This window comes from Odocoileus virginianus, chromosome 10 (genome assembly GCF_023699985.2).
Source record: "Odocoileus virginianus isolate 20LAN1187 ecotype Illinois chromosome 10, Ovbor_1.2, whole genome shotgun sequence".
Classification (NCBI taxonomy): Eukaryota; Metazoa; Chordata; class Mammalia; order Artiodactyla; family Cervidae; genus Odocoileus; species Odocoileus virginianus.
Window position 1 is genome coordinate 23,884,751 of NC_069683.1, and position 144,179 is coordinate 24,028,929.

The 144,179-nt window shown below is 43.4% G+C and overlaps 2 protein-coding genes and 1 pseudogene across 3 annotated transcripts; 1 reads left to right on the forward strand and 2 right to left on the reverse strand.

Annotated features, from left to right (window-relative positions):
* The first annotated feature begins 43,911 nt into the window (after positions 1-43,911).
* ELF5 (E74 like ETS transcription factor 5) lies at positions 43,912-76,397 on the forward strand. Of its 2 annotated transcripts, XM_020912251.2 has the most exons (8): positions 43,912-44,049; positions 46,198-46,388; positions 51,158-51,282; positions 62,535-62,768; positions 66,754-66,804; positions 73,213-73,281; positions 74,184-74,379; positions 75,034-76,397. In XM_020912251.2, exons 3-8 carry the CDS (start codon positions 51,162-51,164, stop codon positions 75,128-75,130), a joined length of 768 nt encoding a protein of 255 aa, XP_020767910.1. In that variant the 5' UTR covers positions 43,912-44,049; positions 46,198-46,388; positions 51,158-51,161; the 3' UTR covers positions 75,131-76,397. The 2 variants fall into 2 exon arrangements, with proteins under 2 accessions (XP_020767910.1, XP_020767909.1); XM_020912250.2 differs by lacking the exon at positions 46,198-46,388 and having other exon boundaries at positions 43,917-44,049.
* Positions 76,398-82,625: 6,228 nt separating this feature from the next.
* LOC110149684 (sterile alpha motif domain-containing protein 12 pseudogene) lies at positions 82,626-84,000 on the reverse strand (annotated as a pseudogene).
* Positions 84,001-84,106: 106 nt separating this feature from the next.
* CAT (catalase) lies at positions 84,107-119,746 on the reverse strand. Its single transcript, XM_070473193.1, has 13 exons — positions 119,615-119,746; positions 106,319-106,490; positions 105,006-105,116; positions 103,833-103,963; positions 103,278-103,382; positions 102,581-102,706; positions 98,142-98,333; positions 97,526-97,678; positions 93,752-93,890; positions 90,977-91,107; positions 87,661-87,768; positions 85,884-85,967; positions 84,107-84,816 (listed from the first exon to the last, which is right to left on the reverse strand). The coding sequence occupies exons 1-13, from the start codon at positions 119,678-119,680 to the stop codon at positions 84,751-84,753; spliced, it is 1,584 nt and encodes a 527-aa protein (XP_070329294.1). The 5' UTR covers positions 119,681-119,746; the 3' UTR covers positions 84,107-84,750.
* Between the last annotated feature and the right edge of the window lie 24,433 nt (positions 119,747-144,179).

Consider the following 144,179-nt stretch of genomic DNA (forward strand, 5'->3'; position numbering starts at 1 on the left):
CAAAAGGCACCAATCTGGTTCTTCATGGCAAACTACGGAACCCACTGGAGCCAGTTTCAGCAAAGAGGGTTTGTTAAATGACATTGGGACTTCCACTTCTAGGAAGGTAGAGTTGATGTACTTCTTCTTATTCCTCCCACTAAGTACAAATAAAAATCATAGCCATTATATATATAATAATCATAAGAAAATTTTGAAAGTTGGGGAAAAGAAGGCAGACAGGCTGGAAACTAAGGAACGGCATGGTGGGAAGTTTTCTGTTTTCTTTTTGTCTTATATATCTGAGAACGGGAACTGAAGAAACCTGTAACCAAGAAATGTAAATAAGCAGGGACATAAATAAGCTGTAATAAAAACCTATTCTCTGTAGCCAAGAGCCAGGAAAGGATGGCAGGATAAAAAAACTTTTAGACAATAATTGCTCTATTCCAGTCAAACATAACCAAAAAAAGGAAAATGGTGCCCACTCACAGCCAAGCCAGCAAAGGCAAAAATGAGGGACCTACACTTCCACCTTCTCCAGGCTGTGAGGGTCCCAACACTTCTGCCCACGCCGTGTCAGAGAAGCCCGAGTAAGGATTTGGGGTCTTCATCCTACCAAATGGTAACAAGCACCTGACTCACCAGGTAGGTATCCGTGGAGCCATCATGGTGAGTGTGAACCTCCACCTCCACCTACAATTATCAATCCACCCTGTCCCCTCCCCACCGGGGTGGTATCAGAGGAGGCCTAGGGAAGAGTCGATAATCAGGTCACCTCCCTTCACTGTGACATCAATGGAGGATGGGTGGTAAGAAGTAACAAGGCATTCCTACCCCTCCCAGCCAGGGTGGTATCAGCGAAGGCCTAGTAGGGAACCAGAACTCCCACCTCCGCCCTAATACTGAGAAATCCCTACCCCACTCAGGCGTCAACAGAGGCCAAGCGGGGGCTTGGATTTCTACTCCCCACTGGCAGGAGCAGGGCAGCGCCTCCCCCTTCCTCTAACAGAGAAGAGTCCAAAAATGTCAGTACAATAGAAGATGCAAATAGGATCCAGAGTATCATAACATTTTAACAAAAAAATATCCAGCTTCAAAAGACTATAACTCTTCATCCTAAGAACCAAGAAAATTTCAACTTGAATGTACAATCAATAAAGGCCAGCACCAAAATAAGAGAGACATTAGAATTAGCTGACGAGTGTCTTCGAGCAGATATCATACACACAGTTCAGCGTAAAATTGTGGACATGCCTGAAACAATTGGGAAAAAGGAAGTTTCATCAAAGAATTGGAAAGTTTCAGCAAATAAATAGAAGATATTAGAAAGAACCAAATAGAATTTCAGAACTGAAAAATATAGTAACTGATGTTAAAAGCTCAGTGGATAAGCTCAACAGTGGAATGGAGGGAACAACGAAAAGAACCAGTAAACTTGAAGACAGACTGATAGAAATAACCCAGCATGAAAAATAGAAAGAAATAGATGAGAATGAGAAAATAAATAGAGCCCCAGGGGCCTGTGGAACAAAAATCTAATATCCCTGTCTTCAGAGTTCCAGAAGCAGAGGAGACAGGGGCAGGATTGGAAAAGCATTCAAAGAGATAATGGCTGAAAATCTCCCAAATTTTCAAAAGACATAAACCTCAGATTCAAGAAGCTGAGCAGCAAGCCCCAACCAGAATAAACCCCAAAAATGATATTCCAGGCATATCATAGTTCAACTTCTGAAAACTAAAGGCGAATTTAAAAATATTTAAAGCAGCTAAAGAGAAACAACACCCTGCCAATAAAAGGAAAAACCATTTATATCACAGTGGATTTCTCATCAGAAACTGTAGACAGCAGAAGGGAGTGGCACCATATTATTAAAGTGTGGAAAGGAAAGATCTGTCCAGTCAGAATCCAGCAGAAATATCCTTCAGGACTGAATGAGAAATCAAGACACTCTCAGATGAAGGACACTGAGAGACTCTGTCACTGGCAGACCTATCCAAAACTAATGGCTGAAAGTTCTCTAAACAGAAAGAAAATGACAGAAGAAGGAATCCTGAGACATCAGGAAGGAAGAAAGAACATTGGAAGAGCAAAATTGGGGGCTAAATACAACAGTCCTTCTGCCCTTCAGTGTTTTTAAATTATGCTTGCTGGTGGAAGCAAAAATTACAACATTATCTGATGTGGTCCTAAATGTATCTGGAGGAAATATACAAGGCAATTGTTTTATGTCAGTCACTCAGTCAGTTCAGTTGCTCAGTCGTGTCCGACTCTTTGCAACCCCATGAATCGCAGCATGCCAGGCCTCCCTGTCCATCACAAACTCCCGGAGTTTACTCAAACTCATGCCCATCGAGTCGGTGATGCCATCCAACCAACTCATCCTCTGTCATCCCCTTCTCTTCCTGCCCGCAATCCCTCCCATCCTCTGTCATCCCCTTCTCTTCCTGCCCACAATCCCTCCCAGCATCACGGTCTTTTCCAATGAGTCAGCTCTTCGCATGAGGTGGCCAAAGTATTAGAGTTTCAGTTTCAGCATCAGTCCTTCCAGTGAACATCCAGGACTTATCTCCTTTAGGATGGACTGGTTGGATCTCCTTGCAGTCCAAGGGACTCTCAAGGATCTTTTCCAACACCATAGTTCAAAAGCATCAATTTTTCGGCGCTCAGCTTTCTTCACAGTCCAACTCTCACATCCATACATGACCACTGGAAAAACCATAGCCTTGACCTTTGTTGGCAAAGTAATGTCTCTGCTTTTTAATATGCTATCTAGGTTGGTCATAACTTTCCTCCCAAGGAGTAAGCATCTTTTAATTTCATTTGAACTGATGAATGTCAATATCAGTAGACTGTGATGTTATGTATATATAATATAATATCTAGAACAGCCACTAAATAACCTATCAAACAGACATAGTTGAAAACATGACAGGTAAGTCAAAATGCAATTCTAAAAAAAAATATTCAGGTAACCCTCAGGAAGGCAAATAAAACAGAGAAATAAACAAAAAACAGAACTAACAGAAAAGAAGAAAAAAATTGGTATACTTAAAGATTATGATACCCAAAACTACACTAAGTATAAATGATCTAAAATATAGAGGTTAAACAAGAAAAATCATCAGAATGAATTTTAAAACATGGCTCAACTATATGCTATGTTACTTCAAATACAATCATATAGGTAGGTTGAAAGTCAAAAAAGATGGGAAAGGATATGTCAGGCAAACTTTAATCAAAAGAAAGCAGGTGGCTATATTAAAATCTGATGAAGCAAACTTCGGCAAAGAAAATTACCAGAGGCAGTGAGGAACATTACACAGTGATTTTAAAAGTGTCAGTTCAAAAGAAAGACACAGCAGTCCTGAAAGGGTATGTACCAAGCAACAGTGCAAAATATATGAAGCAAATTACTGATAAAACTTGAAAGGAGAACTAGACAAATCCACAATTGTAGTTGGAAACGTCAGCACCACCCGCCTCAACAACGAATAGAACTAGTGGACAGAATATCAACAATATAGACAAACCCAACAACACTATTAACTGAGGAAATCTAACCAACATTCAGAGAACACTACATCCCGCAATAGCAGAATGCATATTCAAGCACTCACAGAACAAATATTAAGAGAGACCATGTCCTGGGTCATTAACAAATTTAAAGGATATTGAGGAGGTCACAAGTCTCCTGGAGGGAGGCTCAGAGAATCAGACTTAGAAGCTCTGCCACCAAGAAAAACAAGAACACCACTCCGGGCCCTCGGTAGCCTGCCTCTTCACTGGGCCACATACCCGGCCACAGGCGACTCGGCCAGGACCCCAACCATTGCTGCCCCTGAAAATAGATCCTTGGCGCGTCCATCTTCCTCATATGATCCCCTTCAAGACCAGCGTCTACTGTGGGGGTGTCTTACTGAAGGCGCCTAAGTCATGACAACCCGTTCAGTTGAAGGGGAGCCATGGGAAGATTAAGAAAGCAGGCATCTAGCTCCTGCATTGCGGAATTAAGACTCAGAAGGATGAGCCAGCCTAAGAAAGGAAGCCAAAAAAAGCTAGATGCCAAACAAGGGCTATGCCCCCCACAGAATGAATGGCACCCAGAGGCCTCTCCTAGCAGCCGTACCCCACCCTCTGCTCCTGGCCCAGAGTCTTGGCTCTCCTGGAGGACTTAGCTGCTTTTCCAGCCTCCCTCATACACACCCCTAGATCCGGACTCCATTTCTCACACATGAGAACTCTTGGGTGGAATAAGTCACCAGTTAAAATGAACTCATTGCAAACTTCACATTATCTCATTCTCCAATCTTGCTTGAGTGAATTCTTATCTTCAGGTCGGGGTTGTTTTTCACTAGAAATGAATCAAATTCAGGCACAGGACCAGCTATCTGTCAGGAGGAGCAGGTAAGGGCAGAACACACGCGTATACACACACATTCACTCATGACAGAGCTGTTCCTGTCAAGCTTCAAGAGACAAGTGACTCACTGACACTCTGCTTACACTCTGCCCCAGACACGCTGCACCAGACTCCCCGGTCTCAGGTTTAAGAGATCACAGGCGCATGGTGTGGGCGCGGAGAAAACAGCAATCAGCCTCACTCCCCTTCTCACCCAAATCATCCAAGTTCTCACCCATCCTGAAGTTTTCAGGCTCAGGACGAACAAAAGGAAAGGTGGGTAAGGAGAGAAGTGGGCGGTTACATGGATAGTGTCTAAGAATTTCAGTGTCAGGGTGACCTGGGCTCAAATCCTAGCTTGGCTACTTCTGACTGTGTGCCTTTGAGCAGATTAATCTCTGCACACTCAGATTGTTCAACCGTAAAAACAGGATAATCACGCCTTCCTCTCGAAATTGTTAAGAGGATTAAAATGAGATGCTTTTCGTAAAGTGTTTGGCACACAGTATGTGCTCAATAAATCACTGCTGCTCATATTATTATTTAGGCAGAGTTTTTGTTGTAGTCTGTTTTTAAGCAGAGACTACTGAACACAGAAAAAATGCTACTCTGTTTGCACCTTTGTAAAAGTGGATGCACCTAGAGGTTATCATAGTGAAGTCAACCAAACAGAGAAAAACAAATATATGGCATTGCTTATATACAGACTCTAAAAAAAGTGATACAGATGAATTTATTTGCAGAACAGAAATAGACTCACAGACATAGAAAACACACTTAAGGCTGCCAACAAGGACAGCAGGAGGTGGGGTGGGGATAAATTAGGAGTTTATCTTAACATGTATGCCCTATGTAGTATAAGATAGGCAAACAAGGTCTTACTGTGTAGCATAGGGAACTAGTCTCATTATTTTATAATAAGCTATAAGGGTAATGAATCTAAAAAAACATAGATATGTGTGTATGTATAACTGACTTACTTTGCTATACAACTGAAACTAATGCAAAATTGAAAATCAACTATACTTCACTAAAATTTTTTTTAAATAAAAAAAAGTTTTTATGTGAAAGGATTGAATTAAAGAAAAATCCAGAGTATCCCTTCCCTGAAATAGAAACCCCAGGTGGGTAGCTGTACTGTGACACAGAATGGAGCCCTGTGCCTGAACACTGACCCCCAGGGCCAGAGTGGGCTGGTGGTCTTGGTTGGCTGGAGACACCCAAAGGTTCACCAGCCACCTAAGGCACGATTTGGACCTGGATCCAAGGTCTGGGGACACAGGGGTGACCTGCAGAGAAGGGTGTGACCTGAAACAAGGCAAGAAAGCACAGGAGACCCACTTCCTGTAAACGGAGCTCCCCCTCATTGAAGGAAGGTGGGACAGGGCTTGGGAGACCTGAGCGCCCCACTGAGTAAGCGAGTCAGGGCCAAGTTAAATAAACACCAAGTCCATGGAAGCCTACACGCAAAAAAAAGTAAGAGCCGTTTCAAATTTGCTCTGAAACTCCACCCACCAGGAATGACTGTTTCCCAAAACGAAGTAAAGAGAAAGCATTTCCCAGAGAACATCCCCTCATTGGAACACTTCTCAAGGCAGCTGCCAATCAGAAGTCAGGTCATCCATAGCATCTGCTTCCAGAAAGTTCTGCCAAGTGGTATCTGGGCCCAAGTGCACGGTTCAAATCCCAGCTCCACAGTGACTAGCTGTGTGACCCTAGGCAAGTTGCTGAACTGATCTGAGCCAGTTTCCCATCTGCGAAAACAGGGAGCGTAATAAGTCAACCATATAGGAATGTCGTGGGGATCAAATGAGATAAGGTCTGGTGAGTTCTTGCAACAGTGTCCGGAACTTATTAAACCCTTGGAACATAATGTTAGTTGTAATTATTGTTAATATTGTGTCAGTATCACTCTCCTCCCATCATGGTGCCTAGGAAACCGCCCTTTCTGATTATTGCAGGACCTAGGAAATAAGGACAAAATCCACAAGGAAGTGAAAGAATGAGCTGAAAACACACGGATGACCTCATTTCTCAGAGTCACCAGGACACATTCGGGAAGGTTCAAGCAAAAGCAAAATAGTAGTTGCCTCTGAAGCTGGGCTTACCTGATGGCTCAGATGGTAAAGAATCTGCCTGAAAACACAGAAGACCCTGGTTCGATCCCTGGGTTGGGAAGATCCCCTGGAGAAGGAAATGGCAACCCACTCCAACATTCATGCCTGGAGAATTCCATAGACAGGGGAACCTGGCGGGCTACAGTCTATGGGGTCACAAAGAGTTGGACATGACTGAGCAACTAACACTTCCAAACTCAAGCCTGACAGACCTTGGTTCAAAGTCCAGCTTCAACACTTAACTCTGTGACATTGGGAATGTTGCTTAATTTCCCTGAGCTTCTGAATCCTTGCTTCCAAAATAGGTATGAAAATCCATAAGACCTCCCTTGAAAATTATTCCTGGGAACTAAATAATGCACAAATGTACCCAAAGAGGATTTGCACAATGCCTAGCACATAGCTGGTGCCAGCAAAAAATGGTTCCTTTTCCCTTGCTCCCTGTAGAAAACTGCAGCTTTGGGCTTAAATGCCATGGCTGTGAATACAACCTCCAAAGTAATTTTTCTAAAGCCTTCCCTATTCTCCAGGTCATCTCTTCTCTCCTCCCATCTGAATTACTAAGCAACATCTGGTAAATCAGCTAACCCACTATTGATGGCTTACCACCTAGCTTCTTTGATAGCTGTGTGACACGGGACATGTTTTTTCATTTCTCTGGGCTTCAGTATCCTCATTATAAACTAGAGATAAAAATCTACAACAGCTAGTTTGCTGATTTAATTCTATTTGGGTTCAATTACACATTATGTACAAAAGGCCCTTAACTTTTGCACAGAGAGGTGAAGTCCAGCACTTGGCCCATCCGTGCAGGTACCCACATTTTACATCCATTATGTCATTTCATCCTCAAAATAATCCTATATCCCTTGTATTTCAGCCTGAAAGTAAAGATCAGAGAGGTTATGCCACTAACCCAAAGTCACAGGGCTAGCTACCTTTAAATGGTGGTCTTCAGACTCAGGCTTTTACACAGTCACAAAGAGGAAAGGGCTTGGCTGCCCCCTGTGGAGAGCAACTCCAGGAGACACCAACGCAGGCTGGGAAGCTTGGTCACAGCTCTCTCCCCGCCATGGAGAGGGCGGCCCCTTGGTCTCAGGGAACCCCACACAAGGAGGGGTCCCTGTTTCTCCAGCCGTCAGTGAACATGGTTCATGTTCAGAAGCCAGGTGCCTGCCAGTTTCACGAGGAGATTGCTGGCAGCCCCCGCGGTCTCTGTTACTAGAGACTGAATTGCCGGTGAAAGAAGCCCATTGTGTGTCCTCTGAATGAAGAATACCCCATTTAGAGAAAGAATTCAACTGGTTTTTCACAGAGAAAGAAGACAGACAGGCCTGGTGAACAGAGAGAACAATGTCCATCATTCACCAGATTTTTACTTAACATCAAAGCCAGGTGACCAACCAGGTGAAAGGCCACCCAGGGCCACACAGCGTGGAGCCCACTGGGGCCACCTTGGTGTTCGAGGAGAAGGATCAGTGGTTGAGAAGAACGAACACGGAGGCCCAGGCCCGGCTCCCTCACTGTGCACCTTGGCCAACTTAACTCCTGGCGCCTCCTAGATGATTCGTGGGGAGAGTGCTGGCCCCAAGCTCTGCCCTACTGGTTCAGTGCTAAGACTTGAGTGCCCTGGATGGTCTTCATGCAGCTGGTTCTCAAATGTGACCGCACGCTGAAATCACCTGGAGAGGTTTTAGAACTACTGATACTTGGTCCTGCTGCCAAGAGATTCTGATTTTTTGGTACAAGGCATTGCCCAGGTGCTGGGAATTTTTCAAAGCTCCCCAGGGTGGTTTTAAAGTACAGCCAAAATTGAGAACCAGTGAGCCCCGGGGCAGAAACTGTTTTGTCCACAGTTGTATCTGGAGCTGAGCACAGGGCCTGCTGTACTCTCGGTGCCCAATAAATATTTGCGGGATGAATGAGTGCATGGACTGCTCCAAGACATTTGAGAGAAGTCGTCCAGTCCCAGCGTCAATGATGGTAGCTCTGTGTTTATCACTCTATCATCTATTGGGATTTGGCACAAGCTTTCTTTGACAAAAAAAGAAAAACTTTCTTTGCTTAAAAAAAAAAGCCCACTGGACCATAAAATCGCTGAGATTCTTTCCAACTCCAAAGCACACCGATTCCAAGACCATAAATCCCTTCTTGCCCTTTGAGAGCAGTCATGTTTTTCAGATAAATTATCAGGGCGAGCAAGTCCTGGGCAGGGTCCCTCTGAAGACTGGTCTGCTGAAGCCGAAGACTTTTGTCTCCCATGCTGACCCCTTCCTCAGTGGGCCCCCTGGGGGTCCACGTGCCCCCGCATTCCATTCTTATTTTTCTCTCACTTTAAGTTCCTTCTCTGAGTGAACTCAGCCACTCCCAAAGCTTTAACTCTCATTTATAAATTGGTGACTCCAAATCAGTATCTCAAGCCCTGCCCTGTCATTCTGAGCTCCAGACTCGGCCATCCAAGTGGCTACTGAGTATCGCCACCTTGATTCCCTTAGGCACTTCAATTTCAAGCTGTCCCAGAAGTGAACTCATTACCTTCCCCACCCAAACCTGCTCCTCCTCCAGCCTCCCCTATCTTGATGAACAGCATCACCTCCACCCGGTTACCCAAACCAGGAAACTGGAATCATCTTCAACCTCTCCCTCTCTCTTGCCAGGATCACGCCCCACCCCGGGAATTTTATCTCTAAAGCAGCCATTGACTTTACCTTTCTATTAGAAAGGTAAATTAGAAATCCTTCTAATTTCTTTATCTTCTGCAGCACTTCCAGAGTATCTTTCTAAAATCCAGATCCAAAATGTCACTAGGAATAAAGGTCTGGTTAGCGAGACAGACACACTAGGAAGTCTACATCACGCAGATGGCCACATTCCAGTTTTTCCCCATCATCTCCCTCTCACCCATACATCCTGACCACGTTGGCTGACCTGAGACACTAATTAATATAACACATTTGCTGGGACTCCCCTGGCGGTCCAGTGGTTAACACTTCACGCTTCCAAAGTCAGCGGTGCAAGTTCAATCCCTGGTCAGAGGGCTAAGATCCCACCTGCTGCATAGCATAGTCAAAAAACCACGTATGGTGCCTCTCCTTTATGCTAGGTCCAGACCAGGGGCCTGAATGTATATCTCTCCCTCCTTGCCTTGCTCTCCCCACTGAAATGTCCTGGACCTCTCAAACACTAACTTATTCTTCAAGGCTTAGCTAGAACTGGCTTTCAAAGCTTTGCTTCTTCCCTCGTAAGGCATGCCTGATCAAGGGACTTCCTCTGTAGAAGACAGCAAATACTTGGATAGATTTGCTATATGCTAAGCAGTTTTCTAAGCACTTTATATATTCTAAACTAATTTTTTTCTCACAGCAACCAGTGACACACGACTGTGTGTCCCCATTTGGCCAGTGAGTAAACTGAGGTACAGAGAGACGAAGTCCAGAAGCCGGGGCTTGAACACCCTCGGATGAGGCTCTTGGTCACTGCTTCCTAAGAATCTACATCTGGGTACCCATTTTACTTGCCGTAAGAAAACCCTCACATTTTTCAGAGGGCTCTTTTCTTCAAAAAAAAAAAATTCCACCCTGACAGCTAACCTGCTGCATAGAAAATAGGGGCTAAGGGTGGTCAGTGAAGATAATGTAGCTCTGACTTCCCCTTGCTAGCATCAATATTTGGGAGAACACTGAAGAACCTCCAGAGCTCCAAAGAGAAGTGTCTGAAAAGCAGTATCCTAAGATATCTTTTATTCACCGTTCTGCGGTTTATTGGCAAGATGCCCTCCATATCCAAAAGTAGTTATGAGATTGAGGGACTGTCTCCAGATCAGCAATGAAGTTTCTGTGATAAAACATTTAAGCAGCAGCTTAATGGACGGTCCCAGACCATTTCCAGGTGGCCTGGTGGTTCAGATGGTAAAGCATCTGCCTGCAATGCGGGAGACCCAGGTTCGATCCCTGGGTCGGGAAGATCCCCTGGAGAAGGAAATGGCAATCCACTCCAGTACTCTTGCCTGGAAAATCCCATGGACGGAGGAGCCTGGCAGGCTACAGTCCACGGGGTCGCAAAGAGTCGGACACGACTGAGTGACTTCACTGCACTTCCCTTCAAAGCTTATACCATTAAAAACCCAATCAATAGACTCCAAATTTGTATTTTGAGGTAGAATATACAAAGTATAATATTTTCAGTAACTTAGGGCATTCCTTTTGAATGTTGGACAGTGTCAATATCCCGTGTGACATATCCTGTGTCTACTTGACCACGTTCCAAACAAGTGCACCTATGAGCACCCAGTTGTGTGTTTTATACTCTTTCTGCTCCTATCACCATAAGAGGGTCAAGTGTCATTTCTCCTTTCACATGTTTATCTCCAACAGCTTCTTCCTCACCCCTCCTAATGTGTTCTAACAGCTATGGATTTTCTAAAACTCAAACTTGTTATAATCATGCCCAAAGCAGGAACATATATCTGGGAAGAAAATAAGAACAGAGAAGTTTTCCTTGTAGTAAAATGATCTTTTAGTACAGTGACTTTGCTACTTTTCTAGTGAGTTTTTGCAAGATCTTTTCTCATTCTCTTCATTCATTTAACACGTACTAAGCCTGTGTTAGGTACCAAAAAACTGTGCTGGATGCTGAGGACAAAAAATGGATGAAGCATAGTCCCTGGCATCAAGGACTTGCCCATTTAGAAAGAGAGACAAGTAAATAGGAATAATGAGATTGGCATGGTATAAGCCCTGTGACAATGATGTCTACAAAGCTCATAAAAGCACTTCACTCTGCCTTGGGGAGCGGCAGCAGTCAGGGAAGTCTTCCCGGAGGAGGTGGCATGTGAACCAATTCCTGAAACATTTACTAATAAGAGGTCAACCAGCAGCAAAGACAAAGAAAATAGACTGAGGAGAGGGCATGGTAAACAAATGCAAAAACAAGGAAGGATGAGAAAACCCAGCGAGTCTTGGAGCTCCAAAGCGTTCAGTCAGGCTGAAGCATGCATAAGTCTGTAGGAAGCAATGAGAATAGCAGCTGAATGGGGGAAAAAAGCTTGGCGAGTAAATTGCTCATATATTTTAAATGCTTGAAAGAAAGATAATGCGAACTTCTCAAGGCAGATTAATAATTGACTTTATCACACCCATATGTATTCAATGAGCCAAGTCAATTTGCCGCAGGGGAAAAAAAGAAATAACTAACACTGGGCAACTCCCACTGGCCAGACACTGCTATAGTATTTCACACTTATAATCTCATCAAATTATCCCAACAACCCTATGAGGCGGGAGCAAATATTACATGTACACATGAAGAAACAAGTCAAGGAGAGGTTAAGTAACTTTCCAAGGACCCAGCATAAGAAAGCAGTAGTCTCCTGCACCCATGAAAGCTTCAGCATTTCGGTTTCCTTGGAGTTGAAGCAGGTGAGCTGGGGGGGAAGCAAGGCTGAGAATCTGAAGAAGGGAAGCAGATGGGAGGAGAGAGAGAAAGACTGAGGGAGTGAGAGTAGGGGAGGGGGGCAGGGGTGGACCTGGAGGAGGACAGGCCTTATGGCTGTGGTTCCAGGTGGGAGGCCCTCTGAGCTAAGGTCCAGGGCTGGGGGCCCAGGCCCAGCAGAGTAGATGGATCCAGGATTCCTGTGGGTGGGGCCCAGCTACACAGGTAAGGGTAGAGGTGACCAGCAGCCCCAGCAGTGGGCTGGAACAAACCTTCCACCCATGCCTGGAGATGTCAGAGCAGATGGCACTCAAGGATTCTGGGCTGGGAGGACAGCAGCCAAGGCAGACCCCTCATTTGATAGTTGATGAAACTGGGGGGGGCTAAGTGATACGTCCACAGATACCCAATGCTTGTGTATGTGCTTCCCATCTGGTAAGGAAAGAGATGGGACTAAAATCCAAGTCTCCTGATCTCCTGGAATCCAAACAGCCATTCACCAACCCTTCCTTCCCACTGGGTCATTTGATCGCCAACATCTGAAAACTAGAAATCAAGTGGGCTCACCTGAAAAAAAGGATAGAGCATCAATGGGAAGAGCAAAGGGCCTTAGAAGACATTGTTAGTTGGCATAATAAACATTGGCCAGCTTCCTGAGAAACAGGCGTCTGTCTCAGTTACGCCCATGCCATGCGAGGTGAATCCCAGTGTTCTTTCTCATTCTTTTCTTGAACAATATAAACGTTCCCTGAGCAAAGGGAAGGGAGATTTCGGGAAAGAAAAAAAAGTGAGTGGTGAAAGTCTAGAAGTCAGAGAAGAACCTTTCGTAAAGAAATTTCACAATATTTGGTCAATGAATGAATAGCTACCAGGGAATCCTGAAAATGTTCTTTATACTGCACTCTACACAATAGCCACTCTGATGCTTTTCTAACGTATATTCTAGTATTGCCTCGCTAGCTGTTAAAATCTGTTTGACAAAGAGACACTGTCCCCGACGATTCCTGCTTCCCTGACTCATATTCCTGGCAGCCCCTGGACTGCCCCATGAACCAGCAACTTAAGGGTGCTGTCCTAGCAAGGAGGCCACCAGACTCTCCAGGGTGGGTTCTGATTGGTCAGAACTTGTGCGAGTACTCTTTTTTAAATAATTAAATATCCCCCTCACTCATAAAAAGAAAAAAAAAAAAAAAAACAGACTCTGCACTTCAGTTTGACTAAGTTACGCAAAATGAATGCTATACTATGCAGTCTTTCCACCAATTGGGTGCATTTAACTCTTGAGAATCCACTATGGGTCAAACCCTGCCATAGGCACCAGAAAACAATAGAGAATAAAACCTATCATGGGTTTGTTTAGGTTTCATGGAGCTTTTAGCCTAGTAGGGAAAGTTCTATGCTTAACTTCACACCATCATCAAATAAGATGACCTACATGCTCCCTGATCCTGTGGTTCACAACAGAAGATGGTGCAGTGCCCCTAGGAGGTTTTGGAAACCGGGATAGGTATTTTCCATAGTTGCAATAGCTGGAAGTAGTGACCAGCTTTTACTGGGAATGCCATGGACAGCCCTGCAAAAAAGAATGGCTTTTCTACCTCACAAAGCCCTGAGATTTGAAAGAGAAAAAATTATAAGCAATCAACCTTGAACCAGTTTCAGACAGAATCAGCTGCATGTTGAACCACAGCCTACTAGAGTTTTATACGATGCTTATCACTGGGGCCAAAGAGAATTTCAGGAGCAAAGTTCTGATTACAGAATCCTTCTCTATGGTGGGATAAAGTGTGGCACATAGCCAGTGACCCTTCACCCAGAGTCAGCCATGGAGTTCTGTATTCTGAACACAATACCTGAAGAAGCACAAAAGAAAAAAAGTGTTTACCAAAAACTATGTTACTACTTGCCAAAGACTGTTTTAAATACTGAACTTCAGCCCAGAACATAAAGAGTTAAGTCCCTTGCCTGTTCCTTTAAAAAAAGGGGAGGAGGAGGGAGGGCAGTGTAGCCCCCTAATCCTTCTGGTTTCATTCCTTACCAGCCAGAAAGCATTGTCTGAACCCACACACTTCTCTCTAAAGCTTTCTTTACAGCCCTTCTGTTGCAGAAACAGAGGTATTATTTTCACCCTTGGCATTCCCTTAAAGTAAAGCAAAGATCTCTTGTCCTCCACCACAGGGCTGGGAGCTGACCAAAAAAAAAAAGTAGGGAAGAAATCAATAGTCTAGAAGGTTGATTCATCATTCAGTCAAAACTGCGAAGCATGTTCCTGACCTTACTCCTGATCCCCACAAAGCAACTGTGGGGCTGTACCTTAAAGAGAGTAGACACATAATGGATGGGAAATGTCTGTTGAGTGAACAATTAAAATGACCAAAATAAAGTACAATGGGTCACAGTAAGACCCTGACACTGCTTTAGGTCACCAAGAAGTCAATTCCATGTGAGGCTCAGAGGCTGGAATCTAAAACTCTGGCCTATCTCCTATTAGATATTCAACAGAACTTTATTGAATAACAATAGTAATTACAGCTAACATATGTGGCAAGTATGGTACTAAATGCTGTACCTGGCTCATTTTATTTAATCTTCACATAAGTGCTGACTAGTAGAACTCGTCGTTATCACTGTTGCCCAAATAAGGAGAGTCAGGTCGTAAGAAGTTCAGCTACATGCCCAAGATCACGCAGCTAGAAAGGAAAGGAGCAGGTTACCAGTCTTGGTCTCTTGTCTCATGAGTTTAGCCACCTGGCTCTCCAGAGAGGAGGAAGGTGAGTCACTAACTTCCCATTTGTTGGAGCCCATAGGAATTTTTTTTTTACATTTTTTCTTTTTTTTAATTAATTAATTTATTTTAATTGAAGGATAATTACAATACTGTGATGGTTTCTGCAATACATATGAATTGGCCATAGGTATACATGTGTCCCTTCCATCCTGAACCCCCCTCCCAATCCCCTCCCCACCCAATCCCTCCAGGTTGTCACAGAGCACTGGCTTTGGGCACCCTGCTTCATACATCAGACTCACACTGGATTCTAATATGTCCCACTGGGCAGTCTTGAGAGGCTGTCTTTGAGAAATAGGGGTTGAAGAAGCTGCTTCTGAAACCTGGAGCATCACCACCAAACACTTAAGGAGACCTGTGCCAGGCACTGTGCTGAAAACTCATGAACTTAAATGTGTATGAAGAGTGTTCCAAAACCTTTAAACCTGTAGAAATCAGACAGGCCTGAGTGAGGAAGCAGGGTCAGAGATGGATTCTGAGGTAGCGTTTGACAGCCTTGGGAGGAGATGGGGATTTGGACAAGGAGGAAAGGTATGGAGGGAAGACCACAGTATCACTTCCTACTAAAAGAAAGAAGAGTCATCTGTCTCAAAGTAAGAATTTGATCCTTCTGGCAATTCATTCCTGCTGTTCAGACCCAGGGGCCAGGTCTAAACATACTAAAAGTAATCAACACAGCGCAGAACCAGATTTTGGGAGGAATTCTTAAGAAGGCACTCCCAGGGTGATAGGAAAAAGCCTGGGGCTGGTCGCCATGATGAGAGGAGTTTCGCTCATGCCAAGAACCCAAGGGGCAAGAGTGGGGGTGCACAGGTGCTCGGATCAAAAGAGGCTACTCCTCTGCCCCTTTGAATTTAGAGGATTATACAATAGAAGCATATACATCTCTCCAGAGGGTCAGCTTTCACAGGATCCTTTAATCGTTCCAAATTGGCACTGAGTCCCTTCTTAGTTATTCATGTGTGTTCTAGAGTTTCTCTCATAACAACTCCCATGAAGTTCCCAGGCAAACCTGGGACTCTGTTCAAGATGATCCATTCAGGAGCTCTTAGGGGCTTCCTTGAAGGGCAGGGCTGAATCAGTCCTGCCCTCAGCAAGGGATGCTGAGGACAGCTGGCTGTGGGGTGTTTATCCTTGAGCCAGGACAGCCTGGGGAACTTTAGGGGTCATGAAGGGAAGGGGGCATAAATACCTGATGAAGATGCCTAGATCATCAAAGCATTGGCTTTTTGGATGAGCTCCATTAATACTAATGTATGGATAAAATCCACCCCACCACCACCTCCTGTCAAGGATATTCTTAGGGAAGTAGTATAACCAATATCTTTGAATTTTTATAGTAACAACGAATTTTCAAAGACTAGGTCTGTAAACTCCCCGCTCTCGTGCATATTGTCTAGTATCAGTCTCTGATACAGACAACAGAAACCCCAAATGAACTAGCTTTTAAACAAAAGAAATTATTGGCTTGTCTAGCTGAAATCTCTAAAGGCAGTTCAGGCATGGCTGGATACAGAGGCTCAAACAGTCATCAGGATTTGATTTCTCTCTGGGTCAACTCTGCTTTCTTGTGCGAGAATTTCACTCTTGACCAGTCTCCTATCACATGATAGACCCTTGGCATCTCCAGGTTTACACATTTCTTGCTTCAAATCTAGGAGAAAGAAGTTATTTTCAATCCCTTCAAGAAAGATCCTGTTGTTAAGTCTCTTCTCAGCCTATTGGCCAAGTTCCAAAAGCAAATATTTCTTTTAAAAATTGCTTCCACTATAGTAGTGGTCCCACCTAGACTCAACAGGAGAGAAAGAGACCTCACGTCTCTATGGAAGAATGTCAATGTTGCATTATAAAAAGAGAATGTGCAGTGAGATTTCATGTTGAGCCATCTGAAAAAAATACAGTCTGCAGGGCAGGGAACTGATATGCACATCAAAATTTGAGAAGCTTAGCACAACACCAATGTTAGGCTCACTACTTATTTGATACTTAGCTTTCCAAAGTTCCAAGTGTATACCTCAATCAAAGAAATAAGATGTCATTTGTGTCATATAAATAATAAGAAATATAGAATATTTTCTAAGTAATGTTCTATTTTCACTCATCTGGTCAACCACTGAATAGTCAAAGAGTCTCTATTATGGTCAAGTCATGGTCACAGATGCTAGGAATAGAGTGATAAACAGGATAAGACAGGCCTGGTTTTATAAGTCATCCTCCATTCTTTAAGGTGTCAAGGATCCAGAACCTCTTCATGGAAGTCCCAAAGAGTCCTAGGGGTCTCCCAACTCAGCCCTCTGGAATTCTCCAGTAAATTTGAGAAGGGCTCTGCCTTCCTAAAACCTTTGAAATTCTTTGCTGGGCTAGCCTTAGTCCCCGAAGAGGATTTTGGTCAAAAAAGGACCCAAATCATCACAAGGTGTAGATATCTGAGAGAGAGTGGCCGGCAGAAGCCAATCCTGATGCAAGGTTACCCTGGAGTCTTTCCTGTCCTCTGAGAGGACAGAAGCAGTGACAGACACCACCTCCCCACGACCACCACATCGTACCCCTCCTAAGTGTTCTTACCTGGGAGCCGCTTGCCTTTGGGCAAAGGCAGGCTCCTGAAGACAACGACTAGGTCGGGGCTCATCCAGATGCATACAATCCACCCCAATGCAAAATGTGTAAGAAACAAAATGTATCAGTTTTTATAACTTATAGGTCCAAGAGCACCTGGATTATTCAGGAACACTAGATCCTGGAGTTCAAACACTGTCTCCCTACCTTCAGATCGCTCTCTCTCTCTCTCCGTCCATCCAGTTCCATCACTTTCCAACTCTCAAGTTTATTCCTGTTCGCACCTTAGACTTCTTCCCCATCCCAGATGTGGCTTCTTCCATGTAGTCAGGAAAAGTGGCCCCAAGAAGCACGAAGTGTATTATCTTTACTGTTCTTCCTCCCAGAGGAACAGAGACCCTCCCTTTTTCAGGATCCGTACCTATGCTTAATGAGAACTCTGATTGGCCCTGATTGGGGTATATACCTGCCGTACCACCATCCCCACCAGCCTGGGGAAGGGCAGAGCCATGATTGGAGCAAGGGAGGGGCAACTTTACCAAAGGAAAACTGTTATCCAAGGAAGAGAAAAGAAATGCTGGCCAGGCAAAAATAATGAGAATCCCCACCCTACCCAACAACCACTTGCACCTGGGCCAAGGGCAAGAACGTAAGGACTGAGTATATGTCTTCCTGGGACCAAGATTTTATTGCAAATGGCAGTTTCATGGACCCCTCTTCCTATACCTCTTCCCAATGTGCACATCCTACCCAGCTTGCCTGCCTTAATCCAAATGCCACCACGTCTGCAAGGCCTCACATCATTTCACCAGATCAAGAGTAATCACCCCACCCACAGTTATCAAGCACTTCAGTGCAGTTCAATTCAGTCGCTCAGTCATGTCTGACTCTTTGCGATCCCATGGACTGCAGCATGCCAGACTTCCCTGTCCATCACCAACTCCCAGAGCTTGCTCACACTCATGTCCATCAAGTCAGTGATGCCATCCAACCATCTCATCCTCTGTCATCCCCTTCTCCTCTTGCCTTCAATCTTTTCCAACATCAGGATCTTTTCTAAGGAGTCAGTTCTTTGCATCAGGTGGCCAAAGTATTAGAGCTTCAGCTTCAACATCAGTCTTTTCAATGAATATTCAGTACTAACTCCTTTTAGAATTAACTGGTTTGATCTCCTTGCAGTCCAAAGGACTCTCAAGAGTCTTATCCCACACCACAGTCTTCTCCAGCACCACACTACATACCAAGTACTATGCTAATCACTTTGCTTGTTTTATATCCCCTAATCCTCACATCTCCATGAGATAAACACTATTATTGCCCCTATAAGGTACCCCAAACTGTGTGGCTTAAACAACAGAAATGTATCATCTCACAGTTCTGGAGACTAGAGGTCTAAAATCAAGATGTCAAGTTGGTTTCTTATGAGGGCTACGAGGAAGAATCTGACCCATGTCTCTCCCCTAGGCTTTGGTAGCCCCAGTATTCCTTGGCATGTAGATAGCGCTCTCCTTGTGTCTCCACATCATCTTCCCCCTACTTGTCTGTCTTTGTGCCCCAATTTCTCCTTTATATAAGAACATCAGTCATACTGGCTTAGGACTCACTGTTATAACCTCATCTTAACTTGATCATCAGCAAAGGTTTGTTTGTTTTTCTTTTTTTCAAATAAGGTCACATTCACAGGTACTGGGGGCTAGGATTCAACATCCTTGGAGACATAATTCAACCAATAAAATAGCCGCCACCCCCCTTTTTTTACATAAGGAAACTGAGTCTTAGAGGATTATGTGCCAGAGTTATACACCTGTGAAGGCATCCTCTACACAAAGGTTTGGGATCTGAACAACTCCACTCTGTCTCTTTTCTCATCCATCTCCAGACATCTCATCTCTCTTCAACACTGTCTACCTTGTAACCACTATTCCCTGGATTTGTGTGTAATTTTGCACCACTCTTCCAGACTCTAAGTTCCTTAACAATAGGAGTTTATCATATTTATTTCTGTTTGCCCAGCCAACCTACCAAGACTTAATCTTTATCACTCATAAATAGAGATGGACATCAAGGTGAGGATCTAAACTGAGCACTGTTCTTCAAAGATCATTTCGTTGATGAACCAGATAAGTCTTGACAAGTTCATTTTTTAAAGCTTTTTCATTGGTCTGTCTGACTTCATTCTTTCAGCAAATTTTTAATAAGCCCCTCCTATGAGTCAGGCACAGTTCTAGGCACTGAGGAAACAGATAAATCAGACTAAGTCCACACCCTCTGAGAGTTTAGAACCTGGTGGACAAGACAGATAAGTCAATAAATCATTGTAGTACAATGTCTCGAAATACAAGCTGTCTTGATGTCAGGAGTTCTTAGAAAAGCAATGAAGGCAGGCAGGCTTGACATGTACAACTTCTAAGAAGTTGAAGAAGAGACCCTACAAATCAGAAACCATCTTAAAACACTGAATTTTAGTATAAGAGAAAACCAACAAATAATCTCTACCCTCCTGTTGCTGCAGACGGCCACACTGAATGAACAGTGTATAAGAAACTGCTCAGAAGCTAGCTTTAGTCTAAGCCAGTAAACCAGAGAAAAACTTCACATGGGTTCCAAATCTAGGCAGACCTGGGTTTAAATCCAGGTTCTGCTACCCCTGTTGTTGTTCAGTCACTAAGTTGTGTCCAACTCTGCGACTCCATGAACTCATGTCCGTTGAGTCCGTGATGCTAACTCATCATCTCATCCTCTGCCACCCCCTTCTCCTTTTGCCTTCAATTTTTCCCAGCATCAGGGTCTGCTCTTTTTAAATATACATAACATAAAATTTCCCATTTTGACCATTTTAGGTGTACAGCTCAGTAGCATTAAGTCTGTTCACATTGTTGTGTATCACCATCCATCTCCAAAACTTTTTCATCTTCCCAGTCTGAAACTCAGCACCCATTAAATAAGAATTCCTCCTTCACACCTCTCTTTACCACCCCTGGCCACCACTGTTCTACTTTCTGTTTCTATGAATTTGACAATTTTAGGCACCTCATATGAGTAGAATCCTACTGTATTTGTCCTTTTGTGACTAGTTGATTTCACTTAGCATGCTATCCTCAAGGTTCATCTTCATGTTTCATGGTCGTAGCGTGTGTCTGAATTTCATTCCCTAACCATTTCTTTTCAAGTTCAAGTCCATCTCTTGTTCATTCCTTCAATTTCTGTCACCTTCTCCTCAAAATAGAAACACGGAGACACAATAATGTACAAGACAGTGACTACATTAAAATACACACACACACACCCCAAAGGTTTTCTCCTGATTACAAATGTATTCTTTCTTATGCCACATTTGGTGGTGGCTCCAAATTCTGAAGTCTTCATCATCACCCATTGCCCTTTTGAGGAGGGATGTGTTTCCCACAGAAAATGGTTTTGTTTAACTTTGCATCACATTGGGTGAGGCAGGGCTGAAGCAATAGGCAGCCTCTAAACAATGTTTACTCCAATCGACACTATTGCATAGCTGTAAATCTACGTTCACCCCGTCACCTATCTTGCTCTGAATCCAAAGTTGAAAACACTCTCCTGCTCTTCTCAACTGGGTTGTAAATTTTTCCTTAATCCTAATCATTCAAAAGAAAAGTGTTATGGGTTTTGAAGTCTCTCCTTTGTGCTGATAAGTTTGGCCTGTTCCGCCCCACCACCACCCCTCCACTGAAGCCCCAGCCCCAACCCTAAGCCCAACCAGTGACCTCTCAGCCACCAGTTCCCAGGCTCGGCTCTGTGAGGCTCACTCCAGGCGTTGGAGAGGTGCCCTATCCAAGTCGCTACCATCCAAAAGGTCTACAATGGCATCTGTAGCAGTGGAAAACTAGAAATAACCAAAACATCAAACACAGGATATTGGTTAAATAAATTATAGCACACATATTAGACAGACTAGGATGGAAGTCATTAATATAATGCTAAAAAAAAAAAGATATGCCAAAGCTTTTAGTTTAATTAGATCCCATCTGTTTATTTCTGCTTTTGTTCCTTTGGCTTTAGGAGACAGATCTAAAAAAAAATCATTGCAACAATATATGTCAAAGAGTGTTCTGCATATGTTCTCTTTTAGGAGTTTTATGGTTTCAGGTTTTATTTTGCGTTTATTTTTATACACAGTATGAGAAGATGTTCTGAGTTCATTCCTTTACATGTAGCTGTGCATTTTTCTAAGAACCACTTGTTGAAAGACTGTATTTTCTCCGTTGCATATTCTTTCCTCCTTTGTCATATACTAATTGACCGTAAATGGGTGGGTTTATTTCTGGACTCTCTACTCTGTTCCATTGATTCATGTGTCTGTTTTTGTGCCAGAGCTATGCTGTTTTAATTACTGTACTTTGTAGTATAGTCTGAAGTCTGAAAGTGTGATTCCTCCAGCTTTGTTCTTTTGTCTCAAGATTGCTTTGGCAATTCCAGATCTTTTGTGGTTCCATATACATTTGGGGACTACTTGTTCTAATTCTGTGATAAGTGTCATGAGTATTTTGATAGGAATTACATCAAATCTGTAGATTGCTTTAGGTAGTATGGACATTTTAACAGTATTAATTCTTTTAATCCATGAACACAGGTATTTTTCCATTTCTTTGTATCATTGTCAATTTCCTTTACCAATGTTTTATGCTTTTCAGAGTATAGGTCTTTCATTTCCTTGGTTAAGTTGATTCCCAGGTATTTTATTCTTTCTAATGTGATTTTACATAGAACTGTTTTCTTGCTTTCTCTTTCTGATAATTCATTATTAGTGCATAGAAAAGCAACAGATATTTATATAGTAATCTTATATACTGTTGGTGGCAATGTGAATTGGTACAGTCACTATGGAAAACAGTATGGAGGTGTCTCAACAAACAAAAAATAGAACTACCATATGAGGTAGCAATCTCACTTCTAGAAATATTTCTGAAGAAAGTGAAAACACTAATTCATAAAGATATGTTCACTCTAATATTCATAGCAGCATCATTTGTAATAGCCAACATATGAAAACAACCTAAGTTTTCATCAACAGATGGATGGATAATAAGATGTGATGTGTACACACTATGGAATATTAGTCATTAAAAAATGATATTCTATATATATGCGTTGGTATACTGTATTGGTCTTTATCTTTCTGGCTTACTTCACTCTGTATGATGGACTCTGCCCATCATACAGAGTATAATAATGCATATATATGTAATTTAAAAAGATGGTAACGATAACCCTATATGCAAAACAGAAAAAGAGACACAGACGTACAGAACAGACTTTTGGACTCTGTGGGAGAAGGCGAGGGTGGGATGTTCTGAGAGAATAGCACTGAAACAAGTACACTATCAAGTGTGAAACAGATCACCAGCCCAGGTTGGATGCATGAGACAAGTGCTCGGGGCTGGTGCACTGGGAAGACCCAGAGGGATCAGATGGGGAGGGAGGTGGGAGGGGGCATCGGGATGGGGAACACATGTAAATCCATGGCTGACTCATGTCAATGTATGGCAAAAACCACTACAATATTGTAAAGTAATTAGCCTCCAACTAATTAAAAAAAAAAAGAAATTCTGCCATTTGCAGCAATGTGGATGGACTGAGTATTATGCTTAGCAAAGTAAGTCAGAACGAGAAAGATGAATACTCTGCTATCATTTATATGTAAACTCTAAACGATAAAATGATTGTATGTAACAAGACAGACTCACCTAGAGAACAAGGTAGTGGTTATTAGTGGGGAGAGGGATGGCAGAGGAGCAAGTTAGGAATATGGGAGTAAGAGACACAAACTACTATGTATAAAATAAATAATCAATAAAGATACATTGAACAGTACAGAGAAATAGCTTATTAATGGGTTGGCCCAAAAGCTCGTTTGGATTTTTCCATCATCTTATGGAAAACCCAAACGAACATTTTGACCTATCCAATATTTTGCAATAACTTTAAATGGAGTACAGTCTACAAAAATATTGAATCACTACGATGTACACCTGAAACTGACATAATAGTATAAATGATACTTCAACTTAGAAAGAACAATAAAACATGAAAAGGTGTTCAGAATAATCCTTGTGTGTGTGTGTGTGTGTGTGTCCCTTAACTACAGAATTACTTAACTGTGGAATTACCGTAACATTTCCTTTTTATGGATTTGCCTGCACTTTCTGCAAAGTATACATATTACTTTCTATATTTCGTCCCTAGACCTGTCATGACAAATGACCACAAGCTTCCTGGCTTACCACAACAGCAATCTATTTTCTCACAGTTCCAGGGGTCAGAAGTCTGAAATCAGCTGTTGGCAGAACCACAGGCTCCGTGGTTCCTTCCAAAGGCTCCGTGGAAAGTAGGCGTCTTCCAGCTTCAAGTGGTTGTTGATGTTTCTCGTCTTGAGTCCACATCAACCCACTCTCTGCCTCCACCTCCTTGCCTTCTCCTCTTCTGTGTGTCTGGCCCTAGAAGCCTTCTCTCTTATAAGGATATATGTGATCACACTCGGAAAATCCAGGATAAACTCTTACTGTCAAGATCCTGAATGGAATCATGTTTTATTCACTCTTAACCATATAAAGTAATAGTCACAGCTTCTAGGAATTACAGTGTGGACATATTTGGGAGCAGCTACCTTTCAGTCCACTACACTTTATAATCAACAAAAAGAAAACTTATGTTTTCCCTTTAGATATGTGGTGTTGGAGAAGACTCTTGAGAGTCCCTTGGACTGCAAGGAGATCAAACCAGTCAATTAACACAATTTTAAAAATTGCATTAAAAAACTCAAAAAGCAACCTCAAACTAAACACAACAGGGTACAAACAAAGTTCAAGGTAAGAGGCAGCAGGAAGCAGTGGCTAAACGCTTCTCCACACACGTCCAGGAAATTACTGCCACAGCACGGAGAAATTAGTGATGCCAGATGTGACTTTTAAAAAGAAATTGGTCATCTGGATTTGCCTATAAATTTCCTGATTTTCAAATAAGGCAACTAATTCACTGTAAGAAACAAAACACCACCTCAAACACAAGCAACAAAAATGTGTGTGTACGCAAACCAAACAAAAACACTGCTGTAGGCCCCACTGGTCCATGCATTCCATGTTGTGAGGAGAACGCTGTCTTCAGAAGGAAAGGTGGTGGGGTAGATCACTCCCCTATATCTCTTACATCTTTGGGCCTCTCTAGGAATCTCCATCTCCTAAATAGTAGGAAATATTAATCGAAGGGCCATCAAAGGTCCATATAGTGAAAGCTATGGTTTTTCCAGTAGAAATGTACGGATATGAGAGTTGAACTATTAAACCATAAAGAAGGCTGAGTGCCCAAGAATTGATGCTTTTGAACACTGATGCTGGAGAAGACTCTCGAGAGTCCTTTGGACAGCAAAGAGATCAAAGCAGTCAATCCAAAAGGAAATCAACTCTGAATATTCATTGGAAGGACTGATGCTGAAGTTGAAGCTCTTAATACTCTGGCCACCAAATGTGAACAGCCCACTCAGAAAAGACCCTGATGCTGGGAAAGATTGAGGGCAGGAGGAGAAGGGGACAACAGAGGATAAGATGGTTGGATAGCATCACCGACTCAATTGACATGAGTTTGAGCAAGCTCCAGGAGCTGGTGATGAACAGGGAAGTCTGGCATGTTGCAGTCCATGGGGGCAGAAACAGTCGGACACAACTGAGTGACTAAACTGAACTGAACGCACTCACTACTTTATGCATTGCCTTAGCCCAGAACTGGGTGCCTGATTCATTATGGACACAAAGTAAATATTTGTTGAAGGGATGAATAAACAGCCCAGAGTAGGAACTACATTCAGGATGAGAAATCATAGATGACTTCTTCCTTTTATTTTTTCCTTTGTTGTTTTTTTCTTAACTATAATTTTCAGATGCCATTAAAAGCTATTTCCTTCTTTCTTTACCCATATCCAAACAGTTGTACCTCTAAATCTAGGGTGCTAAGACCTTCCTATAGCCTCATATTGTAGTACAGAAGGAGGGGAGTCAAGTTTTCTTGGCTTGAGCTCCATCTTAAGAGGCTGAACAAGTGAAGAGCTTGCCCCCCTTCCATCCCCTCTTATAACAGTTTCTCTTCTGCAGCCACCAAAAGCAACATGGAGCCAGAGACTGACATGTTCAGAAAGGCTCTCTCCTGTCATTTTGCCCTTCTCCCTCCTAGTACAGGGAACCCTGATGGGATCCACATCCAGAGACTGGGCACTGAGAGTGGGTATAGAAACTAGTCTTCTACTTGAGAACTCCTTTAGTCTTACGCACCACTTAAACCCATTTGAGCTAATAACATTGAATCTCTGCAGAGTCTAGCTCAAGAATAGTAAATAGTTGTGCCTATGCTCTGCCCCACCACCCCAAGCATCCCCCCCCCACATACACAGAGAAACATTGCTGATAGGTTGTGGCCCTCTTTACACACTGCATTGGGATTCTTCTATTCCTTCTAAACACAACTCCCCAGGCAGTCATAGCCATCAGTCCAATTTGGCATGCGAGATGAAAGCCATTTTTCATCCCTCATCTGGTCCATGCTGGAGAATACATTTTTTACCATCAGCAAACATTTATTGACTTCCTAATGTGCACAAAGTCCTACAATCTAGATATGAATTCAGGAAAGCCTCAAAGAAAAAGAGATACAAGACAAAGCCAGGCAGCCCATGCTAAAGGCCAAACACGTGACGGATTGACTTGCTGGAGGAACCTAGATGTTGCTGGAGACACATGAGAGCTTCAAGAAGTCTACTGTAGAAAATCAGACTGTAAGGAATCATTGAAGGAAAAATGGGATCTAGGTAAGTGAAAAAACATGGAGAGAAAAATTCCAGCTTCAAGAAGAATGTGTTCAAGAGCTCAGGGACAGACAGGAATACATGGGGTGCTTTTGGGAAATGGAGAACAAACCCACTTAGCTAGTACCAGGTGACATTCAACTCAAATACCACTTCCTGGGTGAGGTCTTTCTGGATCAGACCGGTGAAAACAGGGATTTGTTTTTCTTCATGGACCTCCAGACCATGAGTTCTATAGGACAGGGGCCTTGCTTATTCGCCTCTGAGTTCCCAGTCACTTGAAGAGAGCCTGGCACACAGTAGGTGCTCAGAAAATATTTACTGGATAAATGAATGAACCAAGGGTTCCTGTAGGGGAAGTTATAGGTGCTTAATATGGAGAAATATGTGGGTTTGATTGTTACTGCATTTGAATATCAAACTAAGGACTTTAGCCTATAGGAAAAGTATTCCAAAGTGCTTCTCATCTAATCCCATCAAATGTATTAGGTCAAAAACGGATTTTACTTTAATATTTTTTGACCTGGATCATTTTTAAAGTTTTTATTGAATTTATTACAGTATTTCTTCTGTTTTATGTTTGACTTTTTGGCCCCAACACATGTGGGATCCCCGATCAGGGATCGAACCTGCATGCCCTGCGTTGAAAGGTGGAGTCTTAACCACTGGACCACCAGAGAAGTCCCAAAAACAAGAATTCTAGTTTGAATGCATTTTTGGATCACTGGGTTAAACAAAGTTGACCATGTTTATTTTCTGCAATTCTTTCTTTCACATCTATCATATCTTTCCAGGTGGTGCTAATGCTAAAGAACCTGCCTGCCAATACAAGTAGACTAGATGTGGATTCAATCGCTGGGTTAGGGAGATCCCCTGGAGGAGGATACGGCAACCCACTCCAGTATTCTTGCCTGGAACATCCCACGGACAGAGGAGCCTGGAAAGCTGCAGTCCATAGGATTGCATAGAGTCGGACAAGACTGAAGAAACATGACACGTACACACCGTATCTTTGTGGATGATCAAATATTCTCCAAGTATTATCCCATAGCACTCTTATTTTTGCTTCTTTTTTTTTCATTAAATGCAGCATACTGAATTTAGTATTTACGTTAATATGAAGACAATTTGGAAAATAGAGCTGTGGAAGCTTTAAAGATGCTGGAATGGGAGGTTTCTGCATATGCAATGACATTTTAGGAGGATCAGTGTGGTAGAGTGGATTAGGAGAGGAGAGAGGCTTAAAACAGGGAGCCTCACTTGGGGATGATAGCAGGAATCATCCTCTCAAACATATGCCACAAATAGGATGTGCCAGACATGAGACAGCAAGGATAAAGCAATAAACAAAACAAAGTCTACCCTGCCTGGACAAGGTGCCCATATGTTCTGGTTTGTCCAGGACAGTCCCAACTTCTGTCTATCGTCTCTATACAATTAGTAAATAGTACCATGTTTATTCAGGGTTTCCCTGGTGACTTCCCTGCAGGTAATGAATCTGCCTGCAATGCGGGAGACCCTGGTTTGATCCCTGGGTAAGGAAGACTCCCTGCAGAAGGAAAGGGCAACCCACTCCAGTATTATTGCCACGTTTATTCTCAAAATCACCATGGTTTGGATAGTAAACTATTAGCCATTCAATTCGTGGAGCTCACATTATGGCAGAGACCATGAGGTGAGCCCACGTGGCACCTTTGTATAAATCAGAATCCCTTTCTGGGTGGACGCAGCTTGAATAAAGGCAATTTTGTGGGAAGACGCAGGCTCTTACAGGACACTCAGAAGGCAGAGCTCAGGTTGGATGTCTGTCTCCTCTGACTTACTGCATGCAGGGGGTTTTGTAAGCTAGGTGTGGATTCAAGAATGATTTTAAAAAAAAAAAAGCACAAGGTAAAGCCTAGGCCAGCCCTCTTGGGCAGCAAGCCCCCTGCCCAACCACCAGTTGGTATCCTGGAGATAATCAGTAAACAAATAATATATAAGTAAATGCAATGTTAAGTATTGGAAAGTGCTGGGAAGAAAACACGAAGCCAGGGGATCAAGAGTGAAGGGCAGCCCTAGCGTGTACTCCAGCGGGCAGCGCTGGTGTCGTAGCCTGTGGACAGGGCGCCCCCTGGGGTTGAGCAACTTGGCCACCCAGACATGACGTGCTCTGTCAGAAAGGGCGGTCAGGAAGTCCTCTCTGCGGAGGCGGTGGGCCACTTGTCACGGACCGTAAAGGGAGAGGGATACGACAGGAGAGAAATGTCACAGTGGTGTGGAGTCCATGTGACATGGTGGCCAGCCTTGGGAAGGACTTTGAGGAATGAGTGTTAAAGACGACTTCAGGCCTCCACGCCTGAGGAACTAGGAAAACGCTGGCACCGCTCAAATCTGCCCGGTTTCCTGAGGCTGCCATGCGTGGGTGATGCAGGGAACACCCCATGGAAAGAGGCGCAGTCCCTTCTCTTGGGGAGTTGACTGCCATCTTCAGAACTTCCCAACCTGTCTGGTGGAACACTAGCTGGGTATGCTAATAGGTGTTACTAGAAAAAGTTGCTCAAGTTTGAGAAAGTCTGGGTTAAGCAAAATTAAAGAGTTTTCTTTACTAGATGGATTCTCAGAGATTTTAATATACCCTCGCATGCTTCATGAATCCGAAGCAGGGAATATAGACGGTAACCTGTCCTGAGTTGGCTGCCCGGAGATATTTTTCTTCACAAGGTGTTTCAGGATACCAGTGTTCCCCTGGGAGGATGGGGGCAGGGGCAGGAACTGTGCTGTATACAAATGCCAGATGGGCCAGAATAGAAGGCAGAGTCAGGTTAGGGTTCAGGAGGAGCGGGCAGACAGAGCTGCCAGAGATAAGGGATCCCCGCCTAGGAGGACAGAGATCTCACATCTGTTGGGGCGCGCGGTTGCCATGGCGCGGTGACAACCTCTGAGTCAGCCCCCCTCAGGGCCAAGATTAGCCTCTGACTGACTGACTAAAAGCATTGTGTAACCTCCTTGGGCCTCCACTTACCCTTCTATAAAATGGGGATAAAGATATCGCCTCCCTCTCCTGGGTGGCACGAGGCACTGGTAATTACTATTTGGCCAGATGCTGAGGTGCCGACGAGCTCTGTCTGACACATTTCTTCGTGCCTCCTCCAGACGCCGTGCCTCACCTCCCCAGACACAGCCCTGCTGCTCGCTCAGACCTCAGCCACATCGGGCAAGGCGGCAGGTGTCTCTCTTCTTCGTCGCTCCCATCAAAACAGGAGACTCGCCTGACCTCCGGCTCCCACCTGGGCATTGTGGAGGTGGGAGGGCCACCTGCCGGCTGCCACTCTGGGGCCCTGCTGCACGTGGGAGGCTGTTCGGGGCTGGGGCACCCCGAGGGGGTTTTGCCGGCCTGGAGGCAGCCATGCAGTATCCTTGTCGCTGAGGAGACCAGCCAGCTGGGGCCCTCGCAGGGCCAAACAATGACCACGTCGGAGGACCAGAGCCCGGCCCAGCCTGGAGGGACGAACGAGCAGAGGTGGGTGCTGCGTGTCTAAGGGTGCAGGGAGAGGAAGGGGCACCTGATGGGAGAGGAGACAGCCTGTGGGCAGGGCTAGCCTTGCTCCAATCCTTCCACCAAGGGTGGGGAAAGGGGGTGCTGAGAAGACTCAGAGGTTCCTATATATCCACTGAGCCTGCAAACCAGACTCTATCACCATGCCTCGGGGGTAGGACAAGCATCCTCATGAAGCATGGTGGCCTTTTGTAGTTACTTTTCGCTCTTTAGTCTAAGATGCGCGATTCATTTTTACCCGATTTCATACAGATAGGAAATGTTGGGGAGTCAGAAAAGCAGCACGTGGCACCCCTAAGTTGAGGCTGTAGTCACCTGAAACAGCTCTGCAGGTGACTAAAATAATGCCTGGACCTGAGTAGAGGATGGAAAAGGAGTGGTTGTTGGATCTCCCTGGGTAATTTTGAAATGCCAGTGTGCATCTGCAGAATGGGATCATAATAATATTAAGTTTCTTCAGTAGGCTGGTATCAGGACTCATTCCTGTGTGCTGGGCATTCTCCTGTGATCCAGTGGTTCATTTTGATGTGCATCTTGCTTATTTGTACCGATATGCCTTCTGCTCAGCAGAAAAGCATCCCATTGGATAGTAGGCTCTTACTTTCATCCTCAGCTAAATTCAGCTGCTCTAAAGTGAAAGAGAGCTGAGATCCAAGCAGATGGCAGTCCCGTCTCCAAGCCCATGGCATCGAATGCCAGTTGAAAATCAAGATCTCTTAATTCTTGGAAATGGAGGCGGGGGGGCACACGGGGTCTAGTCCCAGGGGAAGGATTAAATTAGGGAATGACATCAGGGGCCTGTTTAACTCAATTTCTAGCCCCCACCTTCTTTAAAAGCCATCAGTATCTTTAGCCCTAGCATGTTACCAAATGACTTGTCAATGTCAGAGGAGCCATGCAAAGAATATTCAGCACATCATTAACCTCATTCCAACATGTAATTAACCTAAAAGGCCTCTTTGCTGCCTCCATTCAGCGTTACATCATAAAGAATCAGATATTTTCAGGACATCACGAAGACTTTAAAGAGTTAATTATGGCTCAGTGGAGCCCATCCCCGACAGCCTAAGATCCAGGAATTAAACTGTTTATTTCCAAGTGTCAGTCCTCCAGACAGCATTCACAGTCACTTCCTCCAAGGAACCTGAGACTGACATTGGTTTGGAAGTAGAGCGACCGAGTATGCAGTGGTGAGTTGGAGGAGGTAATTGAATCCAGGCCTTGCTCCTACTCTGGGCCATGTGTTTTCAGAGATATCATCTGTACAGTCTCAGAGAGAAAAGAGAACCAAGGTGAGCTGGAATTCTACTTACCCTCCTAGTTCCATGGGGCAAATCCAGCTAAAGCCATTTGTAATCTCTGAGCTGGAGAGACCAACAGTGTGTCCAGAGTTCAAAGGGAGTTCAGTCCTAATCTGGATGTTACCATCTGAGCCAATCTAACCATGCAGGCTCTGAGGACATTATTATCAGTCAAGTGTAATTATAGATAAAATAGTTTTATTAATCAGCTTCCTAAGGAGACTGTGTTTATCTGATGGCGGTGCATGGCGTGGGAGGATCTGTGCTGTGTGTGGTGGGTCGCTGGGGAGGACAGGGTGTCTAGGGGAGAGCATGGAAGATATAAGAGGGGGTGTGGTTGGGAGTTGTGTCTAAGACTGTACATGACAGATGGGAGTACAAGCGGCAGAATTTTGCCTGTTCTCCCTTCTATGTTGAATCTGTCATAACTCTTCCCCCCCCCCCCCCAAAATAGACCTTTCTATATTTCTATTTAGCTAAGGTCTCTGGAGCTCCTGATAGCTATCCAATAGCTATCAGGTGTCCCTGATAGCTCAGTTTGTAAAGAATCTGCCTGCAATGCAGGAGACCCCAGCTCGATTCCTGAATCAGGAAGATTCTCTGGAGAAGGGACAGGCTACCCACTCCAGGATTCTTGGGCTTCCCTTGTGGCTCAGTTGGTAAAGAATCCACCTGCAATTCAGGAGACCTGGGTTTGATCCCTAGGCTAGGAAGATCTCCTGGAGAAGGGAAGGGCTACCCACTCCGGTATTCTTACTTGAAGAATTCCATGGACTGTGTAGTCCATGGGGTCGCAAAGAGTTGGACACGATTGAGCAACTTTCACTTTCATGGAGCTCCTAATTGCCAATTCTACCTGCAAGTGCCCTCTTTAGCCACTGTCTGCCACATTTTCAAATCTTACCTATCCAGACCTATCTTGGCTTGTCTTCAACGTCTACCACCTTAAACTAGTTTGTAAGTTGCAAGGGTTCCTGAAAGAGTACAGCTCCTTCTGAATACTGTGTGGCCTGCCTGGAGTCAACTCTACTCACCTCTGGTCAGGATAAATGAACTCCTCAAGGCCCAATACTAAATGGGTCCCCCAGAAAGTCTCCAATTCTGATTTAAACTCGATTCAACATCAGTGGTTTCCTAAAGGAAATCAACCCTGCATATTCATTGGAAGGACTGTTGCTGAAACTGAAGGTCCAATACTTTGGCCACCTGATGGAAGAGCCAATTCATTGGAAAAGACACTGATGCTGGGAAAGATTGAGGGCAAAAGGAGAAGGGGGCAGTAGAGGATGAGATGGTTAGATAGCATCATTGACTCAATGGACGTGAATTTGAGCAAACTCTGGGAGATAGTGAAGGGCAGAGGAGCCTGGCATGCTGCAGTCCATGGGGTTGCAAAGAGGTGGATATGACTTAGCAACTAAACAACAATAAAAAACATCAGTGGTCAGATGGGTGTAAGGTAACATTTCAAGGCTAGGTTCCCCGCTCACAGCAAGGGCTGAGCGTCTATCCCGCTGTGGGCCAGGCCCAGAGCCAGCCTGGTCATCTCCACCCTTCCCCCCACAGCCTTAAATACTTGGATGGCTTCTTTTAGCACAGCCATGGTCTGCTGGTCAATTGTGCAACTCACCGCTTGCTTTGGCTGGAACACTTGACCCTAGTTGCTTATTTCCTCTCTCAGATGGCCTTGTGCAAAATCTGCCATCTGCCTTAATGCCGCCTGAACTTTACTCAAAGTGACAGCTGCAGCCTGGTGTGGATACAAACCCCAAATCAAAGAGACCCTGTGCCTGTTTCCCTGCCATAAAGGCAGGTGGCATCCATTCTTCCCTAGGTACTGCAGAAGGTGAACTTGCCAAAGCCCACCCACAGAGCTTGTGCAGAAAGATGGAGAGTGGGCCATGGCCAGGTGGCAGAACGGTTGGCCACTCTATAAAGTGAGTTGTTGGGATTCTTGGAGCTTCTCTGTCCCCAGCAGGGCACATAGGAGGTCAGGACAAAAAAGTGTGGGCCAGGGAATGAACATCTTATAAAAGTATAAGATGTATAAAATGGTGTAAGTATAAAAGTATATCTTATAACACCTTATAAAAGTATGGCTCTATTTAAGATAATTAATAACTGTTGGCCAGATATGCTGGTCTTCTCCTAACTCCCAAGGTTAGTACACTTTTGATAGCCACCAGGTAAGAGACTGAAAATGAACAAATGGATGGATGAATATCAACTAACTAACAGGTGTGTGCCAGGTGCACACACCTGTATTATTTCAATTAATCTAGTGAATAGCTAACATTATTCTCATTTTGCTGATTAGGAAATTGATGGGTGGATAAGTTTAATAACAACAGCAGCAGCAGCATAAATAATAATATAGTAAGAAGTATAACCATCATTTATTGAGTATTTAATAAATGCCAGGCATTGAGCTAAGTACTTCTTGTTTTGTATTATTGCATTTAATCCTTACCAAAACTCTATGAAGTAACAATTTATTTATCCAGGTTTTTAGATGAAGAAACTGTGTCTCAGGGAGACAATTATCACTGGCTACGTGTGATAGCACCAAGCTTTGAACCTACATCTATCAGATTCAAAACCTAGTGCCCTTTCTTGTTCTTGTTTTTCCTTTGCTACCTGGTTTTTGCTTTTAGCAACACCACGGTTGTCTGTTTAGTTACTATATCATTTAAAAAACTGTTCAGTCAATTTGCACAGCAAAGGAAACCATAAACAAAATGAAAAGACAACCCACAGAATGGGAGAAAATATTTGCAAATGATGCAGCCAACAAGGGATTAGTCTCCAAAATATGCAAACAGCTCATGCAGCTCAATACCAAAAAAACAAACAACCCTATCAAATAATGGGAAGAAGACCCAAATAGACATTTCTCCAAAGAAGACATACAGATGGCCAAGAGGCACATGAAAAGATTCTCAACATCACTAATTATTAGAGAAAAGTAAATCAAAACTAGTGAGATCACCTCACACCAGTCAGAATATGTGTTCTTAGTCACTCAGTCATGTCCGACTCTTTGTGACCCCATGGACTATAGCCTGCCTGTCTCCTCTGTCCATGGGGATTCTCCAGGCAAAAATAATAGAGTGGGTTGCCATGCCCTCCTACAGGGGATCTTCCCAACCCAGGGACTGAACCTAGGTTTCCCTCATTGCAGGCAAATTCTTTACCATCTGAGCTACCAGGGAAGCCCATGAATACTTAAGTGGGTAGCCTATCCCTTCTCCAGAGGATCTTCCCAACCCAGGAATCAAACTGAGGTCTCAAGCATTGCAGGCGGATTCTTTGCCAGCTGAGCTACCAGGGAAGCTCTCATTCAGAATAGCTATCATCAAAAAGTCCACAAACAATAAACGCTGGAGAGGGTGTGGAGAAAAGAGAACACTCCTACACTCTTGGTGGGAATGTAAATGGTACAGTCACCATGGAGAGCAGTATGGAGGTTCTTTTAAAAGCCAAAAATAGAGCTATGATATGATCCAGCAATTCCACACCTGGACATATCTAGAGAAAAACATAATTTGAAAAGATACATGCACCTCAATGTTTATTGCAGCACTATTTACAATAGCCAAGACATGGAAACAATCTAAATGTCCATCAACCGAGGAATGGATAAAGAAGATGTGATACATGTATAATGGAACATTGCTGTTGTTTAGTCACTAAGTCATGTCTGACTCTGAGATGCGTGTCTGACTGTAGCCTACCAGTATCCTCTGTCCATGGGATTTACCAGGCAAGAATACTAGAGTGGGTTGCCATTTCTTCTCCAAAGGATCTTCCCAACTCCAGGATCAAACCCATGTCTCCTGCATTGGCAGGCAGATTCTTTACTGCTGAGTCACAGGGAAGCCCAGTGGAATATTACTCAGCCGTAAAAAAGAATGAAATAATACTATTTGCAGCAACATGAATGGACCTAGAGATTATCATACTATGTGAAGTAAGTCAGACAGAGAATGACAGATATCAGATGATATTGCTTATATGGAGAATCTAAAAAAAATGATACAAATGAACTTATTTACAAAGCAGAAATGGAAAACAAATTTATGGTTAACAAAGGGGAAGGGAGGAGATAAATTAGGAGTTTAGGATTAACCTATACACACTACTATATATAAAATAGATAACCAACAAGGACTATAGTATAGCAAAAGGAACTCTACTCAATATTCTGCAACAAGCTGAAGGGGGAAAGAAAACATTCCTAAAAAGGAGTAGATATATGTGTATATATAACGGACTCACTTTCCTGTTCACCTGAAACTAACATAGCACTGTAAACTAACTATACTTCAATACAAAATAAAAATTAAAAAAGGAAAAGAAATAAAATGTTCAGCCAACTCCCATATTTCATATTGGTTCTTTGGAACCAAAGGATAACCACTGACTCAGAATGAAACTGAATCCTACTATCTGCTTTTGTACTTTGAGAGGAATTAAAACATCATTTCATGAAAAGAGATGAGGGCAAGTGATGTCCAGGACCAAAGAAGACACTTGTCTTCTCTTTAACTCCAACACCTCAGTGATAACTTCCCCAAATGTGGACCCTAGACAAACACCTTGGGGAGTAACAAATGCCTCATTGGAACCTCCCTGGGTTTGCAAGTTCAAGGCACAAACCAGTCAACACTGATATGAAATTCTCAGCGAGGCCAAACAGCTTCCCAAATTGGAAGGCTCACCCCTCAGATTTATAAGCACTCGTAAGTACCAGAATTGTTGGATTCCAGTTAGCATATGATGACACACTCTGGAATAAGGTGATAAATCAGAAAAGTTCATAACAATGAAAGACTGAAATTTTGTAAAAGCGCAGTGCCTGAGTTCTTACACCATCCTGTGTTTACAACTGAGACTGTTTCTCTAAATGAGTCTCCAACAAAACCGAACTCAGGAAATTTCAGAGTGCAGTCCAGACCTTTGTACTTTCCAATGGCAAAGTAAATTGTGGGAGAGAGTAGAAGGCTGCAAGGAAACAACTTAAGAAAGCAATATTAGTTTAAAATGAGTGGAAGAAGAAAACCCAGCAGTAACCTTCATAAGAAATACAGTGTAATCCTGGAAAAACTCATGGACAGAGTAAGAGAAAAATCAAAGTTGTTGACCAAGCATCATCGCTGACCTGCAAAAATCTGACCCTGAAGAGCAGACAAAATCTGAGACCTCCTCAAATTCAAAACCCCTCATCAACTAGCCAGAGACCCCTGCTAGTTCATAGTGGTTGATGTCCCAGGTGCCTCCAGGGCTGCAGTGTGGTGGCATGTGTTAGACTTGAGCCAACCTTCCATGAGCTCCTGGGCCATCCCAAGCTCATTCTTTCTGCACACCGGCAAGTTTCCTCTTGTTTGAAAGGGCCTGTCCTTCTGGCCATCCCAGACACCACAGAGCATGGTGGACCATGGCCTGAGCTCTGAATCAGGCAGTGGGACCCTGGCTCTGCTGCTTGTTAGCTGTATGACCTCGGGCAAATTCCTGAAGCTCTTTGAGCCTCAGTTTCCCCTTCTGTAAAATGGGGATAATAACAGGCCCAACTTCTATAGTTGTTGTACTTGGCACATAATGAGCAACCATTTTTAGCAAGTCATTCCAATTTTTCATAACCCAGCTCGCATGCCACATCCCACAAGAAGTGTTTTCTGACTGTTTCAGCCCTTATTGATCTCCCGCTCCCTGAAATCCTACAGTCCCTAACTCAAAATTAGACTTGGGCTTCTATACTAGCTCTAAATGTCTCTTTTTTAATTCTCTGCTAAAGTGTTTGTTACTTGAAGGATGCAACTAGATCTTGCTTTTGTTTTTAATATTCCTGAAAATACTGGCCTATTATATATTTTTTAATTACTATATTTACAAAGTTCACATTTTAACATTTCTGAAATCAGGATAAGCTTTACCATCTACCTATACATTTAATATAATGTTTTCTGCCCACAAAGTTTACCTAAATCAGTGTTGTCTATTATAACCAACAGCATCTTAGAAATAAGATTTGCTTGACTAATAAAGAGTAGATCTACATGGATCCACAACAGATTTCCCCTAGCATCCCCCCTCAGGCCAGCCTCCATCCTCATAGCCACCATCGCCCCCCAGTCCCTTGACCATAGACACGATTTTTGATGACAGCTGACAGAAGAGTTCAGTGTGGAGACATGGATATCAGTGTGAAGACATGCAATATCAAACGACATATGTGGTCATTCCTACCGACAGATGAGGAAACTGAAGTTCAGGTAAATTTAGCCAGCAAGTGTCAATTCACCTGTAGGAAGATTAAGTCTTCAATGATTGACTGACCGATCATCTAATGATAGGCTGTCATTAATGTGGCTCCTGAATTTACGAAGAGAATGAGCCACAGCTGAAGGGACTGGTCCATTCAATACCAGTCAATGGCAGCACCGTCAGCACCACACCATCCTCCAACCAACATCATGAACTGGCCACAGGAGTCAATGGCATCCATTCTTTGAATTGTCGTCCCCAGCAATTCTCTCAGGAACCAAGCTCATGCCCGCCAGGGGACTGATGTTTGGTAGGAAAGCAGCTAAAGAAAACACTTTAAGAATTCTTCCTGTGAGAAGGCTTCCCTTAGCTGGGCCTCTCAGATGCATTCAATGTATCGCCATTATGGCTTCAGATTCAGCTGCCGCTGCTGCTGCTAAGTCACTTCAGTCGTGTCCGACTCTGTGCAACCCCATAAATGGCAGCCCACCAGGCTCCCGTCCCTGGGATTCTCCAGGCAAGAACACTGGAGTGGGTTGCCATTTCCTTCTCCAGTGCAGGAAAGTGAAAAGTGAAAGTGAAGTCGTTCAGTCATGTCCGACTCTTAGCGACCCCATGGACTGCAGCCTACCAGGCTCCTCCATCCATGGGATTTCCCAGGCAAGAGGACTGGAGTGGGGTGCCATTGCCTTCTCCCCAGATTCAGCGGGGTTCACCTAAAACATAGCACCGAGCTAGGTGGCACTAGCAGTAAAGAACTCCTGCCAATGCAGGAGAGGTAAGAGATGCAGGATCAATCCCTGGGTCAGAAAGATCCCCTGGAGGAGGGCATGGCAACCCACTCCAGTATTCTTGCCTGTAGAATCCCATGGACAGAGGAGCCTGGTGGGCTACAGTCCATGGGGTCGCACAGAGTCAGACATGACTAAAGCAACTCAGCATGCTCCAGTATCTCTACAGAGAGAAAGGAAACCAAAAATACAGTCATGCAATTGTGTCTGCTGTTTCATAAACATAACCATAATTCAACCTTAAAATGACAACATCAGTATACCTACCCTCATTTTCATTATGCTTCAGCCAGCCATTGTCTTTGCTATTGTTTAACCTCCACGATGCCCTCTGTGGTGGAAATCACACAAAGATCCATTTCTTCCATGAGGCTCATAGCCATGGAAGGATTATCAAGGGAGCTACCTCTCTGCTGCTCTCTGCTGAGTGGGGAATGGACAGCATGAATAGCTAAAAGATGAGCTGGATATAGGAGACTGGGGAAAGACAACCAAAGAAGAAATAAAGCAAATACACAACCAGCAACAAGAGTTGCTTTGGCACTTATTTGTGCTTAAATCCATCCTGGGTGTTTCTGTGGACAATAGGTTTATAATCCTTATCCTTGATTTTGATCCCAGCAACCTGAGATGCCTAAGAAATTTATATCAGGACTTCCCTTGTAGTCCAGTGGTTAAGACTCCTCCTTCCAATGCAGAGGATGCAGGTTTGATCACTGGTCAGGGAACTAAGATCCCACATGCTGCAGGGCAACTAAGCAGGCATACTGCAACAAGAGAAACCACAACAAAGACCCACACAGCCCCCCAAAAAAAAAAATTGTCTCCACAACTTAGCTGCTGCCTCCTCCAGAGGTACCAAATGAGAGCCTAATGGGGAAGCTTGTGAATCTAGTGGCACCTGTGTGCATGCTAAGTCACTCAGTTGTGACCGACTCTTTGTGACCCCATGGACTGTAGCCCACCAGGCTTCTCTTGGGATTCTCCCACACACCTAGACTCAAATCCTGCTTCATGTTCTACCAGCTGTGTGATATTGGGCAAGTCCCTTGAACTTTCTATGCCTGCTTCCTCATTAGTAAATTTTAGATAATAATAATGGTACCTTCCTCACAGGAGTGATGCAAAGATTAAATGATTTAATACATGGAGCATGCCTAGGCAATGTCTGGCAATTAGTAAATGCCAGATAAATGGTAGCGATTGTGATTATTCATTGCAGAAGGGCAACATTATCCTACTTGGTGTGGTAATCCTCAAAGGTGGGTGATCTCAATCAACACCTACATTCCTCTCCATAGACCATAGGAGTCACCATTCAGTGAGGACTTAATGTGCACCAGGAATCAGAGCAGGTATGAGTCTGATGCCTCATCTAACGGCTCCCAGGTGGCAGGTGGCAGGAGCTTGTTATCATACATATCCACGAACAGAAAACTTTTCATTCTTAAATATTTAAACCAATAGAGCATAGAAATGTAATTTCTCCAACAGTCTCTTTTCTAAAAAAAAAAAAATGGTTTTAAGATAATAGAGACAGAGATCCCAATCCATAGCTCATATATTTTATCTTCACCCTGAAAATCTGTTCCTGCTAATGGCCTCATCTCTGAATTTACCTAAATGTATTTTTTAACTCACTTTTGTTTTCAGCCTGTGCTGCCCTTTGGGTGATGAGGGTGACAGATAGAGGGAGAGAAAAATGACTAAAGAAATGCTGGCTCAGGTTAACCAGAGTTGGGGTCAAGGAGAATAAGGGAACCCATTACATCTAGTGAAAGGAACTGGGTAGGAACCGCCAGCCTTATGTCAGGAGGCCTGCCTTTTAATGCACTCCCATGATACATGCATGTATTGAGCGTCTTCTTTGTCCCAAGAACCATACTAGACACCAGAGAATCAAGGAGGTAACCGAATTTCTATTCTACTCTGAGAGACAGACTGTGCATGCAACAGTCATGAGACTCAGGGATCTTAAACCAACCGAGAGGTAAGGACCCTCTCTGAGACCAGACCCCCTCTGAGACCATCTTGAACTCTCATGTCTACACTGTGGTTTTAACAGTGAGCAGCCTTGAGTTCAACCCAGGCTTGGCCACTGCCCAGCTGGGTGACACCCAACAAGCCTGGCAACTCTGATTCTCCAGCCTTTAAAAGAAGGTAGTCATAGCTACTTCCCAGGATTAGAGTGAAAAATAACCACGGGACAACAGGTGAGCGGTTCTAGAACAATTCTTGGCATGTGGTAGATTCCCTCCTCCTGTCCCCCCTCAACCACCCCAGGAGCACCCAGGGACCAGTTAGCATGGTGGTTAAGAGGATGGGTTCTGGAGGCAGAAAATACTGCTCTGCCATTTACTAGCTGTGTGACCATGGGCAAGTTACTTCACTTCTCTATGCCTCAGTTCCTTCATCTGTAAAATGGGGATAATAAGTAGCATCCTGATCAGAGAGTTATGAGAATTTAAAGTAGTTAATGTATTAAAAGATAAGGCACATGAAATTTATCAAGTGTCTATTTGAGCAAACATCAATTCCAATCCGGCATCACCAAACTGCAAGTGATTAGGAGTTAGGAGCACTACACCAACAAGAGCCAGGGGAGTGACTTTTTTTTTTTCCTTCTATTTTCTGGTCACACCATGTGGCATGAGGGATCTTAGTTCCCCGACCAGGAATCCAACCTGTGCCCCCTGCAGTGGAAGCACCCTGTCTTAACCATTGGACCATTAGGGAAGTCCCAGGAATAGCTTTTATAGTGCAGACATGGAAGAAAGCAAGGAAATTATTTGATTGGCTTTAGCTTAAGCAGTTGCTTTATCTGGGAAATCTTAGTTGGCTGTCTGTAATCCGTTGTTCTGAATTTTTTTTTGGACCTGAGTGCATTTACAATCAACTTTGGCCAAGGCATCAGTTTGCTTGTGTAGGCTAACTGGGGATTAAAGGAATCCTAATCAAACAGCCCCCTTGTTTAATTACTTTAACAAATGTAACAGGCCAGCATGTAGATAGGGTCTTCCGTGGTGGCTCAGAGGTAAAGAGTGTCTGCAATGCAGAAGACACAGGAGACATGAGTTCTATCCATGGGTTGTGAAGATCCCCTGGAGGAGGGCATGGCAACCCACTCCAGTATTCCTGCCTGGAGAATCCCTTGGACAGAGAGGAGCCTGGTGGGCTACAATCCTTAGGGTGGCAAAGAGTCAGACACGACTGAACACACGCACACACAGCCCGTGGAAAACAGAGTTCATTCTAGGGCTCTCACCTCTTCTTAGCTTTTAATTCATTTAGTTCACCCAACACCCTACAAGGGGTGCATTCTTTTGCCCCCACTTTACACATGAGGGAACTAGGTTGTAAGGAATTTAAGGAAGTTTCCCAGACTCACTCAGCCAGAAAATGGCAAAGTAAAGATTCAAACCTATAAAGTCTCTCTGCAGAATTCAGGCTTAGGAATTTCACTGGTGGTCCAGGGGTTAAGACTTCACCTTCCAATGCAGGGGGTATGGGTTCGATCCTTGGCTGGGAAACTAAGATCCCACATGCCTCATGGCCAAAAATCCAAAACATAAAACAGAAGCAATATTGTAACAATTTCCATTAAAAAAAAAAACTTTAAAAATGATCCACATCAAAAAATCTTTTTAAAAAATAGAATCCAGGCTTAGTCACTCTGTGGCTCTTATAAGCCTAATTCATGCTACCTGTATTGCTATGTGGTTGAGACAGCAGAGGGAGGATGGGCTGGAAAGTCTAAAATGCCTCATTCCTTCGGTCCTCCTCTGACATTCAAATATAGGTTTTATGAGCTTAGTGTTTTATATCATTCAAGATCTCCACTCCAATCAAATTTAGGTTCAGTGTGATAGTTAGATTTAATTAGAGTCAAATTCCTCTTTTATTTTGCTTTTATCTTAATCACCCCTTTTATTCACTAGCCCAGAAGCCTGTAATTTCCCACACGGGCACCCAGATATGCTGTATTACACACTCGGGACCAGGAGACAAACAGTTTGCTGTCATACACATTTACTGCCAGAAACTTTTCACTCTGAAATAGCTGAGCCAAGACAGTACAGAAACAAATGTAATTTCTCCAAAGACTCTTTTCTAAAAACAATATCATAATACAATGTTTTCCATGAAACTCTCTCCGCTAAGAAGAACATGTGTGGGCAGATATAAACATAAGGAGACTTTCCAAGACTAGTGACAAGATGGGAAAGTACTCAACAGTGGGAAACAGTGTGTATGACTAACCAGATCCCCTAGACACAGAGGAGAAAGAGGCAAATCACAGAACTTTAAAGCTTAAAGGAATCTCAATGACCACCTAATCCCATTCTCTGCAAACTCTTTTCAAGTGTGGATTCTTTTGTTCAAGAGAAATCTTATCCTGAAGATTGATATAAAAGCCGAGATGCTCTTACTGAATCAGGGAGGAGCTGCCTGGAGCCTAACCCATTCTGATCCCATTCTCTCACCGCCCCCACCACCACCCAGCAGCTCTTATGAGGGCTCCAGGGAACCCCAGGGTTCCTCAGAGCACAGTTTGAAAATCACTATTCTAACCAAGCCTCCTCCTTCTACCGCCAGGGGATATAAAGCCCAGAGAAGCTACCTGACGTGCCTGAGGTTACACAGCAAGTCAGAATCCTCAGCAATCCTCTTATCTTCCTTCAACAATTTTTCCATGATGACGCTTGAGTCCTCTAATGAACTGCCTTTTGTCTCCCCAGACTGTATGTGTGTTTGTATTTGTGTGTTTGCACCCATGCCTGGTGTTCCCAAGAAAACCTAACAAACCAGTCCCTGCTTTCACTCTGAAGCTTAGAGTCTGCAGTTTGGACATAGGTCTCGGCTGACCAGGAGAGCTGGAAGCACAGGGCAAAAAGGCAGGGGGCCGTCAGTGCTGTCCTGCAGGTGACCGGGGACTTCTGTTTTTAGCCTAACTTGGGTCCAGTTTCTGCTCTTATAGGGATGCAGGTAGTTCTCACAAAGACACCTGAGAGCTGGCATCCAAGTCAGAGCCCGGCCTAGTAGCTGTGGTCACCTGACTGAGCCCCTAAAGCTCTTCCTTTCTCCATCTGTAAAGGGGAAGGTGAGGGAAAATTCCACCACGCAGCATGTTATGTCCCAAGAGGTTAGAAGTTGAGTAAGTTAATGTGTCCGATGGCCGGTTATGCTGTGAGTGAAAAAGTAGAAGCAAGGACCCAACATTTGTTCTACAAACTGGCTGCTCCCTTCAATCTGCTGGGAAGGCATGAGTTTAGAGGAAGTAGTGGAGAAGGGCTTTCTGATTAATGTGCTCTGTCAAAGAAAACACTATTATCAGAATGAAACAAAGAGCTCATGCGGTGCTTCACTTGCAGGACCTCATATGAGGGTAGGTCCTGTTATTTGCATTAGAGTGACTTAAGTTATTAACTAACTAGTTCAATGGTTCAAGGTGACATGACTAGAAAATGATGCACCTAGATTTGAATAGAATCATCTAACTGCAAAAAAAAGAAAAAGAAAAAAATTGTCTAACTGCAAAGTCTGTGTTCTTAACCACTGCCCTATCCTACCCTTCCACCTTACTGCTGGGGTGGGGGGGGGAGGACGACGGGATACACAGGAGGATGACTCCGCTGGGGCTGCAGAGATGGGCACCACGGCTAGATTCCTGTTTCCCCTCCAGTTTGCCCAAAAGAGAGTTCCCAGCAAACGCAGGATCCAGCAAAGCTCCCAGAGGCGAGAATTCTCAGCTTGTTTACTGACTCCCCGGGTGGGGAGCGGGGGAGCCGGGGTGGGGGGTGAGCTGGGCACAAAAGCAGGATAAAGGTAAACTTTCTGTGTGTGAGAACCGTTCCCCCTCCAAGGAGCCGTGTCACACTGTATGTCACCGTCATCAAAGGGGTTGTGCATAAACCTGAAAAACCAAACGGACCTGTCTGTAGGTGTTACTTATATCACAAGGCTACAGGTGCCTGTGTTTCCACCGTCCGCCGGTGCTGGGAGTGCCTGCCTTCTCTTGCCTTGAAAGCCTCCTCTTTGGACCCAGCACCGCCGTCCTCACGTAAGCACCTTTTCTTTGCTCTTTTGGATAAATCGTACGGGGCGTCAGGGCTTTGTGGCTCTGGTGGGGGGCCTGGGTCTGTGGGTCCGTCCCCAGCTCCAGATGGCCAGGCCTCCTGCCACGTCCATCAGTCACAGTAACTCCCCGGAGCTGTTTGGCTGGGATTTAACTGCTGGCCTGAGAAAGACGTTTCTGCTTCCTCAGGCTGCGTAGCCACCCAACTCCTTCTTGGCAGCCCCTGCTCCTCTGGGTCACTTGATTAAACCAAGGGGAACTCATGGAGAGAGAATGCATACGGGCACGCCATTCTCTACCCTTCTTCAAGCTAACCTGAGGAAGGGAAGCTGGATTTTACACCAACAAATATTCAGCTTCAAGAAAAGCCCACCTCCTCCTGCCTAAGTGCCTCCTTTTCCCCATTGGCCTGTTCATGGAGCACCCCCCCTTGAAACAGAAAAAAATAGTTGCCTTATTACAGTTTGGGGCATTTTTCAGGAGATTGTCTGAACATAATAGCTTAAAGGAAATCCGTTCTGCACTCTCACACCTCCTCAGTATAGATTGCTTCCAGAAAAGCAATGGTTAGGCTTTTTCCACTGTATTCTCAGACCTTTTCAGACTCTGCACTGTGAGGTTCTTGAGCGTTCGCCCCCTGCTGGCAGACTGGTGTAGCACATGCTCCGTTCCCCATCAGGAGCTGAGGACCCACGTTCATTCGGATGTGCTGAGAATTTTACAAATTGAAAACGCTGTCAGAGGTCATTAGGGGCAATGATCCCTAATTGTCTTTACAGAGGAGGAAACTGAAGCCTAGCAAGGTAAAGTGATACAGGGAGATGGCTTCATGTTTTAGTCTAAAGACCCAGGAGAAGAGGTTGTTTGCCCTTCTGAGTGAAAGCTTAATTCTTTTGTCCTCATGTTCTCTGTTAGAGGGTTTTTTTGGTGATTCAAACTGTTCTTGATAAGAGTTTTCACAGGTTGGTTGTCTGCTTTTCTGAGAAGCTTTTCTCACCTAAGTAGCAACCTTTAGAATATTGATGACAATTGATTCCCCCATCCCCTGCTGGGATGGACATATGTGTTATGCCCGCTCATCTATATATATATTACCTAATTTTATTAAATCTTTGGGTTATCCTGAGTATTGCATGTTAAAATCTCCATTTGAGAGATGAGCTCAGAGAGGGTCGTGGATTTTGACCCAACACACCTTATGTGAAACAAAAATAAGGAATAAAAACTAAAATTTCAGCAGGCTGAGTAGTAAGAAATGTGTCCCACATCCCTTTCCTTGTGGGTGGCAGAGGTAGGATTTAAATCCCAATGGATTTAACCCAGCTTCCCAGGTAGCTCAGTGGGTAAAGAATCCACCTGCAATGCAGGAGCTGCAGGAGATGCAGGTTCCATCCCCAAGGTAGGAAGATCCCCTGGAGAAGGGCATGGAAACCCACTCCAGTATTCTTGCCTGGAGAATCTCATGGACAGAGAAGCTTGGCAGACTCCAGTGCACAGCACTGCAGAGTTTGGACACAACTGAAGCGACTGAGCACACATACATGGGTTTAACCCAAACCCAGTGAGCCTTGTATGGGAGCCCATGGTAAACTATTCGGCACAACTCCTATGAGTCTATGCGGCACCTTCAGAAAAACAACTAAAAAATGAACAAACTGGCAAGCTTCTGATACAGGCCAAAGGAAGATGGGGAATCACTCGGCAAGACATCAGCAAAGCAGTCTCATAGCTGCTCTGGTTTTTCCCAAAAGAGCAAACACTCAAGCACCCAACCCACAATCCTTTAGCAGAAAGCATTGAAATAGTTCAACCAATGGGTTTTCCTCCATGAGTCTCTTCTGAGGGAAGTCCAGAAGGTAGGACGTGGACCCTGCCTTGCCTGTAGGGCTCGGGACCTGGTGGGCATTGGGGTATCACTGGGACTTTAGAGGAGGAAAAGCATTATTCTTCCCAGAGAGATGGCCCCAATGGTGGGATCAAGGAAGGCCCTCCCTAGCCCCCTTTACCATGGTTTACACCTTCACAGCCCATTCTGCACAGTGATGCTTTGGTGCATAAAAAGCCAATGCGTAGGTGCTTAACTGGGTGAATTTTTGGTCACATGCCCGGAGTGAAGTTGCTGATCTCTGCCAGGGTCAGGAAGGAATTTTCCTTGTCTGGCAGACTGGCCAAGGCTGGGTGGTTTGCGCCTTCCGCTCTCTCTGGAAGGCTGAACAGAGGTGCCATGGACACCACACCTGTGACTGCCGCCTCTGACTCGTGTGAGGGCAAGAAGCTCACAGGCCTGTCTCTCTGACTGTGTGGACCCCCCCGGTGCACCCTTGGTGAGTGAACCAAACTCTCAGAAGGGTTAGGAAGCCTCTGGAGGCACCAGGGACCTGAGCGTCCATGCCATTCATTCCCAAAGGTCCAGCCAGCCTTTCTCGGGCATGGAAGAGAACCCACTTGATTCTCCCCTCTTGTGCTGAAAGTGCTTGATTCTTTCCTACTTACTAGGCAGCTAAAGTGCTGACTACACTTTGGGGAGACTGAATTCCACCACCATGGGTCTGTAGACGGGCAATGAATGAGGGTTCAGAATACTTAAGAGGTCTGGCTACCCCAGGCAAAGAATGTCCAGAGGTCACAGCTGAAAGTGGGTATGGGAGGAAATGGAGAAGAGAAAATCAGGGGAATTTTGTAGAGCTAAAAGTTTGGTCTCTGTATGATTGAATCTTACTCCAATTTAGTGAGCATACTTGACCGCAATATGCAACTATAACCATTATATATGCCTATGTATATGCGTGCACGTGTGTGGCTGTGTCAGCCAAATTGGGTGGGTTCCTGAAGACAATCACGCAGCTAGGGTATGTGTTAGAGTCCATCTCATTGTTGTGTTCATGCAGATGATGAAGTATTGAGGCTCCGAGAAAAGCAAGAGGCAGAATCATGACAATGCTCCTTCTATGAGGTCAAGTCAACCAGTCTCTCAAAAAACAAAAATGTGGGGTTACAACAGCAGGCCTAGGACCCTCCCTAGGCTTCCCCTACTTGTCCTACTGCTGACTCTAAGTCTAATCCAATGCTTTTCAACCTTTTTTTTCCAGTATCACCCCCTTTTTCGTTCAATTCTTTTAAGAATTTTTTAAGGTGGACAATTTTTTAAAGTCTTTATTGAATTCTTTGCAATATTGCTTCTGTTTTATGTTTTGGTTTTTTGGCCACATACTGGGTCTTAGCTCCCCAGTCAGGGATTGAACCCACTCTCCCCTGCATTGGAAGGTGAAATCTTAACCACTGAACCACCAGGGAAGTCCCCTAGATCACTGTTTCTTAATCTTACCCCCTCCATGAAATGTTAATATCACAGATTTACCATTCATCATTTATGTACTGTGGGCTTTGTAGAGTCATAAGTCGTAATGATGGCTAAGATTTTTTTGACCCCAAGACCAATTTTTTTTTACCAATTTTTCCCCTCTATAGTCACTGTCCCCCACCGTGGGAATACATATTCTAACTTCAGGCCTAAAACTATATATCACTGGGCCTCAGTGTCCTCACTGAGAAGAGGGAACCCAAAAGCTATTGTTGCCCACCACCCTCTTCTACCTACATTAAAGAAATCCAAAGAGCTAATTGAACTGAACTAAAAATGTTCAGTTATTGCAAGGACTGTAGAAGGCCCAAGAAGCTGGGCTGCTGAATACAAAGCAGCCATTATTCCTGAACTTTCACACCTAGGGCCTGCTGGTTAAGTGGCCAAGGTCTTTTGTGGAAAGTCCAAGAGTTAACAATATCCCCTCCTCCCACTGCAATAGAAAAAATAAAAGCTGCTGCCCTTTATAAAACACATTTTTCCACAAAGCAAAAAATAATTATAGAAGAAAAACAGCACGCTGTATACCAGAAACAGCCTTTTAAGAAAACAATGGATATAATTTGCCACAGAGGGAACCCCCCAAAGGGAATCAGATACAGACATCACCGAGTACAGCATTGAAGAGATCACAGTGCCAGTGAGTAGGCTGGTGCAAAGAGAAAAAAAAGAAATCTTTCTAAGAGGTAAATATTGCACTAGTCAAAAAGATTCCTAATTTTTCTGTGATCAAATTCAATTTACCGAATGACTTTTGAGAGCTTTGTCAGGCAGAAATGAAGAAGCATGTTCCTACTGTTGCATCCTATATCTGGAAAATTTCTAATTAACACCGGAGACCTGGGAACTGTTCTTCACGTGGAGGCTACCTCTCCTTTCTCCAAGCCCACCCGTGAAGGTCATGTCAGAGGTCTGCCACCCTCTTCTCCCATTTTCTGAGCCTCCGATCCAGAGGGGTAGGGGGTATTTTTACCTTGAACCGTCACTTAGGAGAACTTTTCTGGGGTCAAGTCCAGAAAGCAGAAAGGGCTTTGGGCTCCCACCAAGCCTCTTCCTCCCTCATAAGCTCCCACCCCCATCCCTCCTCATCCAGCCACCTGCTCAGGGATATAAAACCAGTCAATCCGTGGGAAAATCAGAGTCCAGACCCAGGCAGCCTTGACCTCTGTTTGATACGGCTCCCAGGGGGAGATCCAGGAACATGATAATCTGCTGGGCACGTTAACCCTCTCCGGGAATCAGGAAGGAGACTTCCTAGTGAGGCCTGGCAACTTTCCAGCGATGCCCAGGGAGGGTGCCTACACGTGAGGATCTGAATTCAGTTATTTCTCTGTCTGGAGCAGAGTTCTCGTGCATATCTGAGAGTGATGATGGTGACAGATTTGCAAACAGCCCCAAAGAATTGATCTCCGGTTCTAGAGTCACACAGTCCCTGACCCTCTTGGGATCGAGATCCTGTTTGTCCTGGTAGTGAGCCTGGGATATGCCTGTGAGCAGATGAGGCTGTGAGTGTTTGTAGAAAGGAAAGCAGATGGGTTGAAAATTGGAAAAAACTTAATTCCCTACACTGTAGGGTATGTGACTTGGACAAAGTTTCACAGGTTTCTTGGGCTGTAATTTTCACAACTGTAAAATGTCTGGATGCGGGAAAAGATTGGACTGACAGTAATTTCCAACATGCCGGACCACTCATGATACGTGATATAAATCCAGTCAGGAGTAGGCAGACATTTTCTTGAAGCGCCAGATAGTAAATATTTTAGAATTTGCAGGCCTAAAGGCGAAATCAAGTACATTATGTACGTATTATATAACCATTTAATATGTAACCATTTAAAACTGTAAAATCATTTTTATCTGTGAGCTATTCAAAAACAGGTGGTGGACTAGACTGTGCCTGGAGGTTATGCCTAGACCCTCTGATCTAGGTGATGCATGGATGACTAATTTTTATTTCAATGCTTATGTCTTTTTTTTAATGTATATTAAATGAATACTGGCTTTCCATTTATAGTAGTGATATAAAGTTTTCCTTTTAAGTAAATGCAGTTATGTTAAATAATAAGGGAGGTGATTTTTTAAAATAAATTAAGTTATCATGGGGCAGGCAAATGACTAAAGTTTGGGAAGCACTGGACTAGGTGATTTATAAGTTCCTGACCATCTTAAAATTCCACGCACTTAATAACCCAAGACCTGGAATCTAGTCTTTGCTTTGCCACTTCCCAGCTGTGTGGTCTTGAGCTGCCGTGTCCTCTTTGCTGAAGGGGTAGAACCAAGTATCTCATCAATATTATTGCAATAATAATAAGAGAATTTCGGTGAACAGATTTTTCTAATTCACCAAGAATGAATTTTTTTTTTCTGAATTGTGGGAATATGGGAAACAGCAAAGGGAAATTTGAAAGAGGAGACTAATGTGGGCAAGAATGCTTGCCCCTTCTTTTCTATCCCCTCTCCAACCTCAATCAGACATCTTTTCCCAAAGCTTCCCACTTGCTGGTGTGCAGAGCAACTAGGATCATGACTTCTTAAATAGACCAACCTGAGTTGTCATTCAAACTCCATCACCTACCACCTGGGTGGTATGGGGTGTGTCATCTGGAATCTCAGAGCTCCCATCCCCAATCTATAAGACAGAACACCTACCAGATCCTGACTCAGAGTAGTTGTTCTGGGGACACCACGAATAATAAACTTAAACTGCTCAGCCCAGGGCACTCAGTGAAGCAAATGTGTTACAATGATCACAAGTCCCCACTCTCTTATCCAAAACCCTGGGGTGGGACGTGCTACAGAATTCAGAATTCTTCAAGTGTCAGGAAGCTACCCAGGGTATATACTGCAGAGCACAGATTACTCCTCTCAAGGTATTGCCTGCTTGGACTGCCTAAATGCATCAATATTTTCTGCAGTATATCATATGAATATTCATCAAGTAGAACAAATGAAACTATAGCTATAGATATAAAACTTTATGGTATACTATAGTTATATATGTTTAATAAATGTATGGTTTAGTTTACATACATATAGAGAAGTAAGATATAATTATATATAAAAGTTTTATAACAATCAATTCAGAACTGCTTTTTCTGGGAAATAAGTTGGCACCAAACACATACAAATATATTTTCTGTTTCAGAGCTTTCAGATTTCAGAATTGTGGATTCGTGTTTGTGGGCATATTCACTTATAGTAATTCCTTCCCTGTTTTCAGAAGCATATTTTTAGACATTATAATCCAGAGTTCAGAGCCAGGTGAGAGAGAACAGGAAAAATAAAGAACAAGGCATTATTGCACAACTAAAGCCTTCATCCTCAAATCCCAGCTTTGCCACTTACTGGCCTTGTTACCTGGGCGATTGTCTCAACCTCTCTGCCTCAGTTTTCTCATCTATAAAATGGGGGTGGACACACAAACCTCACAGGATGTGGCAAGGATTAAATAATGTCACCGTGGAAGGCACTTAGAGGAGTGCCCGGCTCCTGGGAGACTGCATGTTGGTGTTTGCTGTCATAATTAAAAGCCAAGCGTGGGGACTTCCCTGGCAGTCCAGTGGTTAAGACGCTATGCTTCTTCTACATGGGGCATGGGTTCAGTCCCCAGGTGGGGAACTAAGATCCCTTATGCCAGTGATGCAGTCAAAAAATAAATAAACAAGTATTGCCCTGCTGGGGTCTCCTGCAGTGTGGCTTGCCGCCTCCTCACAGCCTCTTCTGCTATTACAGGGTGATGTTGGACTCAGTGACACACAGTACCTTCCTGCCCAACACGTCCTTCTGCGACCCCCTGATGTCGTGGACTGACCTATTCAGCAATGAAGAGTATTACCCTGCATTTGAGCATCAGACAGGTGTGTATGACTGGAGAAGCCCATCTGAGCTGGGACAGGCTGGGGCAGGAGATGGTGCTGGCCTCAGGTGGGCGGCAAGGCCACGATGGCCTGAAACGGCCAGCTCTCACCGGTATTCAGGACAGAGGGTTGCCAGAGTTCGAGGCAGGGGGAAGAGCCACTTCTGTACAGAAGAAAGCCCTGGAATCCTCACTGTAACCTCTTCCCAACTCTGTGGCCTTGGGAAACTCCACTAACCTCTCTGAGGTTATTTTGCTAATGGGTAAAGTGGAGATAACATCAATCTCCTGGAGCAATTATATTTAAACAAAATAGTAGAAACCCTTAGGCCGAAGCCTAGGACATTGTGATTGCTTGAGCAACCTGGCTTTAGCCAACATTTGCTAAAGACTTATTAGCTGTGCCCCAGACCCTGTGCCAAACACCCATCTCATCCTTACAGAAACCCTAAGAGAAATTAGTAATTATTATTCCCATTTTATAGATGAAGAAACTGAGGCACAGAGAGGATTCATGACCCACCCAAGGTCTAACAGTTAACGAAGTCTCCTGCGCATTGACTTGAGCTCTGTGCCCTTAACTATCCTACAAGGTCAACTTACAAATGACGGAATGCTGTGGTTATCAGTATTATTATAGCTATTCTCTGAACTTTTATTTCCTTATCCCTAGAGCAGGGAAGAGGAGTTCTACAAGGATCAAGAGAGCCAAACTGTGAAATATATAACCTGGCAACCAAGGAAGTGCTCAGTAAACAGGGGTCCCCTCACTGTCCCTCCAGGCCACCCTCCCCCCACATCCTCCTCTCCTAGTCCAGTTCTCTCCACCTAAGAAGGAAGCACGGGGCCTTGTGCAGGCCATAAGTCAAAGCGAGGCCAGCTGAGCTTTGCCCCAGAAACCCTCTGAGGGCCTCTATCCCCAGGTGCCGGGTGACTGCGCTTCACGGCGAGCCCGGCTGACTGCGGGCACAGCAGGTACACGCCCCGCGGTGGGGGTGACGCAAGCGCCGAGACAGCCCTCAGGCCTCGCCACCCAGCCTTGACCCTGTGTGTTCCGGCCCAGCGGGGCTCACGCTCAGGGTCAGAAAGCAGGTGGCCTCCAGGAGAGGGTGAGTCTCCGAGGACACTGTGAAATGCCCCCCTCTAGGAGGCCCTGCCTCCAGGCCAGAAACCAGAACTGCACAGACAGACCTGAGGCACATGCTTACACAGACCAGTCCCACACCCTCCCCAGCCCTACTCGTGACACACACATACCGTGACATGGTTCACTCTCACCAAGGTCCAGATTATTGCATGGGGACGCGATTCATCCAGCTGCACAGGAATGTTCTTCAAGCCTAAAGAGCGCCTTGTTCCCAGAAAGACCATGAGAAATGTACTCAGTCTCTCCCTGCCCTCCCACCCTGTATTTGGTCAAGAGGCTAAATCTGCAGGAGGAAAACGGAGCTTTCCGAGTCCCCGTCTCTTCCCTGTGTGTCCCATGATGGTGGAGCCCAGCCCCACCCACACATAACCCAGACCTGCCATCCTGGGAGCCCCCTCTTCCCACTTCTTCTACCAGGTGGTAGTGGGATGGGAGACGGTAACCTCAGAGTGGGATGGGAGAGGGTAACCTCAGGTGACTACCCCGCGCGGTGTTCCAGGAGCTTCTGCAGTTGTCAAGAGCTCAGACTTTGGCCAAGAGTGGCCCAGCTCCCTGCCATTACCAAGGGAAGGGGCTTGCCCCCCTGGCACTCGCATTTCAGAAGGAGCTGAGTGTTTCTGAGCTTATAAAGGTCAAGTTTGAGTGTGAAACAGTCCCCAGTGAGGACTAGGCTCCCTTGGGTCCCTACTGGTGGGAAGAATGCCCTGCAGGGCCTTCTGTCTTTTTGTCTCCCAGGAGGTGACACATGGGTCTGAGTGTCTGCAAAAACCTTCTGAGAGGGATGTCTCAGGAGACAGCCAAGTTCTCCTCCAGACACTGCTCTGCCAACTTGCCACCTCAGTGGCCATCTCTTCTGAGGTCCTTGCCTACCTCCTAGGAAATTCCAGCTTGAAGTCAGGGTTGTCCAAATGGCAGCTTCCTGTTTGGGTCCAAGGTCACCGGGCTGGGGCTGGCACTGACTGGCCCCGTGACCTTGGCCAGGTTTTCCCTAACATCTCTGAGAGATGTTTTCCTTGGCTAAAATAGCATCTGCCTCCCGGTGTTGGGAGGACTGACTGAGATTCCACACGTAATGTGTTTAGCAAAGTGCTGGGCACTTAGCAGGTCATCACTGCGGCCAAGACACGACATGGAAAAACAGCTTTCTCTCTCCTTGCCTCACTTTTCATATTGAACAAAAGTGACACAGGTCTCTATCTCAACCATCCAATTCAGAATTGTTGGCAGCTTAGACACTTTGAGACAAAAAGGAGAGGATGGGAGAGAGAAATGGTGTGCCTGCTGGGTAAATGATGTCTAAGAATGAAAAGTGCAGGGAGGAATAAGCAACATGGTCAGGAGAACCAGCTGTTTATGCCTCTTAAACGGCTCTAGCAGAAGCAGCCAAACATGCACCTTCCGTGCGTTAAGAGCTCAGGACCTGGCCTCTCTTAAAACCAGCACCTAGAGGCTGCCCTGCAGGCTGGCGAGTGGATGGTCACAGATTGCAAAATGCTCTCAAATGTCATGAGTTCACCCTGACCTTCCCTTCAGCTCTTTTAAAATAAAGAATTACAGATACTGGAAAATTTTATCCAAGGTGGAGAGTGGGGAGCTGGGTATATTTCACTAGCAGGTGATATTTTTAAAAGATGATTTCTCCAATCGAGTTCCAGTAGCCAAGCATCTGATAAGTCATGGAATATCCTGACTTACCTCTACTTTCTGGAACTCTGTCCTGACCCTCCACACACCCACACACCCCTAACCTGATGACCAAGGTGGCCAGGCCAATGTGCAGTGCATCTTGGCTTTGGGATCTTGCTCATACTTCGCAGCAGAGCTTTCTAGGTTGGGGCAGCTCTAGGGGTTCTTTGGAGGTCCCTTGGGGACCTGGAGTGACAGCTGAGAAGGACAAGCTTTAGACGCCCCTCTCCATCTCCACCCTCATTTTGATTCCAAAGACAGTACAGCAAAGTGGGGCTTGGCTGCAGGAGCTGGGTTATACCTATATGACCTCCTCCTTGGGCTTCCCTTGTGGCTAAGCTGGTAAAGAATCCATCTGCAATGTGGGAGACCTGGGTTCGATCTCTGGGATGGGAAGATCCCCTGGAGAAGGGAATGGCTACCCACTCTAGTATTCTGGCCTGGAGAATTCCATAGACTGTATAGTCCATAGGGTCCCTAAGAACCAGACACAACTGAGTGACTTTCACTTTCACTTTTCACCTTGCTCGGCCACTTACTCAAGTGGTTACTTGCGTGACCTCAAGAAGGGCTTTCACATTTCTCTGTCTTTCTTTCTTCATTTACTTTGTAAAGTAGGCTACATGATCTAGGACCTCGAGTTGAGGATGGAATGAGAAAACTCAAGAGTGTAGCAGAGTAACTGGCACGTACTAAGTGCTCAACAAATACGTTAGCTATAAGAGATTTTATGGCTTCCCTGGTGACTCAGCAGTAAAGAATCCACCTGCAATCAGGAGGTGCAGCAGCCTCGGGTTCAGTCCCTGCGTTGGGAAGATACCCTGGATGAGGGCATGGAAACCCACTCCAGTATTCTTGCCCTGGGAAATCCCATAGACAGAGGAGCCTGGTGGGCCACACTCCATGAGGCTACAAGCAGTCAGGTACAACTGAAGCGACTGAGCATAAGCACAAGGAGATTTTATTTGACGGGGAAAAAAAATTTGTTTTAAGTTGCAAAATGCTGATCTAATCTAATCTCTAATCAGAGAGAGAGGTATCTGGGTTCCATTGGGGGCTTTTCTTAAGTAAGATTCCTATTCCAGGTAGAGATGTTTCAGATCAGATACCCAAGAGAGTCTAGGAATTTCTAAATCAAAACCAAATAGTGAAGTATAAAATCATCAGAAAGCCTAAGGTGAGCCCCATGGCGGTGGTCACACCCCAGGACACTCCCAAGGAGAGACCTCACTGTTGGCCACCTCTAGCCTCTCCCGCACACATCTGAACCTTTGGGCAGCTGTGGCCTGGGACCGTTTAGGGCCTGGTGCTCTGTCCTTTCCAACCACACGTTCATGGCCTCGGCTTTTGGATGACACCCTGCCGGCCTTCTCATCTCTTCCCCATCCAGTTTCTTACACTGCTCCAGGCTCTTTTTTTTTTTCCCCCATGTCATGGTCTAAATCACTGTACAGGCTTGGAAGGAAAGTCAAGAAAGACTATTGGATGGGGCTAGACCAACTCTGGAGGGAAACCGGGAAGCCATGTATCATTTCAGGTCCCTCCTTGTAAAGTCCTTCCTTTCAGGGACAAACCACAATTGACGGTGCCCCGTGCTACTTAGTCCATTCACTGGCCCTCTTCAGTGCTGCTCCAGGCAAAAGACTCCCAATTTCCGATGCTAATAAATCATGCTAATTATGGTCCTGGCTGGCTAACTCAGGTCTCCTCTGACCCAGACTGTCTGCCTCCCTCTCACTGGGTCCTTGGGTTCCTTTGTTCTGCGTGTCCCTCAGTTAGACTGAGGCCCTGCTGGAGACAGCCTCATTTCCCTGAGGACAAATGTCATCCCCAAATAATAACTAATTACAAGTGACACAGGGAATTGTTGATTTGAATTGTGATCCAGATCACTGGGCTAAGTTCTTTATATCCATCATTTCTCTTCCATTTCACAGCAAGCTTCCTAAAAGATAGACACTGTTAGTATTCCTGTTTTAGAGATGAAGGCAGCTGAGGTCCAGAGAGGTTAGGAAACTTTACTAGGATTGCACAGCTAACAAGTGGAGGAAATGCAATTAACATAGTGGTATGGGGTGACCCTGATATTAACAACTACATGTTAATATTTAACATTATGGTATTGAATAAGCACTTACTCTCTGCCTATCCTTCTTCCAAGTACTTTACATGCATTGATTCACTTAATCTTTTTAACAGCATGGAGAGGTAGATCCTATTATTTCCCTTTTTGCTCACGAATTCTAGGAGGCAGGCCCCCTAAGTGTGAGATAACACACACTTTCAGTTTTAAGGGAGAATTCAAATAACAAGCTCCAGAACAGTAATTTTTCAAGGAGCCTTCTGGTACTAAGAAGGGGAAGCCATCTAGTACCTTCCCCTTAACTCCCAACAGAGCAGCACTGTTTTTTTCCAGATGAATTTCAATTTGAAGAAAATACTATTCAGCTAAAAATAAAAAATAAAAATTCTGCCTCAACCAACCCCAATTTCCCAGTCCATCCCTCTCCCTCCCCAAACTATTTAGAATGGATAAACAAGATCGTACTGTATGCACAAGAAACTATGTCCAATCTCCTAGGATAAACCAAGATGGAAAAGAATATTTTTAAAAGAATGTGTATATATGCAAAACTGAGTCACTTTGGGCTTCCCTGGCAGCTGATGGTAATGAATCTGCCTGCAATGAGAGAGACCTGGGTTCGATCCCTAGGTCAGGAAGAGCCCCTGGAGAAGGGAATGGCAACCCACTCCAGTATTCTTGCCTGGAGAATTCCATGAACAGAGGGTTATAGGCCATGGGATCAGGAAGAGTTGGACACAATGAGCAACTAACACTCTCACTTTCATAGATTAGCACAGCATTGTAAATCAACTATACTTCAATAAAAATAAATAAAATCTTAGCATGTCCACTCTAAACAATAGTCTGGAAGGAGACAACTATCCAGAAGCTTGTGAAGTTCTCCCTCAAAAGTCATCACGAGGAGGGAGCCAGCCTATGGAAGAGTTCTAACTGCCCCTAGGAGTGATTTTTAAAAACTAAATAAGTCAGCACTTAAAAATTGTGAGATTTCACATAACAATCTGGGCCTGGCAACACAGGGCCTACCTTCCTGCCTGGCAACAGCCAACTAGCAGAGCTGGGCCACAATTGTGCACTTGGCATGAACTTGCCCGTCCTCACTGTCCTCTTCGGGGGCCACTTTTGGGCATGGGCATCACCTGCTGACCCTGTGGGCATCTGAGTGCACTAGCCCAGCTCTAAAAGCTTAAGCCCTCCCTCTGAATTTGAATGCATCTCAGGTGTAGCATCGTCTCTGAGAATGTCACCACAGAATTGCTGAAAACTCCCTTTAGCCCCATAAGTCTTCTTCCCAGTGCACCTAACCCTTTAAACAGGTGTCCTGACCTAGTTCCAACTTCAAAGGAGCTGGCCAAGCCTGCTGTGTAATCAAGGCCTGGGGACCTTTGGATTAAGTCTACCAGACATGGGATGTCATCTGTCCCCAACTGGTAAACATAGGCAGAAGTGCCTCGTGGCACAGTTTCTCTATAAAGTCTAGACTATTTTGTGAATGGTACACATGTTGAGGAAAACACTTTACATTTCCAGACAATACAACCTGTTGAAGATAATATATTCTCTGGGTGAATTACCCTGTCTTTTATTTTCTCTGAGTTCATTTCTTCCAAGTAGTAAAATGGTCTTCATGTCATTCAAACAGTGTTATCATCAGTCTCTCTATCCTTCCTCTGATTTTTCAAACCTAGGTTTTATATATATACATTATATATATATATATAAAAATATATATGTGAAACATAAAATATATAAATATACATACATACACTGTACTATATAAGTATTTATATAAACTATGTACATATATTTTAATTTAATTATATTTTTATATATATATACATGTGCATGCATGTCCAGTCACTCAGTTGTGTCTAACTCTTTGAGATTCCATAGACTATAGCCTACCAGGCTCCTCTGTCCATGGAATTTTCCAGGCAAGAATACTGGAGGGAGTTGCCATTTCCTACTTCAGGAGATCTTCCCCACCCAGGGACTGAAGCCGCATCTCTTACTTCTCCTGCGTTGACAGGCAGATTCTTGACCACGCACCACCTGGGAAGCCCCTTCTATGTATATACCTTCATCCAAATTGTTTAGCCTGTGTGTCCAGTTTGGCCCCTGTCAGCCAAGAAGAGGGAGGCAAATGTGATGCAAACTTCCCACGTGCAAAGATGGAAGAGTTTAGCGGGGGCCTAATTCCCTTACTGACCAGCCATGCGGCCTTAGTAGAGTCGCATAACCTCCTAGGCCTTCAGTTTCCTCCCTGTGAAGTGATGACAATAGCTATCGGGCCCCAGGCGGGTCATTTCACTCCCCAAGCACCCACAGGGGGTTAGGCCAGCTCCCAGCCCACCCGACTCAGCTTAACAAAGCAGAGCTGACCCCGAGGAGGGAGGTGACAGGAGGACCCCTAAGTTGGGGTGAGGAGGGCGGGCCTCCCTCAGAGGGGCAGTGAGCTGTGCTCTTGAGGATGAGCAGGAATTAGAAGACAGGTTGACGCCATCCCAAGTGACCAGAAGTGCCTGTGAAAAGACCTGGGGCTGGAGGCAGTGCTGAGGGAGGGGTGGGGACGGACAGAGTGAGGAGGAAGAAGACAGGATGGCACAAACACCCCACAACCAAAAGTCTTCCCACCATCTTGGCTCTTCGCCCTCCACAGAGCCGAGAACAGCCACTTCTCTCTCCACTCTAGGGGCCGTGAGAGGCACTCAGCCGGTGACAAGAGCCGCCATGTTGGCCCCGGCCCTGGCCTCCCTCCAGGGGCGGGAGCCACACAAAGCCCGCCCTGTGGGGAGCTTCGGGGCAGACTGAGCCAGGGGAAGAAGGCGGAGCCAGCGATACCTTCCCAGTGTCCATGACACTTCTCTGAATCCTTCAGGCCTCGCTGGCCTCCAGAAATAACATGGCCATGGCCATCTCCCAGAGCCAAAGAAAATAACACGGGGGTGGAGGTGAGGAGCGGGGAGGGGCCTGGAGACTTGGCAACACTTTCCTTGGAAAGAAAGAAAGTGTGTCCTCCAAGGGCAGCGCCTAGATAGGTACCCCTGGTGGGGTTCAGCTCAGGACTGGGGCGGAAGAATTGCAAGGTTCGTAAAAGTCTCTCATGGGAATACCAGGGAGGTGAGGCCCCAGGTTTACTCCAGCCAGAACTCAGCACATGGAAACACAGGCTAGATGGGACAAGGCCACCAGAGATTTTTCCCAGGAGACCCTGGAGCCCCACCCCACCCACCCCATGACTGATCGGGGTCTCTCCTCATGCAGTAACATCGCCTCCACCATCCTGGCCAGATAGCAACTCTGATTAAAAACTTAAACAAACCTAAGATCTGGGATCCTTTGCTGTAGTGCTTACACCCAGACAAACATCTCCAACATAAAATACCAAAAAAAAAAAAAAAACTATTAAGGGACTAAAAATAACTGCAGGCATGCATACTTGGGGCAAATGGGAAAGTGAAAGTCGTTCAATGCTGTCTGACTCTTTGTGACCCCATGGACTGCAGCCCAGGCCCACCGGGCCCCTCTGTCCATGAAATTTTTTAGGCAAGAAACTGAGTGGGTAACCATTCTCTTCTCCAGGGGATCTTCCTGACCCAGGGATCAAAGCCATGTCTCCTGCATTGCAGGCAGATGCTTTACTGCCTGCGCCACCAGGGAAGCCCTAAATGATAAACAATAAAATGCAAAAAGGCCAAAACCCAACCACCATTTCTGAGGCACCGTGCGTGATCCCTGGGCTCAGCTCCTCCAAGGGGATGGGCGGACCACCTAAACCACCCCTCCAGCCTGACCCACCAATTCGCCCCTCCCTCACCCCACTTAAGAGACCAGGTTGACCCTCCTCCAGCATCTAGCAGGGACACCTGTTTCTTGTTCTCATTCCGTCGTGCTGCAGCACAGATCATAAGAAAGCCTTGCCTGAATTCCTGGTTTGGTCTCTTATCGATTTCTATTGATTAAAGAGTCCAAAGACCCGAGTCTATAACAAACCTAACGTTCAAGTTTGATCTCAATCCACTGCATGGTAGGAAAAGAAATTTCTGGAAGGGCTCTGAGTTAAGAGGAGCCTCAGTTTCTTCCTATTACCCATGTGAGAGGATTTGAGGAAGCAAAGCTGGTGTAGGTCAGGGCACATAGCAGCCTGACCAACACAAATGGGTGCTTAGGGGCAGAGAAGCCATCTCCTGCCTGATATTAGAATTGCCACAGTTCATTTGGGGATAGTGGCAGCAAATTCAGCATTTAAAGGGAGAATCATAATAGCCTTGCTGCAGTTTACTGTGGGGTCTAACTCATGAGAGACACTCTGTCATCCACACAGCCTACACCAGTCACCTCTGCCTGACTCTGCCCGCTCCTTTCTCCTCAGCCCTCTCCTTCTCTCTGGCTCTCCTCCAGCCTCCAATTCTCCTTCTGTGTTTCATCTCTTCTCTGTACTGACCTCTGAACACCAGCATGATAGAATGGGAAGAGCACTGGCTTTCGAGTTCAGACCGGGGTTCATATCCCAACTCTGCCCACCACTGGCTGCGAGACATTCAGCAGGTCCACTGTGACCCTCAGGTTTCTCATCTGTGACCTCTTGGGGGACAGGAACCAAACCTCCTATTTATCATGAATCCTTAGCTCGCAATTTGTTGTTTCATACATGGTAGGTGTTCAGTGATAATCTTTGTTGTTGTTAAGTCACAAAGTTGTGTCCATTTCTCTGCCACCCCATGGACTGCAGCACACCAGGCTTCCCTGTCCTTCACTGTCTCCTGGAGTTAACTCAAACTCTTGTCCATTGAGTCGATGATGACATCCAACCATCTTACTCTCTGTCACCCGCCTTCTGCTCCTGCCCTCACTCTTTCCCAGCATCAGGGTCTTTTCCATGAGTCAGCTTGTCACCTCAGGTGGGCAAAGTATTGGAGCTTCAGCTTTAACATCAGTCCTTCCAATGAATATTCAGGGTTGATTTACTTTAGGATTGACTGGTTTGATCTCCTTGCTGTTAAGGGACTCTCAAGTGTCTTCTCCAGCACCGCAGTTTGAAAACGTCAATTCTTTGGTGCTCAGCCTTCTTTATGGTCCACCTCTCACATTTGTACATGACTACTGGATAACCACCATAGCTTTGACTATATGGACCTTTATGTTAATAATAGCATTAAAAAATCTTCTAGACTCTTTCCTAAGTACTTGTATATGTGTTAACTCATTTAATCCACAGAATGACCATATGATATAGGGGCTATCATTATCCCCATTTTACTGATGAGAAAATTGAAGCTTTTTGAATGAATGAACAAATGAATGAATGAGTACCATGATAATTGCAAGATTTGTCAAAGTGCCTGACCAAGAACCTGGTCCCTCACCTCTTCCACACCTGATCTGTCAACCTTTTAGTTTCTCCTGGCATTGGGACGGTCTGTTGAGCACCCATCTGTGCCCCTGGGTCAGGCACAGCCACCTCTCAGCCTCTTGGACTGTAGGGTGCCCACCTCTGTCTGGGAGCATAGGGGGCTTCAATGAAGGAGTGAAGGGGATCTGGCCTTGGGATAGAAATTCCTCAAAACACCACCAAAAACAGAAGAACAGCAATACAACCAACGCTTCCACCTCCCCCATCCCCTAGAGAAGCCTGCTCTGGTGATCCGTGGTCTGCCAAACACTTGGGCAACATCTCAGCAACCCAAGATGGCCAGAGACAACACGCAAACCACTAGCCAGTGTGGGGCAGCTGTCCATAAAAGCAGAGGGAATCAAATCAGCTTCAAATGGTGCCTGGCACACCACAGGTATTTAATAAGTATTGATCGATAATTTTCTATGCTCCATATAGTCTATATACATTAACCACAAACTCCAGAACAGCCCTGTGAGTGGAGCATATTATCCCCATTTTACAGACAAGGAAACTGAGGCTCAAATATCTGTGGACCTTGCCCAAGTAGAAAGCCTTGGAACCGGGATTAAAACCCAGGCTTGTCAGGCTCTAAAGTCTGTACTCTTGATGTCATGTTGTCTGAAACCAAATACCTGAATGGGCTTTTTCTTTCCTTCTCCCCTAGTGACCCCCCCCCCCACTTCAAGGTACTCCCAAGCCATAATCAGGTTTCTCACCTCTCTCATTCTCTCTTCTGCCAATAAGTCTACACACAGGATGCCTCTGGTTTTCACTTCAGGATAGAAGGTTACTAGGGTCCCAGGAAAACACCCCAGGATGGAGGACCCTTTGACTCACCGGACAGAGGATGAGGATGTTAACAAAATCAGAGCCTCCTTTGGGGGGCTTCTAATCCTCTCCCAGCTGCCATCCCTCACTTTTCTCTTCCTGGTGCAGCTTGCGACTCCTACTGGACGTCCGTCCACCCTGAGTACTGGACGAAGCGCCACGTCTGGGAATGGCTCCAGTTCTGCTGCGACCAGTACAAGCTGGACGCCAACTGCATCTCTTTCTGCCATTTCAACATCAGTGGCCTACAGCTGTGTGGCATGACACAGGAGGAGTTCATGGAGGCTGCCGGCGTCTGCGGGGAGTATCTATACTTTATCCTCCAAAGCATCCGCTCACAAGGTCAGTGTCCAGAGCACGGGGCCTCAAGGACAGGGACTTGAGATTGGGACCAGATGACCTCTGAGGTCCTGCCCCACCACAGGACTCACGTGGTGATATTTTATTAACCGCAACTGTTAACCCAGATCCTCTACTAACCAGGCCTTTCCATATCTAGAATCTCTGCTGCTGCTGCTAAGTCACTTCAGTCGTGTCCGACTCTGTGCGACCCCATCCCTGGGATTCTCCAGGCAAGAACACTGGAGTGGGTTGCCGTTTCCTTCTCCAATGCATAAAAGTGAAAGTGAAGTCGCTCAGTCATGTCTGACTCTTCGCGACCCCATGGACTGCAGCCTACCAGGCTCCTCCATCCATGGGATTTTCCAGGCAAGAGTACTGGAGTGGGGTGCCATTACCTTCTCTCTGGAATCTCTAGCACACTAGAATCAGAGATTGGAGGTAAAATAGAGTGAGTACTAAGAAAGTAAGTTGAGTCCATTTTTTTCAAAAAATAAGGAAAGAAAAAGAAAACTAAAACATCTTCAGGGATTGCCCAGGAACCAGGCTGATACAACAAAATATTATGTTCATAAAGACTGGTAGCCATAAAAAGTGAACAGAAAGAGACTTCGGCTTAACCTTTCATTAAGCAGTGGAAGAAAATTAACTAGACCCTTTACCTTCCCTGTTTCCAGGGAGGCTCAACTAATTGCACTTTCCTTTCATCACATTCCTAATGGGCAAGGAGCAAATGGCCACAAGGCGGCGCCAGTATCTTTATTTAACACATCACATGCCCTGAAAGGGGGTCTTCTCTGATAGCTGTTAGTAAAGAATCTGCCTGCAATAAGGGAGACCCCAGTTCGATTCCTGGGTCGGGAAGATTCCCTGGAGAAGGGATAGATTACCCACTCCAGTATTATACCCACTTCAGTATCCTGGCCTGGAGAATTCCATGAACTGTATAGTCCATGGGGTCACAATGAGTCGGACACGACTGAGCAACTTTCACTTCATGCCCTGAAAGGGGCTTCTCAGGTGATACTAGTGGTAAAGAACACTCTTGCTTATACAGGAGACATAGGAGCTGGAAGTTCAATCCTTGGGTTGGGAAGATCACCTGGAGGAGGGCATGGCAACCCACTCCAGTATTCTTGCCTGGAGAATCCCATGGACAGAGGAGCCTGGCGGGCTACAGTCCATGGGGCTGTGCAGAGTCAAACACAACTGAAGAGACTTAACATGCACACACATGCCCTGAAAGAGTAGAATGTATGTGGACAGGTTTTTTTAAATCTGGAAAGGCCTTTTGAGAACATATATTCTGTTTCCCCATATTGCAGATAAAGGGACTGAGGTCCCAAGTTGTTAAGTAACTTCTCCAGGGTCACACAGAAAACAAGGCTGATTCATGGAAAGTCAGCACTAAGCAAGGGCTGCGAGATCAGAAAGACCTTTGTTCCTACCCTGGCTCTAATACATCAGAGCCACAGGACCTCTGGCACATGGTTAAACCTCTGTGAATCTCCATTGTCTCACCTCTAGGGTGGGGTAATGATACACACATCCTCAGCCTTCTTGACAGGATTCAGTGAAACATTACCTGGCATAAGCAGTTAAGGAAGCAAATACAGTGAATGACACCTGCTTTTGTCATCAAGAGTATAACCAAGAAGCAGAAATAATTTAATAAATAAAGGAAACACATTTCAGCTCAATTTAAGGAGACATTTCTAAAAGCACCTTCTTTTGTTTCATGGATGGTCAAGTCCCTTCTCTGTTCACCTGAAACTATAACAACATTTTTAATCAGTTATACTCTAATACAAAATGTTTTTGGTGTTTAAAAAAATAAAAATCAAATTAAAAAATAATAAAAAGGCTGTTTCAAAGTTATCATAGGTAGGAATCTCCCCATCACCAGAAGTAATCAAGCAACCTAATGGTCCCTTACTTGATGGACGTGCTGTGACAGGGATTCCTATGTGGACAGGAACCCAAAGAGGACCTTCCAGCTCTAAGATTCTTTGCCCCCACCTTGATCTCCCCCATCATGTGTGCCTAAGGGAACAAAAGCCCAGGACAGGGGCCCTCAGGCACTGCTTGGCTTCTGCCCTAGGAACCATGACCTCTTGAGGGCAAGGAAGGGACAAACAGACCTGCTGTCCCTTGATTTCCAGTCCATACTTGACTATTGCCAGTGCCAGTGATTTGCCAGTATCAGTGGTCTGCACAGAATGGACCTTCCTAGAAACAAGGCAAATCTGAGCAAATCATAGAATCTCAGGGAGGAGGTAGGCTCCATTCGGAACACTCCCAAGGGATCAGCCTTGCACAAAAATCCCAGCACCACAGAGAAGAGTATCCCATCCTAGGAGAAGATGCAGCTTGGCACTGCCAGCCTCAGTCAAAGGTCAAGTCAATAACGTTTGTCTCCAGGCCCCTGCAGGTCCTGTGCTGGGATCTCCCCTCTGGGGCCCTTCTGTTCCAGGCAATTATTACATCAAAACGTTCCTGTCCCTGGTCCCATCACCTCAAGGTCTGTGCAAAATGGATAAGTGAAAAACCAGCTGGTTTTTAAACAGGCCACAAGTTGCCTTTTCTTATTCTAAAGGATCCTAGGAGCCCCAAAGCCACCCCCAGTGATGGACTTTCAGGCAGCCTGCAGGCCAGGGCAGTTATCATGTTGAGCAGTGAGATTACTCCATCAGCCTGCTCTGTTCTCAGATCTCTATTTAATGTTCCTTGGGCGGGAATGTGTACAGTGTATTGAAATGCAGGTACTGTGACCAAAGTTTCCAGTGTCCCAATCTGCCCAGGACATAGTGTCTTCACCTGTTATCCTATTTTTCGTTCTCAAAAGAGTCCCTGTTTGGACTATAAGTTATATGTTAAACTGGTTATTACCTAGGTTAGGCCTTGCATGCGTATCTGCATGCTGTCACTTCAGTCGTGTCTGACTCTGTGCAACCCTGTAGTCTGTAGCCTGCCAGGCTCCCCTGTCCATGGGATTCTCCAGGCAGGAATACAGGAGTGGGCTGCATGCTCTCCACCAGGCCATCTTCCCGACCCAGGTTTCGAACTCACATCTCAGGGTTCCTTACCTCTAGCACCACTTGAGAAGGCCAGTTAGGCCTTATATGACCCCATAGATTAGGGCTCTGACAGAAAAGAAAACGGACCAAGTTTTGGCAAGGAGAGGAGTCAAGGGGGGGCTCTATGCCCAGCATGTGGTCTGGCTCCACAGGTAGTGCAGTGGGATTTAAGGGCCCAGAATCAGAGGGACCCTGGTCCCTGAGGGTGGGGTCGGTGGGAAGGGAGGAGGAAGGAGGCGGCTCCCCAGCCCAGGAGAGGAACCCAGCAACCCCATCTGTTCTTGGGAAGAAGGGACAGTGCATGGCTGACCAGAACCAGTCGTTCCAAGAACCAGCGGCCCTAGGAGTCAGCAGTCACAGCTGTGCCCTGTTCCCGTCTTCTCAGTAAACTGAAACTGGCCCTCACATTGGACGCCACGTTAGAAAATGGATGTCCTCCAGCCTGTGGTGCCACGTGAAAACGTGATCTGAAAGTCCTGATCCAGCCCCAACCCACCCCACCCTTCAAAAAAACACCAGTCTCCAGACTGCTCTTTGAATCGTCACATCGGGTTTCTTAAGGCCTCCTGTGTCCATTCTTGACCAGCATGTCACATCCCAGATCACAGACACAGCCAACAGGGTGGTCAGGGTGGTTTTGTCACATGTTGCCAGGAAGGCACGCACGCCTGGAGGCTGGGTGACTGGCAAGTCTGCACAAGGGTCAGTGACTCAGAACAGTGCAGAGCTCAGGCCTCCCGACCCCGAGCCAGGACCTATATGGGCCAGGTGGTCTCCAAGTTTCCTTCTGAAATAAAACTACCTCGCAGAGGATAAAATCACCCCCCTTCTCCGCAGCACCTCCCCTTCTGGCCTGGCCACAGAAACCAGGGTTGTACGCCATGGTTAATGGATTTCTTTTTCTTTCCCAGGTTACTCCTTTTTTAATGATCCTGATGAGACCAAGGCCACCCTCAAAGACTGTGAGTAACCAAGTTCATACTGTTGTGCGGTGGCTATTGATTGTAGTGCACGTGGGCTTGATGGTCCTTGTAGGACTTCACTCAAAGGCTGACAACCTGAAACAGTGGGAGACTAAGAGAAGATGGCGGGTGAAACATGGTGGACAGGGCATGGGGCTTGGGTCTGCGGCTTCTTTATCCTCCCCCAGACTCAATTTCTTTGTCTATAAAATAGTCGGACCCTCACTGGGTCATGATGAGTTCAAGTAACAGTGCAGATAAAATGCCTAACCTATGCCAGCAGAATAGTTACTCCAAATACTGGTACCCATTAGCAGTAAAAACTATAATTATAAATTACCAACCATTAGAGGCCTTGTGGTTGATAATGTCTAAAAATCAGAGCTCATTAAGCAGATCACATTTATAATTATAAGGCAATGGAGGATCTCAAATGGCCTTGTTAACTGAAAATTAACCCTCATGGTTTCACTTCCGCAGATGGAGAAGGTTTAGGAAAGGGAGCTTTTGGAGCTTTCAATTTTTAAAGCTAATGATGATGAAGGTTGGTCTTGGTTACTGAGACCCATGCAAAGGTCCTGGTCTGGGGGCTTGACCAACCGGGACAAAGTGGCATCCGGGAGCTTCAGGCAATGTTCCCATCCATCTTCAATAACTGTAAGATTAAATTAATAGCTATGGTGGCCATTTGTGAAGCCCTTACTACGTGCCCAGCATGCTGCCAAGCCAAGTATCCTATGTACATTAAGTTATTTCAGTTCAGTTCAGTTCAGTCTCTCAGTCATGTACAACTCTTTGCAACCCCATGGATTGCAGCATGACAGGTTTCCCTGTCCATCACCAACTCCCAGAGCTTCCTCAAATTCATGTCCATCGAGTTGGTGATGCCATCCAATCATCTCATCCTCTGTCGTCCCCTTCTCCTCACGCCTTCAATCTTTTCCAGCATCAGGGTCTTTTCCAGTAAGTCAGTTCTTCCCATCCGGTGCCCAAAGTATTGGAGCTTCAGCTTCAGCACCAGTCCTTCCAATGAATATTCAGGACTGACTTCCTTTAGGATTGACTGGTTTGATCTCCTTGCAGGCCAAGAGACTCTCAAGAGTCTTCTCCAGCACCACAATCCTCATCATAATTTCACTATTTATTTTTATTTTTTAATTTTCATTGGAGTATAGTAGCTTTACAGTGCTATGTTAGTTTCTACTGTACCACAAAGTGAATCCTCTATATGTAGACATATATCCCCTCTTTTATTTTGGATTTCCTTCCCCTTTAGGTCACCACAGAGCAATGAGTAGGGTTCCCTGAGCTGCACAATAGCTCCTCATTAGTTATTTATTTTATACTTAGTATCAGTGGTGTATATATGTCATCCCAATCTCTCAATTCATCCCATCCCCCACTTTCCTCCTTTGATATCCACATGTTTGATCCCTACATCTGTGTCTCTATTTCTGTTTTGCAAGTAAGACATCTATACTAGTTTTCTAGATTCTACATGTATGTGTTAATATATGACCTTTGTTTTCCTCTTTCTGACTGACTTCACTCTGTATGATAGTCTCTTGGCCCATCCACATCTCTACCACTGAGTAACTTCACTAGATAGTAGCATTATCTCCATTTGCTGCTGAGGAAACTGGAAGAGCTGGAACTTGCAAGTCACAAGTCATTGCAGAACTGAGATTCCAACTCCTCTCCTCAAGGTCTATGCTCTTATACGCTCTGTACCACACGCCCACAGGTGCACACACATGCATGCACACGTGCCCCCAGACCCTTGTGCTCACTTTGCTGTCCACTCAGTTGAGACCTGGGACTCAGGATTCCTCTGAGTCTGGGCCCAGCACCACAATGATTCAGAGAGCAGGGGATATTTGACTTACACCCAACAAGCTGGGAAACCATCAGAAGGGGCCCAAGGGATGCACCCCAGCCCTTCTCCACTTGTTCTCTCCTCTCCCCGGCCCTGCCCCACTCCCGCCTCAGAAGAGCCAGTGAACCAAGCCTGCAGGCCCAGCCTTGCTGCCAGGCACCTCCTGTGCTGGCCCGAGATGCAGGCATTGTGACTGGACGGCTGGCCTCTTGGGGACGTGTGTGTGACAAGCTCAGTGTAGGCACTGCCCCTCCAGTCTCTATCCCAGCTTCTGGAGGACAGTGAGCGTGATTTCAGTCAACGACAGGGAACATATCCTCTGGCCACACTTTACCAGTCTCCAGTTTCAAGGCAAGCAAACCTCTCCAAATCCCACAGACAACAGATAGCCTGGGCCCTGTTCCCATTGGCCCGTGTCAGGCACAGCCCCGCTGCAGGGACACATTCAAGATGAAGGTCACTGTGAGGCAGGGAGAGCGACCCTCAGATGCTGCAGACCTCTGAAGAGAAGCTGGGGGTGGGAGTGGGGTTCACCATGCTGCTGCCCCTGCTGCCACCTTGGAGAGCTTTGGATGTGGGAACCTCCCTCAATGTGGCCACCCAGTGATGGCTTCAGCCCCTCCATCCCCACCCCCAGCCAAGTGGGCCTCCAGCCTAGCTGACCCTTGATGACCGCCAAATCCACCGCTGAGAAGTAGGAATGGATACAGCAGGACTGTTTATCTCTGGCAAGACCCACAGGTGGAAACGCCCACCGTCCCACCCACCCCACCTCTTGCTGATCAATCCTGCATCCATCCCATCCAGCCACGTAGCTTCTGTCCAAAGCACATGGGAGAAATCTTAAGAATTAAAAGCATGACTCTCTTCCACCTGTTCTTGCCATTTGGGCCTTTCAGTGAAAGCTGTTGTCCAGATAATAGTTCGCCTTTGTTTATCTTGACCGCTCTGTTTGTTTTCTCCCTTCCTGAAAGATTAAATTAAAACAAAGGCCAGGTCTGCTCTGCAGGCGACGCCGCAGAGCATGGCACCGGATCTGAGAGGAGGGTGAAGCCCTTTCTCCGTCTTGATCAACTGACCATCAGCCCTGCTCACCTGAGTTCACCTCCATTTGGCAGCATCTCCACTGTCAGCTGATCTCTCCTGAGCATTTGTTGTGGTTTGGCCTGTGCGCTCAGGCCTATTTTCCCACAGTGATACACTCCGAGGCTGTAACGTAGGAAATTAGCAGAGGGGAGGCCGACGGGACCCCGAACCCTGAAGTCACACGTTCATGTCATTGTTCGTTCCAGTGAACGATGTGCTGCCGTTACTTGAGCCGAGGGCTCCGATGCCAGAAAATTAGACGTGATCGCAGCTCCGCTGTTAGGCAGGCTCCCCAAACGTCTCCAGGGCTCACTCCATCCTGCTCAGCTTTCTTCTTGTCCGAGAGCTTTCTCTGCTGGCTCTTGTTATGATTGCAGTGTCGCTCAGCCCCTTCACCACCGCCTCGATCCTTTCACGCTACTTCTGCACCTTTCTCCACCCCGTTTATCACCACTATGGGTTTGTTCACCGGCTGTTCCCTCCCACTTGGGTCTAAGTTCCCTGTTTCATGTGGTCCCACAGGAGCCTGTGAGTGAGGGACCTCCAGTGAGACACCTTTGTCTCCTTATATGTAAAGTGGGGAAAGTAAGAAACATGCATCGTAAGGGTGGCTAAGATTGGGTGACCACCTGGCCACAGCAAATGTTGAACAGACTTTAATAACTATTCATTAAGTATCTGTTGAACACTTGCCACAAGAGACACGCTGAAGCAGTAGTTGTGAACATCCGCTTTGGAACAGAACTGCTTTAGGTCCGAGTCCTGGCTCCACCTCTCTGGGTGAAACTCTTAAACTCTCTGGGCTTCAGTTGCTCCTCAATAAAGGGGAAAAGCAATAATACCTCAAGGGGTGTTGGTAAAGATGAAATGAGATACTGTCTGTGAAGCCCTCACCAAGCACTTGGCATTTAGTAAGCACTCATCTGCTTGCAATGCAGGAACCCAGGTTCGATCCCTGGGTCAGGAAGATCCCCTAGAAAAGGGAATGGCAACCCACTCCAGTATTCTTGCCTGGCAATCCCCATGGACAGAGGAACCTAGCAGGCTGCAGTTCACGGGGTCGAAAAGAGTCGGACACGACTGAGCGGTTAACACTTTCCACTTTCCATGAATATCAGCTGTCAGCTCAGGTGACCGATAGTCGAGGTGGACCTTTACAGTCGAGGGATGGTGGGACCAGTGCTGGACACTGAGGAGCCCACAGGTGCTGTGGGACAGGGAAGGGTAGGTTCCAAGAAGACTTTCTGAAGAGTTTTGTGAAAACAGAGTCAGTTGGGTGGAAGTGGGAGGCAGGGAGCCTGTGCAAAGGCCCTGAGGCAGGAGAGAGTCAAGCCCTATTGGGACCCTCTGACCCAAGAGGAGGGATGGAGTTGAGGAGCAGCAAGAGATAAACCTGGAGAACCAAGCGGAGGTCTGGGTGTGAAAGGCCTGACTATCATGGCAGCCTCTGCCCGGGAGACCACGGGGCAGCCCTGGAGGCTGTCACCCCTCAGAGTGACAAGACCCATGGTCACTGAGGCCAGCCGCCCTGCACAGTGGTGTGGTGCACGGGACACCACTCCCTCCCTGGACAGCATGCTTATCTTGTCATACAGCATCGCCTCCCTACAGCAGGGATGGTGAGAATAGTGCAGTACATGACTGTGCCACAGCACTTATTGAGCACCTACTGTATGCCCCGCACTGTGCTAGGTTCTGGGGATACACATGGGAACACAAACCCCTGCCCTCTCGTGGGGAGAGTCAGCCAGTGAACAAAATAAATACATAATATGTTCCATGGCGGCATATAAGGCAGCAAAAAAATAGAACTAGGACGTGGGGTGTTGAGTAGGATGAGTGTGTGCACTTCTGGCTCAGGCAGTCAGAAAGGGCCTCCCTGAAATGGTGACTTTGAGCAAAGATGGAGGTGAGAGCGTGAGCCCGTGGACACCCCAGGGAAGAGCGCTCGGGGCCAAGGGAGCGCATGCCCCAAGGCAGGAGGTACCTGTGAGTTTCAGAAAGAGGTGGGAGGCCACTGCGGCTGGAGTGGAGGGAGCAAGGCGATGTGGGGGTGGGGAGGGGTGGTCTGCTGCCACCTTTCAGATTTTAATCATGTACACTTTGTGTTTTTTTTATTTTTAATTTTATTTTTGCGGCTCAAACAACATTTATTATTCACATACAAACAGGCAATTTGGGCAGAGCTCTGCATGGGAGGCTTGCATACCATGCAAGGCATCCAAGTCCTGCGTTTGAGGAGGGGGAGGGGAGACCCTGGAGAAGGGAGGTGGGGATGGGAGGGGGAAGGGAGGCCAGAGGAGAGGGGTGGAGGATCCTCTTCCAAGACTCCACTTGCAGGGCTGGCCGTTGGACCCAGCCATGACCTGGGCTGTGACGTCTTCCTGCCAGCCTTGGGAGTCTCAGAGCGTGAATTCTGGGCTCCGTTCACCGCCCACATTGGAGGTGTGGGAACCGCAAACTCTACCTGTTGACAGGAGAAGGACCACCCCCTGCTAGAAACCTCTGTGGACCTGTAGCTGTGGCTTCTAAATGGAAGGCCAGATTTTTTATTTTATGTTGGTGTATAGTTGATAAACAATGTTGTTTTCAGCAAAGCGACTCAGTTATACCTATGCATGTACCTCTCCTTTTTCAAATTCTTTTCCCATTTAGGTTGTTCCGTAATTATGAAACTATACCCCTGTCTCAGACTGCCACAACCTGAGTTCTAATCTAACCCTGCATTGATTTCATGCTTTGCTTTCTGCTCTTCATAAGCTTTAGTCTCTTTGCTTTTCCCTGTGTCCCTTCTGGTCTGTTGTCCACATGCTAGCCAGAGGGATCTTCTTAAAGTGTGGATCTTGTCAAAGTCCTAAGTCTTCACTGGTTGAATAAAATCCCTCGCCCTTACCAGGTGCCCACGGGACTTGGCAGCAGCCCGCTGTCCCAGAGGCAACACCTCCGGCCACCCCCAGCACCCCGCGGTCCTCTAGGCTTTGCACTCTGCTCCTCCCCTCCAAACCCCTCTCCCACCTCCTGATATCAGCACGAATGTGTCCCCTCCAGGAGACCCGCCCTGGCCACCCCATCTAGATGCAGCAGGGGCTTTCGCCTGCCTCCATTCTCTGTCTAATGCCTCGTTCCTTCATAACACTTAATACAGAGGCGATTTGTGTTTCACTTGTATTTTCCTTGCCCTATAGTCCTCAGCCTCTACCTGAGCAAGGACCAAGTCTGCCTTGTTCATTTTCTGTTTCCAGCTCAGAGCCTGGAATCTGACACACAGTTGGGCCCCAGTGTTGAATACAAATTCTCCTGAGACCTACTAATTACCCCCAGAACACCCAGCACCAGCTGTCTCCTACCACGAAGGTGTCCAGTTAATAGCTGCTCATTTGTTGTGACTTAAGGTCAGAGTGTAGCCTCTAGATTTCTTCCTGCAGCTGTAAATCACTCTGTTCCAGATGCTGATTCCAGTTGCTTGAAAACAGGTGGCATCAAAAGTCAAGACTGTCACAGTCATAGTCGAACAAGTAAGTGTACTGATGTCATTTGTCGTTGCTAATTTCTTGAAACCATTCATGAGACAACATTATCTACTTCAATAAGCTTTGAGACCCAGTGTTTGAGCAGGACTAGTTATTTCCCAAATAAGACAGCAGAGAAACTGATGATTACTTTTATAAGTGTTATCAAATTTTTCTTTTCCCTTGGAAATCATAATAGGAGAATTAAAGTAAGTAAATGTTTTAGCCAGATTGAATCTTTAAACAAGGGTTTTTTCTCCTGGTCTATTGTGGATCCTTCTCTCAGAGCTTTCCCAGCACTGAGACAGATCTACAAGGTCAATCCTGCTGGGCTTGGGCTAATCATTTAACACATTAAATCATGATCCTCTAACCTGTGCTATGAAATAGGTACTCTTACTAACCCATTTGAGAGAGATAGTAACTAGAGAGATTTAGTTACAGAGCAAGAAGAGGAAGAGGACCCAAACCCACCTCCAGAGTCAGTTTTAACTACGATACAATGGAACAAGAGAAATACCAGTTTTTCATGAAAAACACAGCTGTAGGATTAGTCCAGCCAGATGGCTGTAGCTATGGAGCCTCAGTAGAACCATGGTGCTTGTCAGAAAGAAGAATGAAAGCATCATTCGAATGCCATGCCATTAATTCCATAAGAATTGGTCGGGAGTTCCATAGAGCAGGGAAGCTTCATGAACCAATGTCGCTAAATTGGTGTCTCTGTGGGTGTTTTGTAATTGTTTTAGCAGAAGAGAACATTTCACAGCTCAGTAAGTCTCCAAGTAGAGTGCTCGGTCATAACTTTGGGACATAACTCCATGAAGGAGCAATTCTCATGGTTTCATAAGAAGTTGTATGACTCAAAAACTTTTTTTTAATTTTTTCACTTTTTTTTTGCTTCCCTAAAGGCCTCCAGAGTTCTCATCTATGGGAATTTGTGCGAGATCTGCTTCTATCTCCTGAGGAAAACTGTGGCATTCTGGAATGGGAAGATAGGGAACAAGGTATTTTTCGGGTGGTTAAATCAGAAGCCCTGGCGAAGATGTGGGGACAAAGGAAGAAAAATGACAGAATGACATATGAAAAGCTGAGCAGAGCTCTGAGGTAAGTGAACAGCACGAAAAATGCCATGAGTCTGCCGCCACAGTTACATAGAATGGTCAGCCGTAGAAAATTGGGCTTCCCAGGTGGCGCTAGTGGTAAAGAGCCCGCTTGCCAATGTAGGGGACGTAAGAGATGCGGGTTTGATCCCGGGGTCGGGAAGATCCCCTGGAGGAGGGCATGGCAACCCATCCCAGTATTCTTGCCTGGAGAATCCCATGGACAGAAGAGCCTGGCGGGCTACAGCCCACAGGATTGCGGAAGAGTCAGACACGACTGAAGCAGCGGCACACACACAGAAAATCACACGGCTCTTTTTGCTTGATAACCAAAGGTCATGAGGCTATACTTTGGGTCTTAGTTTCAGGTGGGATTAGGGTTTGTAAACTGACACGCCATCCTTGCCTCTTTTGGCAATGTTCCCCGGGGATCACTCTGAGGCCATCACACACACACACATATTTTGAACTGCATGTGGTGAGGTTCAGTCTTCAAGATGTCTGGGAAAGGTTTAAGTGTAAGTTGATAAGAGGGTGTGAAAATACCAGGGTAACCACGGACTGGCCTCGTCACCTGAGAGGAATGAGGGGAGTGCTTGTCTTGTTGTTTTGCCTTGGTGTGAAGCCTCCCCATGTTTCTCTTCTGCTGTCTTCGCAGGTACTACTATAAAACCGGAATTTTGGAACGGGTTGACCGAAGATTAGTGTACAAATTTGGAAAAAACGCACATGGGTGGCAGGAAGACAAGCTATGATCTGCTCCATCATCCAGCTCATTTAATGGATTTCTGTCTTTTCAAACAATAGATTGCAATAGACATTGGAAAGTCCTTTAAAAAAAAAAAAAACCTGCCAACGTGCTGATAAAATTTCTCCACATCTCAGCTTACGTCTGGATTCAGAGTTGTTGTTGTCTATTTGGGGGTAATGGCCGCAACCCTTAAGCAATTCTTTTTTTTTTTTAAACCCAAGGCGAGGAGGGAGTGACCTTTTATGGTACCCTAATCAAACATCACTTCCCTAGTGAAGAGTTGCAGAACCACAAGGCCCAGGGCCATCAATGCTGCTCAGAGAAAAAGGATCCAGTTCTGCCACTTAGAGGCTCATCCGGTGCTCCCACCCCAAAGGCTCCAAAATTTTCACATAGGTAACTGTGGCAGCTCACAAAGCAAAAAAAAAAAAAGTGATTAGTTTGTAGTTAACATAGTAGGAGGGGGTGAGATGTGATAAGATAAACAGATTTTAAATTATTAAAGTCAAATTCTATAGTAAAGTTTCTTAATTAGTAAAAGAGCTAAGCCATCAAGCTGATACATAATTGGATTTAGCATAGTAACTTTCTTAACCAGAATATTTTTTTAGCAAAACCCCCATGGCCATCTATCGGGGCTAACACACTTAAAATTAAACACATTCTTAATTCTTGCTGAATTTATTCCCCCTCTTCTCCAGGGTAGGGAGCATCAGATCTGCAAAGAGTTAATCAACAGACACTTGCATCAATTTCTAAACCACTGCTGTTTCTATGGTTCAAGCTGTCAACACAATAAAATCATAATTCACTGATTCTGTCTGTGGGCAAGACATTAAACCTTTATAGAGCCAGGAATTTACTGATGGCTCTATAATAGCCAATTAAACTATGAGTCTCTTGTTTTGTTTTCCTACCTGATGGGTACACAAGCTCTAAAATGCATATTTCCTTGACAAAAATAGTGACGGTGGATTTACACCAGTGAATGTTGTGCACTGATGTTTTCTCATCAGTCACTGGTAGGTGAGCCATTAGTGACTCCAGCTAGGTGGACTGCCCCCAGGACCCCTTCCCCAGAGCAGGAAGCTTCATGGGACGAGGCACTGAACCACAAGATGGACTGAAGACCTCCATCTTAGAGTTTCACATCAAAAGTAACTTGTTTTTTAAAAATGTGAATGACTGTAAAATAATCTATTTTTTTGATTCATGTGTTTCCCAGGTGGATACAGTTTATAAACAATGTGAATAAAATATTTAACATGTTACACTGTCTGGATTGTTCAGTTAAGCAAGGCCAACTCAGCAAACATTGTGCAGAGGCTAATTTGTGTCCAATTCTTTGTGACCCCATGAACTGCAGCATGCCAGGCTTCCCTGTCCTTCACCATCTCCTGGAATTTGCTGAAACTCACATTCACTGAGTTGGCGACGCCAGCCAACCATTTCATACTCTGTCACCCCCTTCTCCTCTCGCCCTCAATCTTTCCCAGCACCATGGTCTTTTCCAATGAGTAGCCAAAGTCGCATCAGGTAGCCAAAGTATTAGAGTTTCAGCTTCACATCAGTCCATCCAATTAATATTCAGGGTTGATTTCCTTTATGATTGACTGGTTTGATCTCCTTGCTGTCTAAGTGATTCTCAAGAGTCTTCTGCAGCACCACAGTTTGAAAGCATCAGTTCTTGGGTGCTTAGCTTTCTTCACAGTTCAATGGTTCAACTCTCACATCCATACATGTCTACTAGAAAAACCATAACTTTGACTGTATGGACCTTTGATGACCCTTCTATTAATATTTCCTACTATTTAGGAGATGGAGATTCCTAGAGAGCCCCAAAGATGTAAGAGATATAGGGCAGTGATCTACCCCACCACCTTTCCTTCTGAAGACAGAGTTCTCACAGGATGGAATGCATGGACCAGTGGGGCCTACAGGTATGTTTTTGTTTGGTTTGCATACAAACACACATTTTTGTTGCTTGTATTTGAGGTGGTGTTCTGTTTCTTACTGTGAATTAGTTGCCTTATTTGAAAATCAGGAAATGTATAGGCAAATCCAGATTACCAATTTCTTTTTAAAAGTCAGATCTGGCATCACTAGTTTCTCAGTGCTGTGGCAGTGATTTCCTGGACCTGGGTGGAAGAGCATTTGGCCACCACTTCATGCTGCCTCATACCTTGAACTTTGTTTGTACCCTGTTTGGTGTGAGGTGGTTGTCTTTTTAATTTTTTTAATACAATTTTTAAAGGTTACACTCTATTTACAGTTATTACAAAATGCTGACTATATTCCCACTGTTGCACAATACATCCTTGTACCCTATTTTACGCCCAATAGTTGGTTCTTCCCATTCCTCCACCTCTGGTTTGCCCCCTCCCCCACTAGCAACCACTAGTCTGTTCTCTCGACCTCTAAGTCTGCTTATTATATTCAGCAGTTGGTTGCATTATTTAGATTCCACAAGTAAGTGATATCATACAGTACTTGTCATTCTCTGACTTATTTCACTAAGCATAATGATCTCCAGGGCCATCCATGTTGCTGCTAATGGCAAAGTTTCATTCTTTTTATGGCTGAGTAATATTCCATTGTATATATGCACCACATCTTTATCCACTCTTCTGTCAATGGACACTTAGGTTGCTTCCATATGTTGGCAATTGTAAACAATGCTGCTTTGGACATTGAGGCGCATGCATCTTTTTGAGCCAGTGTTTTTGTTTTTTTTCAGATATATATGTAGGAGTGGAATTGCTGGGTCACATGGTAGTTTTCTTTTTTTTTTTCTTGAGAAGCCTCCATACTGTTTTCCATGATGGCTGCACCAATTCACTTTTTTTTTTTCCCATGTAACCAGAATGGTTTTACATTTTGAAATTGGGACCCCTGTCCAAGCCAGGTGAAGAGGGAAGTACCATGTTGATGCACTGGATCAAGCCTCTCAGTCCAGGAGAAAGAAGAGACTGTCCAGGAAATTGGCAATTATCGAACAGGAGGGGAGCTGAGAGCTTTCAGGCTCCGGGCTTGGCAGTGAAAAAGCAGAACCAAACAGCTCTGGGGAATGGCAGGGACTGAGGTGGGGGCCGGGCAGGCAGCAGTGGACTGTACACTCACCACCTAAGAGATCTGTCCCCCCACTGCAGGTGGGCCTCAGGTGATTCAAAGAACAAAAAAATGAATCCCTCTGCTACTCAAAAAGTTCTCCTTCTGTAAAACCATTAAACTAGCTCTGTCTCTGTATGAGTTTCCAAGGCTGTCCAAAAGTCACCAAATTCGGTGACTTAAAACTACAGAAATTCATTCTCTAACAATTCTGGGGGATGAGCCCAAAATGAAGGCATCGGCAGGGCCACGCACTCTCCATAAGCTCTGAGGAAGACCCCTTCCTGGCCCCTTCCAGCTTCTACAGTCTCCAGGGGTTCCTTCACTTGTGGCTGTAAAAATGCAGTCTCTGCCTCCGTCTACATAGGAGTTGCCCATTCTCCTGTCCTTCGGTCTCTTAAAAGCTGACCTTGGAGTTTAGGACCCAGTCCAGGATGATCATGCCATGCGTGCGTGCTCAGTCGTGTCCAACTCTTTGTGACCCCATGGACAGTAGCCCACCAGGCTCCTCTGTCCATGGGATTCTCCAGGCGAGAATATTGGAGTGCATTGCCATTTCCTTCTCCAAGGGATCTTTCCGACCCAAGAATCGAACCCACATAGGAGGAGTCTCTTATGTCTCCTGCATTGGTAGGCAGATTCTTTACGCTGTGCCACCTGGGAAGCCAGATCTCATCTGGAGATATATGCAAAAACCTTTTCTCCAAATAAAGTCACCTTCACAGGTTCCAGAGGTTAGGATATGGATAGATTATTTTAGGGACCATCATTCAATCCACTGTACTCCTTAAAATGTGAGTTTTACTTAAACATAGACTTTCATAATGTAATTCATTCCAGAGCAGAAAATACAAGGGATATTTAAAGCACCACATTTAAACAAACAATAACAAAGCAAATCAACAAAAATTAAAATGACAATGCAAAAATCACTGACCAAACAGCCAAATGTTAAAAAAAAAAAAACAAAAAAAAAAAACCACAGTGGAGCTTTCTACATGTGAGTGATTAAAATTCTCAAAAACTCAAAAGTATACAGAACTTTTTGAGTTCACATCTATTCACCTTTCACATCTTTAAAAGCTCTGATGACGATTTTAAAGCCTTCAGTGTGCCCTATAAGATTGTTTAAAATAGAATCTGGCCCTTTGCCTTTACCATGAGCTAAGAGGCAAAGAAATGGCCAAGAAGCTTGCCCATTGTTTTTCTTTCAGAAAAGCAAGTGTTAAGAAATTTTGAAAACTCATTTCCATAGCAGGGCTTACAAATTAAGAGTCATGCCCTTTTACCTGGGGAAGGGAAAAAATTAATGTACTTTAAACTAAAATTCTGACATTGAATTTGAAAGCAACAAGATGATTCTTCAATGTTTCCCTAAGTCCAGACCAACCCTCCTTTTCGAACAGTAAATAACAGATTTTAAATTACCAGCAGATTTTTAGAGAGTGGGTCAGAAGGTAAGTGAAAATGTCTTTTAAGAAGGTGATAATGTGAGAAATGAAAAGACATGTCCACACAAAAACACATACACAAATGTTCATAGCAGCATTATTCATAGTAGCCAAAACAGTGTAAACCACCCAAATGTCTGTCAACAGATGAATGGATCACTAAAACACAGTTTATCCATACAATGGGATATTATTTAGCAACAGAAGGCAATGAAGTACAGATACATGATAAAACATCTAAGAATCTTGATAACATTATACTAAGTGAAAGAAGCCAGCCACTGCAGATCACATGTTATGATTCCATTTAGATAAAATGTGCAATGTAGGCGAATCTATAGACAGATCCGTGATGGCCAAGGGTTATCGGGCAGGATTAAGTTGGTGGGGGGGATGGTGCATGACTGCTAATGAGTACAGAGATTTTTAGGGGGTGACAGAGACATTCTAAAATTTATTGTGATGTTGACTGCATAACTCTGTGCATATGCTAAAAACCATTGAATCATACACTTTAAATGGATGGGTTTTATGGTATGTGAAGTCTATCACCAAAAAACACCTGGGTTTCTTTTTTAAAAGAAAGTGTCAATGATCAACTGTGTCAAACACAGCCAAGAGGCTACGGAAGGTAAGGATGAGAATGGACCTTGGGCTTTGAGCCTGTGTGTGTACGTGTGTTGTGTGGCAAAACATACATAAAATTTACCATTTTTAAACTGCTTTTAAGTATACAGTTCAGGAGCAAATATATTCACGCTGTTATGTTACCATCACCACCATCCACCTCCATAACTTTTTCATCTTCCAAATGAAACTCTATACCTATTAAATAAGAATTCCCTACTCCCCTCTCCCCCAGTCCCTGGAAACCACCATTCTATTTTCTGTCTTTGTGAATTTGACTATTCTAGGTACCTCGTATAAGTAGAATCATACCATACTTGTCCATCTGTATCAGACTTATTTCACTTAGCATGTCTTCAAGATTCAGCCACACTGCAGCTGAATTTCCTTCCTTCTTAAGGCTGAATAATATTCCACTATCTGGATATACATCTTGTTTATCCATTCACCTATTAATGAACCCTGAAGTTGTTTCACCTTTTGACCCTGATGAATAATACTTCACATCGTACACATATCTCTTCAAGTCCCTGCTTCCACCCCTTTTGGGGATATACCCAGAAGTGGGACTCCTGGATGGGACCACTGGATTTTAGTGGCATAGAAGTCACTGGTGACCTTGACAAGGGCAGTCTGCTTGTAGGTTCAAGAAAAGACAGAGAGTGATAGCAAGTAAAGGCAGTTCTTAAAAGACATTTTTTCAATAAAAGGGAACAGAATAAAGGGAACAATAACAATAAATGTCATTAACACGGCTGTATGCTATATATGAAAGCTGTTGAGAGTAAATCCTAAGAGCTCTCCTCATGAGAAAAAAAAATTTTATTTCTTTAGTGTTGGAGCTATATGAGATGATGAATGTTAACTAAAATTATTAGGTTGGTGCAAACATAACTGCGGCTTCAGACTGTGATTTTTAAATCATTATAATTAGGCTCAAACATATCTTTATTCATCAAAATAGGAACCACTACAATCAACACATTTTTGCCAATGAAAAATGTTTGCTTCTTCCTGTAATGTAAAAATCCATGCTACAGGATTCATCAAACTCTTGGAAGGCATTTTCTGCATCCTGCTGGCTATGGAAGCATTTTCCCTGCAAAAAGTTGTCCCTGCAAAATGCAGATTTCAGTGCATCTCACCAATTTGCTGAGCATACTTCTCAGATGTAATGGTTTTGCTGGGATTCAGAAAGCTGTAGTTGATCGGACCAGCAGTGGACCACTGAACAGTGACCAGGACCTTTTTTTGGTACAAATTTGGCTTTGGGAAGTGCTTGAGAGCTGTTTCTTGGTCCAACCATTGAGCTGGTTGTTTGTCACTGGCTGTCATATAAAATCCACTTTTCATCACACGTCACAGTCCGATCCAGAAATGGTTGTTGTTGCGAAGAATAAGATGATATTTCAAAATGATGATTTTTTTTTTTAAATTTTAAGTCAGCTCATGAGGCACCCTCTTATTAATTAGGCTTTTTTACCTTTCTAATTTGTTTCAATGCTGAACGACCACAGCATGGCTGACGTTGAGTTCTTTAGCAACTTCTTGGGTAGTTGTGAGAGGATCAGCTTCGATGGTCATTGTCAACTTCCGATGGCTGGCTGCTACGCTCATCTTCAAGGCCTTCCATTGCAAAACTTTGCAAAACCACTACTGCACTGTACATTCGTTAGCAATTCCTGGGTCAAGTGCATTACTCATGTTGCAAGCTGTCTCTACTGCTTTGCAATCCATTTTGAACTCAAATAAGAAAATACCTCAAATTTGCTTTTTGCCTAACATTATTTCCATAGTCTAATGTAAATATAAAATAAAGAGCAAGTAATAAATCATTATCAAAAAATAAAGTGAGAAATGCACATTAAAACTATGTATAACATAATCACATTAAGAATGTATCCCAACATCAAACCGCAAATGTTAACAATGCAAAAAACCACAATTACGTTTGCACTAATGTAATATTATTTTGACCTCGCCACACAACGTATGGAATCTTAGTTTCCCAACCAAGGATCAAATCTGGGCCCATGACTAGAGCATCAAGTCCTAACCACTGGACTGCCAGGGAATTCCCATTAATTAAACTTATTGTGATAACCATTTCATTATTTATGTGAGTTGAATCATTATACTGTACACCTTAAATTTATACAGTGCTCTATGCCAATTACATATCAATAAAACTGGAAAGAAAGAAAGGGAAAAATAAAATTCAAAGACCTTAAAACTCATAATCAGATAAAAAGAAGCAAGCTAATGAACAGGAGATCAAAGTAACTTTTTTTTTTTTAACACAATCGAGACATGTTTATACTCCTACCAGGGCATAATATTGTGAACACTTCCACTGAGATTGCAGGACTGCTGTAATTTTTTTTTTCTAACACATCATGCCATCTGCACACATAATAAAATAGTCCAGTAGTTGCCATGCTAAAACAGGACCTGGAAGCAATTTTCCAGCTAATGGTCTGCCAATGACCACTTGGAACAAGTTGGCACTGTTTATTATGCACCTCGTTTAAAAATCCAGAGCAAAGATTTTCCAAAGCCAGTAATCTTGACTGACTGGGTGGTTTTTCAGTTAATCTGGTTAATCTGTCAATGCTCCAAGGATATCTTCTGGCAGTACCATGAGTTAGTCTTTCTGTGAGGAACAGGCCATGTTCGTATTAACTGGCAGGACAGCAGCTTGGAAGGCTAACTGCATTTATGGAGAACCCTCGGCTGAGGCTTGCGTGAGTAACTGTAGGTTTCTGACTTCTTCGCGCGCCTTCAGCTGGAGCACCTCTTGCAAGATGAGCTGCCGGAGGTTCTCCTGGGCGATCCCCATTCACTCAAGCTTTTTGTCTGTAAGTCTCAGCAGGGCTCGCCCAGTTCTGTCGCGCTGTTTGAATGACTCACTGTAGATCTGATACTGATTCGGACAATGTTTCTTCAGCCACTTGCAGACATCCTGCTGGGTCCACAGGGCCACTGGTTTTGACAGCTTCACCGTAGCCGACTTAGTTGTTTCGGCTTCTGTCTGCAGTCGCTTGGGGGTTCCTTTTTGCTCAAGCACCTTCTGGAAAGTTTTATTTTTAATGGATTGAGACTCAACACCTTCGCCTTCAATTTGTAGTTTAATACCTTCACCATGGGCAGGGTGATCAATTCCCTGTGGATTCAAACCGCAGTGGGGAGCTTCCACAGCCATTCTCTCAGAGCTTCCCTAATGCATGCATAATTTTCTTGGTGGAGATACTCCTCCTGCCCCGCGATCCCACCCCCTCCTCACGTTTTCACCTAAATATTCTGCGCTCATCTGCTCCAGGACCCCTGAGTAACTTTCAAAACTGGGAAATTTGCTGTTTTTCCCAATAGAATAAAGTTCTGGTCCCCTGTACCTCAGAAGCTGTATATAAAGGCTATTCGTTTAAACAAATAATACACTATCCTTGTGAAACCAGTATTTTCAATTTTAAGGGTAAGTATCTGTGGTGGCTCAGCAGTAAAGAATACGCCTGCCAATGCAGGAGACCCAGGTTCAATTCCTGGGTCAGAAAGATCCCCTGAAGAAGGAAATGGCAACCCATTCCAGTATTCTTGCCTGGGAAATCCCAGGCAAGATCCTGGGATCTTGCTACTCCTCTGTAGCCAGAGGAGTCTGGCCACAGTCCATGGGGTCGCAAAAGAGTTGGACATGATTAAGCAACTAAACAACAACAATCTAATAACATGATATTCAGATTAAGAATCTTGAGACACTTCAAGTTATATATGGAGACTAAAGAAATCAAACACCAGTCTTCAATTTTTATTTACAGATTATTTTATTGGAAAAAGAAAAGCAATTACAAATAAGCCCACTGCAAAATCAGTGCTGTATCAGGAAAAATGTAATTCAAGTTTTTAAAAATCTGATTAATTCAAAGCAGGAATAAACATCAAGCCATGATGGTGCTGAAGTTATTTTCAAAAGACACCAATGTGTTCTTCCTCATGGGAACTTAGAAAAATTAAAATTTCTCACCTTTTCTTTTTATCTTTTCTTCTTATATAATTAGTCATATTTTTATAAAATAGGCCATGAGATGATATGTAAACATTAATGTCACCAAGACTTTTTCTTGTCAAACAAAATCATATTTCTGCTAGAAACTTTCATTGTAGTCATTTTAAGTGAATAATCAGCTGTCAAAAGCAAATACATGTTTCTTTTAAATGATTGTTAAGCCCTAGCCTTCATTCACCCACAGGAAAGTAGGGTTAAAAGCCATTGTTACATCATTTGCTATAGAAATCTGGATTATCATTTTACAGACACAAACTTGCATTTGCACGTCTGGCACAGGAGAATCTTCCATTCAGCGATCAGTGGGTACAGGTGTGAACGGCATGCTTTGCTTCATAAGCGGACGGCAACGTGGCGCAGGATCAGGGCCCCCGACCCTCAGAGATTAGCTTTCTCCCTTGCAGACAAGTGAGACCCATGCTGCACATAGGTGTGAACTGCGTTCTGTTTCAAAAGGGCAAGACCAGCAGGTTAATTAACTCACTCGGGCAGAGACTCAGTACTTATTTCTGCTTTCATTTGTGCTCAAATGAAAATAACAATGCAGAATTTGTCCATCTTAGTTTGTCTTATAAGCATATGTGCTAAGTCGCTTCAATTGTGTCCAACTCTTTGCGACCCTATGGACTACAGCCCCTGTGGAGTAGATGACAACCCACTCTAATATCCTTGCCTGGAGAATCCCATGGACAGAGGAACCTGGTGGGGTTGCAAAGAGTTGGACATCACATACACACATACACGTACACACCAGAATCTTTTATGGACACACAGACACCAGAATCTTATATGGACACACACACACACCCCCCAGAATCTCATATGGACACACACACACACACACACCAGAATCTTGCATGGACATACACACACACACCAGAATCTTACATGGACACACACACACACACACACACACACCAGAATCTTAACATGGACACACACACACACACCAGAATCTTACATGGACACACACACACACACACACCAGAATCTTACATGGACACACACACACACACACCAGAATCTTGCATGGACACACACACACACACACCAGAATCTTATATGGACACACACACACACACCAGAATCTTGCATGGACACACACACACACACACCAGAATCTTATATGGACACACACACACACACCAGAATCTTACATGGACACACACACACACACACCAGAATCTTACATGGACACACACACACACACACCAGAATCTTGCATGGACACACACACACACACACCAGAATCTTATATGGACACACACACACACACACCAGAATCTTACATGGACACACACACACACCAGAATCTTACATGGACACACACCCCCCCCCAGAACCTCATGTGGCCCAGGGCTTAAATGAAGCTCTTTACGTCTCAGCTGAGGTTGTGAGCAGCTGCTTAAGAAATGGAACGGCTGCCTGAGGAGAATCACTGTCAGAGAAAACCCCACTGTGCCTCTCCACGACACACACACACACACACAGCCGGGCTGCTCTGGGCTCACCTTCGGCTTCTCCTCATTGTATTTGTCCAAAAGAGCCTGGATGCGGGAGCCATATTCAGGATGGACATCACTGAAGTTCTTAACCTGAAACCAAACGAAAACCATGTGAACATCACCCTAGCCCCCTCACACCAGTCCCGAGTGTCTGCTTCACGGGCCTCACTCCAGAGGGGACGAGGGACGCGTCCACAGGAGGCAGAGCCGCATGGCATTTAACAACACGGAGTGGGACTTAGGTCCTGGGTGTGTACTGGCTGAGCAACCCCGGATAAGTCATTCACCTGAGCTTCAACACCCACTCCTCATGGAATAGGTGAGACAGTCAAGTCTACCTCATAGAGTTCAGTATCCACTCCCATAAAAAACAAATGAGCCGATTAAATCTACCTCGCATGGCGAGAAAAATGCATTAGGAGGTGAGCTCTATTTACAGCAGGTAAAGAGCGGACCTCGGAGGAATGCAACAAGTTACAGTGATCTGTATTAGCAAACGGGCCCCAACACTGCCTGAATTTACAGTTAGCTGTATACACCAGGTATAAGGTAGACAGCTGGTGGGAAGCTACGGTCCAGCATCGGGAGCTCAGCTCAGCGCTGGCCTAGACAGGTAGGATGGGGGCGGGGGTTGGAGGGTAGCTCAAGGAGGGGATGCATGCATCCATGCACCTGATTCACTTTGTTGTGCAGCAGAGACGAACACATTGTAGAGCAGTTATACGCCAATAGAAAATAAAGTGAGGTGTACAAACGCCGGCCCGTACTGGGCAGCTCTGCACACTTCAAGAAGGAATTCCTGACCAGGGGCTGATCCCTAGCAGACAGCAGGAGGTAGGACATCAAGAACCCACAGAGGCCAGGCAGCTTTACCATACGTGAAAGGAGAAGGCCAAGAGTTTAAGCCCAATTCTCTGCTTACAAACAGTCTTACTCGTTCTTCTAAGAAAGATGAGAAAAAACCCGGCCCATCTATCTCAAAGAGCAACTGTCAGGCTCTCTGCCTGGGTGAGACAGCGAGAAGTACCAGTGTGCAGGGAATCAAAGGGTTATCTTTCATACACACGCTCATCAAACACGGCTTATAGCGCTCTGCCTGCAGAGAGAGCGCCTAGAACACGCCCCAGAGCTGCCCTTATGAACAGAGAAGCGGCAGCCAAGAGCCAAGGGAAGGGCAGCGGTTCCGAAATTTATGAGAGGCTGAGCCCAGGGCAGCCAGGAAACCAACAGTGAGCACACAGCACGAGCTACGATCAGGAGCTCCCTGGGACGCCTTCGCTCAAAAGGTCAGCCTGAGCCTTGGAAGCAGCTCAGTTTTTACCCCAGAAAACTGCATGTTTCTAGTTGCTTCTGAAGGCAGGCTGGGTATCATAACATCGAGTCGTCAGGCAGACTTCAAACCACAAAGACGTAATCTATATTTCTTATCATCTACAGTCTAAGCAAAACTGGCAGGACCCACATTTTGAAACTGGACATTACTCTCTTAACATGGAACTTGGCTACAGTCAGATTGAATAGCATTAGGAGACAACTGGCCCTTACCTAAATTATTACACACTGGACAAAGAGTAAATGATTAACGGATATGGTGTATCTACCGGAGGTAAGCCACGGAAAGAATAGAATCAGAGGTTTACTGAGGAGTCATACGAATTTTTTTTAAGTTTGCTTAACTCAAGTAAAATAGAAAGGACACTTCTTTTGAAGGTTTTTCTCCCACAGCTGCACTCTCCCATCCTGCCAGCAGGTGACACTGTTTGGCTTACAAAGTATCACTCACCGCTTTCTTCTGGATAAAAAGTTGTGCATCTTTGAGATGGCCTGCAATGTTCTCACACAGGCGTTTCCTCTGCTCCTCATTCAGTACTTTCAAATAGAAATCCCGCACCTGCTCATTGAAAACAGAGGGCAGGGAATCAGATAACTATTTTATCACGAACAAAACTGACCCCAAACCCCACTTTTGAAATGAAGACGCAAGATTTCTCATTGCTATAAGAATGAAAAAAGGCTTTGAATTTAAGAAGAATTTGAAACTATTGATGAAACTGTCACATGTTGAGTTCCTCACTTTTTGTTTTAAGTCAAACAGGAAGATAACGGGACTTCCCTGGCCGTCCAGTGGTTAAGACTCCACGCTTCCAATGTGGCAGGCGTGGGTTCAAATCCTGGTCGGGGAACTGAGGAGCCAAAAAAAAAAGAAGATAATAGCTCATAATTTCTTTTTAATAATGTCTTTTGTGGTCACTGCCTATAAATCTCTTATAAATAAAAGGCAGTGTAGCCTACAATTAAAAATGCCACCACACCCTAATACAGACAAGGACAGAATGTGCTGTCATCAAATGCAAGCTGAGCACAATACAACCTCTGTTCAGTTCACCAAGAACCAAAGAGGACACACCCTAACTCATAATTAGGTTCATAGCTACCCAGAAGCCAAGATTTCTTAGAGAAGACAGATGTTAATAGTGGTATTTTGCTTACATTACTGAGTTTACTTCTAAAATGAACATGAGAAGGTTAAAATCAAAAGTTAGAGCAAAGTAATACGTATGAGTCCTAACAGCCTCTGCTCATTTCTGAAATCAGCCATTTCTCAGTTATCGCTGACTCTATTCAACATTTCATTCATTCATTCATTGAGCAAACATTTATTACTCACATACCTATAATGCACCAGACACTATTCTATGTACTGTTCTACTAATGTTTATAAAATCCAAAAACATCAAATTATCCAAGGTAGCAAATTTATAAAATATCAAAACTTTACAGTTTTTATAAGTTACCAAACATCAGAAGATAATACTATTTTTAAAATTTGAGCAAACTTTAAATCTTAAAGTTTACAAATCTTTAGTTTTAGGTATTAACATAATCCAATCAAAGTACTGCATGTGGGAAGATCTAATTAGACATTTCTTTAAAGAAGATATACGGATGGCCAACAGACAGGAAAAAAATGCTGAACATTGCTAATTATTAGAGAAATACAGATCAAAACTACAATGAGGTATCACCCCACTCCAGTCTGAATGGCCACATCATAAATTCTAATGACTCAAATAGTAAAGAATCTGCCCGCAACTTGGGAGACCTGGGTTCGATCCCTGGGCCGGGAAGATCTCCTGGAGTAGCAAACGGCAACCCACTCCAGTATTTCTGCCTGGAGAATCCCATGGACAAAGGCGGACACGACTGAGCGACTAAGCCCAACAAAGCACATGCCTGGCTAACCACCACCAATCACGCACAGCTCGGCTGCTCGCTATAGGAGGGCATGGACTCCACAGAGGAGACAGCTGTTCCACTCTATAACCAGATGAGGATGCTGAGCTAATCTACCCACTCCAACACTTTAACCACAGACCTTTAAGAGCAGGACCAAATTCCTACTAACGAAAAAGTGACATTTTTAATAGTCTACACAAAATGAGAGAATGACTTTTTTTTAAGTGTAATATGTCTGCAGTAAGGGTACCAAACATAAGTGTGAAGTTCACTGTGATTTTTCAGGGGACACTGATGTGTCACAACCACCCAGATCAAGAGAGAACACCACTCACATCTCAGAAATGCCCCTACCATACCCCTCCTCCCAGTCCCCCTTCTCCAACTGACTCCCCAATCGTTTTACTTCTATTATTATAAATGTTTCTCTTTACTTCTCTTGGAAATGTACACAAACGGAATCACGTGGTCTATATTCTCATTCTATTGTTCAATTTCAAGTTTGTAAGATTCATCTGTGTTACTGCTTGTTGGAATACTTCATTAGTTTTCGCTGCTGTACACTGTGGGAATATACTATGGTTTATTTATCCAAGCTTTTGTTGATGAACACTTAGATGACATGAACAAACTGTTGTACCTGTCTCCTGCTGTGCATATGTACACATTTCTATTTGGAATCTATGTTTAAGAGTGCACTTACTAGGTCAAAAGACACGTACATGTTTAGCTTCAGAGGATACTGACAACCAGGTCTCCAAAACACTTGAACCAATTTACACTTATGTGAGAGCTGTTTCTTATTTTACAAATACTTGGTACACAGTCTTTTTAAGTCTCATCATTCTTGTGCATTTGTAGTAGTGCCTCTTTTTAGTTTTATTTTGTATATTCCTGATGACTAGTGAAATAAATGACCTTTCTGTATGTTTTCCAGTCATTTGGATACTTCTTTTGTGAAGTGCCTATTCAAGTCTTTTGCCCATTTTTCTTTATATTCATTTGTCTGACTTTTTCTTATTGCTGTGTGGAAGTTCCTTATATGTACTGTACGTGTGTTGTTTGTTATTTAGAGGAAAGCAAACTGTGGCCTGTATTCTCAATCTCTAAATGGTTTCTCATAACAAAGGGAAGTTCTTTTTTTCTCCCTTCATGAGTGAGTCTTGATAACATCTACTGCTCTGTCTGCCAGTTCAGTAATCCTCTCTTCAGTTATGTTTAATCACCTTTTAAACTCATTTACTAAATGCTTAACTTTAGTTGTTCATTTTCCAGTTCAGTATGTCCATTCAATTTTTAAAATTTAATTTAATTTTATTGGCCACACTGCACAGCTTGAGGGATCTTAGTTCCCCAACCAGGGATCGAACCTACACACCCTGCAGTAGAAATGCAGAGTCTTAACTACTGGACTGCTAGGGATGTTCTCTCAACTCTTTTTTGATAGATTAAAATTCTCAATAATGCTCCATGTTGTCATCTCTTTTCTATTTTCCTAAAAATATTATTTGCAGTTATTTTAAAACCTGTATCTGACAATTTCACTATCTGGATCTCTAGCAGGTTTGCTTCTACTGCCAATTTTGTTTTGCTTCTTTCTCCCTCTTGATTTTTCAGATATGAGGTCTTAAGCATTGGGTATGCCTGACAATTTAGTACTGAATGCTGGATATCTGCAGATGAAAAAAAGAGATAATCTGAGACTCTACTTTCAACTCCATCTAATACGGGAACTGAGTTATGAATAAAGATGCTGTCCCTGAATTCAATTTGAGACATATTAGACACTTTAAAAGGGGAATATATGCAGACATTGAGAAGAAGGACCAAGCAACTCTCACAACAGACAAAGGAGCCATTACCTGGGTGACATTGTCATCGTTGGCACTGTTGAAGCGCTGTACATCCCCGGAAAAGTGGGTCCTATGTTCCAGAGCAGAGGGCTGATGCTCGGGAGCACTAAAGCTATTGGGGTAGTAATTGGGAGCCCCACCTTTAAAGGAAAACCACATACATTCACTTGGGGAGATGAAAAATGAAGTCTACAAATAGCCAACAAAATAAGAAACAAATTCAAGTGACAATTATATATATGTGTGTGATGCCATGCACATATTGTTTTTAACTCCCCATATTTAGCTATAAACAGCACCCAGATTCTTAGAGAACACTGTCATCTGCTCGCATGTCCGTCTCCCTCTGCGTCTACACAGGAGACATCTCAAGTTCCCTTTGAACACTCAGATGGCCCCATCTCTACAATCTTCTGATGCTTACCAGGACAAATATACGTATATAAGTTTGGTTTGGCCCCATAGAAGATGACACCCACAGACACATTTCAAATTGGAGGGTTTCAATTGGGCCTGGGTGTAGTTCAAACGTGGAATCACAGAATTCCTGGGAGCAGCTCAAAGTTCCAGCTCTGCTCTTTCAGTCGCCAGACACACGGACTGAGCCCTGAGATGCTCGCTGACTGCTGCAGGGTGATGTCGTGGTCAGCGCTGGGTCCGGAATCTGGAGTTTTTGACTTCTCCATTCCAGCACATACTACATTCCCATCACAGGACTCCACTTCACTATTTCTTAAAGGTGTTTAAGATGCTTGGGGTATCTTTCCTTTACTGACTACGACTTTATTTAATTCTATTGGGCTGGCCAGAAAATTTTGTTTGGGTTCTCCGTTTAACATCTTACAGAAAAACCCAAATGAACTTTTTGGCCAACCAACCCAACAGCTTTACTTTTGCTTCTCTCTACAGATACATTTTTTAAATATTTTTTTTAACTTTGATATTTCTAATGTGTCACCACTGATTTCTCTGGACTTAGGAAAAATAATGACAAATGCAATCAAAACATGTATTAAGACTTCTGGAATAAATTATAAGGCTTTTTTTTTCCTTTTGGCATGTTTATTTTCCCAACTATACTCTGCTTCAGCTGATGTTAACAGAAACTTGCATTATCTGAGTACACACTGCCTAAACAGAAAGGATGGCTTGAAAAAAACATAGCAAGTGGTTTGAACAAACCAGTCTAGGTTTAGAATTTTACCTAGGTCCCTGCTGGAATAGACAATTCTGGGTGGATACATCACACTGTACATCACACTGACAAAGGAATCAAAAGCACATAGGAAGACAGGGACACCACTCCCATGGAGTCCAGTTACCAGCCCAAGAAATTAATTCCAGGTCAGCCACATCCATGTGAAAAGCAAAGTTCTCTGATAACGAGCCATCACAGTGATTTTCTGTACTAAGAATTAGTTCTTTGAACTGTGCCACTTTGAGTAACTTTAAAATTTTAGTTCCAAATAAGCTCTGACCTTTACTCAAAGTCGGAGTTGGCCTCAAGTCACTGACTATTGTGAAAGATCAAGCTTTTTCATTAAGCTGCAAGGGGACAGTTCAAACGTTCTACTTTTAAAATTGGGCAAAAGGTATGTCAAAGTAGTTTCTTCATATGTACACCACTGTAATAGTAAACAAGAACAGTAAACACAAAGCAATTACTTATTAATGACATCCCAAAATATACATGAACCACTTTAATATGGCCGGGCTTCCCTGATAGCTCAGTTGGTAAAGAATCCACCTGCGATGCGGGAGACCTGGGTTCAATCCCTGGGTTGGGAAGGTCCCCTGGAGAATGGAAAGGCTATCCACTCCAGTATTCTGGCCTGGAGAATTCCATGGACTGCACAGTCCATTGGGGTAGCAAAGAGTCAGACAAGACTGAGCAACTTTCACTTAATACTACCAGTCTCAACAAAAAAAAAATCAAGGAATATTAGTGAAAAAAAAAATCACTTTAGGATAAAAACACAGAAGACAGACAGAGAAGTATCAATTACTTTGGGCAATTATACATGAACATGTTAAGCCTCAGAGCACAGAAATACTGCAACCACCCAATACACTCAGTTAGTGAACATGTAAACTTGTTGAATACTTGGAAGAGGCTTAATGATAATAATCATAACAAAATGCAAGGCACAAAATTATATATAAGCTAATCTTGTGTGTTAGTTGCTCAGTCGTGTCCAAGTCTTTGCAATCCCATGGACTGTAGCCAACCAGGCTCCTCCGTCCATGGGATTCTCCAGGCCAGAATACTGGAGTGGGTTGCCATTTCCCTCTCCAGGGGATCCTCCCAACCCAGGGATTGAACACAGGTCTCCTGCATCGCAGGCAGGCTCTTTACCATCTGAGCCACCCGGGAAGCTAATCTTAAATGTGTAACAAATATTCTCAGAAAAGACTGGCAAGAAACACAGCAAAATCAATGTCAGTGATAAAATTAATTAATTAAAAAAAAAAAAAAACCTGCTCCATAAGTTGCATAATACCCTGCCAACAGCCAGTGTGAAAGATCTTTCTCCCTGCCTTTCACTGTCAGATGGACAGCAAGTAAAATCTGAGGTGGGAACTCTCAATAAAACATATAAAATAGATAAAAGTAGAGAGGGTCCCCAGGCAGCTGAAACCTTCACTGCTGGGCAAGAGATACGTGGTGGGCACAAGCAGCATGTCCCTGGGCAGCCTGAACACCCCTGGGCTGACGGGGCGCCCCAACCCCTGCCCGGCAGCGCCCCCCGGCACCCTCGGAGCGAGCCACCTTCTGAGGCGTACCCTGATTGTCCATCATGCACATGGGGCCGTCGCGTTGGTAGTTGGCCACTCGAGCACGGTAGGGACAGTTCACCGGGATCTGGAGGTAGTTGGGTCCCAGGCGGTGGCGGTGAGTGTCAGGATAGGCGAAAAGGCGGCCCTGCGGGTACAAAGGGAACAGACGCTGACAATGCGCAGTAACAGACAAAAGAGAAAAACTGCCCATGAACTTCACTGGCAAGCGTCAAACACAAAGGACCCCAGAGCCCTGACTGTCTGCCCACTGAAGACCAAAGTTTCTTCTCTCTCACGAAATGAGTGCTCCCTAACTGAACAGTCCTTAATCTTCCACATCGTGCAGCCAAAGAGCCACAAATCTTCACATCTCTCCTCGATCGTAACTCCTTTTTTCCTCAAACAATAAGTTAGTGCCCAGGCTTGAATTATTTCTTATTCCGGGGACTTCCCTGGCAACCCAGGGGTTAAGACTCCAATGCAAGGGGGACAGGTGTGACCCCTGGTTGGGGAAGTAGGATCCCACATGGTAAGTGATGCAGCCAAAATATTAAAAAATAAGCAAGAAATAAAAATGATTTCTTGTTTCCAAGAATACATTACACTGCAAAACAGACTTGCTAGAACCCGACTAACTGGAGTCATAAACTAACTCCATTCCTTCCCACTCTCTCACTCCAGGGGAGGGGTCAACCATTTGCTCTTAACAAAAAGAAGCAGATTTCTCCAAAACCAACTGGACGGGAAATTATTCAAAAAAAAAAAAAAACCACCTTTTGTGTTGCAGCCTGGTTTATGTCAGATACACTGTGAGCTCTGAGACTTTCTAAATATTAACAAGGTACCACATAAAGAAAGTCATGGTATGGGACGATGGCCCTACAATGACACAAGGCCCTGAATCAAGACTAAACTAAATCACATATTTACCAAGGCAGGAGGTTGTGCAATTTCTTTCAATTAGTGTTGAAACAAAAACCTTGATGATTAACTCCATATAAATCTTAGTATCCAATTATTTAAATATTCTCATTATTCAAAGCTCTACTCACAAGCAGATTTCTTTAATTGACTTTATTATTGGCCTTGAATCTGAAAGAATATTCAAGCGTGCGTGTATGCTGTCACTTCAGTCATGTCTGACTCTTTGAAATCCCATGGACTGTAGCCTGCCAGGCTCCTGTGTCCATGGAATTCTCCAGGCAAGAAAACTGGAGTGGGTACCCATTCCCTTCTTCTTCCAACCCTTTCCCTTCCAACCCATTCCCTTCTTCCCAACCCAGGCCTCGAACCTAGGTCTTCCCACATTACAGGCAGATTCTTTACCAACTGAACCACCAGGGAAGCCTGAAAGAATATTCTTATATCACTAATTCCATGGGCCAGCAAAAACACAAATCAAGTTGAACAGGGCCACTGATGTGATTATTTTGTACCAAATCACTCAGGCCAACATGCTTAGTCCAGTCTTGCTGTTCCGTCCATAATCTGCTCTTGGCTGAGTGGCTCTACTCCCTATAATCATGAGGCTAAAGTAATATTCAGGGGCTTCCCCAGCAGTCTAGTGAAGACTTCACCTTCCAATGCAGAGGGTGCAGGTTCGATCCCTGGTTGGGGAGCTATTAAGATCCCATATGCCTCTCGACCAAAAAAACCAAAACAGAACACAGAAGCAATAGTGTAACAAATTCAATAAAGACTTCAAAAATGGTCCACATTTTTAAAAAAATCTTTAAAAATATTAAAAATAAAGTAATATTCAGATGACTGGCCATGCAACCATGAACAAAAGCACCTGTAGTTGGGATGCTGGTTGCCTCCTCCTGCCCAAAGCGGACTAAGCTGTGCTCTAACTATACCAATGGGACAGAAGATACAGCTGAGCCATCAGCAGCTCCTGGATACAGCCTCTGTTTTATTCTGGTTTTGTGTCACCTTGTGTTTATAAGGCATCCCCATCCCACCTGCAGGTAGAGACCTGCCAAGCCAAGGCTGAGAAACGCATATAGCAAGGCCACACCCTGACCCCAACTTGAATGAAGGCCTTCCCCAGGGCCCTGTGCCCGAGCTCCTTGCTGGGCTGGGGTGAGAAAACAGAGCAAAGCTCTCCCACTCCAGCAGTCAACTTCTCCACTCCTGATAAACTGTGAAGCATGGGCGGGAAGAAGGGCTGCCCCTGCATCACCAGGTACTCAGGGGACAGTCTCTGGGACTCACGTTATACTACTGAGTGCTTTTCACCACGCATCCCAAAGTTTTAAAATTTAATGTGTTGCCTTTCAACAATAATGTTGAAAGGCAACTGAAAACACTGTCCATTACTGTACAATGACTACCACCTGGTCATGCGTTAGTTCCCATCAGAGTAATTTCCAAGCCCTGCTCCCTGGCTCTCCTTTTCCAAGCCACCCTCCAACAACATCACCCTACATATTCCTGCCAAAAGACTCTTCCTAAGGCCCCACGCAGACTCTATTACTAACCTACTCAAGAAACCTTGGACAATTCCTAAATGCTCATCAAAAGGCTGACTAAGTACAATAGTCCTTCCCTGTTGTATGGCCTCCTGTTACAGCAGCCACAACAATCTATCAGCAGACAGGTATTCAACTCACAGCAGTCAAATTAAATTAAAAATTAATATAAATTTATTTTCTATAAAAGGTTCAAATGTTCCCAATGTCAAAGCAAAAAAAAATCACTATTTTAAAAAAACAAAGGAAACTTAGTTCACCTCCGTGGACAGTGGCACCTGAATTGGAATTGGACGCTTACGTAAGAAATAGCCGTCAGTCACTGTGGTCTGATCTTGGGTAAAAACTTTAACTTTTGTACCATGATCATAGTCTAAAAACACAAAAAATTGACTTACTCAATAATTATTAAGCCAGTTATTTCCCCATTAATTTCTGATCCAGATAAGAATGTTTTACTCTTTGTACTCTTGAAAAAACATACTGGAAAGAGGTGAAAAAATACTGAATGCCTAGGAACATTACCGGAGAAGGCAATAGCAACCCACTCCAGTACTCTCGCCTGGAAAATGCTATGGACGGAGGAGCCTGGTAGGCCGCAGTCCATGGGGTCGCTAAGAGTTGGACACGACTGAGCGACTTCACTTTCACTTTTCCTTTCATGCATTGGAGAAGGAAATGGCAGCCCACTCCAGTGTCCTTGCCTGGAGAATCCCAGGGACGGGGAAGCCTGGTGGGCTTCTGTCTATGGGGTCGCACAGAGTCGGACACAACTGAAGTGACTTAGCAGCAGCAGCAGCAGGAACATTACCAAAACAAACAGTAAAACCCACTGCCCTTAATCAATGGAAACATAAACTGAGCTTGTAAAAATCACCTTTGGGTCTCTTTTAACACATGCCATCATTTTCTCTTTACATGAGAAATACCAATTAAGGGTATTCCCCATCCTGATTACAGACTGAAAAAGAATATCCCACAAATACCTAAGGTATTTCTGCTACAACTTCTTTTAAATTAAGAGCCTAAATATCAAAGTTACCATATTGAGGGACTCACTATGAAATTTGTTTTATCCTGTTAACACTCATTTAAGGATGTTTCATTCAGTCCCACAGGAACTAAAGACCCAGACCAAGGTTTAAGTGATGTCCTAGTTAATTCTTCATATAAAGATCAAGCCAAATTACACTCTGTGTGTGTGTGTGTGTGTGTGTGTGTGTGTGTGCGCACACGCACCCATGCAAGGGCACACAGGCATGTACACACACTCCTGCCTCAGAACCTCTTGATCAACTAGGTTTACCTGGAGCATTTTGTCAGGGCTGGGCTCGATGCCGGGCGGCATGTTGCTTGGGTCAAAAGCCAACTGTTCAACCTCAGCAAAGTAATTAACTGGGTTCCGGTTTAAGACCAGTTTACCAACTGGGATAAGAGGGTAGTCGCCGTGAGGCCAAACCTAAAAATAATGTCATATTCACAATTACCAGACAACAAACAGAAGGAAATTAAAGTACTCATAAAAATATCAGCTTTCAAATACAATGAAGCCAATGATAATAAGTGAAAATAACATTGTGAATCTAATAAAATGGTAAGAACTTAATGTGAGTGCATTGGTTGAATCTTTTGCAACAGTAAACAGGAGTAAATATTGACATTTTCCCTGGGCAAAAGTACATCACCTCATCAAAATTTGTTCCCTGCTAATAACAATGTATCAGGCCACCCAGATGAGCTCAGTAAAGTTATCAGACAGGAACTGGAAGGGAGATGCTGGTGAGCCCTCATTCACAGGCTAGGAAACTCTTAGGTGACACCAACTGTTCTGTACACAATTTATAAACGCTTGACTACAAATTTTTTAAATTAGGTGTGAAGACACTTTAAAAAGAAAACAATCTAGTTGTTAACTGACTCACCTTGGTAAGATCAAATGGATTAAATGGAAAATTTTCTGCCTCCCTAAATGTCATGACCTGGATGTATAAAGTCCAGGATGGGTAGTTGCCTGTGGCAATGGCATTGAAAAGATCACGGAGGCCATAGTCAGGATCTTCGTGGGAAAGTCTTGCTGCATCTTCAACAGAAAGGTTTTTGATGCCCTGGTCAGTCTACAGGAGAAAACAAAGAAGCTCAAACTGAAACTTACTGGCAAAGTTATCAAACTTCAATCAGTAATTCATTGAGGGATTATGAGTGACACTATCCAAAGACTGGATTTTCCTTGTAACAGTAACTCCCCTCTTCAAATCTGACACAAGTATGAATTGATCAGTAAGAAATTCTATTTGCTTATCCTGATTCTTTTCAACGTCCAGGGAATCTGTCTACACATTTTATATTTAAAATTAGTCTTTCTTTCCCTTTATTTATTCCACATTATTTGAATTTTTTTTTTGAATTTTTTAAATTGTTGACATATAGTTCACTTTCAATGTTTCACTCATATAGAAAATGCTACATTACTGTCTTCAGACAAGTCAAAACAATTTTTGCTATAAAGTATACAAAACATACAATTTATCATTTTAACCATTTTAAAGTGTTCAAGTCAGTGGATTTCTCTGAGTACATATCATAAATGGAGTTGTTGGGTCATATGGTAATTCTGTTTAATTTCTTGAGGAATTTCAAAACTGTTTTCCAGAGTGGCTACTATTTGAATGTTTATACTCATGCTATTTCAGATCAGAGAAAAAAGAAAATCAAAATATATTTTAAAAGTAAGCAAATGGTTAATAAAATTAAAGGACTTTCCTCCTTTTCTTGCATGAAGTAATTTTTTAAATTCCCTGTCTTATAATATCTCAAACCAACTACTGAGATTGTGCTCAGCTAGTATCCCTCTACCCCAACTCTCTACCTTTTTTAACTTTTTTTAAAGAAATCATAGAATCACAGTTTATAGAGCTGAAAAGAAATTCAGTAAAGCCACTCAAGCAGTTCACCAACTATGAGCAACCGAAAGTACTGGGCTGGCCATAAAGTTCATTCAAGTCTTTCCATAAGATGAACCCAACTGAACTTTTCGGTCAACCCAACAGTATTAATATTCTGACTTTCAAACAAGCCATTAAGACCCAAAGACGTTAAGGCACTTTCACCAGAGCTCCTATTATCATCCCATCCTGCTCTTTAATACAGTTCCCACCGCTATCTTATTTTGAAAGATCTCCAACAAGTCAGATACCACGTAAATATTTCCTTTGCGAAAGTCACTTCTAGAAGGCTGGCCAATGTCTACCATGGAAATCCCAGCTCTCTCTAGCCAAGTGGCAAGATTTTTTTCAGCCTGTTCTATCTTCAGAATTAGAAAATGGAAGTCACCATCTGCAGATCACCCAGCTAATACACTAAATTGTACAATATTATTGCAATACCTTTCTGATTTTAAATGAATCCCCTGGGTTTAGAAAAACATGACCTTAGGTCAGAACAATCCAAACTGATGAATCTATTAGATCCCATGCTACCTCAGAGCCCTCAGCTGAACAGACCCGTAAGCAACCCAATCTTTCCAAGGCCACTGACAGCTGGCACTATTACCCAATTTCACCATGACTAAACTGGAGCTCAAAGAACCTTTAATAATGGGCCAAGAGACAATTATCTAGAAGAAAGAAGATGGGAGTTCAGATTGTTCTAACTGCAAAGCCACGACCACACTAGTTGTCCCAGATACAATCACTTAGTCTTGCTCAAAGTGACACTACGCTTCTTCTTTCGGCAATTACAAGCCAATGGGTTAACCGTTTCTTGTAACTGTTCCTTGCCAAAGGTTATAGATCCAAGTCATAAATATAAACAGGGATGACAGTTTTCCTGTTTGATACACCCACTTAAGCTGTTCAGATAATGGTTAAATAGGACAGAAGAAAATAGATCCTTGGGATATCATTAAGTGGGAGCCTATATATGTCATGAGTCCACTTCTGTCTGCTTATTTTAGCAGCAGTATTTGGAAACAAGTTCTTAAGCAACCAGAGGTTTTTAAAATAACCTTCTAGAGTTCTCTGGCAATATTACTTATTCTAACCAACATCAAAGTCATACTAAAGAGAACCCGTGAAATACCTCAATTAAAAGATTCTCAAAATATTCCCCCCAAAGTAACTGATATGATCTGACTGTATGAAAGCAAATGAAAAAAAAAAAAAAAACCAGAAATTTTGGGCTGGAGGAGCAGCACACCTCCCCAGCTCCCACTGCTGCCATGAGGAAGGTCAGCTCAGAAGCTGGGGAGCAGTGGGGAGAATGAGGAGCCCAAGAGATCTGCAAGGCTGTCAGCTAAACCTGCTCCTGCAAGAGTGGAAATGAAGCCCCAAAAGGCAGCAGAAAAGGATAAATCTTCAGACAAAAACGTGCCAACAAAAGGCTAACGGGGAGGAGCAAAGGGAAAACAGGACAAAGTGGCTAACCCAGAAACTAAAGATGATGATTTACCTGCAGAAAACGGAGACACTAAAAAATGAGGACAGCCCAGCCTCTGATGCAGCAGGAGAGAGAGAAGCCAAGTCTGATTAATATCACACATCCAGTCCTATCAGTGGTCCCTGTCTCCCTTCTTGTACAATCCAGAGGGATTTTTTTTTAATCAACTATTTGGTAAATGCAAGTTTCTTAGTAGCTTTAGAAATACTTTTAAGAAGGAGGGAATCTTGGGACTTCCCTGGTGGTCCAGTATTTAAGAATTCACCTCACAATGCAGGGGATGTGGGTTCAATCCTTGATCGGGGAACTAAGATCCCACATGCTGTGGGGCAACTAAGTCCATCTGCCACAACTAGTGGGCCCATGTGCCACAACAAAGACCCAGCACAGCCAAAGAAGTAAATAGATATTTAAAAAAAAAAAAAGAGGAAAGTATCCCACCTCATCCAATTTTTTTAAGTGTAAATGCTTTTTTAAAAAAAAAATAAGATCATTTGCTGGTTGGTTATTTTTTTGGTACAACCAGAAAATAGTGGGGTACTGAATATGGGAGGCTTTGATTGTCTTGGGTGTCAGCTTAACAACTCCATAAATGGGGATAGCTTTTCTATCCTATAATGCAAAGCATACTATATAGCCCTTTGGAGTTAGTTGAGCACTTAATGTCTTGAACACTTTAAATCACCTCTCCTATGTTGTTTCTGGTAGAACTATTCCCTAAATAAAGCAAACCACTCCTTGATCTTGGCTCTCCTTGTCAGAATCCTATGCACCCTATAACATCTTTGGTTGTGGAAGTCCAGTTTTCCCAGTAACTTTGTTAACGTGAATGACTGAAAATTCAAGTATGTAGTATATGATATTAAATTGTGAATTAGTGGGACTTATGATATAACAGCATATTAACATTTGAAGATATTGGTACTTGACATCCCATTAAGGAAAATTTGCCTCCAAATTTTAAGCCAGAAAATCACTGAAACATTTAGAAAAGAATCACAACTACATGATTTTTTTAGATTTTTGGTACATATGTTACAATTGTGTACAAATTGAAATGTCTGTGTACTAATCCTCAAAACAACCAATAAAAACCTCATTTATGAAAGAAAAAAACAATTTTTGTTCCCTGAAATTTGTAACTGATTTTTTTATGTGTGGTGTTCACAATAAATCCTTTAAAAAAAAATAGATGGATGAATTTAAAAGTGAGGAGAAATATTTTTGAAAAGACAGCATCAGATGTTGAAAATTAGAAAGAGATTGCTATTACAAACAAGAATGTCCCAATTCTGTCTTAAAGCCCTCCTGGACCCCAAAAGTATCTGTACTCAGAACAATGTACTCAGGGCTAGGAAAGGTAAAGCAAAAACGTAATACCTGACTATTTGCTAACACCTGACTCTAAACTCCAACAAAGAACTCTAGGCTAAACCAGGGAGGAATTTCCTTTTACCTAGCTTGGAGGCCTCTATTCTCTCTTTATCTTTGATCTAAAACCTTAGATCTTCCTTCTCCAGGGGAAAAAAATATATATAGATCAGTATGCACCTGCCAGCACCAGAAATGTTAAACTAGAGAGCCAGCACAAAATGAGCACCTGCCCAAATATTTATGGCAGAGCTCCCAGGGTCCAGAAAGAAAAAGCCTGACTACGATAGCATCTGTCTGCTCAGACCCTCAGCCACATGAAGAGACCAAAGAGAGACTACCTTGTTCTAACTGGGTAGCCTGAGTGTTTACTCAGGCAGTGGCCAATAAGATAATCACAGTCCTAATCAACCAGATCAATACTTGTCATTCTTGGGGGTGGAGGTAAGGGGAAGGTGGAGAAGGCCAGGCCTTGATCCTTGCCCAATCCTCAGGAGAAGCAAGGAGACGTGGGTGGTAGGAGCCTTCCACCCCCTTCTCCAAAGGTGATCTGTACCTTATAATGGAATTTGCAATAAACTGCCTCTCCATCTGCATTAACCAGCTTGAAAGTATGCGATCCATATCCATTCATGTGCCTGTGTCCATCTGGAATCCCTCGATCACTGAACAGGAAGGAAACCTAAGGAACAGAAAAATCAAGGGTCAAATTATTCAGTTTAAATCAAAAACATAATTTTAAGACAGTCCTAAGTTTCCAGAAAGATCTCTTAATGACATGAACATATCAGCTCACAGGAAGGGTTGCCATTTGAAAAAAATATCAAACAGATTTTAAAGCAGAAAGATTAAACATAAGTCACTAATGTCCTGACTCAAAATTCTATACAGAAAAGCTAAAACAAATCTGAAAACTAGCCTGACTTGTTCACATTCTAATTTAACAGAAAATTTGTTTGGTACTACTTTCCCCTCATTTCCCTAATACAAAGAGACTTCCTACAAGAAACTTTAATCCTTAATACTGTTAAATATCAATTGATAATGGTTCTAGTATCAGGTAAGGTCCATGAATGGGGAAAGATGAAAATGTCATTATAAAACTCTTCAAGGACCAAGAAATCTGAGGAAGGCTCCCCAAAAGAAAGTCAAAAATCAATTCTAATAAAATATCCAAAACTGGAGAAAACTATATGAGGCATAATTAACAGTTCCTTATCCGGCGACATAGTGAAAAAAAGAGGCCTTCCCACCTGATGCAGAGACTCAGGACGCAGGCTCCAGAAGTCCCAGACCATGTCCGGATCCTTCAGGTGTGTTTGAGGGTTTCTCTTCTGGCTGTGGATAAAGGACGGAAACTAAATGGAAAAAGAGAGGGAAAAAATCCAAAAATTAAGTTTACAGGAATTATGGTGTCATACATTGCCTATTGTTAGGTTTACAGATTATCATTTTGAACACTACAATTTTAAATTTTTAAGCTGTAAAACCCTAAAATGAAATTGACTCTCTACACGTTTTTGAGCAGACTGCCTCTTTTTATTCATTTTTCCAAGTGCTGTAAGGAAAACTGGATCATTCCCATCAAGTCAGTGAACCCCAAAATGCCCAACTAAGACTAATGATAATTGTCGTAATCTGACCTTATAAAAAAAGAAAAAACAGAAAAAAATGTAAAAGGCAATCCAGCCAATCCCAATCCATGTTCCCTTCTTTCTGCTTTCCCTCAAATGCCAATCTATATGGAGTATTTGAAGTCAATTTAAATCAACAAATATCTGCAGGGTGTGAAATAATTCATCACCTACCAATAGGGCATCCCTGATGAAGAAAATAGGGGTGTTATTTCCAACAAGATCCCAATTACCATCTTCAGTGTAAAATTTCACTGCAAAGCCACGAGGGTCACGCACTGTGTCAGCTGAGCCCGATTCTCCAGCTAGAAGATTCAAACGGGGAAAATCAAGCCTCCACTACAGTACTCTGCATCCAGGAAGCCTCAAGTCATAAAAACACTGGGATCTATCCTTCCCAACTTCTAGAAGTACATTAGGTATTTAAGTGCCTGGGTTATTATTTCTACTACCCACCAGCTAATTTTGACTGAAAAAGTAAACAAAGAAATTAGCTGAGAGAAATTAGAAAGTATATATAATAACAGCTGAAAAGATTATCCATTTAATGTAATAAGATAACTTTGTTCAAACAGGTAATTAAAATTTAAATTAAAATAAGCGAAGATAGCTTTGTTCAAACAGGTAATTAAAAATTGAAGTAAAATAAGGAAAGAGAATAATTATGAAGATTAAGGCAGTGAACAAAGAATAAGCAAGTTGTTAAAATTATGAGGTTAATATTAAGAAAATGAGTCAAGACAAAAATTTTTATCCTTAATTTCATTTCCTTTTGCATTTCACAGTATTATAAAAATGCACAAACACAGACTAATGCAGAGGCAGAATTAATCAGGCATTGTGGTGTGCTGAGATGCAATTTGATAGCTCTCACTCTGACCAGCTCTGTAACATGAGAAAAATCACTCTCTCAGAAACAGAAATAACCCCACCATGCAAAGCATTAATACATCTACAGATTATAAGCAGTATCAGTACAACACTAACCATGGATGGCACAGTTAACCCTCAATAAAGGGCAGTTGTTCTCATGGCTATTGAGTAAGACTGCCACTTCATGTTCCGTTTGAGGCAACCACTCACACGAAAAACTCTTTCCAAATGTCACAGAGTTGCAGGCGTGAGCTCTGCGTGTGTGATTTCCTAAGACCTCTCAACAAACAGAAATATAAGTAGCTTTCTACATGTCTTAAAATATTTTTTCTACTCTAAAATGTTGCTATACTTTGGAGAACTGCTTGTTTCCTATTGTCTAGCAAGTTTTTTCCGGGAACTAAGCTATAAATGCCTCAGATAAAATACAGGGTTGAGTCAAGCAACACCAGTAATGCAAAGAGACCCACTTACCAACAGTGGAGAAGCGAACTGCAATGGGTGTCCTCTTTCCCACGTGCTCAAACACCTTCGCCTTGGAGTATCTGGTGATGTCATGTGTGACCTCGAAGTAGCCAAAAGCCCCTACGGAGAAAGCCACCGAAATGGGCATCACAAGACTATCACTCAGGTTGCCAAGCCCTCAATAGGGATCTGGGTGACAAGAGAAACCGGTGACTTAGCACTGGCCTTCTGGGAGCTTCCAATGATGGGAGAAGGGGAGATCGCCAAACATAAAATGATGAGAGCAAAATGCAAAGCCCTACATCACTCAGGGCTAAGCTGAGAGCTCCAGAGCCGGAGCCAAAGAGGAGTGGAGCGGAGCCAGGAGGAACTAGTCAGGGCTGCCAGGAGGACACAGGGTCTGAGACGCCCTCAGGTCCAAGGAGGACCAAGGAGAGGAAGCACAGAGCGGAGAGGAGGAGAAAACACACAGAAAGGCTGTGCGCTCAGCAAGCTCGCCACACAGCCAAACAACAAACTGAACAGTGTATCAAAGTCATGACGGGACAGCCCCACAAAACAAGCTGCAGGAGGTAGAAGAGGAAATAAAGAAACTGAGACGTCCTAGAGGGGAGTCCAACAAAACTTCCTTTCTATCAAACTTGGTTTTTCCTCTTGAGTTGTTTTTTGTGTTTTTTTTTTTAAGATTCACAATTTTTAAGTAATTTATTTATTTATCGGCTATGTCATGTGGCATTTGAGATCTTGGCTCCCCAACCAGGGATGGAACCCAGACCTCCTGCATTGAAAGCTTGGAGTCCTAACTACTGGACTGCCAGGGAAGTCCCTCCTTTTGAGTTTTTAGCTTTCTTTTAAATACCATCTACATCTTTTGTTTCTGTAATAAAAGCAAGATAAAAGTTTTACAGAAGCTTTGGACAAAATGGAAAAACCACTACAAACCCAGCACATTTACACAACTGTCATTGACTTTGCAGTTAATTCCAGTATTTATCCAGTTAGGTGCACCATCTTAATCCAGTTATAATTATAGTATGTCTATGTCTGTATATCCATATTTTTCATTCTTTACTAAACTGCATAATGGACTAAAAGGAAGATTACTTTTGTTTTCAGCAAAATTAAGTATTTTACATGGAAGGTACAATCCAGGGAAATAACCATCATTTAATTACTGACTCTCTATTGACGGACATTTTTGCCTTTCTCCAACGAATGGAAATTTGGCACTTCTCTTAAAGGAACTCTGATCCTTTGAGAAGTAATTTTTAACCCAGGTGTTATGAAACAGTTCTTTCACAGCAAATGAACACAGGTCTCACCCGCTCCTTTGGCGTGCACAACTCTCTCAGGAATTCTCTCCCGGTCAAAGTGAGCCATTTCGTCAGTGAAAACCACATCCTGAACAAGAAGGGGCCCTCGGGGCCCTACCGTAAGAATATTGAGTTTGTCTCCTACTGGATTACCACCTCCAGTGGTCAGGACATCAGGTTTCTAAGTGAACATGAGAGGAAAAGAGTGCAAGAAAGTCAATACCATCACACTCTCCATTTCCACTGTCACAGGGCATATCATTTTGCATCTTTACATCTTCTACTCAAACTCTTCTTAAATTTCCTGTGTGAAAAGTACTGAAGTCTTACAAAATATGCCGTTGCCTGAAGTTTATAACTGGGTTGCAGAAATCCTAAGAAATGCTAAGAAATCTGCTCTCAGGAGCAGGACGATGTCTAGATTATTCACCAACCTGCTCCCCCTCTGTTCCAGGTATAGCCACCAGCATCCACACAGGAAACCCCAGGTAGAGATCCCCCTAAAAGGGATTATATGTCATATGCATTTAACACGGAATGTCCAAACTCATAATGAGAGATGGTCCCTGGGGAAGCTATGCATCCACCTGCCTTACACAGATTTTCCAAATGCTTCCTGACCACTGGACACATCAAGGTGAGTCACCCTGTACAGTGCACTCATTTCTCTCAAGCAGTCTGTACCAGCCATCCGCAGCATCTCTTCTCAATTCCAAAAACAGTCAGCAGCTTTTGTCATCACCGAAAATAAACAGTTACTGGTAAGATGGATTACAGTATTAATTTTCTAAAGATGCCAAATGTCTATGAGATGAGATAGGTTGTTTTACTGTAATTAAAAATGAGATCCACCCAATTTTCCCATTTCTGTTATATCAGGAGCCCTTCAGCTGTCCCTTCTCTGATGGGAGCAGTATTTTTAAGCCTCACATGATCCCGGGCAGCTTCATCTTTCTCCGTGGTCACATGCTGCTTTTGACAGCGGCCAACTGCCTCTCCCACAACCTTCCCCAACCCTCCCCTGACTACTAGCAAGTTAGTCAATTTTTCATCTACAGAAAATAAAAAATGGCAGAGGAGGTGGGCTAGTGTCGGGCGGCGGGGGGACTTCCCATAAAGGAGAAAAGGAGAAGAGTATGTGAGAGGACACCAAGCTCGGTGAAAGGAATGGTAAACAGGTCAGAGGGTCATTTCCATCTTTGCATCCCTAATAGGAAGGTGCTGCTGCTGAGAAACTAACGAGACCATATCACAAGACTCCTCCTCAGGACCAGGTCAGGGTGATAAGTCAAGAATAAAAACTACACCCAGAGGAGGCACGTGCAGAGCCAGCGGGATGAGGGGGATGAGCGAGCTGAAGGACTGAAGAACGAGGTGGTCTCTCCTTGTAACAGTGAGTCATGGAATCTGAGTGTGGCCATGCTGGAACGTTGCCATCACTGGGCCTCCTGCCCACCCAATGTAGGAATCTCCTCCATGATATCCAGCCCCCCGAGAAATGAAACCTAGGTTTCATTCACTAACATTCAGCATCTCTTCTAATTCCCTGGTCTAACAGATCAACTGTCCTCTCATTTTAACACCTTTCCAAGCCAATGGATATGCAATTTGTCTTTAAAACAAGTGTGGCAGGAAAAGCTTCAACAGTCAGCAAGACAGAATGGAGGCCACAGTCAAAGATCAGGGAGGAGAAGTCCCCTGACTTCAGGTGGTGTTTGGGGCAATCAAAAAAGAGATATTGAATTTAAACAAAGACAGAGTATCACTAGATGAAACGAAGGACACAGCATATTCACTGAGATGGTGAGAATTAACAGAGAATTAACGCAATGAAGCTTTACTAAATAAAGTGAAGCTGGGAAATGGACCATCAAAAACAAAATTTTAAAAGTCATTTCTGAAAAAAAGCCAGTTCCATGCAGTGAGCACTGTAATTAACCCCAGAATAGATATAATTTGTTTTGATTTTTGTTTAAATCAAACTTCCAGCATCCTCAAACATTTAGAATAATTTTGAACCTGATGCTAGGAAAGACTGAAGGCAGGAGAAGGGGAGGACAGAGGATGAGATGGTTGGATGGCGTCACCGACCCGATGGACATGAGTTTGAGCAAGCTCCTGGAGTTGGTGATGGACAGGGAAGCCTGGCATGCTGCAATTCGTGGGGCTGCAAACAGTTGGACATGATTGAACGACTGAACTGAACTGAACTTGAAGTAGAAAGCAGTGAAAACCAGCCCTCCTGGGCTACAGGCAATGACAAAAATGTCCCAGAACATCAAGACCTGGAAGATGGTACCTGTTTAGACAAGCACGGTCAGATGAAGCCACTCCCCACACGTGCTGAGAAAGGCGGAGGTGATGACAGGGGAGGGGAGTGGTAAAGGAAAAAGAGACGAAAAATGAAAAGCCTACCAATGGCAGAGGCAGCAACCGTCTGGCAGTGGTGACGAGAGCAACGGGTCAGCGGACTTCAGCCAGAGGCCGGGAAAGACAGGGCAGGAGGGAAAAATAAGTGGGAGCTTGTCTGTCGGTCAAGGACAATAAAAAGCAGCCACAGCGCACCTGGGTCACATCAGAAGTTCAACAGTCCCAAGGCGGACCCCTCTGCAGGCTGGATGGTAGGGGCGGACCAGTAGGGGAGTGGATTTAGCACAAGGGCCCCTCAGGTGACTCATTTCAAGTCATTCATTCACCAGCCATGGTCCCTGTCCTCCCGGTCCCCAGAGACCACAAAGCCTGGCAGGATGTGTCCCTGTGACCTGCACACACAAGGGGAGAGGTCTGCCCACTCGGAAGAGGGTAGACAGAGGCCTCCTGAGGACAGTGAGTGCCAGTAAAACCATAATATAACCACACCCTGTAGCCTGTGCCCCTGTTTTTCACAAGCATCAAACAAAAGAAACAACATCCTGTGACGCAAGTTCTGGGCTTTCTCTAGGGATATGATGGAGGGTGGTTACCGCTGGTCCAAAGCTAAGCAGAAAGGACAAACTCACAGAATCAATACAGCTGATGGAACTGTACCTAGTTTCTCATTTCCCTTTGTAACTACCACTGCTCGAGCACTTGCCACATGCAAGGCTTTTTTTTTCTAGCTATCTTCATTCAAGCCTCCCAACAACCCGTGAGATGAATGTTATTACCTGTTTAGTGGTTGATGTCACATGCTCTGCTCAGATTATTTAACTTTACGCAGATTTCTGGGTGGCAGCACACGTGAAAGTATGGAAGGGCAAAGATGTGTCTGCCAACTCACTGGTTATAGGGTTGTTTTTTTTTTCAATTTTTTGGCCACTCCCTGTGACATGTGGCATCTCAGTTCCCCAACAGGGACTGAACCTGTGCCCCCTGCATCAGAAGCAAGGAGTCTTAACCACTGGACTGCCAGGGAAGGGCCTGTTTTGTTTAACTCAGTGCAAGATCACTTTAGAACTCGAATTTTTTCAAGGACAGAAGAGCTCTTCTGTTGCTAGGTAATTCTAAGAGCTCCCGCTCTGGGAAAGCAGCATCAGTACCTGTTGATGTGTTTAACATCTTTCTGGCTGCCAATTCTTCATGACAATTGTACATGCTTCTCCTGGACCGCTCTTCCTGCCCCGCCCATGGCACCCCACAAGCTGGGCCAAGGGCATCCTCCTGTGCCCCACAGAACCGATAGTCTCATCGCCTTAGTGCTTTATGGTTTTTTCTCTCAAGACGGTATACTCTTTCTGCATCTAAAGCCCTGCCACAAGTGCACAACCAAGGCTGAGGATGCAACAAGGGAATGAATTAAACTATGGACCGCTGTGAAATGGCCAAGAAAGATTATTTCTAAAAAGGAGGAGGAGGTAACAAGGGCCTATACGTCTCCCTGCACCTTCCCTCCAAAAGACAAAAGGGAAATATCTGAACTTATAGCTTCAAATTCTTTTCTTATTTTTTATTTATTTTTATTTTAGGTGATGCTGGGTTTTCACTGTTGTGCAGGGCCTTTCTCTAGCTGTGGCAAGTGGGGGCCACGTAGGCTTCTCTAGGTGCAGAGAAAGGTCTCTAGGCGTTCAGACTTCAGGAGTGGTGACACACAGGCTTATCTGCCTCATTGCATATAGAATCTTCCTGGATGAGGGATGGAAGCCACATCCCCTGTCTTGGCAGGTGGATTCCTAACCACTGGACCACCAGGGAAGTCCTGTAACTTCAAATTCTGGTGGGAAACCATTAAAGAACCTTGTCATAAAAACTGCTGCAGCAATCGGCAAGAAGTGCTTCGGCCTGGTTTAAAGGCCAGCACCATGATTAGAGAGACAGGCTCAAGATTAAAGTGAAATTCCACTTCGGCTTTGCTGTTTGTATTTTTTGGCTCAAACTAAGACAGGATGAAGAAATTTTCCTGGGAGGGGTCAAGATGGCTTTCTCTGGTGAAATATTTTGTCAACACAGTTGCCCCTGCTAAGCGCCCTCTGCTCACAGAATTTCCAAGAATTCGCTAATTATCATAGGTTTCTTTTTTTAAATTGAAAAAGAGGGGTCATATAAACTGTCCCCAGCTTTCAATCCCAATAGTCATAATGTCAGCTTTATATTCTCAGAGATCAGTACAGCATTTGCTATACCTAGCATTTTCTAGCAAATCACTGCCTACAATGCACCCCGTTCAGAAAACCAAAGACTGCCTTGGTCTTCGAGCTTCCTGGTGGGGGGAGTTGGGGTGACCGTAGGGTGGTGTTCCAGGCCTCCTGCCCTGGTGCACGGAAGTGGGGAAGACTTCCCCTTGTGGGGCAGTTTGGGAAAGGGACCCAGGCCTACACAGGGCCCCACGCTCTTCCCTTTGGAAGCCAGTGGCCACATGCATCATCTACCCCTCTGGTAGTCTCCAGAGTTGCCTAAACACAGGGTGTAAATAAATTCAAATCAGGGGAACAGTCTCAGCAGGCCCTCTTTGCCAAAACTCCTAAGCCACATTCTCCAGCTAAGCCTCAGCTTATAATGAAGATGATGCCTGCATCTCCTGTCATCCCACTAATTCTTTCCTTGCCTCTCTCTGTTTAGGTGTGAAAGGCCTTACTAGACACTCTGCGGGCACTGTTCTACACTCTACTCAGGTTATCACATTTAGTCCACCTCTCCAAGGTAAGGACTGTGATAATCTCCACTATATAGCAGAGGAAACTGAGGCATGGAGAAGTTATACAACCGGCTCAAAGTTACCCACCTACAATGGGGCAGAAGCAGAGTTTGAACCCAAGCAGACTGGCTCAAGCACCCAAATCTACAGCGCACACTACAGCGCCTCTCAGAACAGCACAGCTCACATCTCCTGCACATATCCTACAGGCTGGGTAACTGACATGTGTTAGTTTTATATAAATTATTCTCACAGCAATACTGCAAGGTAAGGAGAATTATTATCCCATTTTCAATATGGGAAACCAAAGGGGAGGGAGGTGAGGTAACCTGCCCAGCGGTCAAGCCTCAAGTTGAACCCTTTTTGATCGTAAAGCTTGACCCCTCACTGATTCACTAAACCACTGTAAACTTCATTTAAAACCACCCTAAGGAAGAGACAGATGGACTTAAGAGACATGTCAATCAATGCCATGTGTGAACCTTATTTGCATCTAGATTTGAACAAAGTGTTAAAAAAAAAAAAAGAGAGAGATAGACAATGTCAGGGATCCTCAAGACCTCCCCTGGGTGATTCTCTAGAACTCACAGAACTAAGCATCTAGCTATCCTCGGGCCATAATTTATTACGGCATTTAGATACGAAACAAAATAAGCAAGGAGAAAAGGCTCCTTAAGTCACAGGAAACCAGCAGAAGCTTCCAAGAGTCCTCTCCCATTGGAGCCACACCAAGACATGCCTGACTCGCCCAGCAAGTCGTGGCAACTCCCATGAACTGCTGTTCTGTAGGGGAGTTTGTTAGCGGGGAGAGTCGGTGGGACCAGAATTCATTATTGAAGCTGACAGACAAAAGCTTGGAGCTTCATTATACCATCTTTCCTGTTCAGCTCTGGTTTGAAATTTTCCACAATATAAAGTGTGGGTTGTTTTTCGTTTTTCTGTTTTTCCATGAAGAATCAAAGAGCAATGTTGTAGAAAAGAAACAAGGGAGAAGTTGAAACAAGGGACAGAAATAGAGGGCTGCATCACACATGAGTGGTTACCCTGGGCAGGCTCTGTGTTAAATACTCTTCTACATCAACACATTCGGTCAAGACAAACAGGCAAGTTCAGTACTGTACTCAAAATATACAACTGACCAGCTGATTAACGCTGGCTTCTTCCTGTTGGTGATTTAGTCACTAAGTCGTCTCCGACTCTTTCAACCCTGCAGATGGCAGCCCATCAGGCTGTTCACGGGATTTTCCAAGAACACTGGAGTGGGCTGCCATTCCCTTCTCCAGGGGATCTTCCCAACCCATGAATCGAACCCATGTCTCCTGCATTGCAGGCAGATTTTTTACTGAGCCACAGGCTCCTGCCCAGAGAGGGCTTATTGTCACTAGAAAACATGGAGAATCCTAACTTCCATGCAGGTCATTTACTCCTAAATTCTGAATTCAATAGGATGTGGGGTTTTTTTTGTCTTAAAACATCAGAAGCATTAGAGAGTGACTCACCTCAATATCACATCACACTGAGGGGGTTCTCTAGCACAAAAATCAGTGAACTCACAACACTGGGAAACGTTTCTGACTGCCTTAAAGACTAAAAACTATGCTTTCTGGGCTCCAAGTGGCGACTTCATCACCAGGATATACTTCATCGTGTAAGCTGACTTCACCATGATTAAGCCACCAGGTGCCTCAGTGTAAGTCAAGAACTGTTGGTCATTCTACGTGCAAGAGGCAAGAATAAGTTCTTGTCCTACTTTACTCATTGTCTAAGTTATTCTATACCAGCCACTTCTAGAAGTGCCATTCGATAAAAAATTATAATGGGAAAAAATGAAATTCAATAAATCTAAGAAAAAATAATGTGTTCTTCATTAAGAACCAAATGGGCCCTGTTGGTACTAAACAAAGTATACTGAAGTGTCATCGAGAGTGACAACAGGCATCTCAACACTGTGCTAACTGCTATGGAATATGGCCTTAGGCTGACAACAATGCACTGGACAAGGAACAATGAGATCTCACAGGCAAGCAAAGAATTGCCCTTCCCTGGTAGCTCAGATGGTAAAGAATCTACCTGCAATTCAGGAGACCTGGGTTCGATCCTTGGGTCAGGAAGATCCCCTGGAGAAGGGAATGGCAGCCCACTCCAGTATTCTTGCCTGGAGAATTCTATAGACAGACCATGGAGTCGCAAGGAGTCAGACAAGACTGAGCGACTTTCACAAACAAGTCCATTGGTGTCAAAGTGAACCCTGTGAAGGCAGAGGGAGCAAATGCCTAAAGAAAATTAAAAAATGATTCCAAGGATCCCAGGGAAGACAACTGGTGGGTAGTTTTTTTGTTCTTTTTTGTAGATATTAATCCAACTTCATCAGTAATCACTTTTTTTTTTTTTAAGTAGGTCTGGATGAGCTCTATCAGCTGTTTTTTTTAAAAAACAAAATTTATTGAAACAGCTGATTTACAGTGTTGTGTTAGTTTCAGGTATATAGAAAGTGATCCAGATAGATATTTTAGATTCCTTTCCATTAATCATTATTACATGATACTGTGTATAGTTCCCTTATGCTGTATGTAGGTTCTTGTTGGTTACCTGTTTTATTTACAGTAGTGTGTATATGTAATCCCAAACTCCCTATTTATCCCTCCCCCACTACTTTCCCCTTTGTTAACCATAAATTTGCTTTCTATGTCTGTGAGTCTATTACTGTTTTGTAAATAAGTTCATTTGTATCATTTATTTTTAGATTCTAGTGGACAGTTTTTATTCCAGGAAAAAAAAAAAGTTGCCTTTACAAAGAACATGAATGTCAGACTTCAAGGTCACATGGTTGGACCCCTAAGCACAGGTTGAACACACCTCCTTCCTCACCCTAATGGGAAATGTTTACTTTTCAAGCAAGGTTCTTTTGTATTATTCTGTACAAGAGGAAACATGTCCCAGTAGCTGCTCACATTTTTTTATTTTCTTCTTGGTGAGTTGTCTATGTTTGAGATATGGTCAAAATACACTGCTACTGGTTTTCAATAATCAGCAAACAATTAGAATAACCCTACTGAGAATAAAGCCTTGAAAATATACGGAAGAGCTACTGAAAAAGAGGTTTTCTCTGTCTTGAAAATGACTTTACTAAATAAGTCTGACAGCACTAACAACTGCTCTAGTCCTTTAATTTAAAAAAAAAAAAAAACAAAAAAAAGTAGGGAGTAAGAGAAGAGAAAGGCTCAAAAAATGAAGGATGACTGATCCACTAAGTGAAAGATTCCTTTACTCTTAGCAGTAGAAACTACAGCAGTCACAGTGCTAGAAAGAAAATGAACAGAAAAGGTGGTTTCCACAAGAAATGAAAACACATGTGCACAAGAAGTTATTCAGTCATCTCTTCTCCAGAACCCTGAATGTTGGCAATGTTATGTCACTGCAGCTATTACCAAGTTTACCCTAAAAAAATACATAAACCCTCAAAGGTTCTGTCTTATGACTCATTGACAGGAATGGATGGTCTAAAACCCAACTTCTCTTCTAAGTAATAAGGAACTGTTTAAAAAGGTAAGGCTCGAAATGCTCAAATTCTCCAGTTTTTAGGGCATCAGAGGCTACTAACTACCTTAAGTTTCCCACAGGAAGAACCAATGGCATTCTAAGCAATAAACAAAGTTTCCATCAAGTTCCATTCAGAGGGACTGGAAATACCTGGAGAATCACCTCCCTCCCCTAAACCTACTTTTGAGCGAAAGAAAAATAAAGATTTTTAAGAAGATTGAAGTCATACCTATGAATGTATTTGATTTGTCATTCGCTTATTAAATTTCACAAAGGTCTCAATTCACTTGTCAGCAACGAAACATGCCCACAAGCAGAGACGCCCCATAAATTGTCTTCATGCTGGCTGACCTGGGTTCCAAAGGAGGAGACGCCCAGAGAGACATTCAGCATCCGGTTTTGGAGGGAGGAGACTGCAGGGTACCCTCCAGCAGCAGTTCCATAACTTAAAGCGCTCACAGTCCAGAGCAAATATAAACAAAGTGGGTGGTGGAAGGCAAGATACTGATGCAGAACTGCCCACTTATTTTTTAAAAAAGCACTTGCCAAGCAAGTGAAGATTTGAAAAAAATAAATACTACACTTTACTGTCATAAATTTCTAACAGAAAGAATATTTTAAAAGTCCAACATACCCTTTTAAAAGAGATTATGCCTGTTCGCCCATCACCACATCAGAAGAAAATGGCTAGAGAGATTGTCACCACATGGAAAGTATGTTTGGACACAATGTAGAAGGGTTGGCGACCTGGGTGCAGAGGAAGACTGTCATCCAGCCTCACTCACAGCGGGTGCAGCCATGTGAAAGGGTTCTAGACAAAGGAATGCAGGCAGAAGTGACATACACCACTTCCAGCCTGGCGTCTAAACCTCGCACATAATCTCCTCCATGTTCTTAATCGTCTGTGACTAGACAGTGATGTGGAGGGCAACGTTAAGAAACCATGTGTTGACACAGAAGAAGCCTCCTTCAGCCTGCAGCCTTGGGTAACTGTGGGCCGCCGAGGACTCACTACCTCCTCCTTCAACCTCAATCCATTTTGGCTGATCATGTAAGAGAGAAATAATCTTCTAATATGTTTATGCCATTATACACTTTGGGATGTACTATGACAGCACATAGCCCATGCGTGACTGTACTTAAAACATGGGCTATGAATCAAGGATAGTAAAACAAACAATCCAATGTTTTAAAGGACAAAAGATTTGAACAAATCTATTAAAGAAATACATATGTGTGTGTTAGTCAGTCATGTCTGACTCTTTCCGATCCTGTGGACTGTAGCCTACTAGACTCTTCTGTCCATGAATTCTCCAGGCAAGAATACTGGAGTGGGTTGTCCTTTCCTCCCTCAGGGGATCTTCCTGACCCAGGGATCGAACCCAGATCTCCTGCATTGCGGGCAGATTCTTTAGCATCTGAGGCACCAGGGAAGAAATACTGTATACCAATGGTCAAATATGCACATGAAAAGATGCATCACTGGTCATCAGGGCAATGCAAATATCACTTCTTATTCACCAGGAAGGCTAAACTTAAAAGAACGACAATCCCAAAGGATGGCAGGATGTGGACCAATGTAACTCTCAAACACTGTTGACAGAAGTGTAAAATGGTAAACCACATCAGAAGAAGGCTTAGGAATTTCTCATAAGACATTCACTTACCTTATTTACTTACTCGGCAATCTTTTCACAGGCATGTTTTAAGAGAAATAAAAGCATATGTGCACAAAAAGACTTGTATAAGACTCTTTATAGAAACTAAATTCATAATAGCCACACACTGGGAACAGTCTAGGTGCCCAACAACGGGATAAGCACACGGTGCTCTAATCAGACAACGGACTACCACTAGTAGTACTAGTATTAATACTACTCAGCCATACATGCAATGGCAGGAATGAATCCTAAAACTTTTTTTTTTAATCTTAAAACATATTTGCTGAATGAAAGCAGCATTACACAAAAAGTATCTAAATCAATGGTTAAAAAGCAAAATCATCAGTGGTTGCCTGGAGCAGGACTGCAGGAGGAGCAGGGAAAGATGGGAAACAGCATGCAGGAACATTCCAGGGTAATGAGAATCCTCTACATCTTGATAAAAGAACCAGATTCACAGGTGTTTATATTTATCAAAAAGCAGACTGGTGCACTTCATATTGGGATATTTTTGTATACAAATTTTGCCTTAAAAACATAAATAAACAATGAATTCTGGTAATTTGCATCAAGTCTATTGATGTCTACAACATACTCTGAAGTGTCCCTCCAAAACATAGGTCAAGGGATGTATGAAGGGACAGACAAATATGGAATTACATGTTAAAAGAAATTTTTAAAAATGTGGTGGGTATATAGGCATATACTACACAATTTTTCTCACTTTTCTGAATGTTTGAAAATTTTCCAAAGAAAACATTGGAAAATTACAAAGAGTATGTGACAGATGCAAAATTCCTTTGGGAAGAGGGCAGTCTCATAAAAATAAGCAGTTTTCACTCAGAGCTGCTCAAGTAAGGAAAAACAAGACACCAATGTGACCGCCAATCAGGCCAGTGTAAACAGTGCACTGAGATGCATGGGCAGAGGAGATAGAAGTATTTCAACCAGGAGTCGCCAGATTATAGATGTGCTTTGCAGGCCAGCTGTTTCTCACAAGGGTGACCATGTAGGGCAAGTCACCAGCAAGACCTTAATGATTTAACAACAGTTACTGATTCTCCCAAACAGTGATGAGGCAAGCTAGTCTCAAGGGAGTCCTTTCAAAAGAATGAATTTTGTTTTAAGAGAAACTCATTTGCCCATATTTTTTCCAATTCACCAAGTATTCAAGAAAGCCTCCCTGTGAACCAAGATGCAGCAACCACTGGGTATACAGAGAGTCCTGGCTCCAGGAGGCAGAGTTCTAATCTTGACTCTGCCACTGACTAGCCACTTGTCCTTGATTGATAAGATGCTAAGTCTCTCTGGTTCATTTTGACTGAGAACTCAGGAAAAGCCAAATACCCTAGGAGCACATAATAAGGAACAAAATGAGAAAAGAGATTTTCCAGGCCCTCTAAAGAGAATGGCAGCCTTCTCACAAACAGAGAACTACAAAGCAATCCATGAGCACTCAGCATTAATACTAGCTCTGAACACTAACCCGGTTTTAAGGAAGAGCAGTAACCGAGTACTCTGTCACTACCTAGACGGGTGGCATGAGGTGGGAGGGAGGTTCGGGAGGGGAGGGACATATGTTTGCCTATGGCTGATTCATGCTGATGTATGGTAGAAACCAACACCATATCGTAAAGCAATTCGCCTCCAGTTAAAAATAAATTTTAAAAAGAAGAAACAGCACTAGACAAGATGAGGAAAGCATGACTCTAGTCCTCTCTCTGCCATTAACCAGCCGCCATAGGAACTGGGCAAGTCCCGAAGACTCTCTAGGCAAATTTGACAAAAGAAGACTCAAAACAGAAGTGCCCATCCCACCCAACCTGCTCAGAGATGCTCTTTAATGCTCTGCATCCTAGGCGTACAGGCCAGGAATGACTGGCCAACCACTCCTGGGCTGAATTCCTACTCAGCTGTAAAGTTCTCATTCAGATGTCACCTGCTTTGAGAAGCGTGCCAACAGAGTCAGTCACTCCCCTTACACTCAGCAGATAACCTGTATTAGTGCCCTGACCACGTTGGAAGGTAACCATCTATTTACCTGTCTTGACTCCCAAACTTGACTGAGCTTTCGGCCTCACTGGAATTTGTTCCACTTGCCCCAGCGCTGTGCCTAGCACGCGCTGGCACTCAAAGTATAGGTGTAAATAAATGTATTAATTAATCACTAAGGTCACTTCTAGCTCTAAAATGCTAGACGATGTTCTTAAGTGCAAAAGAAATCATGGGTGTACAAATCTTTTTATTTAGCTGTTTAATGCTGTATGTGTGCTTCCCTGGAGGCCCAGATGGTAAAGAATCTGCCTGCAACACGGGAGACCTGGGTTCCACCCCTGGGTCGGGAAGATCCCCTGGAGAAGGGAATGGCAACCCACTCCAGCATTCTTGCCTGGATAATTCCATGGACAGAGCAGTCTGGTGGGCTACGGTTCATGGGGTTACAGAGAGTCGGACACGACTGAGCAACTAACACATAAACAATGCTTTATGTTCAGTGCTGGGGACATGGAGATGATAAAACACGTTCTCTGCCCCCAAGACACCCCCCACCCGCCCCCCCCCACCCCAAAGCTGGTAGTTATTGTTTGAGCGAGGGCAAAGCTAGAGCCTGCTCCCACTTCCCCCGTCACTTCCTTTCTTGCAGCTGCAGCTCTCTGCCTCTTTCCCCATAAGCCTTCACTGCTGCCTCAAACTGCGACCTCTGTCCCAGCTGGCAAAGGTGCAAAAATGTAAGCCAACCACCCACGACCTGCAGCCTACCACAAACCCTGCAGGACCGCTGCCCCCGGGCCCAGAACCCTCTCCCCTCCCGCCCGCGAATGTAACCGTCCAACCAGACCGAAAGGAAGCGCACGCACACCCCTAGCCCCCCGCGATCGGTGGTACAGCCCTCCCTCCCCGGAACCTCCGCGCTGGGGCAGCAGGGGCCGTTACTCGAGGACACCCAGCTCCCTACGCGGACCGCAGGGCCGGCTCGGAGAGCGCAGGGTGTACCTGCGCGGCCCTCTCCTCCTTCCAGTGTTTCATCTGGTCGCTGGCTGGATCCCGGTTGTCCGCCATGGTGTCTGAGTGGCGCTGCAGAACTTTGCAAGTGGGCTCGGCTCACGCCTCTCCAGCGCGGCAGCTGAAATAGGCGACTTCAGTCTCCGCCACTCAGCTCCGCCCCCTCGGCAGGGCCGCCACCTGATTGGCCGCTTGAGCTCCAGGCGGAATGGGATTGGAAGCCAAATAGGGGCGGGGCTGAGGGGCAGGGACTCCGGGAGAGGAGAGGCTGGAGAGAGATAGGGAAAGGAGCGGCCTCTCGGCACCTCCGCACCTCCGACCCGCAAACCAGATTAACTAATGTAGGGTTGGACCCCGCGTACCCCGATGTGACTGTCTCCTCGGCTTATCTGTATCCTTCAGGGATTGGCCTGAAGGGAGGTGGCGGTTGGTGGCCTGCCAGTTTTTTTGAGGGAACGCTTAGGCCCTGCTGGGTGGGGCTTTGAACTCTTAACGTGCTCTCAGCTCTTAAAAAAAGAGAGAGAGAAATCCAGGGTTAAATGTCTGTTGAGTTCTTTGGCCCATTTTTTGATTGGGTCATTTATTTTTCTGGAGTTGAGCTGGAGGAGTTGCTTGTGTATTTTTGAGATTAATCCTTTGTCTGTTGCTTCGTTTGCTATTATTTTCTCCCAATCTGAGGGCTGTCTTTTCACCTTGCTTATAGTTTCCTTTGTTGTGCAAAAGCTTTTAAGTTTCATTAGGTCCCATTTGTTTATTTTTGCTTTTATTTCTAAAATTCTGGGATGTGGATCATAGAGGATCCTGCTGTGATTTTTGTCGGAGAGTGTTTTGCCTATGTTCTCCTCTAGGAGTTTTATAGTTTCTGGTCTTACATTTAGATCTTTAATCCATTTTGAGTTTATTTTTGTGTATGGTGTTAGAAAGTGTTCCAGTTTCATTCTTTTACAGGTGGTTGACCAGTTTTCCCAGCACCACTTGTTAAAGAGGTTGTCTTTTTTCCATTGTATATCCTTGCCTCCTTTGTCGAAGATAAGGTGACCATAGGTTCGTGGATTTATCTCTGGGCTTTCTATTCTGTTCCATTGATCTATATTTCTGTCTTTGTGCCAGTACCATACTGTCTTGATGACTGTGGCTTTGTAGTAGAGTCTGAAGTCAGGCAGATTGATTCCTCCAGTTCCATTCTTCTTTCTCAGGATTACTTTGGCTATTCGAGGTTTTTTGTATTTCCATACAAATTGTGAAATTATTTGTTCTAGTTCTGTGAAAAATACCGTTGGTAGTTTGATAGGGATTGCATTGAATCTATAGATTGCTTTGGGTAGTATAGCCATTTTGACAATATTGATTCTTCCAATCCATGAACACGGTATATTTCTCCATCTATTTGTGTCCTCTTTGATTTCTTTCATCAGTGTTTTATAGTTTTCTATGTATAGGTCTTTTGTTTCTTTAGGTAGATATACTCCTAAGTATGACATACAGATGGCTAACAAACACATGAAAAGATGCTCAACATCACTCATTATCAGAGAAATGCAAATCAAAACCACAACGAGGTACCATTATACGCCAGTCAGGATGGCTGCTATCCAAAAGTCTACAAGCAATAAATGCTGGAGAGGGTGTGGAGAAGAGGGAACCCTCTTACACTGTTGGTGGGAATGCAAATTAGTACAGCCACTATGGAAAACAGTGTGGAGATTTCTTAAAAAGCTGGAAATAGAACTGCCATATGACCCAGCAATCCCACTTCTGGGCATACACACCAAGGAAACCAGATCTGAAAGAGACACGTGCACCCCAATGTTCATCGCAGCACTGTTTATAATAGCCAGGACATGGAAGCAACCCAGATGCCCATCAGCAGACGAATGGATGAGGAAGCTGTGGTACATATACACCATGGAATATTACTCAGCCATTAAAAAGAATTCATTTGAATCAGTTCTAATGAGATGGATGAAACTGGAGCCCATTATACAGAGCGAAGTAAGCCAGAAAGATAAAGACCATTACAGTATACTAACACATATATATGGACTTTAGAAAGATGGTAACAATAACCCTATATGCAAAATAGAAAAAGAGACTCAGATGTATAGAACAGACTTGTGGACTCTGGGAGAAGGCGAGGGTGGGATGTTTCAAGAGAACAGCATTGAAACATGTATATTATCTAGGGTGAAACAGATCACCAGCCCAGGTTGGGTACATGAGACAAGTGCTCGGGCCTGGTGCACTGGGAAGACCCAGAGGGATTGGGTGGAGAGGGAGGTGGGAGGGGGGACTGGGATGGGGAATACATGTAAATCCATGGCTAATTCATTTCAATGTATGACAAAAACTACTGTAATGATGTAAAGTAATTAGCCTCCAACTAATAAAAATAAATGGAAAAAAAAAAAAAAGAAATCCAGGGTTGAGTTCCTCTGTGCAAAATGAAGTTTTGTCATATGCTCTAACGTTAACAATTTTGTTTACAACTGAAAGGACTGGTGGAATTTGGAATAAATGCAAACACTGATTCTACATTTAAGGATGGCCAGTGATCACATTCTCAAATGTCGCATAATTTTTTCTTTGTCAAAGAGTAGCGATGACATGTATACACTGCTATACAATGACATGTATACATTTAAAAATGGTTAACCAACAAGGATCTGCTGTATAGCCCAGGGAACTATGCTCAATGTTATGTGGCAGCCTAGATGCGCCGGTAATCTGGGGGAGAATGGATAGGTGTGTATATATGGCTGAAACTCTTTGCTGTCCATGTTAAACTATCACAACATTGTTGGTTGGCTATACTCCTACATAAAATAAAAAGTTTTTTAAAATAAAAATAAAAAACAGAAAAGTGAAATATTTGCAAGTTCTAAATCTTAATAGTCCTTTAGATTCCCTTTTTGGTTTAGAAGTTCCCCTTTTTTGAGTGTCTGCTATGTGCTGGACACTGCTGATGGTTGCCAAACTATACCACTTAATCTTCACAACAAAAAGAATATAAAGGTCAGTGAAGTCTCACCCCCATGACAGAGTATAAACAAGCATGAAAAGGTTGGCTTACTCCTGATGTAGAATAAGTTAAATAAGATGTCCAAACCCACTATTTATTAACAGAAATGCTGCCTTAGAGTTTATAAAATGTCTTCCGTAAGTCAATGTGACTAATTTTTGAGGTGTTTGAGCAATGCATTTTAATAAGTGAAATAACAATATATTTTGTGATATTCCAGAGGAAAATTGCTCAATAGTTCAACAGTGCAAAAATGGCTTATTCCATGAAAATATCTTCAATTGGCGTTTTACTCTTGTCAAGACATTTAAATTAGATAAAGTGTGAAAAGAGACTTGGTTGTACCCAGCTAGAGAGATTGTCTACAAAGTCTGAGACTTGGCGTAATAAAGCTGGGGGGAAATGGTCCTCCTAGACCTCAACAGAGATCTGTACTCCTACAACTTCTCGTCCTGAGGCCACGTTATAGATCTTTTCTTCCACTGTGTGAACCTCCCACTCATAGGTCATCATATTTGTTCTTCGGATCTTCCCTTCCGCTAGTCGTTTGCATCTTCTTGTGGTCAGGAGTTTCCTCATTCCAGATAGACTGCCTTTCTTTTCTTTTACTTCTGGTTCATATCACTTTTTATGCTCAAGCTTGGTCTTGGAAGTGTTTGCATACTCTTGGGAGTCTAGTTCAGTCAATTTGTATGAAAAAAAAAAAAGGATTTTTGTGGTTAGAAATGGAAATCTGACCACTGTCTATAATATTATTTGCATGAGAGTAAATCTTTCAAGCTTAAATTAAGTAGAAGGAGCTAGGGAGGGCTACCAAAAATTTTTTGCCAAGTCATGTTATGATCATTGAATCTATTGAAAGACCCTAAACATGGACAGGGAGGCCTGGCGTGCTGCGATTCATGGGGCCGCAAAGAGTCGGACACAACTGAGCGACTGAACTGAACTGAAGGAAGAAAAGAAAACACAGTGCCCATAGAGAACTTTCAAGTATTTATGTACATGATTTATGGAATGATGTACACGATTCCTCCAGTGGTTCTATGTAAGCTCATCTCCTGTACCTGTTGATTTATGTGTCTCCTTATGCTAAAGGCTCTTTGTTTCCTGGGCCTCCTCCGCTTAGCGGTAGGACTTTTCTTGTTTTTTCTCTTTTGGCTGCACCACATGGCCTTAGTTCCCCAACCAGGGATCAAACCTACACAGTGTCTTAAAGTGGTAGGGCTTTTGATTCTTTCTCGTTTTCCCTAGGAATTGGATCAAATGCAATCTCTCTCCAGGTCATCACTTTGCTTATCTGCTTCTCTTGAAAAACAGGCATTTTGTTTGTTTGTTTGTTTGCTACTCCAGATTTACTCTCCATCCTTCTTGATTCTAATCTGTACTCCAGGAATCTTGATTTTTATCATCTGCTTGGCCCCACGATACCCTGCCTTCTTATTGAGTTCAGCCAGTGGTGGGCTGGCATGAAATCAGAGCTTAGGCAAAAAGAGGGACTAAGTTACTCGTTATATTAGCTCCAAAGTTAGATTTACCACAAAGTTAATGAAACTTAATTTTAGAAATCCTCACCTACACATGTTCCTTCCAAAGTTTTGGGAGGAGTCCTCACAAAGTGCTTATGTGCACTTTTATGAGTCTTCATAAAATGAGTAAGATATTTAACCACAATTGATATAACCATCATCTTTTCAAATCCGAATTCCCCTTCACCATATTACCTTTCTTATCAAGTGTCATTGGAGTGACTGTGGCTATTTTTGGCATCCTGCTAAGGAGACATTGAGTTGGGGATTATTTACTTGAGTTTAGTGGAATACAATTGACTTGCAGTCTCTTCCGTGTGTAGTTAGTTATTGTTCATAAAGTTTCGCAAGCTAAAGAGTGGCAGAGTTATGTCTGACTCTGCTACCAAGTATTTCTGTAGTCTTTCCTCTGTCTGGTGAGCATCACTGAGCCTTTGATTCCTCTTTCTAATGCACAGAAACCCATGCTTAGCCTCTTGCCAACATCTGACCCTCTTTTCTCACCTCCCCTATCAAACTCCAGCACTTTGTTGTCACTCGATTTTATCTCCCATCACTGCATTACCTGTTCTCCTCACTCCACTAAGCTAAGATTCTTTTTTTTTTTTTGGCCATGCTGCATGGCTTTCAGGATCTTAGTTCCCTGACCAGGGATTGAACCCAGGCTGCGGCAGTGAAAATGTGGAGTCCTAACTACTGGATCACCAGGGAATACCCTATAATTCATCAATTTTAAATGGCATCATCAGTAGTAAGGTATAAAGTCAAAATGAAAGTTTTCTAAGCTATAAATAACAAACACAAATTTTGATAAACTATGCTAGAAGGAAGAGTGAATTACCTTTCTGTTCTCTCTATTGAAAATTTTTACCTCTTTTGGTGATCAAAAAGTATGTACTCAAAATGAAAAAAAAAGTATTTTACAGATATGTCAGGCTGTTAATAAAGTAGTATGCTTTTGGGGGGGGAATTTTGTAATGTTTTTATGGTACTTTTTTGATTATTCAAGTTTGTAAGTTGTGATTTTTTTACCATGTAAACAAAGATTGATTTTTATACTTAAGTATGTGTTCTTCTCCTTATAGAGACAGGGCAAATTATACATAAAAGCTTCAAATCCCACAAAATTGGGATCTATTCTTAGCAAGCTCACTGCCTGCCTACCCTGCCATGATTCCTTGATTTCTTGGAAACAGCCATGTCGTACAGCTATAGGTATAATTGGTTCCAAAAACCACTCTTTATCTTTGCTCTTCAGAGGCAAGAATGACACACAGCCTACATGCAGTCACAGGTGCTTCCCCCTTTTTCTATAGTCCTTTCGTGAAAATTTCTACAATTGTCCCTTCAGAGTGTGCTGTTTTTTTGCAGGTATTCGGACTGATACAACTCATAAAAAGCAAAGCAATGTGATGCATTTTATCTTATTTTATTTTTAAATTTATTTTTTATTCAAGTACAATTGATTTACAATGCTGTGTTACTTTCAGGTGTACGGAAAAGTAATGTAAATACTTTATATATATATGAGTGATGTCGCTCAGTCGCATCTGACTCTGCAGCCCCATGAACTGTAGCCTGCCAGGCTCCTCCATCCATGGCATTTTCCAGGCAAGAATACTTGTCATTTCTTTCTCCAAGGCATCTTCCCCGCCCAGGGATCAAACCCGGGTCTCCTGAGTTGCAGGCAGACTCCTTACCATCTGAGGCACCAGGGAAGTCCTTAATACATATATATGTATATATTCTTTTTCAGGTTCTTTTTCCCCTATAGGTTATTGCAAAATATTGAGTATATTTTCCTGTGCTATACAGTAGGCCTTCATTGGTTGTCTGTTTTATATATAGCAGTGTATGAATATTAATCCCAACCTTCTAAGTTACCCCCCCATCCCTTTCCCCTTCCCCCTTCCCCCTTGGTAGCCATCAGTTTGTTTTCTATGAGTCTACTTCAGTTTTGTAAATAAATTCACTGGAATCGTTTTGTTTTAAGATTCCACATTTAAACAATATCATATGATTTTTTTCCTGATCTTTGTTCTTTTTTTTAAATTTTTCCACTTATTTTTATTAGTTGGAGGCTAATTACTTTACAATATTGTAGTGGTTTTTGCCATACTTTGACATGAATCAGCCATGGATTTCATATGATATTTGTCTTTGTCTGGCTTACTTCAATGTGATTCAATTTAAAGGATACTTTCTGAAAAAAAAAAAGGATACTTTCTGGAGATATTACAGTCCTGTATTGCTCAATACTTATCCAGCCAGCATGGTGTCCAGCTTTTGACCTTAGCACCCATTTACACATTTAAATATTATTGAGGACTCCAAAGAGCTTTCTTTTGTTAATGTTGGAAATATATATGTGTATATGATTAGAAATTATAACTGAGAGATTTTAAATATTTAAATATTATTTTAAAATAAAAACAATAAGCCCAGTATATGTTAATGTAAATGACATATCATTGTAAAAAATAACCATATTTTCAAAAAATTAGAATATGTTTTACATTTTTGCAAATCCTTTAATGTCTGGCATAGAAGACAAGTGGATTCTCGTATCTGCTTTCACATGCTGTCTGATGCAATATCAGATCACTTTTAGAGTACTCCCCTGTACACCCATGAGAGAATGACAGTGAAAAAGGCAAACAACATCTTAGTATTATTAAGATCATTTCAACCTTATTGACCCCCTGACAGGGCCCTCAAGGATCAACAGAATTTTCTGGACCACATATTGAGAATCACTGGTAAAGAAAAATGGACTCTTATTTGGAAATCAAAATCCTTGGGTTTTATTTCTGACATCTCCTAGCAATGTGGTCTGCAGTAAATCAGTATTTAACTTTTTTAGAATGTGGTTTCCACATCTACTAAGTGAAACATCCAAACAGAAACACCAAGAATATTACTAATATCAAGATTCTTCAGTTTGTGACTTGTTTATGAAAAGAAATAATAGCTGTCTTCGAGTCACTTCAGAAGATAGCTAATGAGATGTCAGTAAGGTCCATGTTAATACTCATGGAAGCCAAGTTCCATGGTGTTGAACCTCACTTCTGAAGGCACATATTAGAAAAATAAAGAAGGAAAAAAATTATAATATGTCTAAGTATGACTTACTTTTTGATAAAACAGTATGCATATTGGAACTCTCAATCTCAATGCTGCCAAACATCATTTAAGATAGGGTGTGATTATGAATTAAGCTTCCTGGGAAAATTACAGCAATGGCTTCCAACTTCCATTGGCTAGGAATTGAAAGAATTGCAAATATGTGACCAACCTCAAAGATACTTGACGTGAATGTTTTAAGCTCTAAAGGCACATATTAGAAAAATAAAGAAGGAAAAAAATTATAATATGTCTAAGTATGACTTACTTTTTGATAAAACAGTATGCATATTGGAACTCTCAATCTCAATGCTGCCAAACATTTAACTTAGGGTGTGATTATGAATTAAGCTTCCTAGGAAAATTACAACAATGGCTTCCAACTTCCATTGGCTAGGAACTGAAAGAATTGCAAATATGTGACCAACCTCAAAGATACTTGACATGAATGTTTTAAGCTCTAAAACAGAAAATTGTGGACAAAACAGTATTATTAAATACTGAGGGCAGAAGTTCTCATATTTTTGAGAACTGAGTTTAGGAAAAACAATCCCTCCACTGCTTACTGGCTGAGCTGAACTGAGGGCAGGGTTGGCTTTTGTAACTCTCCCCACCTTTCTGGAGCGTGACCAGCCCATTGGGCGGCTTTATTATAGAACATCCAGTTAAACTGGCTCCCTGGGGGGTGGAGCTGAGGCTGCACTTTGTCAACCTGAGAGTAGTGTGCACCAAGGACAGATCCCCGCCTTTCCTTAATTCTTCCTGGGCCTTGGTCTTGTATCTGGAGCCCCCACCCCCCACCCCCCCGCGCCCCAAAACTGCCACTGGCATGCAGGTGGTGATGGTAATAGGAGTCAGGAGGAGGAGGAAGAAAGAGTGTCAGAATGCACTGGAGAAGTGAGATTTTGTTAGGAGGGGCAACTTTAATACAATAGACATCTGTTCCGTTGAGAAAAGACCTTTGTTTAATGTATGGAGCTTTCGGTATAAGTCATAAAATGATCTAACCTGACCTGTAGATGGTAGGCTGGAATATTAAAATCCTCATCCCTTACATCAATGAAAGCTGTCACTGCAGAATTTGGTTTCCTTTGTGGTTCCCCCATATGTGCACCAGTTATTGTAACTTTTATATTTACAGCTTAAGAACGGTCAGTAGAGCTAGCTCTGAATTGAAAATCAAAATCTGCCTGCTGCTAAGCCCTCAGCTGTTTAACACTCAATGGATTTTTATTGGGTGTCAATCAAACCTACACAGGCTCTAGGGTTCAGTAGTCTATAAATTATCATGGTCCCTGCCCTATGGACCAACCCTATCTTCTAATCTTTCTCAAGTTAGCAAGATCTCAGTTTCAGCAATTAGTTAATCAACTGTTCTGAAAGGACAACTGGCTGAGTTGGAAGGAATTATTCAGCCTCTACAAATTAGCAATTTAAAAACAATTAAAATCCAAAACGCATAAGGGAGTTAAAATGCAATGGGGTTAAAATCCAAAATGCATAAGGAATCCTACCACTAATAAGAAAAACAAACAAACAAAAACCAAATAAGCCAATTAAAAAATGACCTGAATAGACATTTTTTTTTCCCCCGATGAAAACCTACAAATAGCAAACAGGTATACAAAGAGATGGCTTCCCTGGTGGCTCAGTGGTGAAGAATCCACCTGCCAATGCAGGAGACTGGGAATCCCTGGGTCAGAAAGATCCCCTGGAGAAGGAAAGGACAGCCCACTCCAGTATTCTTGCCTGGGAAATCCCACGGACAGAGGAGCCTTGCAAGCTACAATCCTTGTGGATGCAAGAGTCAGACACGACTTAGTGACTAAACAACCACAATATAAAGAGGTATTCCACATCCCTAATCATCAGGGAAGTGAACATCAAAACCACAAAGAGATATCACTTAATACCTTTAAAGATGGCTATCAAAAAGAGGAGATTGTACATGTTGGAGAGGAGACTGTAGAGGAAAGGGAACCCTGTACGCTGTTAGTGGGACTGTAAATTGGTATGGCCACTATGGACAACAATATGCAGTTTCCTCAAAATACTAAAACTAGAACTCTCATGTCATTCAGCAATCCCACTTCTAGGTATACATCCCAAGGAACTGAAATTAGTATCGCCAAGAGATATCTGCAGTCTCACATTTATTGTAGCATTATTTACAACAGTCGAGATATGGAAATTACCTAAATATCTGTCAACAGATGAGTAGATAAAGAAAATGTGGTGGGCACACACACACAATGGAATATTATCAGCTCTTTGTAAACACACACGCATATACACACACAAAGGGAAATCCTGCTGTTTCCAACAACAAGGATGAGCCTGGGGGACACTACGCTAAATGAAACAAGTCAGACACAGGAAGGCACAAACTGTACGATCTCACCGACATGGAAAAACTGTATGATCTCACTGACATGTGGCATCTGAAAAAGTCAAACTCGCAGAACCAGAACATAGCATGGGATTGCCAGGGGCTGGGGGTGGAGGAGATAAGGAAATGTTGGTTAAAGGGTACAAACTTCATTATATGATTAAATTCTGGAGATCTAGTGTGCATTTTGATGATAGTTAATAATACTGTTAATACACTTGAAATTTGCTAAAAGAGTAGATTTTCAGTATTCTCATCATGCGTGAGAAATGGCAACGATGTGAGGTGATGCGATTAGCTTGAGTGTGGTGCTTGTTTCACAACATACACATACATTAAATCAGCACTGTGTACACCCTACATACATGCAATCATTATTTGCCAATTATACCTCAACAGGCTGGAAAAAATAAATAACTGAGGTCCTCATGGATAATTATATCTGTGTATCCGGCGTTCAAAACTAGCTAGAAATGAGAACTGGAACCCAGCTCTATGCACTCCAGATTTTTCCTTTTTGGTGATGTTTACATTCTTTCCCACTTCCCCACACCCAAAAAAAAGCCTAGTTCCACATTTTTGAATCACACACAGGCAATCAAAGGCCGTTGATTCCTGGCCTTATTGCAAAAGCAGTATGTTGTTTTTCCTGTGTATTTACCAAATGCTAGAGTACAGTTGTCACATAAATTTGTCTTTCATGAAACAGTCTCTGTTTTTAAAACCAAAGTTCAACTGAAAGCTGATCACATGAGAAGAATTTCACATATAACCTTGATAGATGATAGATTTAAAATGACAAATATTAAATAATGGCATTAATTTATATTATTTTACGTGTTTCAGAAAAGTCCCATCAACATTTACCTTTCATAAACAGGTAGTATTCAAGTTGGCATTTCAGATTTCCAAAAAGATATAACATAACTTTTGTAATAGTAATTTTTTAAGATGTATTTTTAATTAAGCAAGTAATTCTTTTTTTTTCCATTTATTTTTATTAGTTGGAGGCTAATTACTTTACATCATTGCAGTGGTTTTTGTCATACATTGAAATGAATTAGCCATGGATTTACATGTATTCCCCATCCCGGTCCCCCCTCCCACCTCCCTAAACAAGTAATTCATGAGTACTTTATTGTGTTACAACATTCAAACTTACAGAGATAACTAGTTTACAAAGTGACTTACAAGAAAGTATATAATGATTTTTTGAAACATGCTAGACTAAGGAAAAGTTGTGAAATGTCAATATATTTAGGAGTGGAAAGGCGGAATAAAGTTTCCTGTGTCTTTCTTCTTCTCTCAGGCACCCAGTGGGTTCAATGACCTTCAGCTTAGTGTCCCAGCTAGAGTGGTTGACAACTGTTCATGGGAAAACGGTCGAGTAGTTAATGTTCTGTGGTTATCGCTCCAAAAAGGACCTTTAAAAAAGAAGGGAAAGCACCATCAATACAAAGTCCTGAATGCTCATGCGGAATTCAGGCGACACTCAGAAAGTGTATTTTGAACGGGTAAAGGGCTTGGAGGGAGCAAAGAGGAAGAAGTGGGGAGACAGGAAAGAAGGGAAAAGTGAAGGGATCTAGCAGAAGCGCAGCACCAGCGTTACCTCTATAAGCTGTCAAGCCAGCTAGGGACTGATCACATTCCTCAACCGGGGATAAGGGGAACAAAGTTTACTTTTGTCACTTGCCCAAGGTCATATGAACCAGAAGTACAAAGGCTGATCTGATTTTATTCTCTTTATTATAAATCCCGTGTGTTGGACTTCCCTGGTGGCCCAGTGGTTATGGCTCCTCGCTTCCACTGCAGGAGGTGTGGGTTCTATCCCTGATTCGGGAAGATTCTACGTGCCACATGGCATGGCCAAAAAAAAAAAAAAAAAAAATTACCCTGGCATTACTGCTCTATCATCATTCCAGGAGTGGCATAGCTATTTTTAATTCTCCCAACAGCCCCATGAGACACATGTTGTTCGCAATTTCAAAATGAAGAAACTGCCTCAGACAGGTTAGGTCATTTTGCCCAACGCCCCACAGTAAAAGAGAGAGCCCTGAGTAAACGAGTGAGTGCAGAGCTCTGCCCTAGTATTTCTGTTTCTTGAACAGACCCTGAGAGTCTGTGAACCTGTTTTTAGAGGCCTGAACATCTTCTTCAAGAACTTTTAAATTTTTTTTTATTTTCAAGATAATACTTAAGATATAATAGAAGCATATTTTAGATAGCTTCTAGGTTTAGATCCCTCTAGGTTTAGATAGATTTAGATCCTTCTTAGGTTCTTTGGCAGATCTATTGACTTAAAACAGATGAACAGGAGAAAAACAGATTTAATTTCATACATACAAGAACCACTCAAATATAAGACTCTTCCCCAGCAGCCTGGGAATAGAGGCTTATAGGCCATCCTTGAGCTAAGGAAGAGGAGTGGAGGGGTCTGGCACTTGAAAGGGAAGGAAGGCAATTCACAGAAAGATGGCAAGAGCAGATGTTTGGTAGACAAATGTTTCCTGAATCATGCAGATAAGCCTCCCAATGGAAAAAGTTAGTGTTGCTAATGTCTCTCTCTCTCTCTCTCTCTCTCTCTGGTACAAGCCCCCTATCTAAATTCTCTAATGCAGTAGAGGAAGGGATAAAAAGCTCTTCTTGAGTCTGTTGAGCCTTGATTGTCTTTAGCTGGAAATCATCCACATGCCAAAGTGACAATTTGGGGTAGCCTGCCAGGAGCCCCATCATCAAGTCATGCAGTGACATTTCAGTGCAGGCGTTTGTGTTCACATTTATAATCATCATAACCTTCAAAGTCTTGGCAAACATGTGGCTTTGCCCCTGGATTGGTGTGTCCTCATGTCCAGTGACAACTCTCCTTCACTTGTACCAAGAGTTCATGGCCAATTATAAGACCATACTTCTTTTCTGCAATGATAATTCCAACTGAAAAACTATTAGAACATTATTTGATATATCAAGACAGTTGCAGCTCTGGAGTTTCTATGTAGGAGAGACTTGAATGGCTCTTCTGAGTGCTAAGTTGCTTCTGTCATGTCTGAGTCTTTGCAACCCCATGGACTATAGTCTGCCAGGCTCCTCTGTCCATGGAATTCTCCAGGCAAGAATACTGGAGGGCTTGTCATGCCATCCTCCAAGGGACCTTCCCAACCCAGAGGTCGAAACCGTGTCTCTTACCTCTCCTGCATTGGCAGGAGGGTTCTTTACCACTAACACCACCTGGGAAACCCTTTAATGGTTCTAGTGGATTGGCATTAGGAGCAACAAGAGTTGTGCTGAAGCTTCATTGACAAGGGAATGGTTTTCTAAAAATAAAATTGAGTCCTCTACAGAGAATAGCTCTCTCCAGGAAACTCTTAACATTTTCATTAAATGGTCATTTTTCAATTACTGTGTGATGTCTTTCACTCTTGCATTTGTTTAAAATAAAGTTCATTTCCCCCTTAGCCTGGTGTAATTCCTTTGCTCTAGTAACTTAGAGTCTTTTCTGATTGCTTAATTTAAATGTAAGAAACTCTGGAAATTCTTAACCAGATGCCATGGATATGGCGCTGATGAGAGCTTTGCTCTCAGGCGTTAAATCAGCATTGAGTCTGGACTGCCAAATGGCTTAAAAATAGCATAGATTTTAATAGCCAAAGTCACAATTAGCTATGTAGACCTTTTGATTTCAGAGCTATGACACACAAGGCTCCCCTTGTTATCCAAATTCATTCACCAGACTCTCTGAACCCAGGAACTGAGTTCATTTGGATAGCAAGGGATAATTTTATAAAGAATAAAACATGTCCCCCAAAGCTCTTTGTCCTTAGACAAAGTCTAAGAAGTCTCACCCATGGAACCAAGAAACAATAGTGACCAATGCTATTCATTCCATGAGAAAACAGAGATCAACATTTCTTCCACAGGTTCTTTTTGTTCCTCTTTAACATGTCTTGAAAACAGAGTCATTTGGTCCTGGAGTGAGAAAAGAAACCATTTATACCAATGGCATTTAAAAACAGTATATCTAGAAATGCAATTAAAATTAAGGATGATAGCAGGAAACCATATACATATTGAGATTCAAAAGGTGACTATTTCAGATGCACCTTTAGTGATGAATGAGTGCATGAAAAAAAAATTGCAAGTTATGAAGACACGGTCAGTTTGAAGAAGTCTATTCAGCCTTGGACTCCCCAGGTGTCTCACTGGGAAAGAATCCACCTGCCAATGCAAGAGTAACGGGTTTGATCCCTGGGTTGGGAAGATCCCCTGGAGAAGGAAATAGCAACCCACTCCAGTATTCTTGCCTGGGAAATCCCAAGGACAGAGGAGCCTGGTACACAAGCCCATGGGGTCTCAAAAGAGTCAGACACAATTTAGAGACTAGACAACAATTACTTAGCCTTACCTATTAGAGGGGGAAACAATTAGTATTTAAGACCTTAACTGTCCTCTGTTTCGTCTGTAAGATTGTTTGGGGGGGCATAGCTTATATCCATGAATTATAAAATATGAATGATTCTATCTTTATACCATACCAATCCCCTTGCAGACAGTGACAGTGAAATTAAGTCCAGGGTTTAGCAAAAATGTCACTGAGTCCTTAACTAAGTAAAGGGATCCTGAAGCTAAGTTTGGGAGCAGAAGAGTGAGCTGCATGGTAAAGCAAAAGGGATTTTAAGCCGTTGAGATCCAGTGATACAGAGGTCGGAAGGGAAGAGACCTAGAAAACACCAAGGAAATTTTCAAGAACAAGAGAATCTGATTCCATTTTGTTATAGTCTTGGATAGCCTGCGCCATAATCCTCCTTGCCCCTTTCTCCAAATCCTCATCATACATCTGATTCCACAAATAACATGTTTTTCTCATGAGGGATAACAGGAATCAAGAAAAACATGACTGAGTCACATGCTGGGGTCATAACCGAGAGAGAAGTAACAGCAAAAGGCAGTATTCTCCTTAAACTTGGGCCAGAGAGATCCAGCTTCAGACTCCAAGCCCCATTCTAAAGCAGAGCTAATCATACTGCTGTGTGAATGCAACCCCAAATGGGGCTTGTTAGGTTTTCAAGCAAGGCTGAGATTCTACAGTTCCAACAAGCTTCCAGGTAATATTGATGTAGCTGGTCTGAGGACCACACCCTCCGCCTTCCCAGACCATGCTCCGATACCCTACCCAAAGGACCCCAGCCCACACTTAGGACCTTCACAAGCTTTTTCGCTGGGTCCATCCTCCTAATGATAGCCCATCTTGCTGCTGAGCATGCCAATAGGACTAAGGTTTGCCCCACAGAGTTGTTATTTGAGGGCCAGCACACAGAACTTAGACATGCTGGAATGGCCATGGCTGCACATGAAACTTTTTCATGGTGGGAGATAGTGGAGGAGGGGAAACAGGGAAAAGAAAATTGGAGAATGGACAGGGAGCAGAGGGATTCAGTTGGCAGGGTTCAGCTCTCCCCACACTGCCAAATTCCAGGGGTGAATCAGAAGTCCAAGAATTCTAAATTGCAATTCTAAATGGCAACGAGACCTCCCTGATGGGGAAGAATAAGTGGATAAGAATCTGCCTGCCAATGCAAGGGACATGAGTTCGATACCTGGTCTAGGAAGATTCCACATGCCGCAGAGCAGTTAAGCCCGTGTCTCACAACCCCTGAGCCTACACTCTGGAGGCCCCCCAGCAACTACTGAGCCAGAAGTGCTACAACTACTGAAGCTCGTGTGCCTAGAGCCGGGGCTCGCAACAAGAGACGCCACCACAATGAGAAGCCCTTGCACTGCAACGAAGAGCAGCCCCTGCTCGCTGCAACTAGAGAAAGCCTGCGTGCAGCCACAAAGACCCAGCGCAGCGAAAGTATATGAATAAATTGCAACCTGACCTTCTATGTTGTCATGAAGACATATTTGTCAGAGTAGGAGGACAGTATTTTACTTAATAGTTTAGTATTTAAAAGTTCATTAAATATTTAGACAACTGCCGTGTGAGCTTTTCTTATTATTTCTACCCTGCCCTGGGCTTTGCAAATGTTAGGGGCAGGTTCCTGCAAAGACACAGGCCTCAAGCCAAAACAAGAGTGGTATGGAAGCTGGATCCAGCGTGATGGAAATTCCATCAGAAAAGTGCCCATCTTGGCAAGGAGGGGCCTTGGGAGGCTTCAGGTAACATTGGGTTACATTTAAATGTATGGAAGTTTTCACAATATAATAAGGCTATCCTCAATAAAAAGATGGGGACCTCATTCCCAGAAAACTTACAAGAACCTTAGAGAACGTGTGAAAAAGGCAAGTAAGACCTTAGCCAGCTTATTTCATCTGTTGAAGTATGAGAGAAGCCAGTGACCACTCAACAAATTAAATAATATCTAAAACATTGAGAGTATTGCATCATTTTTAGTTTTCCAGCTAACAGAGAAATGGTATAAGCTACAGAGAATTACCAAATATATTTCAGTGGTTCTGTACATGAACTTTCATCATGAATGGTTACAGTCAGAGTGCAACATTACAGTCACACTTCTATGAACACAGAAAATCACTGTGCTAATATTCTTTTCTTCACAAGGCCATAGGAAGTCCTGACCAGTCAAATTCAGAACATACTTGCTTTTTCTGACTTAAAATTATTTTGTGTTGGAAAATAGCTGATTCACAGTGTTGTTTTAGCTCCAGGTATGCAGCAAAGTTCATATATAGAACACACTTACTCTTAATACCCACCAGATTTTCTTTCCTACTGGCTAAATTCAGTGTTATTAGAGACCAAGATCAGCAAGGTTGGTTAGGGGCAGCATGAAGTATAAACAGCGCTGACCTAGGAATTGGAGATCCCTGGATTTTAGTCTCAACTCTAGACTCTAACAGCTTACAGAACCCGGGGAAGTCGTTAAGCCTCTCTGTGACTCATCTTTAATTTGACTCTGTAGGTTTAAGCACACATTCTAGTACATCTCTCAATGCATTCTTCATTTTTCCTCTTACAGTACTGCTCTTGATGATATTATTTTCTGCCACTGGAAGAACCAACATATCACAAAGAATGAAAGAGGAGACTATACATCAAATCTCATTTTTACTGGTGAGAATACTGAAACTAAAGTTCAAAAAGAATGTACATCAGTTAAGGTCACTTAAACAGAAAGGGGGAATTTCCTGACTTGGAATCAGAAAGTCCAGGGCTAGGCAACATTTTCAGGGGCACCTCTTCCCAGGTTCAAATTCAATGAAAGGAAATTACAGGACATCTCAGTCACCCACTCAGCGTTCTAGGACCTTCTTTTAATTTCCCAAGAATCCCTTGAGGTAGGTATTATTATTCTGATTAGTAAATACAAATATCTACTTCATGAAGTTATGACTTTAAAAGAAAACCATGCATTAAAAAAGCCCTCAGGAGGAAAAAAAAAAAAAAAAAAAAAACCCTCAGCACAATCCCTGGCACAGAGTCAGAGCAAGAGATATCAGCTATTTAATATATATTTACAAGCCAGGCTTCAGCAATATGTGAACTGTGAACTTCCTGATGTTCAAGCTGGTTTTAGAAAGGCAAAGGAACCAGAGATCTAATTGCCAACATCCACTGGACCATCAAAAAAGCAAGAGAGTTCCAGAAAAACATCTATTTCTGCTTCATTGACTATGCCAAAGCCTTTGACTGTGTGGACCACAATAAACTGTGGAAAGTTATGAAAGAGATGGGAATACCAGACCACCTGACTTGCCTCTTAAGAAACTTGTATGCAGGTCAGGAAGCAACAGTTAGAACTGGACATGGAAAAACAGACTGGTTCCAAATAGGAAAAGGAGTATGTCAAGGCTGTATATTGTCACCCTGCTTATTTAACTTACACGCAGAGTACATCATGAGAAACGCTGGGCTGGAAGAAGCACAAGCTGGAATCAAGATTGCCAGGAGAAATATCAATAACCTCAGATATGCAGATGACACCACCCTTATGGCAGAAAGTGAAGAACTAAAGAGTCTCTTGAGGAAAGTGAAAGAGGAGAGTGGAAAAAGTTGGCTTAAAGCTCAACATTCAGAAAACTAAGATTATGGCATCCAGTCCCATCACTTCATGGCAAATAGATGGGGAAACAGTGGAAACAGTGGAAAACAGTGGCTGACTTTATTTTTCTGGGCTCCAAAATCACTGCAGATGGTGATTGCAGCCATGAAATTAAAAGACGCTTACTACTTGGAAGGAAAGTTATGACCAATCTAGATAGCATATTGAAAAGCAGAGACATTACTTTGTCAGCAAATGTCCGTCTAGTCAAGGCTATGATTTTTCCAGTGGTCATGTATGGATGTGAGAGTTGGACTATAAAGAAAGCTGAGCACAGAAGAATTGATGTTTTTGAACTGTGGTGTTGGAGAAGACTCTTGAGAGTCCCTTGGACTGCAAGGAGATCCAACCAATCCATCCTAAAGATCAGTCCTGGGTGTTCATTGGAAGGACTGATGTTGAAGCTGAAACTCCAGTCCTTTGGCCACCTGATGCGAAGAGCTGACTCACTGGAAAAGACCCTGATGCTGGGAAAGATTGAGGGCAGGAGGAGAAGGGGATTACAGAGAATGAGATGGTTGGATGGCATCACTGACTTGGTGGACATGGGTTTGGGTGGACTCTAGGAGTTGGTGATGGACAGGGAGGCCTGGTGTGCTGCGGTTCATGGGGTCGCAAAGGGTCGGACGTGACTGAGTGACTGAACTGAATTGTTTTCATATTTTACTATACATAATAGATTACAGATATTCTGTTATCCACACTAGTGGGTTTTAAATTGTGCTCCAAGGAAATAAAAAGTGTCACAAACAATAAAATATTTGCCACCAATAATGAGAATTACTGAATGAGGAGCTCATGTCTTGATTTTTTAAAATGTATTTTGTATATTTGTATTTTCCATGCAAGACTTTGCCTGAAAAATGGATTTCACTGCTAAACATAGATTAAATGACCTCTGACATATTCCAATCCATTAATTTTACTGATGATGAAATTGAAGAACAGAGAGATAAATTCTTAAATTCTCATCTTGGAACATCTTAATCTATCTGTTAGGATATATTCAGCTGCAAATATGTAACAGAAAATACATGTTAACTGGTCTAAATAATAAAAGGAAACAATCAGTCACATAATAACAGGAAGGCCCATAAATAAGCAGGGCCTATTTCAAGGCTGGTTTGATTCCACAGCTCAGTGTTCAAAAAAAAAAGTAAAAAGACCAACACCTCAAAACGAAAAACTATGCACTTGCAAAGTTTGTTCTAGCAAAACTGAACTAACCCAGTTTCCCATCATTCTAGGTATAGAGAATAACAAAAGCAATGAGTTGGAGATAGGAAATATAGCAGAACAACCTGTAGTCTATTTTAATTAGAGCCCTGCTTCTTTTAATGTAAGACTATTTTGATGAAAGAAGCAGTGTACTGATAACTGGACAGCAATAGAACTTCATTCTCCAATTCTAATGGTTATCAAAGCATCTCTGCAGAAGGCGACAACCAGGGGCTAGAGAAGGCAGGTCACATTGGGACACACGGGGATCCCACCCATGGGTGTCCACAGGGCACTAGACACTCCGAAGTTTAGCGCTTCACGCAGCATCATGGAAAGCACAACAAGAACATTTTATGTGACCTCGGGGGCCTTGTGTCCTCATTATGCCGTGATTACCAGCCAGACAACTTCCTTCATGTTTCAGCTTCCTTAATGTGAAACTCTGGGATTAGGCAGCTGATGCACAAGCTACCTAAATTCAGAAATGGCCCCATGCCATGCAACAAGTCAAGCTAATACTAATCCATGTTTCATTTAGCTTTCTTGTTGATGTACATCCTATGTGATGAATTGTGTAACATTCCACTTGTATATTCCTCTGGGGTATGTTAAATTACAAGACATTATTCATGGATAATGTCTCAAAGTTCTATAGAAATGAGGTAAAGGGTCTTACACCTAGAAAACTAGATTTGCCACTTCAATATCGTTATAATTTAGAGTTAGACGACCAGAGAAACAGTGTTGAGGAACATGAACAACCCAAACCTGGAGATAAATACATTTGAGTTCCAATCTCAGGTCTGCCCCTTCAACTGTGTCACTTGAGCTACGTTTTATAAATGTAATATTTGTACTCGCTTCCTCGAATTGTGAGAATTATAGGAGCAATTTATCTGGAGCACTTGCATGATGCCTGGCACGTAATAAATTAAATTACATAAGCCAAATAAACTCATCAAATTAAGATGTAGCAGGGTACCAGTAGCAATAAAGATCTAGGTTATTGAAGGAGACATCCTTTTGTGCTAATTCTGGTAGCCATCCGGTTTTCCTCTGAGGAATCCCCTATATCCTGCCCTTACCCCCATCCACACGCTTCAGGATAACTTGATGCCATCCCAGCTGCAGGACTGGACTGATGACTAAAACCTAAGCAATCAGGTCACTGTATTCCACTGGCTTAGCAATGGCTTTAGGGATGGGAACACGACCCAGTCACGTATAATGATAGTTTTGCTGGGAAAGCTGAAAGAAAGAAGCCTAACCTTATTCTGTTGGGTCTGAAGCTTGAAGAAGATGCCTTGTGGCTTTTGGCAGTCGCCTTGCCCCAGATAAGGGGATGGGGTATGGGAAGCAGGGAGCCAATACGCAGTGACAGCAAGAAACAGAGGCCGAATGACATAATTCACCTGTGCTAAAATTATCATTGAATTATACGATGAGTTCCCTCGATGGCTTACATTACTTTTGCAATCAAAAGAGCCTAAATTGATACACCCAAAGATACATATTTTAAGATATTTGTATTAGGAAATAGACTGGCAACTCATCCAGATGGCACTAGTGGTAAAGAACCCACCTGCCAATGCAGGAGACATGAGACACAGGTTCAATCCCTGGGTCAGGAAGATTCCCTGGAGGAAGGCATAGCAACCCACCCCAGTATTCTTGCCTGGAGAATCCCATGGACTGAGGAGCCTGGTGGGCTACGATCCACAGTGTCTCAAAGAGTCAGACATAACTGAAGCAACCTAGTATACACACACCATATAAATGAATTAGAGGGGGGGAAAGGCATAAGATCATTTGCATGGATGCAACAAAAGAGGGGAGTTGATAAATTGAATATCCATTGATGATTTTTAAAAAATAATAATAAGGAATGCTTTAAAATAGGAATGGAAGAAATCTTCCTTATTCAGATAAAAGGTATTGGGGGGAGGAAGGCAAATAATTAACTGAGTGAATCAGTTAAATCTTTTCCCTAAAGGTTGCAAAGACATTTCCTATCATAGCCTCTGCTTAACTTTGTTGGGTATGCTGGAGGCCCTAGATTGTGCAATAAAGGAATAAAGGAAATACAAGATACAGCAATTGAAAAGAGAAGGGAAAAAATGTCACTTTCAGATTATACAATAATGGAAAAAATCCAAAAGAATCTATTCATACATTATTAGGGCAGTGGGAGATCTTAGCAAGGTTCCTAGGATACAAAGTCCATACTGAAAAATCAACAGAATTTTAATACTCCCCCAAAAATTAGAAAATGAAATTTGAAAAGTGATATTACAGACAACAGCATTAATAATATTGAGTACCTAGAAGTAAATTGTTTTTAAAAGGCATAAGACAGACTTCTATAGGAAAAATGATAAAATAATATTGAGATACATTGAAGAAGGTCTGATTAAATGAGGAGTTATACCATATTCATTAAGCAAAATTTTCAATGGAATTTGGGCAGTTTGTTCTGTGTTGTTTTGTTTTAGAACTTGACAAGCTAATTTTAAAACATATGTGATGATGCAAAGGGCCAAAAGTCTCCAAGACATTATTAAATAAGAAAAATGTCTGAGGACTTGTTTCAACAGATATCAAGATATCAAAGCTATGATAATTAAAGCAGTGTGGAATTGATACAGCCACAGACAAAGAAACCAATAGATAAGAAAAGGATATCCTAAAAAAAAAAAAAATAGGATCCACATATATGTGGAACTTGATTAGACAGAAGTGGCAATCCAGGGCATGGAAAAAGGACTGTATTTTTTAATAATGATGCTGAGACATTTAACTATATATGGGGGGGAGGGGGATGAAATTGACCTGAAAAATACTGACCTCATTGGTAAACAGGAATGTGCAATTTAAAAATCACAAGGAGATACTATTCCATACTCGTCAGAATGGCTGGAATGAAAACATCTGAAGTACCAAGTGCTAGAGAGGGAGTGAAGTAACAGGCATTTTCCTACACTGTTTATGGGAGCATGAATTAGTTCAATTACATTGGAAAGCAGATTGGAATGATCCATTAAAGGCAATGCACACCCTATGGCCCAAACATTCAGTTCCACTCCAGGAATGTGTCCATGTTCTCAAGCTTCCAGCAACAGTAGAAGAGATGGTTTTTCTTTAAGTGTGATATATTTGCATAATGGAAGGTTGTCATTGTTCAGTCACTCAGTTGTGTCCGACTCTTTGCAACCCCATGGACTGCAGCATGCCAGGCTTCCCCATCCTTCACTATCTCCCTATATAGCAATGATAATGAGCAAGCTTTAGCTATCTACCACGCAAGTGGGTGTTCAAAATAGTCGAGAATCCAGACAACAAAAATACATGCTGTAAAATTACATTTTAAAGTTTCAAATAGGCAAAACACAAAATGTATCGTTTAGGAAGTTTACAAAGGTTGTAAAATTATAAAGAAAAGCAAGGGTGGAATTCCTATAAAAGAAGAAGTATGATGGAGAAAGAGCCTCTGGGGACCGTCAATATTCTGTTGGTGCCACTGAGCAGGACTTCCTGGGATGACTAATTCTCTACATCTGAACTGGCCAATATCATAGCCTTTAGTCGTGTGTTGCTATCCAGCATTTGAAATGTGGCTGGTGTAACCAAAGAACTGAATTTCAATTTTATTTCATTTTAGAATCTAAAATTATTTCATTTAAAATTTAAATAGCTACTTGGGGGAGAATGGGTACATGGATGCGTATGGCTGAGTCCCTTCGCTGTTCACCTGAAACTACCACAACCTTGTTAAAATTGGCTTTGTGTGTGTGTTTGTGTGTGTTAGTTGCTCAGTCGTGTCTGACTTTGCAACCCCATGGGCTGTAGCCCGCCAGGCCTCTGTCCATGGGATTCTCCAGGCAAGTATATTGGAGTGGTTGTGTGTTTGTCGTTCAGTCATATCCAACTCTTTGCGACCACGGACTGCAACCATCCAGGCTCCTCTGTCCATGGGATTTTCCAGGCAAGAACACTGGAGTGGGTTGCTATTTCCTTCTACAGCTGGAGTGGGTAGCCATTCCCTTCTCCAAGGGATCTTCCCTACCCAGAGATTGAACCCGGGTCTCTTGCATTCCAGACAGATTCCTTACCATCCGAGTCAGCAGGGAAGCCCTGATTGGCTATACCACAATACAAAATAAAAAGTTTACAAATGGTAAGCCCCTAAAAATAAAATAAACTTTAAGTAGTTACAAGCTGTCAGTAGTTACTGTATTGGATCAAGTTTTCGTTGGAAAAGAGAGGGCTTGCTCAAAACAGCATACTTTGAGGATGGCTCATTTAAAAGATGACAATTACAAAGGTGCAGGTGTAGGGAAGCACAGGAGATGGTTTTGTAACCGGAGTTAGTGGCAGCCGCGCTGTTACCACCCTGAGCCTGGAGGGACAAGGGGAGGGCGTGATCCCTGGGGCTGGAGGGACAGAAAATTAAGTAGAGTCTACGAAGTTAAAAGGAGTGGAAAGACACAGGCAGCCTGAGATGACGTCATATTAGGAGCCAAAGGAATAGAGTCCCTACTCCCAATGTCTCTCCAAAGGGTCTCCTGCCGTGGCTTCCCCTCGGGCAGACCCAAGAGACAGTCAAGAAGGCCGAATTGCTCACCGGTAACACGGGTCAGCCTCCAGGCAAACAGCAGATAGAAGGTGGATCTGCGGGGATAAACAGAAGATCTCCAGCAGGTGGATCTTTTTAAAAAAAAAAAAAAGTTTTATTTTATATTGGAGTATAGCTGATTAACAATGCTGTGATAGTTTCAGGTGGGCAGAAAAGGGACTCAGCCATCCATATACATCCATCCACTCCCCGCCAAACTTCCCTCCCATCCAAGCTGCCAGCTAACCCTGAGCAGAGTTCCATGTGCCGTACAATAGGTCTTTGTTGGTTATCTGTTTTAAATATAGCAGTGAGTACCTATCCATCCCAAACTATCTCGTCCCCCCATCCTCCCCCCTCAGCAACCATAAGTTCATTCTCGAAGTCTGTTCAGCACCTTAATCTTGACCTGTTTGCTTCATTATTATGTATTACACTGTACCTTTATTTTATTTATTTATTTAGGCTACACTCATGGGATCTTCGCTCCTTGACCGGAGGTTGAACCCAGGCCCTCGGCAGTGAAAGATCAGAGTTCTAACCACTGAATTGACAAGGAATGTCCTGTATTTTTATATGCTATACTTTTTTTTTCTGGTATGGGACTAC

What these genes read in the sequence shown, in the direction of transcription:
- ELF5 (XM_020912251.2), top strand. Translation starts at nt 51,162, where the DNA reads ATGTTGGACTCAGTGACACACAGTACCTTCCTGCCCAACACGTCCTTC. An exon ending in TGCATTTGAGCATCAGACAG is followed by an intron (nt 51,283 to 62,534) that starts GTGTGTATGACT and finishes TTCCTGGTGCAG; the next exon opens with CTTGCGACTCCTACTGGACG. An exon ending in CCAAAGCATCCGCTCACAAG is followed by an intron (nt 62,769 to 66,753) that starts GTCAGTGTCCAG and finishes TTTCTTTCCCAG; the next exon opens with GTTACTCCTTTTTTAATGAT.
- CAT (XM_070473193.1), bottom strand. Translation starts at nt 119,680, where the DNA reads ATGGCGGACAACCGGGATCCAGCCAGCGACCAGATGAAACACTGGAAG. An exon ending in AGGAGGAGAGGGCCGCGCAG is followed by an intron (nt 106,491 to 119,614) that starts GTACACCCTGCG and finishes ATGTTCACTTAG; the next exon opens with AAACCTGATGTCCTGACCAC. An exon ending in GTGCATGATGGACAATCAGG is followed by an intron (nt 91,108 to 93,751) that starts GTACGCCTCAGA and finishes TTTCCTTTAAAG; the next exon opens with GTGGGGCTCCCAATTACTAC.